At 41.9% G+C, this 143,522-nt stretch overlaps 32 non-coding genes across 32 annotated transcripts; all 32 read left to right on the top strand.

Annotated features, from left to right (window-relative positions):
* The first annotated feature begins 41,857 nt into the window (after nt 1-41,857).
* Nucleotides 41,858-41,934, top strand: LOC124517491 (small nucleolar RNA SNORD115). The gene has a single exon (XR_006963489.1). It is a non-coding gene; the product is annotated as a small nucleolar RNA SNORD115 (small nucleolar RNA).
* A 1,682-nt stretch (nt 41,935-43,616) lies between these two features.
* Nucleotides 43,617-43,697, top strand: LOC124517489 (small nucleolar RNA SNORD115). Its single transcript, XR_006963487.1, has one exon. It is a non-coding gene; the product is annotated as a small nucleolar RNA SNORD115 (small nucleolar RNA).
* Nucleotides 43,698-46,896: 3,199 nt separating this feature from the next.
* LOC124517488 (small nucleolar RNA SNORD115) lies at nt 46,897-46,977 on the top strand. The gene has a single exon (XR_006963486.1). It is a non-coding gene; the product is annotated as a small nucleolar RNA SNORD115 (small nucleolar RNA).
* A 1,868-nt stretch (nt 46,978-48,845) lies between these two features.
* On the top strand, nt 48,846-48,925 carry LOC124517490 (small nucleolar RNA SNORD115). The gene has a single exon (XR_006963488.1). It is a non-coding gene; the product is annotated as a small nucleolar RNA SNORD115 (small nucleolar RNA).
* A 1,128-nt stretch (nt 48,926-50,053) lies between these two features.
* LOC124517456 (small nucleolar RNA SNORD115) lies at nt 50,054-50,134 on the top strand. The gene has a single exon (XR_006963459.1). It is a non-coding gene; the product is annotated as a small nucleolar RNA SNORD115 (small nucleolar RNA).
* Nucleotides 50,135-51,709: 1,575 nt separating this feature from the next.
* Nucleotides 51,710-51,790, top strand: LOC124517472 (small nucleolar RNA SNORD115). The gene has a single exon (XR_006963473.1). It is a non-coding gene; the product is annotated as a small nucleolar RNA SNORD115 (small nucleolar RNA).
* A 1,708-nt stretch (nt 51,791-53,498) lies between these two features.
* On the top strand, nt 53,499-53,579 carry LOC124517473 (small nucleolar RNA SNORD115). Its single transcript, XR_006963474.1, has one exon. It is a non-coding gene; the product is annotated as a small nucleolar RNA SNORD115 (small nucleolar RNA).
* A 1,731-nt stretch (nt 53,580-55,310) lies between these two features.
* Nucleotides 55,311-55,391, top strand: LOC124517476 (small nucleolar RNA SNORD115). Its single transcript, XR_006963476.1, has one exon. It is a non-coding gene; the product is annotated as a small nucleolar RNA SNORD115 (small nucleolar RNA).
* Nucleotides 55,392-57,112: 1,721 nt separating this feature from the next.
* Nucleotides 57,113-57,193, top strand: LOC124517470 (small nucleolar RNA SNORD115). Its single transcript, XR_006963471.1, has one exon. It is a non-coding gene; the product is annotated as a small nucleolar RNA SNORD115 (small nucleolar RNA).
* A 1,731-nt stretch (nt 57,194-58,924) lies between these two features.
* On the top strand, nt 58,925-59,005 carry LOC124517484 (small nucleolar RNA SNORD115). The gene has a single exon (XR_006963483.1). It is a non-coding gene; the product is annotated as a small nucleolar RNA SNORD115 (small nucleolar RNA).
* Nucleotides 59,006-60,766: 1,761 nt separating this feature from the next.
* LOC124517466 (small nucleolar RNA SNORD115) lies at nt 60,767-60,847 on the top strand. Its single transcript, XR_006963467.1, has one exon. It is a non-coding gene; the product is annotated as a small nucleolar RNA SNORD115 (small nucleolar RNA).
* Nucleotides 60,848-62,580: 1,733 nt separating this feature from the next.
* On the top strand, nt 62,581-62,661 carry LOC124517465 (small nucleolar RNA SNORD115). Its single transcript, XR_006963466.1, has one exon. It is a non-coding gene; the product is annotated as a small nucleolar RNA SNORD115 (small nucleolar RNA).
* Nucleotides 62,662-64,387: 1,726 nt separating this feature from the next.
* LOC124517477 (small nucleolar RNA SNORD115) lies at nt 64,388-64,467 on the top strand. The gene has a single exon (XR_006963477.1). It is a non-coding gene; the product is annotated as a small nucleolar RNA SNORD115 (small nucleolar RNA).
* A 1,623-nt stretch (nt 64,468-66,090) lies between these two features.
* Nucleotides 66,091-66,171, top strand: LOC124517463 (small nucleolar RNA SNORD115). Its single transcript, XR_006963465.1, has one exon. It is a non-coding gene; the product is annotated as a small nucleolar RNA SNORD115 (small nucleolar RNA).
* A 1,698-nt stretch (nt 66,172-67,869) lies between these two features.
* On the top strand, nt 67,870-67,950 carry LOC124517468 (small nucleolar RNA SNORD115). The gene has a single exon (XR_006963469.1). It is a non-coding gene; the product is annotated as a small nucleolar RNA SNORD115 (small nucleolar RNA).
* A 1,724-nt stretch (nt 67,951-69,674) lies between these two features.
* On the top strand, nt 69,675-69,755 carry LOC124517458 (small nucleolar RNA SNORD115). The gene has a single exon (XR_006963461.1). It is a non-coding gene; the product is annotated as a small nucleolar RNA SNORD115 (small nucleolar RNA).
* Nucleotides 69,756-71,463: 1,708 nt separating this feature from the next.
* On the top strand, nt 71,464-71,544 carry LOC124517457 (small nucleolar RNA SNORD115). The gene has a single exon (XR_006963460.1). It is a non-coding gene; the product is annotated as a small nucleolar RNA SNORD115 (small nucleolar RNA).
* Nucleotides 71,545-73,276: 1,732 nt separating this feature from the next.
* On the top strand, nt 73,277-73,357 carry LOC124517471 (small nucleolar RNA SNORD115). The gene has a single exon (XR_006963472.1). It is a non-coding gene; the product is annotated as a small nucleolar RNA SNORD115 (small nucleolar RNA).
* A 1,730-nt stretch (nt 73,358-75,087) lies between these two features.
* On the top strand, nt 75,088-75,168 carry LOC124517469 (small nucleolar RNA SNORD115). Its single transcript, XR_006963470.1, has one exon. It is a non-coding gene; the product is annotated as a small nucleolar RNA SNORD115 (small nucleolar RNA).
* A 1,741-nt stretch (nt 75,169-76,909) lies between these two features.
* Nucleotides 76,910-76,990, top strand: LOC124517474 (small nucleolar RNA SNORD115). Its single transcript, XR_006963475.1, has one exon. It is a non-coding gene; the product is annotated as a small nucleolar RNA SNORD115 (small nucleolar RNA).
* Nucleotides 76,991-78,716: 1,726 nt separating this feature from the next.
* Nucleotides 78,717-78,797, top strand: LOC124517460 (small nucleolar RNA SNORD115). The gene has a single exon (XR_006963463.1). It is a non-coding gene; the product is annotated as a small nucleolar RNA SNORD115 (small nucleolar RNA).
* Nucleotides 78,798-80,559: 1,762 nt separating this feature from the next.
* Nucleotides 80,560-80,640, top strand: LOC124517459 (small nucleolar RNA SNORD115). The gene has a single exon (XR_006963462.1). It is a non-coding gene; the product is annotated as a small nucleolar RNA SNORD115 (small nucleolar RNA).
* A 1,727-nt stretch (nt 80,641-82,367) lies between these two features.
* Nucleotides 82,368-82,448, top strand: LOC124517461 (small nucleolar RNA SNORD115). The gene has a single exon (XR_006963464.1). It is a non-coding gene; the product is annotated as a small nucleolar RNA SNORD115 (small nucleolar RNA).
* A 1,696-nt stretch (nt 82,449-84,144) lies between these two features.
* Nucleotides 84,145-84,225, top strand: LOC124517482 (small nucleolar RNA SNORD115). The gene has a single exon (XR_006963481.1). It is a non-coding gene; the product is annotated as a small nucleolar RNA SNORD115 (small nucleolar RNA).
* A 1,727-nt stretch (nt 84,226-85,952) lies between these two features.
* Nucleotides 85,953-86,033, top strand: LOC124517480 (small nucleolar RNA SNORD115). Its single transcript, XR_006963479.1, has one exon. It is a non-coding gene; the product is annotated as a small nucleolar RNA SNORD115 (small nucleolar RNA).
* A 1,716-nt stretch (nt 86,034-87,749) lies between these two features.
* Nucleotides 87,750-87,830, top strand: LOC124517483 (small nucleolar RNA SNORD115). Its single transcript, XR_006963482.1, has one exon. It is a non-coding gene; the product is annotated as a small nucleolar RNA SNORD115 (small nucleolar RNA).
* A 1,742-nt stretch (nt 87,831-89,572) lies between these two features.
* Nucleotides 89,573-89,653, top strand: LOC124517467 (small nucleolar RNA SNORD115). Its single transcript, XR_006963468.1, has one exon. It is a non-coding gene; the product is annotated as a small nucleolar RNA SNORD115 (small nucleolar RNA).
* Nucleotides 89,654-91,383: 1,730 nt separating this feature from the next.
* On the top strand, nt 91,384-91,464 carry LOC124517486 (small nucleolar RNA SNORD115). Its single transcript, XR_006963485.1, has one exon. It is a non-coding gene; the product is annotated as a small nucleolar RNA SNORD115 (small nucleolar RNA).
* Nucleotides 91,465-93,103: 1,639 nt separating this feature from the next.
* Nucleotides 93,104-93,184, top strand: LOC124517479 (small nucleolar RNA SNORD115). Its single transcript, XR_006963478.1, has one exon. It is a non-coding gene; the product is annotated as a small nucleolar RNA SNORD115 (small nucleolar RNA).
* Nucleotides 93,185-94,917: 1,733 nt separating this feature from the next.
* On the top strand, nt 94,918-94,998 carry LOC124517485 (small nucleolar RNA SNORD115). Its single transcript, XR_006963484.1, has one exon. It is a non-coding gene; the product is annotated as a small nucleolar RNA SNORD115 (small nucleolar RNA).
* Nucleotides 94,999-96,846: 1,848 nt separating this feature from the next.
* On the top strand, nt 96,847-96,926 carry LOC124517481 (small nucleolar RNA SNORD115). The gene has a single exon (XR_006963480.1). It is a non-coding gene; the product is annotated as a small nucleolar RNA SNORD115 (small nucleolar RNA).
* A 14,783-nt stretch (nt 96,927-111,709) lies between these two features.
* On the top strand, nt 111,710-111,776 carry LOC124517453 (small nucleolar RNA SNORD109A). Its single transcript, XR_006963456.1, has one exon. It is a non-coding gene; the product is annotated as a small nucleolar RNA SNORD109A (small nucleolar RNA).
* The last annotated feature ends 31,746 nt before the right edge of the window (nt 111,777-143,522 follow it).

Below are 143,522 nucleotides of genomic sequence, written 5' to 3'. Positions count from 1 at the left end.
ACGTATGTATAATGTCTTTTAGTCAAGGGTAGCATTTTCATCTCACTATCAAAACCTGGTAAAATGTAAAAAACACAGAACAATGTTCATAGTCATCTCGATGATCTATTTGTCTTTGTAGATTACTGGAAAATCTCCTAACTTAAAAATTTTAAAACATAAAGAAAATTTGAAGAGGAATTTTTCCCAGTTATTTAAAAATCATTAATAAAGTGGGGGGAATTAAAATACAACTAGTGAAAAAATCACAAAATGAAATGGAAGAGAACCATTTGATGATTACCAGAGAGGAGGTGGGTGTGGGGTGGATTAAATAGGTGATGGTTATTAAGGAGTGCATTTGTTGTGATGAGCACCAGGTGTTGTATGTAAGTGTTGAGTCTTTAAATTATACACCTGAACCTAATATTATATGTTAACCAACCAGAATTTAAATAAAAACTTTAAAAATGGAAAATATAGATTATTTTATATCTGTTAAAGACAAAGGCATCTTTCCAAACAAGAATATTCCAGACCTAAATACTCTAGGGAATTTTTATAAGTATTTAAGAAAAACTATATTATGTTTTCTACTTTTTAAAAATATTTTTATTTATTTTTGAGGGGGAGAAAGAGAGAGAGAGAGCCAGCAGGGGAGGGGAAAAGCGAGAGGAAGAAACAGAATTCGAAGCAGGCTCTAGGCTTTGAACTGTCAACACAGAGCCTGAGGTGGAGCTGGAACTCATGAACTGTGAGATCATGACCTGAGCCAAAGTCTGATGCTCAACCGACTGAGCCACTCAGACTCCCCAAGAAAAACTATATTAACTATAATTTTCTCAGACTAGCTTAATTCTAGTAACCAAACCAGAAAATAACACTGTTAAAATTAAATTTATAGAATATGGCTACTATGAATACAGAAGCAAACATCTTAAATGCAATAATATTACACATTAATTAAATAAAATATTTTTAAATGCATCAGAGCCATTTTGGGTTTACTTAAGTAATGAAATATTTCCTTAATGTTAAAAAAATTATTCAAGACTTCTGGTTTCAACTCTAACATGTGAAGAGCTGTAAGCCACCATTTCTGTCCTTGCAACCAGTTAAAGGTGAACAAACTGAAAAACCAATACTTCCCTTGGATCCATCAGAGATCTGAGGCTGCAGGGAAAACCAACACCCCAAAATTTGGAGATACAGTCACCCACTGAGATATAGGTGAGATATTCTTTGTGAAAATGGAAGCCACAAATTGATAAGAAAACTTAAATGGCAATTTAGATAAGTAGGTGGACTGAGTGTGGACTAGAATTAAAAGGAAAGACTTTTGGGAATTTCCACACTTCTGGGGACTTTACCTACAAGAACCCCACAAATTTACAATGGTAAAGATTTGATAAAGACCCCTTAATGACTCTGGGATGAAGGAAGAGTAATTATTGTGACATATACCCAGAGAATTTTCCACAACAAAAGTCTAATATCCAGGAGAAAGACTTGGGAAAACTCTTATCCCAGTTGAGGGAAGGGTATTCCTCTCACTCCATCTTATTCTAGCCATCCTATCTTACCAATCAGAAAATGCATACACACACAAATACACAAGTCAACAGAGGTTAGTGCTTTGAGGAAATGGATGGGGACACTAGAGTCAGGGAAAACAGAAGACAAGAAGAAAAACAGATATGATACTGGAGAAATACTCATGAAGGCCACAACCAAAACACACAGGTGCACAAAAACAGACTTATTCAAAAAGTTTTGGATTACTAAATTCCCCCACAGTTTACCATCCCACAGTTTTCAGCATAATAACAGTGGATTACAGTTGAAAAAACTGAAAAATAACTCTCTCAGAAAAAGCAGAGGAGCCCAGAATGAAAGAGAGAGAGAGAGAAAGAACACACTAAAGGAGTTTGACATTATTGATACCTCTACCAACAGCAATCATTAAACAGAAAAACTCCTAGTCAGATTACAATAAATATCACACTAAAGGGCTATTTATCTCAATCCCTGATACCAGATACAACTCAAAAACAAGAAGCAACAACAAAAATACAACTCAGTCCATGTGATGAGGGGAGAAAACAGTCTGCAGAGACAAAGCAATTAGTGGAAACAGACTCAGGGCACATATGTTGGATTTATCAAATAGGGAACCTAAAATAACTATGATTAATATGTTAAGGGCTCTTATGGAAAAAGAAGACAAAATAGAAGAACAGATAAGTTATGTAAGCAGAGAGATGAAAACTATAAGAACCAAAAGTAAATACTTGAGATCAAAATAACTGTAATCTAGGAGTGGCTCAGTTGGTTAAGTGCCCGACTTCGGCTTAGGTCATGATCTTGCTGTTCATGAGTTCGAGTCAGCTCGGAGACTGGAGCCTGGAGTCTGCTTCTGATTCTGTGTCTCCCTCTCTCTCTGGCCCTCCCCAGCTCATGCTGTCTCTCTGTGCCTCTCAAAAATAAATAAACGAATAAAAAAATTCAAAACCACTGTAACCTAAATAAAGAATGCTTTAACAGGCCCATCACTAGACTCAACACTGTAGAAGAAAAAATCAGTGGGCTTGAATAATAATTAATAGAAATTTAACAAAATGCAATGCAAAGAGAAGAAAATAATGGAAAGCCATATCATAACATCCAAGAGCTGTTGAACAAAAGTGTAACAGACATAACTAGAATGTTAGAATGAGCTGAGAAAGTACAGAGCAGAAAGATTTTTTGAGTTAATAATGGTTAAGGGTGTTCCAAAATGAATGACCAATAGATCATTCAGACTACAGATGCCGGGAGCTCATAAAATAAAAAGAAGAGAAAAAATGAAAACAACAACAACAATAAAACCTGGGAATATAATATTCAACTGTAGGAACACAAAGTCAAAGGAAAATCATGAATAGAGCTAGGAAAAATCCACAATGCTTATCTGTACAGAGTTACTGTAAATTATAGTGGACTTCCCATCAGAAATGAAAGTAAGAAGAGAAGTGAAATGTTTGAAGTGTTGCAGGAAAAATAATCTCTCTAGAGCTCTTTATTAGCGAAATTATCTTTCAAAAGTAAAGGAGAAATAAATACTCTCAGATATGCCAAAAATGAGGGAATTCTTGCCAACAGACCTGCCCTACAAGAAATTAAATAAAAATAAGTTCTTCAGGCAAAATAAAAATTCTACAGGTTAGAAATGTGAGTCTTCATAAAGAAAAGACCATCAGAGAAGGAATAAAGGAGATAAAATGAAATTATTATTTCATCATTCTTAAATAATTAAATGTTTCCAAGGTAATAATATTAATATATTGGGTGATTATGCCATATAGATAATAAAGTAAATTACAGCAATATCATAAGAGATGAGATGGATAAGTTGAGAATCATCTGATATAAGGCACCTGCACTTCATATGAAGTGGTATGGTGTAATTTGAAAGTGAATTTGGATTAGTTGAAAATGTACATTGTGAATTCTAGGAACACCAGTGGAAAAAATCAAAAAGAAAAAAAAATAATTGATACGCTAAGAGAGAAGATAAAATATAACCTTATAAAAGGATCAACTAAAAGCAGAGAAGGCAATAGAAAAAATAAATGACTAAAAAAGTTGTAAACATAGAAAATATTAATCCAACTATAACAATAATTATTTTAGAGCAGGGTTTATTCCTGGGCTGGTTCAATATTCACAAATTGGGGCATGTGGGTGGCTCAGTCAGTTAAGTGTCTGACTTTGGCTTAAGTCATGATTCTACAGTTCATGAGTTCAAGCCCTGCTTTGGGCTCTTTGCTGTCAGTGCAAAGCCTGCTTTAGATCCTCTGTCCCCCTCTCTGATGCTCCACCACTAATGTTTTCCCTTTCCATCTCTCTCTCTCTCAAAAATAAATAAATATTTTAAAATATTCACAAATCAATCAACTTGATACACCACATTACTAAAAAAAAGATAAGAACAATGTTACTCTCAATAGATGCAGAAAAAGAATTTGAAAAAACACAGCATCCAGTTCTTGATAAAAACCCTCAACACAGTAGAGATAGATGGAACATACCTCAACATCATAAAGGCCATATACTAAAGACTCATGGCTAATATTATTTTCAATGGGGAAAGACTGAGAGCCTTTCCCCTATGATCAAGAACTAAACAGGGATGTCCACTCACATCATTACTTGTTAATATAGTACTGGAAGTCTTAATCTCAGCAATCAGACAACAAAAAGAAATAAAAGGCATCCAAATTGGCAAAGAAGAAGTCAAAGTATCACTAACTATGAATATCTTGAATTAAAAGGCAGATAGGGTGCCTAAGTGGTTCAGTTGGTTGAGCGTTTGGCTCAGGTCATGATCCCACCGTCATGGAGTTGAGCCACATGTTGAGCTCCATGTTGGGTGTGGACCCACACTACTTAAGATTCTCTCTCTTTCTCTGTCTGTGTGCCCCTTTCCCCTGCTTGCATGCTCTCTCTCTCTCAAATATATATATATATATATATATACACACACACACATATATGTATATATATGTGTGTGTATATACATATATGTATATGTATGTACATATATGTGTGTGTATATATATATATGTATATATATATAATTTAAAAATAAAGACAAAGGTTGTCAGAATGGATTAAGAAAAACAAGACTCAACTAACTGTTGCTTACAAGAAACCTATTTTTTTTTCTTTGAGATAAGGTTATTACCTTGGTTTTAGTTTATATTTGTTTTTTTGAAGATTGTTTCTTGCTTTATTTTCTTTTTTTAATATGAAATTTACTGTCAAATTGGTTTCCATACCACACCCAGTGCTCATCCCAACAGGTTTAGTTTTTATTTAAATTCCAGTTAAATAACATACACTGTAATATTAGTTTCAGTTGTACAATATAGAAATTCAATACCCATTCAACAAGAAACCTACTTTAAAATTAAAAATTTAGATAGGATGGGGCGCCTGGGTGGCACAGTCGGTTAAGCGTCCGACTTCAGCCAGGTCACGATCTCGCGGTCCGTGAGTTCGAGCCCCGCGTCGGGCTCTGGGCTGATGGCTCGGAGCCTGGAGCCTGTTTCCGATTCTGTGTCTCCCTCTCTCTCTCTGCCCCTCCCCCATTCATGCTCTGTCTCTCTCTGTCCCAAAAATAAATAAACGTTGAAAAAAAAAAAAAGTTTAAAAAAAAAATTTAGATAGGATGAATGTAAAGGGATTCAGAAAGATATACCATGATAACACTGATCAAAAGCTAACTTGAGAAACTATATTGATTTCAGACAAAGAAAACCTCAGAACAAGGAAGATGATCAGGCATGAAGGATGGCATTACATAATGATAAAAGACCAATCATTAAAGAAGACATAGCAATCATAAAAGTGTATGCCTCAAAACATCATGTCAAGATACATGAGGTAAAAATTGAAAGAACTAAAAGGAAAAGCAGGCAATTCATTATTAAATTTGGAGACTTCAACATCTGCCTGGCAATAATTGATTAAATAGGCAAAAAAAGCATTTGGGATATAGGCGATATAAATATCACTATCAATTATTTGTCAACCGACAGATTACTCCATCTATCAATGAGAATACACATTCTTCTAAAGCTCATATAAAACATTCACCAAAAAATATCATGTTATATGCAATAAAACAGACTTTAGCAAATTTAAAATATTAAAAATACAAAGTAAGTTCTTTGGCAATAATGGATTAAAATTAAAAATCAATAAAGAAATGTATAGCTGGAAAATTCCTACATATTTGAATTAAACAGTACACTTCCTATGCAACAGGTATATCAGAGGAAAAGCCATTAGAAAAAAATTTTTAAAGTATTTTGAACTAAATCCAAATGAAAATACCACTTATCATGGTTTGTAGGATGTATCTACATCAATGCATTTGGGGAAAAAATAACATTAAATTAATGCATTAGAAAAGTAGAAAAATCTAAAATCCATAATCTAATTTTCTACCTTACAAATAAGGAAATAACACTTTAAGCCTAAAACAAATAGATGAAAATAAATAATAAAAATTAAAATATAGGTCAAATTAAGAACAGGAAAACAATAGAGAAAATGAATAAAAACAAGAGCTACTTCTTTTATTTATTTATTTTTATTTATTTTCTTTTTTAAATTTACATCCTAGTTAGCATATAGTGCAACAATGATTTCAGGAGTAGATTCCTTAACGCCCCTTATCCATTTAGCCCATACCCCCTCCCACAACCCCTCCAGTAACCCTCTGTTTGTTCTCCATTTTTAAGAGAAGAGCTAGTTCTTTTAAAAGATCAATAATATTGCTAAATACCTAACCAGACTAAGCAAAGGGAGAAGAAATAAGGAGACAGAGAGAGAGACTGAGAGAGAGAGAGAGAGAGAGAGAACAAGAACACAAATAACCAGTATCAGAAATCAGAATTATCAGTTCTGATTCCATGGATATTAAAAAGATAATTACAAAATGCTAAGAAAAACCCTATGCCCCACAAATTGGAAAAATTAGATAAAATAGACCAATTTCTTGAAAGACAAAAACTACCAAAACTCACACAAGGCAAAATGCATATCTTGAATAGCCCTAAATGAATTAAAGAAATTGAATTAACACGTAATAAACTTCCAAAAGGAATGCATCAAGCCCAGATACTTTTCCTGGTGAAATTTACAAAACATTAAAAGAAGAAATAATACCAATTCTCCACCATTACTTCCAAAATATTTAAAGAGAAGGAACACTTGCTAACTCATCAAATGAAACAATTATTACCCTAATTCCATAATCAGATAAAGACGTTACAAGAAAGAAACATATAGACCAATATCTGTCATGAGTATTTATGTAACAATCACCAACAAAATATTAGCAAATCAGACCCAACAATGTATAGGGAAAAAAATTATACAACCAAGTGGAATTTCTTGCAAGTATGCAAGGCTTTTCTAACATTCAAAAGTCAATCAATGTAATCCATCACATCAAAAGTCTATCAAAGAAAAATCATATGATTATTTAAGTAGATATTGTAAAAACGTTTGATAAAATCCAACACTCATTCATAATAAAACTTTAATAAAACTAATAATACAAGAAAAATTTCTAAATTTTATAAAGGAAATCTAAACACTCTATAACTACCATGAGATCTACCAGTGAGAGACTTTATGCTAATTTCAGGGAAAAGGCAAGGATATCCTTTTGCAACACTCCTATCCCACATCATACTGGAAGTCTTATCTGGTGCAATAAGACAGGAAAAGGGGTGAAGAGACATACAGATTTAAAATGTGATAAAGAAAACTGTATTTAATGATAACATGATTGTACAGGAAATTCCAAGGAATCTGAGGGTTCCAACAGTTAACGAACACAATATAAAGAACAAATTTGTAGGATTCATACTACCTTATTTCAAGACTTTTACTATAAATCTACAATAATCAAGACAACATGGTATTGAGAAATGAATAAACACATCAATTAATAGTACAGAACAGAAACCCCAGAAATAGATCCACACAAATATAGCTAGCTGATCTTTGGCAGGAGAACAAAACTAATTCCATGAATAAAGAATAGTCTTTTAATAAATGATGCTAGAACAAGGGGATATCTATATATGAAAAGGGGACCTAGACACAGACCTTAAATGTTTCACAAAAGTTAACTCAAAATAAGCCATAGAAATAAATGTAAATCCAAAACTATAAAACCTCTAGGAAAAAAATGAGAAAAATCTATGTAAACTTGGGCTTTGTGATGAGTTTTTAGCTATGACACCAAAAGAACAAAGGATGGATAAAAAAGAAGTTGGATGTATTAAAATTAAAATCTCTGCTTTGGCAAAATACATTGTTAATGAAAGGACAGGACACAGATTTGTGACAAAATGTTTTCAAAACACATATCTGATGAAGATCTTTCATCCAAATATATAAATAACTCTTACAACTCAGCAATAAGAAAATAAACAATTTATTTTAAAATGGACAAAAGATATAAATAAACACCTCACCACAGAAATATACAGATGGGAGGTAACAATATGGAAAAGTGCTCTACATTATCTATCATTAGGGAGATGCCAATTAAACAACAACAAAAAACCACATTACACACCTGAAAAAAAAATGGCTAAAATCCACACAACTGACGGTGTAAATCATTGGTGAGGATGCAAGCAACAGAAACAATCATTCATTGGTTATGAGAATAAAAAATGGGACACCCACATTGGAAGACAGTGTGGAAGTTCTTAGAATGCCAAATGTTTGACCAAACAACCAGCCACTGTGCTCCTAGGTATTTACCCAAATGAGTTGAAAACATATTCACACAGAAACTGCCACATGCATATTTAGAAAAGCTTTATTTGTAATTGCCCAAAACTAGAAGTAACTAAGAGATACTTCATAGGTGAATGGATAAAAAAACACTGTGGAATATCAACATCTACAAAAAGACACAGATGAATCTTAAGTGCATTTTTCTAGGTAAAGAAGCCATTTGGAAAAGGATACATAGTGTGCTCTCATTTATATAACATTCCAAAAAAAGCAAAACTAAAGTTACGGTAATCATATACATGGTTGGCAGTGGGAGGTTAAAACCTGAATAGATAGGAAGCAGTGAATCTATTCTGTATGGTGTAGTGGCATATATATATGTGTGTGTGTGTGTGTGTGTGTGTGTGTATATATATATATATCCCTATGCATTTGTCAAAACCCATAGAAGTTTACAGCACTAACAGTGAACTTTAATATATGCAAATTAAAAAGTGGTTAGGGGATCCTAAGATAAATACATAATGTAAAAAAAAAAGGTAACCTACTGCATTATCAATGTATAAAACAACCTCGCTTGATGGGTTTGGAAGGAAAAGGTGCTGAGTTAAGTAACTAGGGGACTCAATGGAATCTAAGACTAAAGGCAAAGTGACTGTACATAGTACTGTGTTAAAGTTGTCTCTCACTTTACATTAACACTGTATTTGATAAAGTTGTTTCTCATGGTTGTTTAGGTTAACAACTTTGAAAGCATTGTATACACACACTGGAAGTGAACAATTAAGTAAATGGTTGGCAGATGGTGTCTTTTCTCACTGGGGTAGAAGGTTACAGATAAGCGAGGAGAGCTTAGAATAATTCATGTGATAATGGATTTGAGGTAGAAACATCAGTATAAGTCATGTTTAACTCAGAATAACTCATATTTGTGTGTGTATATGACTACCCATATAAATATTTATATATGCAGTTATTGTACATATACATATTTCCTTTCTCTGTTAGTTGAGAAAGAAATGGCAATTCAGTAATAAAAGGCACATCAAAAACACAGATCTTGGTTTCTAATACCAATCTCCCATAAAACAAACCAGGTATTCTTAAAAATAAATGGCTGATTCTACGAATGGACAAGAAATATAAAAGATGTCCTAGAACAACTTACGGTGCCAGAAAGTAAAGAAGTGCTAAACACACACACACACACACACACACACACACACACACATATCTGAGTGACACAGGAAGCAACCAAAAGGGCTTCTTATTGTCAAAGAAAGCTAGAACAATTTGAACAAAATAAATGGCATTTATTTTACTTTATTTATTATTTACTTTACCCAAAGTAAATAATAGATATTTGTGAATTGATACTAATATTAAAAATGAAGAAATACATTGGGGAGAATAGACAATTTGCTTGTGCAGAAGAATTAAAAATAATCATTGTCTTCACTCCTCAAATGTGGGCTTGCATAGTGATTTCCTTCCAAAGAATACAATATGAAAATTGCAGGTGGAAGAAAAAGTAACTTCACAGTGGAGAAACCTGACAAACACTACTTCAGCCAGGTAATAAAGACTAAAATAAATAGTGATAAATCATTTTGATAATATGTGCCCTTGACATGATATGATTGATATGATATGATATGATATGATATGATATGATATGATGAGAATGGTACTTTACCTTCATGATCTTTCTCCGCAAAACCCACACCCCCGTATTAATCATGAGACAATAATTAAACAAAGCCCATTTGAGAGACACTCTACAGAAAACTTGATCAATTCTAAGAAGTGTGAAGATCATCAAAACAAGTAAAATCTGTGGTGCCTGGCTGGCTGGTCGGTAGAGCATGTGACTCTTGATCTCCAGGTCATGAGTTCAAGCCCTGTGTTGGGCATGGAGTCTACTTGAAAAAAAATAAACAAACAAAAAAATAAAAATTAAGAAAAAAAAGGAAAGTCTGAAAAAAATGTTACAGTCAAGAGGATCCTAAGTAGACATTAAAACTAAATGTAGTGTGACACCTTGTATAGGATCTTGAAACAGCAGTAGGACATTAGGTAAAAACAATATAAATATGAATAAAATATATACTTTAGTTAATAATGTGTCAATATCGATTAGTTGTAGGACAAATATACCATACGAATATAAGATGTTAATACTAGATGAAATAAGGTATGGTATATTTTGGAACTGTTTATACTATCTTCACAACCTTCATTTATAAATCTAAAACTATTTTAAAATGAGCTTATTTTAAAAAATCATTACAAGCCATTCAATGTAATTCATCATAGAACACAAAAGAGGGAGAACATATGATCATCTCAAAAATAAAGAAAAAAATTATTTTATAAAGTACAAAAGCTATTCCTCACAAATCTCATGGGAACTAGTAATTGAACAAAATTATTTAATGAGATAAAATAATTTACAAAGGAAGTAAATTGCAAAATCATTGATAATGAAGACATTGACAGCTTTTCCTCTGAGATTGGGAATAAATTTTCTGTCACCATTTCCATTCAACACTATACTGGATGTCCTAATGTAATAAGTTATGGAAAAGGAATAAACAATGTATAAGGATTAGAAATGGAAAGGTATAAATTTCTTTATTTATAGACAATAAAATAGTGTGTGTGTATAATCTATCAATCTATCTAACATCTATCTAATATATCATCTACTAAAATAATATGAACATGAAAAATTAAATTTAGGACTTAGTTTAGCAAATTTTATTAATAAGCAAATAACTACAATGATATGCACTTCTACGTGAAATAACAACCAATTAAAAAATGAAGATTTACAAATATAACACTTTCAGAAATATCAGAAACATCAGTTGCATAGGAAAAGACCTACATATAATATTACAGAACATCTCTGAAAGAAAGTAAGTAATATCTTACAAATGAAGGGATATAACATATTTAAATTGGCAGGTTCAGTTACATATAGATATTAGTTCCCTCCCCAAATTCATTTTAACTTTAAAGATACAATGTAATACCATTCCAAATCCAAATCCAAATCCTGTTAAGTTTTTTTTGGAAATTGTCAATGTAATTTCAAGAATTATATAGAATGCAAAGATCCAAAAATCCCAAAGTCATCTTGATGAAAATAAGCAAAATTTCATGAATTAAATGATAAAATTTTAAAGGTTTTTTAAGATTATGGCAGTTAAGATTGTTTACTGACAAAAGATAGAAAACTCGTCCAGTGGGGGAAAAATACTCTATAATCAGATCAATGGATATACGATTACTTTACTTATAATAAAACGCTACTGTTGCAAGTAAAGAATGGTGTGTTCAATAGTTGGTTCTATGCACATTAGACATCAATATGAAAAAAAAAATAGTCTCATTTTCAAGCCATACAAGGGAAATACAAATGGGGAGAGTGACATAGCAGATGGGGAAGAGCATCTACAGGGGAGCTGTCTTCAGTACTTTTTCTTATCCTGGGAAAATTAAATGATATGTTTCACCCATGAAGGGAAGTTCTGGAGAAAATAGAAATATCACTTACATGATGAACACATTTGTTGAAGTTAAACCAATAAGAACAATGCTGTTTTACAAATTCTAGGCTGCAGAGGAATGTATAATAAATACTTAATCCGTGTGGAATAAAAAGCCAAAGAGCTAAGCTAAAATCTTTTTTAGCACAGGGATAAATTATCCATGGTTTACAGAGTTGAGTTGAAAACAAAAACTGCAGTAGCAACAGGTATGAAAAATGGGTAAAATGATAATTACCAAACATAAAAATTAATCTGAATTCCTTTAAATAATTACAGAGAGACATAATTACAAATATACTTACAGACTAAGAAAGAGTAGTCTCTAAGATGTTTAGGTTAATTCTTTAAGGAAACATAGGTTTTATTATGGCTAATTTTTCTCCATGAGTGAATCACATAGATGATATCCTCATGAGAAGTTAATACCTGAAGCTTTGCTTTGATTGTTGTTGAAAAATCTTATAATTCATTGATATTATTTCTATGATACATTATTGGGTTGTATCTAAATTTATATATAGATTTTTTTTCTGTTAGATTATTTTGAGTTCTCTAAGGTGCTGTGAAATTTGTGGACCATAAATGAGCAAATCACAATTGAAGGACCTTGGAAATTGCAGCCAGAAGTTTGAGATTTAGGTATTTGCTTTGCCCGTGATACATGAGATAGAATAAAATAATAAGAATGTTGATACCTGATATCTAGCTTCTTATTATCACATGAAATCATTAGGTTTACCTTAGGAGGAAAAAATATGCTGTGAGAGATGCCAGTTTTTTCTGGTCTGGCTTCCTGGAAGATACAGCAAAGAGCTAGTTAATAGTAAGATACTGTTTCTATATAAATGCTCCTGGAAGGTTTTGAGACCAAGGTACTTTATTTGCTTTGACTTGACTGTTTAGTGAAACTCTGCTCTATATTAAAAGGAATATGGCTTTTTTTTTTTACTAAGGACAACAAATACCCCTTATGTAGAAATCACAGAGTAACACTTGAACAATGCAGACATGACTTTGACTCCTGTTCCAACACTGTCCTTGTGGACAAATACAAATGGAGAAAAGAACCATTTAGCCTGCTTCCCCTGAGGCACCATTAAATACACAGTTGCCTTGCACTGAATTTCTCATATATCCTATCCACTTGGGAACAGAGATTAATGATGCCTTATCTAATAAGAGTTTTCAGGACAAAGAACTTATAGGTGTAGGACATACTATGCTGTGAATGAATGATGATGTCTTGATGTCTTGATAACTGAAAAATCATGCTCACTAGGATTACATTGGCACTCAGCAGAAATGATAATCCCAGAATGTGAAGTGGAGGAGGGGGCTCTTAGCTTTATTAGAGTAAAAATTCTAATAAAGGGATTTTTATAATAAATCCCCTGTGAGAAACTTGTTCCACCCATCTCTTCCTGTCTCCTTCCAAGTGAGAAATACTTTTATATTAACTGGATTTTGGTGCATCATTCTCATAATTTTTGGAAATTATACTTCACTTCTTTTTTATATTGTATATTCCGGTAATTTGACTGGAATGATGTACACCATTACATGAATTAGGGCTACCTTTGGTAACTGAAAAATTCTAAATTGATTTTTAAACTAGTAAAGACTTGCTTCTAAGGCATTTAGGTTTATTTTTTCAAACAACATGAATATTATTATGGTGTCCTTTTCACCCTGGGTCATGTATATGATGGGACTTTCAACAGAAGAATTTTACTTTTCATCCGAGCTTGCTTTAACTGAAAATTAAGACACTTTTATGATTCATTGGCATTTCTATGTTGCAATATTTGCTAGGGTCTGAATGCTCAAGTAGACAAATCATCCCTTTTACATTACTTCAATTTTTTATTTTTATGGATCATTTTGGGGTTATGAATATTTAAGTCTCTTGACAATTATAGCCAAAGAATTGACAGCCCTATATTTGTTTGCCCGTGGATGTAACAAACAATAAAATTAGGATATTCTTGGTATACTCTTTACTATTTAGCAATAGTGCCCAAGAAATACAGTCTTCAACTTTGACTTCTCTCCTACTCCTGTCCTCTTAAATAAAGACTACTAAAGAAGAGTACTTTCTGAAATTTTACACTAGGGATACATGAAAACTATCCAGACTAACTTTACTGAATCTTCCCAAACTCTAATCTACTTTGTCACAAGGGCTTAAGAATGCCAACACTGCTGGTGGGAATGAAAACTGGTGCAACCACTCTGGAAAACACTAGTGAGGTTCCTCAAAAAATTAAAAATAGAACTACCCTATGATCCAGCAATTGCACTACCAGGTATTTATTCAAGGATACAAAAATGCTGATTCAAAGAGGCACATGCACCCTGATGTTTATAGAAGCACTGTCAACAATAGCCAAATTATAGAAAGAACCCAAATGTCCATTGGCTGACTAATGGATAAAAAAGATATGATACATATACACAATGGAATATTACTTGGTGATCAAAAAAAATGAAATCTTGCCATTTGCAACAACGTGGATGGAACTAGAGTGTATTATGCTAAGTGAAATAAGTCAGTCAGAGAAAGAAATATCTGATTTCAGTCACATGTAGAATTTAAGAAGCAAAACAGATTAATATAGAGGAAAGGAAGCAAAAATAAGATTAAAACAGAGAGGGAGGGAAACCATAAGAGACTGTTAAATGCAGAGAAAAAAACTGAGGGATGCTGGAGCATTTTTGGGGGGGATGGGCTAAATGGGTGATGGACATTAAGGAGGGCACTTGTTGGGAAAAACACTGGGAGTTATATTTCAGTGATGAATCACTAAATAACTGACAATAAAATCAAAGCTTTCTTTCTTTCTTCAAAGAAAAAAAAAGAGTAAAGAATTTTTGGAATAAAAAAAGAATTCTGGGGTGCCTGGGTGGCTCAGTCGGTTAAGCATCCGACTTTGGCTCAGGTCATGATCTCATGGTCCGTGGGTTTGAACCCCACATCGGGCTCTATGCTGTCAGTTCAGAGCCTGGAGCCTCCTTCAGAATCTGTGTCTCCCACTCTCTTTCCCTTCCCCACTCCCTCTCTGTCCCTCAAAAAATGAATATACATTAAAAATTAAAAAAAAAAAAGAATTCCAACCCTAGTGAGAATTTTCAGGATCGAATAGGTCTATAATGGAAATACCATGACTTGGGTCAGAAGGAAACTTGACAACATAAAAAATTAGGTGACACCCAGCATAGGTGCCATTCTTAAGGGGGAATGTAGTAGTGTCTTAGGCTAAGAAAACATAGCTATGAAAGCAGATATAATTAAGAAAAAAACAAATAGTCATTGAAAATTTGGATAAGACACTGTCAGAATTAAAGCATCAAGTTTGACTGTGTTTTCCCTAGTAAACTGAAAAAAATGGAATAAAACAGTTATGCTAATAAATGGCAAAATTGGAACTGAAACTACAGTGCCATGGAAACCAACTTATTTTTCATTTTGATATACAGTATAACAGCCCTATTCTTTTGTAAATCCAGCAATTCAAATCTTTTTTAGCAGTGCTATTGCTGGGTCATAGGGTAGGTCTAAATAAAAAAAAAAAAAAAAAAAAAAAAAAAAAAAAAACAAATCTTTTTTAGAATGTATCCAAGACTGCTGAAAGAATGGAACATGTTAAGAGTCCATATGTCCTTTTCCCCAACTAAGATGAACTATCCTAAAAATTCAAGTATTTTGGAGATATCCAGAAAACTTTCCTGAAGTGCTCTGCTGTTTTCATTCTAAAGCTTTATACATTGGGATGCACACTGGATTCTACATCAATTGTTGCCTTTGGTTGACTAATTGAAAAGGCAGAATGGAGGCAAAATGGTAACCCCCACATCAGTAAACAACAAATCCTCACAAATCCAAATCTACTCTTCCTGCAACAACCCAGGCTATTTTTTGTATCTTGGAAACCCAACATGAGGGACTGATGGCAAATGTCCTTGAAATATTTCTACAGAAGGTGAACTTGGAGAAGGTAAATACTGCACTCAGAAGCTGAGTGAGTCCTCCATTGTTTTTCACACTTTTATTTAAGCATTTCCTAAATTTAAAGATAAAATCCATGTGAAAATCAGAATACACTACTGAGCCTTTCCATTTTTTTTCTATTTTCCCCACCTTTATTGAGATATAGTCAACACATAACATTGTGTAAGTTTAAGTATTGATTTGATACACTTATATGTTGCAAAATGATTACCACTTTAGCCTTAGCTAAATTATGTGACATAATTAGCCTGCATCAATTATGTGACATAATTACCATCTATCTTTTGTGGTGAGAACATTTAAGATCTATTCTCTTAGCAACTTTTAAGTATGTAATACACACAGTATGATTATCATCACTCTGCTGTGTTTTAGATCCCTAAACCTTATTTATCTTTTTTTTTCAATATATGAAATTTATTTTCAAATTGGTTTCCATACAACACCCAGTGCTCATCCCAAAAGGTGCCCTTCTCAATACCCATCACCCACCCTCCCCTCCCTCCCACCCCCCATCAACCCTCAGTTTGTTCTCAGTTTTTAAGAGTCTCTTATTGAGCCTCTCCATTTTTAAGGCACTTTTGTTTTCAGGAATTCAACAAAAGTGGAAGAAAAAGTAAATTAATGGCAAGGACAGATAGTTTCTCAGATATTGATGGCAGCAGCCCAGTTCTGAGAAAATATACAGAAATATAAGATACAAAGAAACTTAAAACTGTAGTTTTATCTTCCCACTTATAAGTATTTACAAAAAATATTATGAATAATTTACAATAATTCACAAGTCCCCTTATTTGGGGCCACCGACAAATAACAAATCACACTATAATGTAAAGCCAATTAGTCACTATTGGAAAGTCAAGAAGTTGTAAAAAGGAATGCTGAAAAAGACTGAGGAAGATGCAAGTGACACTATCTAATTAAATCATTACCATCTCCTCAACATGATCCTCCCCACCGCCAGGAAATAAGAAATACTTGGCAAATGGTGCAAACTAATGGGCAAAATGAGGGAAATGGTCAAAATGAGGGAAACTCAGAACTGGAAATGAGAGAAATTTATGTGTTTATTTTCTCCAACTTAATTTTTTCCTGTGTGTGTGTGTGTGTGTGTGTGTGTGTGTGTGTAGTGGAGTCATGAATATGCAATTTCTATTGACTTATCTTGTTTTACATAACCCAGCAAAACATCCAAGGTCTAGGTGATTTTAGACAATCATCTACATGCTCTTTCTCTTCTGAAGTTTCCATGCAAATAGGTCCTCCTCTAGAAGAATATGCCTTGTCTGCCAATGTGCTTCATAATCTGTTAATAAGGGACCTGCTGTCCAGTTCTGTAAACCACAGGCTATGATATTCTATAAAAAGGATGCAGTGTTTCTGGAGAACCTAAGACGTAAGCCATATAGTTTGGTAAATATGTGCTTTCTGAAACAAAAGGACATAGGAAAGTGGCAGTCTCACCTAATGCTGAAAAATTACACCCATATTATAGGAAATAGATCTATCTTTATGGGTTCTAAGAACAAATTATAGCAGTTTAATAAAAGGGATTGATTCCATTGTTATCAGTTACAATGAAGAAAAAACATCCCCACTTATAGAACATGTTCCTTATTTTTAGCTTAACTGTATATAACAAGTAATCAGAAAGCTATATAAACAGGGTATAATTTAAAAAGGACATGTACCTTGTATTTGTCCATATTACCTGTCAGAAAGGAAGAAAAAATTGTCAAGGAAGGTCAATTTGTTTATAGATTGTGCATGATAAAGAAGAAGTCACAACTATGGTACCCAACTTTGCCACTCTCTTACCCACTGTGGCTGAGTCAGCTAAATATTTTTTTTCTCTATTAGACGTGTTTAGTTTTGTATTTAAACATTTACCTGAGGAGTCAAGGTTCCTACTTAAGTTAACCCATGGAAGCTTTTGATTTTTATGGCAATTGATTCCTCAGGATTCAAAGATTTGCCTACCTATTCTCCTTGCATTTATAAGAAAGCTTAAAGAATTTTTCCACCTTAAGTTTCTATACTAATCCAATACCAGTCGATTTATTGTTAGCTGCTAATATCTTACATGCTAGTAAAAAGGATACTTTAGCTTTACCAAATTTCTTAGTCTCCCAGGACAAAAATCTTCTTGGATAAGTTTCAGTATTATCAAACTGAAGTCAAATATTTGAGATATGTATTATTGGCCAACAAATGGAAGAGAGTTGCATCCTGAACTCAGCCTAATATACAAATGAAAGAATGTACCACATATGCACACACAAAACAAATCTCTACCAATTTTGAGTGTTAGTTGTGGATCTTGCCTGTTAAGAAAAGGCCAAGTCTTTCCTGAGATGTTATTTGAAGTATCAAATTGTAGTCAACATAAGTTGAAGAACCCTTTCAAAGTCTTAAAATAGTTGTTGTTTCCTCAACGATACTGGTTTTTAACTTTGACAAAACCTACATTTTCTGTCATGAGATTAAGGGTGATTCTAACAGTGTGCTTATTCAAAGAATTAGTGCCTGGATATAAGCATGTTGCTTACTGTTCTGTGTTATTAGATTTTGTTTCTTTGGGAAAGCAAGGGTGTTATTAATGCATAGTAGCATCACTCTCCTGATTGAAAAAGCACAGGCTTTGACCTTGGGACACTTAACTCACTAACATATCATCATATTATTATTTTACAAGTTCTTAAGATTCATTCATCTCTCAGTGTGCTGCCTAACTATGAACAAATATTATTGTCTAATCCTAATGTTATTCTGTGCAAGTGTAACCTTTAAACCCTTCTACTATATTTCAAGGTCCTGATAACATAGGTTGAATATGACTGTCTCATAGTTATTGAGGTAGATACTGAACCCTGCTATGAGTTACCTAATATTCTTAATACCAATGCTGATTTAATATTGTTCATTGATATGTCCTGTGTTAGAGACAAACAGAGGAATATAAAAGCATCTTATGCAATAGCCAACCCTCATGAAATTTTAGAGGCTTTTGTTTTCCCAAAAACAGTCATTCAAGTGTGTAGCTGTTATACAAGTTGTTACATTAGATATCAGTCTTCTAAAACAGTTTTCCAATTTTATCGAAGTATAATTGGCATTCAGAATACCTTGTTTTATTGTGCTTTGCTTTTTTCTGCTTTGCAAATATGGCATTTAATATAAATTGAAGGTTTGTGGCAACCTTACATCAAGCAAGCCTATAAGTGCCATTTTTCAACATTAATTACTCACTTTGTGTTATTCTGTCGTATTTTGATAATTCCCTCAATGTTTCAAACTTTTTCATTATTATATTTGTTATGGTGATCTGTGATCAGGGATTGTGACTAAAAACTCAGATTATGGTAACATTTTTTAGCAATAAAGTATTTTTGGATTAAGGTGTGTATATTTTTTAGACAAAATGATATTGCACACTGAATAGATGACAGTGTGGTATAAACATATCTATATGCACTGGAAAATGAAAAACAAATATTTTACTCACTTTATTGCAATATTAGCTTTATTGCAGCATATTGGAACCAAATCCACAATATTTCTGAGGCATGCCTATACAAAAACAAACTCTCTCTCCTAAGTCCCTGGAAATTATCATTCTATTGTATACTTTTATACCCTTGACTATTTTATATGCCACATATAAGAGGAATCATGTAGAATTTGGGGGGGGGTTGTGACTGACTTATTTCACTTAGCATAATGTCTTCTTTTTTTTCCCCTCCTTAAAATTCTTTTTTTTTTTTTTTGGAATTTTTATTTAATTTATTTTTTTTTAATTTAAATCCAAGTTAACTAGCATATAGTACAAAATGATTTCAGGAGTAGATTCCTTAATGCCCCTTCTTCATTTAGCCCATCCCCCCTCCCATAACTCCTCCAGTAACTCTCTGTTCTCCAAATTTAAGAATCTTTTCTGTTTTGTCCCCCTCCCTGTTTTTATATTATTTTTGCTTCCCTTCCCTTAAGTTCATCTGTTTTTATATCTTAAAGTCCTCATAGGAGTGAAGTCTATGATATTTGTCTTTTTCTCTGACTGACTAATTTCACTTAACATAACACCCTCTAGTTTCATCCACGTAGTTGCAAATGGCAAGATTTCATTATTTTTGATTGCCGAGTAATACTCCATTGTATATATATACTACATGTTCTTAATCCATTCATCCTTTGACAGACATTTGGGCTTTTTCCATACTTTGGCTATTGTTGATAGTGTTGCTATAAACATTGGGGTGCATGTGCCCCTTCAAAACAGCATACCTGTATCTCTCGGATAAATACCTAGTAGTGCAATTGCTGGGTTGTAGGGTAGTTCTATTCTTAATTTTTTGAGGAATTTCTGTACTGTTTTCCAGAGTGGCTACACCAGTTTGCATTCCCACCAGCAGTGAAAAAGAGATCCTCTCTCTCTCTCTGCATCCTTGCCAACATCTGTTGTTGCCTGAGTTGTTAATGTTAGCCATTCTGACAGGTGTGAGGTGATGTCTCAATATGGTTTTGATTTGTATTTCCCAGATGATGAGTGATGTTGAGCATTTTTTCATGTGTCTGTTGGACACCTGGAAGTCTTCTTGGAGAAGTGTCTATTCATGTCTTTTGCCTGTTTCTTCACTGGATTATTTGTTTTTTGGGTGTTGAGTTTGATAAGTTCTTTATAGATTTTGGATACTAACCCTTTATATCTGATATGTAGTTTGCAAATATTTTCTCCCATTCTGTTGGTTGCCTTTTAGTTTTGCTGATTGTTTCCTTCGTTGTGCAGAAGCTTTCTATTTTGATGTCTCAATAGTTCATTTTTGCTTCTGTTTCCTTTGCCTCTGGAGACATGTTGAGTAAGAAGTTGCTGCGGCCAAGGTCCAAGAGGTTTCGCCTGCTTTCTCCTCGAGGATTTTGATGGCTTTCTGTCTTACATTTGGGTCTTTCATCAATTTTGAGTTTATTTTTGTGTATGATGTAAGAAAGTGGTCCAGGTTCATTTTTCTGCATGTTGCTGTCCAGTTTTCCCAACACCACTTGCTGAAGAGACTGTCTTTATTCCATTGGATATTCTTTCCTGCTGTGTCAAAGATTAGTTGGCCGTACATTTGTGGGCCCATTTCTGGGTTCTCTATTCTGTTCCATTCATCTGAGTGTCTGTTTTTGTGCCAGTACCGTACTGTCTTGCTGATTACAGCTTTGTAATATAGCTTGAAGTCCAGGATTTGATGCCCTGGTTTTCTTTTTCAAGATTGCTTTGGGTATTCGGCATCTTTTCTGGTTCCATACAAATTTTAGGATTGTTTGTTCTAGTTCTGTGAAGAATTAGCGTAATTACTTCTAGGTTTATACATTTTGTCACAAATGATAGTATTACTTTTTTAAGGTTAAATAATATTCCATTGTATGTATATTTTTCATCCTTTGATATATTGACGGATATTTGGGTTGTTTTTATGTCTTGGCTGGTGTGATTAATTCTGCAATTTAAATGGTAGCACAGAGATCTCTTTGATATTCTGATTTAAATATACACCCAGAAGTGGGTTTGCTGGATCATATGACATATATATATACATATACATATACATATATATATATGTATATGTATATGTCATATGATATATATATCATATATATATATGTACATTTGTTTTTGTTACCTATGGGATATATATATATATAGCAAATATATATATAGCAAATATATATATATATGCAAATATATATACATAGCAAATATATATATCTGTGCTTTTGTTATCTGTGCTTTTCATGTCATATCAAAAGAAAATTTCCTAACTAATCCAATGTCAAGGAGCTGCTTTTCCCTTCTGTGTTTTTCCAGAAGTTTTAAATTTTCTGTTCTTACTTTTAAGTCTTTAATATATTTAGAATTGATTATGTATATGTTGTAAGACATGGGTCCCATTTTATTCCATATCTATATCTATATCATCTATATCTATCTACTATCTATCATCTATCTATCTATCTCTATATCTATCTATCTCTATATCTGTCTAATCTATCATCAATTTATCTATCTATATGTAGAGAGGGAATAAAATTGAGAATATATATTGAGGAATCCTTGCGCTGTTATCCATAATGGCTGTAAAAATTTACACTCCAAAAAACAAGTACCAGTGTCCCCTTTTGTCCATATCCTTGCCAATATGTTTTGTAATTTGTGTTTCTGACCATAGCCATTCTAATGCATGTGAGATGATACCACAATATGGTTTTGATTTGCATTTCTCTGATTAGTGATGTTGAACATCTTTTCATGTACCTGTTACTCATTTGTAGGTTTTCTTTGGGGGAAATATATATTCTGGTTATTTCTGTCATCTATCTATCTATCTATCTATCTATCTATCAATTTATCTATCTATCATCTATCTATCTATCTATCTATCATCTATCAGGGTGCCTGGTGACTCAGTTGGTTAAGCGCCCAACTTAGCTCAGGTCATGATCTCACAGTCCGTGAGTTTGAGCATCGCATCAGGATCTGTGCTGACAGCTCTGAGCCTGGAGGCTGCTTCAGATTCTGTGTCTCCCTCTCTCCCTGCCCCTACCCTGCTCATGTTCTGTCTCTCTCTGTCTCAAAAATAAATTAAAAATTTAAAAAATTGATCATTTATCTATCATCAATCATCTGTCTATGTATTAGCTATCTATCTATCTACCTATCATCTATCTATCATCTATCCTTTATCTCTATCATCTATTTATTGATATTGAATTGAAGGAGTTTTTTATTAATAATATATTTTAGATATTATCCCCTTATCAGATATATAGCTTGCAAAGATATTTTCATTTTTAATTTATTGATTAATTCCTTTGCTCTGCAGAAGCTTTTGATTTTATGTAGTCCCAATTGTTCATTTTGGCTTTTGTTACCTGTGCTTTTCATGTCATATCAAAGAAAAAGAAAATTCCTTCCCAGTCCAATGTCGAGGAGTTTTCCCCCCTGTGGTTTTCCAGAAGTTCTACATTTTCTGGTCTTACATTTAAGTCTTTAGTGTATTTAGAATTGATTATGTGTATCTTGTAAGAAATGGGTCCCATTTATTCCTTTTTATATAGATAACTACTTTCCTCAGTATCATTTATTGAAGAGAATATATTTGCCCTATTTTGTATTCATAGTGCTCTTGTTGAAGGGCACATTAGTTGTATCTATGCATGTGGATTTATTTCTGGGCACTCTATTCTGTCCCATTGGTTTATGTGTCTGCTTTTAAGCCAATAGTTTATTGTTTTGCTTACTATAGTTTGTGATGCAGTTTGAGGTCAGGAAGTATGGTGCCTTTAGGTTTTTTTTCTTTATTTTTCCTCAAGATTTCCTCAACTTTCTGAGGAAATTTTCTGTTCTTTATGAACTTTAGAATTGTTTATGTGAAAAATGTAGTTGGAATTTTGTCATAAATTATATTCAATTTGTATATTTCCTTGGATCATCAGGAAATTTTAGCAATATTTATTCTTCTAATCCATGAACATAAAATAACATGTTCACAAAATATGTTTTCATTTAATTATGTTCTTCAATTTATTTAATCAATATTTTATATTTTTTAGTATACATAACTTTTACTCTTTTTGTTTAGGTTTATCTCTAATTATTTTATTATTTTTGGTGCTGTTGTAAAGAAGATTGTTTTCTTATTGAGAGTTCATTGTGTAGAAAAAAACTATTTTTATATGTTGATTTTGTATCCTTCAACTTTACTGAATTCTCTTATTAGTTCTAACAGTATTATGGTGGAGTCCTTAGAGACTTCTATGTATGGATCATGTCATCTGTAAACAGAGTCAATATTACTCCCTCCTTTGTAATTTGATTGTGCTTTTTCTTCTCTTGGCTAATTTCTCTGTCTAGAAATCCAGGAGTATGTTGAATAGAAGTGGAATTGTCATCTTTGTCTAGCTCCTGATGTGAGAGGAAAAGTTTCCAACTTTCCATCTTTGAGTATGATGTTAACTGTGAGTTTGTCATATCTGACCTTAATAATGTTGAGATACTTTCCTTTTAGACAGAATGCGTTGAGTGTGTTTGTTATGAAAGGGTGTTTAATACTTTCAAATGCCTTATCTGCATCTAAAATAGTCAAATATATATTTTAAAATTTTTGATTCCCTTAATATGATGTATCACATTAATTGATTTGCATAAATCAAAAAAAGTTGTCCATCCCAGAGATAAAGTCAGTTTGGTCATAGTGTATGATACATTTAATGTGATATTAAATTTGATTTACTGGTATTTTGTTGAGGATATTTGCATCTGTGTTCATCAGATATAGTATTTTTTATTTTTTTAATATCTTTGTCTGGCTTTGATATCAGGGTGATGCTGGCTTCATAAAATAAGTTCGGGAGTCTTCCCTCCTCTTAAATTGTTAGGAGAGTTTAAGAAAAATGACATTTATTCTTTTTTAAATGTTGCTACAGTGACCAATTCTGTCATTTTTCCTTGGGCTGTTCTTTCTGAGAGGGTTTCAGATTATCATTTCAATCTCCTTATTTACTATTGATCTGTACAGATTTCTATTTTTTCATGATTAATTCTTGATGGGTTGTATGTTTATAAAAATCAATCCATATTTTCTAGGTGTCTAGTTTATTTTTGTTTAAGTTTTTATAGCAGTCTCTGAATTTCTTGTATTTGGTGTCAGTTGTAATGCCTCATTTTTTAATTTATAATTTTTTTGTTTAAAAGGTTTCCCTTTTTCTTAGTCAATCTAGCTAAAGGTCTGCCAGTGTGTTTATATTCTCCAAAAACAACTCTTATTTTTAAAAATTGCTTTCTATTTTTTTTTCTAGTCTCTATTTCATGTATTTTTGGCTCTCAGCTTTATAATTACTCCCTTTAACTAACTTGAGATTAGTTTGTTCTTTTTCTCATTCTTTCTTTTTTTCTTAATGTAAGCATTTATTGCTATAAACTTCTTTCTTAGAACTGCTTTTGCTGCATCTCAAGATTTAGTATGTTGTGTTTCTATTTTCATTTGTCTTAAGGTTATATATATATGTTATATATATACACATAGGTTATATATATATATAGGTTATGTATATATAGGTTATATATATATATATATATATAGGTTATATATATACAGGACATATATATATATATATATATATATATATATATATATTTCTTTTAACTTCTTTTTTGCCCCATTGGTTGTTCAAGAATGTGTTCTAATTTCCACATATTTTGGAGTTTTCTAACAATCCTCCTATTATTGATTTCTTGTTTCATACCACTGTATTTGAAAAAGACACATGATAATCTTAGTAATCTCAAATTTGTTAAAATGTGCTTTGTGGCCTAACATATGATGAACTTTAAGATTTTCCATGTGTGCTTGAAAAGAATGTGTATTCTGAATTTGTTGGATAGAATGTCCTGTATATATTTGTTAACCCATCTGGTACTAAATCTTATGTTTTGACTGATTTTCTGTCTCGATTTTCTATCCCTTATTGAAAGCTGATTATTAAAGTTGACTACTATTATTGAATTATATATTGCACCTTTTAGTTCTATCAAAGTTTACTTTATCTAGGTGTTTTGATGTTGTACACATATATATTTATGATTATTATATCTTTTGTTGAATTGCTCCTTTTCATTGGTCCTTTTTTTTTTGAATAATCATTTTGCCTTTATTTATTTTATAAGACAAATTGCACCCAACACGTTGGCTTAACATATAATTTACCTTATTGATTAAGTGTAATGTGAGTTAGTATCTTAACAATTAAATCCATTTAGTGGTAAGTTTTTGTGGCCTCTTTGAGTTCATGGACCAGCAATTAGGAAATGCTGGTTTATCTGAACAGAAAATGGTATAACAAGAACAAATAGAAGAATAGCTAAACTTTATAAGTACAAATAATGTGTTAGGCACTATTCTAAGTCTTTGACACAAATTACGCCATGGCTTGCTGGCTTGCTTGCATTTATTTATTTATCTATTTATTTATTTATCTCTTATTACACTTTTTTTCTTGTTGTCTAAAAGTCCATCTTGTCTGATATAAATATAGCCATTCCTATTCTCTTTGGTTATCATTTCCATAAAATATCTTTTATCATTTCTTCACTTTCATCTTATGTATATTATTAAATCTAAGGTGAATCTCTTGTGGACAACATCTGTTTGGGTCTTGTTATTTTACTCATTCAGGTAGTCTATTCTTTTTTATGAGGTTTTGATTTTAATTCCATTTAGTCAACACACAAATTTATATTAGTTTCAGTTGTACAATATACTAATTCAACCCTTTCATACATCATCCTGTGCTGGTAACAAGTGTCTTCCTTAATCCCCATCACTTATTTAACCCATCCCCAAACACACCTCCCCTCTGGTAATCATCAGTCTGTTCTCTATAATTAAGAGTTGTTTTTTTTTTTTCTTAACCTGTCTTTCTCATATTTTCCCTTTGTTTTGTTTTTTAAATTCTATGTATGAGTGGGGCGCCTGGGTGGCTCAGTCGGTTAAGCGTCCGACTTCAGCCAGGTCACGATCTCGCGGTCCGGGAGTTCGAGCCCCGCATCAGGCTCTGGGCTGATGGCTCAGAGCCTGGAGCCTGTTTCCGATTCTGTGTCTCCCTCTCTCTCTGCCCCTCCCCCGTTCATGCTCTGTCTCTCTCTGTCTTAAAAATAAATAAACGTTGGAAAAAAAAATTAAAAAAAAATAAATAAATAAAAATAAATAAATAAATTCTATGTATGAGTGAAATCATATGGGACTCATATTTCTGACCAACTTATCTTTTAACATACTCTCTAGTTCCATCCATGTTATTGCAAATAGCAAGATTTCATTTTTATGACTAATATATAGATAGGTAGATAAAGATATAGATAGATATAGATATAGATATAGATATAGATGATATAGTATAGGTATATAGATATATAGATATGGATATGGATATAGATATAGATATAGATGATATAGATATAGATATATAGATATACCACATCTTCTTTATCCATTCATCAATAGATGAGCACTTGGACTATCCATATCTTAGCTATTGTAAATAATGTGGCTATAAACAGAAGTGTGCATGTATCCCTTTGAATTAGCCTTTTTGTGTTCTTTGTGAAAATATACAGTAGTGCAATTCCTGGACCAGAAGGAATTTTATTTTTAACTTTTTGAGGAGCTTCCATATTGTTTTCTGCAGTGGATGCACCTGTTTGCATTCCTATCAACAGTACGAGTGTTTCTTTTTCTCCAAATCCTTGCCAACACCTGTGGCAAGGTGGTATTGGCAAGGTGATTATCGTGGTATTGTGGTATTGATTTTAGCCATTCTGACTGGTGTGTGATATCTCATTGTAGTTGTGATTTGCATTTCCCTAATGATAAGTGGTCATTAGCATATCTTCATGTGTCAGTTGACCATCTTTATGTCTTTTTTGGAGAAATGTATTTTCATATCGTCTTCCCATTTTTAATTGGATTATTTGGTTTTTAGGTATTGAGTTTAATAAGGTCTTTATATATTTTATAAAGTAACCATTTATTAGATATATCATTTGATGGACCATTTGATAGACCTTCTCTCGGTCCATCGGTTCCCTCTTAGTTTTGTTGATATTTCCTTCATTGTGCAGAAGCTTTTTGTTTTGATGTGGTCCCAATAATTTATTTTTGCTTTTGTTTCCCTTACTTCAGGAGGCATATTTAGAAAGAACTTGATATGGCTTCTGTCAAAGAGGTTACCGCCCGTGTTATCTTCTAGGACATTTATGGTTTCACATTTAGGTCTTTAATCCATTTTGAATTTATTTTATGTGTATGGTGTAAGAAAGTGGTCCAGATTCATTCTTCTGCATGCCACTGTCCAGTTTTCCCAACATTATTGGTTGAAGAAACTGTTATTTTATCCATTGGATATTCTTTCCTGCATTGTCAAAGATTAATGAACCATATATTGTGGGTTTGTTTCTGGATTTTCTATTCTGTTCTATTGATCTATGTGTCTATTTTTGTGGTACTATCATACTGTTTTGACCACAGTAGCTTTACAATATAATGTGAAATCTGGAATTGTGATGTCTCCAGTTTTGATTTTCTTTTTCAAAATTGCTTTGGTTATTTGGGATCCTTTGTAGTTCCATACCAATTTTACTATTCTTTGTTCTAGTTCTGTGAAAAATGTTCCTGGTATTTTGATAAGAATTGCATTAAATGTGTAAATTGCTTTGGGTAAATATAGACATTTTAACAATATTTGTTAATCCAATTAATGATCATGGAAGGTTTCTCCATTTCTTTGTGTCATCCTCAATTTCTTTAATCTGTGTTTTATAGTTTTCAGAATTATGGATCTTTTATCTCTTTGGTAAGGTTTATTCCTAGGTATCTTATGATTTCTGATGCAATTGTAAATGGGATTGATTCCTTGATTTCCCTTTATGTTGCCCCATCATTGGTATATAGAAATACAACATATTTCTGTACACTGATTTTTTATCCTGCAACTTTACTGAATTTGGTATCTATATGATATGGTCAATTAATCTTTGACAAAGCGGGAAATAATATCCAATAAATATACTGTCTTTTCAACAAGTTGTGTTGGGAAAAGTGGGTAGAAGCATGCAAAAGAATGAATCTGGACCATTTTCTTACACCATACACAAAAACAAATAAAAATGGATTAAAGAACTAAATGTGATACAGGAAACCATTAAAATCCTAGAGAAGAACACAGGCAATAATCTCTTCGACAGAGGACATAGTAACTTCTTTCTAGATATGTCTCCTAAGGCAAGGAACACAAAAGCAAAAAAAAACAAACAAACAAACAAACAAAGCAAAACAAAAAAAAAAACCACAACTATTGGGACTACATCAGAATAAAATTCTTCTGCACAGCAAAGGAAACAATCAACAGAACTAATAGAGAACCTTCCAAAGGGGATATTTGCAAATATTTGCAAATGACATATCCTATAAAGGGTTAGTATCCAAATCTATAAAGAACTTATAAAATTCAACATCCAAAAAACAAACAATCCAGTTTAAAAATGGGCAAAAGACATGAACAGATATTTTTCCAAACATACAGATGGTCAACAGACACATGAAAAGATGCTTATGATCACTCACTATCAGGAAAATACAAATTGCAGCCATAAGGAGGTATCACTTAACACTAGTTAGAATGGCTAAAATTAACAACATAAGAAACAACAAGTGTTGATGAGGATGTAGAGAAAGGGGAATTCCCTTACACTGTTGTTGGGAATGTAAAATGGTGCAGCCAATGTGGAAAGCAGTATGGAGGTTCCTCAAGAAGTTAAAAATAGAACTACCCTATTATCCATCAATTGCAGTATTAGGCACTGACCCAAAGAATACAAAAATACTAATTCAAAGAATACATGTACCTTGATGCATCATTATCTACAATCACAGCATTATCTACAATCTACAATCACCAAATTATGGAAATAGCCCAAACGTCCATTGACTGATGAATTAATAAAGAAGATAAAGAAGTGGTATTATATATATATACTATACAATACTACATATACTATGTATATATATATATATATATACTATATATATATACATATACTATATTATATACATATACTACACTACATATACTATATATATACATGATGTGTACCATATATATATATATATATAGTGTGTGTGTGTGTGTGTGTGTGTATGTATAAACTCCCTTTTCTTGTTTGCTTTCTTTCTTAAATTCCAAGCTAAAGTGTATTATACTAAGTGAAATAAATCAGTCAGACAATGACAAATACCATATGATTTCACTCATATGTGGAATTTAAGATACAAAACAAATGATGATAAAGGATCATAGGGGCGCCTGGGTGGCGCAGTCGGTTAAGCGTCCGACTTCAGCCAGGTCACGATCTCGCGCTCCGTGAGTTCGAGCCCCGCGTCAGGCTCCGGGCTGATGGCTCGGAGCCTGGAGCCTGTTTCCGATTCTGTGTCTCCCTCTCCCTCTGCCCCTCCCCCGTTCATGCTCTGTCTCTTTCTGTCCCAAAAATGAATAAACGTTGAAAAAAAATTTTTTTTTAAAAATAAATAAAGGATCATAAATGAAAAAAAGAGAGGAAAACCAAGAAACAGCTGGTTATCAGTCTGCTCAATTTTTCTATTTCTTCCTTTTTCAGTTTTGGTAGTGTACATGTTTCTAGGTACTTATGCATTTCTTCCAAGTTGTTCTTCCAAGTTATTGTTTTTCAAAATATTCTCTTATAATTGTTTGTATTTATGTGCTGTTGGTTATTTCTACTCTAATATTTATGAATTTAGTTATTTGGGTTTTTTTCTTTTTTCTTTTTGATAAGTCTGCCTAGGAGTTTATCAATGTTAGAAATTTTTTCAAAGAACCACATCCTGGTTCCCTTGATTTATTCTATCTTTTTTTGTTTGTTTGTTTGTTTCTATATCATTTACTTCTCCTCTAATCTTTATTATTTCCTATATTCTTCTGGCTTTGGGCCTTGTTTATTGTTCTTTTTCTAGTCCTTTAGGTGAAAGATTAGGTTATTTGAGATTTTTCTCGCTTCTGGAAGTAGACCTGTATTGCTATAAACTTCTCTCTTGGAACTGCTTTTGTGCCTCCCAGAGGTTTTGGACCATTGTGTTTCCACTTTAATTTGTTTCCATGTACTTTTTAAAAATTGTTTTAATTTTTACTATTTAGTTTTGATAGAGAGATAGAGCGAAAAGTAGGGGAGGGTTAGAGAGAGAAGGAAACACAGAATCCGAAGCAGGCTCCAGGCTCTGAGCTGTCCACACAGAGTCTGATGCAGGGCCCAAACTCACGAATCGTGATATCATGACCTGAGCTGAAGTTGGACGCTTAAGCAACTGAGCCACCCTGGCATGCCTGCTTTCATGCACTTTTTAGTTTCTTTTTTTATTTCCTGGTTAAAAACCATTAATTATTTAGTAGCATGTCACTTAACCTCCATGTATTTGTGGTCCTTCAAGATTTTTTCTTCATATCATTATAGTCAGAAAAGATGCATGGTTTGACTCTGATTGTCTCGAGATTTTGAGGCTGGTATTGTTGGCTAATATGTGATCTATTCTTTAGAATTTTGCATGTGCAATTGAAAAGATCTATTCTGCTGTTTTAGGATGAAATGTTCTGAATATATCTGTTAAATCTATCTCTTCCAGTGTGCCACTCAAAGTTGTTTCCTTATTTATTTTCTGTTTAGATGATCTACCCATTGATATAAGTGGGGATTTAAAGTCCCCAACTATTATTGTATTGTTAGCAATTAGTTCCTTCATGTTTGTTATTAACTGCTTTATATATTTGGGTGTTCTAGGTTGGGTATATAAATATTTACAATTATTATATCTTCTTGTTGGATTGTCTTCTTTGTTATTATTTAATGTCCTTCTTTGTCTCCTATTATATAAAAGTTTTAAAGTTTATTTTGTCTAAAATAAGTACTGCTACTCTAGCTTTCTTTCGACAAATATTTGCATGATAGATGTTTCTCCATTCCCTCACTTTCAATTTTCAGGTGTCTTTGGGTCTCAAATGAGTCTCTTGTAGGCAACTTATAGATGGGTGTTTTTTAAATCTATTCTGTCATTCTATGTTTCTTTTTTAAGTTTATTTTGAGAGAGAGAGCAGGGGAGGAACAGAGAGAAATAGAAGGGAGAAAATCCAAAGCAGGCTCTGCACTGTCAGCCCAAAGCCCAATGCAGGGCTTGAAATCACAAACCATGAGATCATGACCTGAGCTAACACCAAGAGTAAGACACTTACCTGACTGAGCCACCCAGGTGCCACAGTCACCCTATGTCTTTTGATTGGAGCATTTAGCCTACTTACATTCAAACTAATTATTGATATATATTTATTGCCATTTTATTATTTGTTTCATGATTGTTTCTGAAGATTTTCTCTTATATCCTTTATTGTTTTCTGTCGTTCATGTTTTCCTGATTTTCTTTAATGATATATTTTGATTTTTTCTCTTTACTCTTTGCATGTTTATAAGTGGTTTTAATATATGGTTACCATTAGGTTTGTATATAATGTGCATGTAGAAGTCTATATTAAGTTGATTGTCATTTAAGTTTGAACTCATTCTTTTCACCTCTACTCTCCACATTTTAGGTATATGTTATTATATTTTATATCTTTTTTTTAGTTCCTTAACCTATTTTTAACAGAAATATTCATTTTCACTGGTTTTGTTTCCTACCTTCACACTGTCACTTTTGTTCTCTCCTTTCCATTCCAAGAGTCACCTTTAGTATTTCTTGCAGGCTGGTTTAGTGCTCACAAACTACTTTAGCTTTTGTTTAAGAAACTCTTTATCTCTCCTTCTATTCTGAATGACAGCGTTGCTGGATAATATATTCCTGGATGCAGCTTTTTCCCATTTAAATACATCATGTTAATCCCTTCTTGCTTGAAAATTTTCTGATGAAAATATCCTGCTAGTCTTATAAGTTTCCCCTTGTAAGTTAATGACATATTTAATCTTGTTGCTTTTGAGGTTTTTTGTTTATCACTATATTTTGCGAGTTTAATTACAATATGTCTTGGTGTGGGTCTGCTTTGGTTGATTTTGATGGAAGTTCTCTGTATCTCCTGGATCTGGATATCTGTTTCCTTCACTATATTCAAAAAGTTTTCTGCTATTAGTTCTTCAAATAAATTTTCTGCTCCTTTTTCTCTCTATTCTTCTTCTGGAACTCATACAATACAAATGTTATTACATTTGATGGAGTCACTGAGTTCCCTGAATCTATTCTCATTTTGTGCAACTATTTTTTTTCTCTCTTTTGTTCAGCTTGGTTACTTTCCATTACTTTCTTATCCTCTGCTTCTTCCATATTGCTATCCATTTCATCAAGTGTGTTTCTCATTTTATTTACTTAACCTTTTATCTCTGCTATGTTATTCCTTATCTGTGTTAGGGTCATCACTGATGCATTCTACTCCTTCCTCAAGTCCAGTGAGTATCTTTGTTATCATTACTTTAAATTGTCTATCAGGAATGTTACTTATATCTGTTTTACCCAGATCTCTGGCTGTGGCCTTGTTCTGTTCTTTCATTTGTAAAACATTTTTCTATCTCCTCATTTTGTCTTCCTCTCTGTGTTTGTTTCTGTGTGTTAAGAAAGTCAGCTATGTCTTTTGCTTTTGAAAATAGTGACTTTATGAAGAAGAGGTCTTGGGGTGCCATGCACTACAATGTCTCCTCCTCACCACATGTTGGAACTTCAGGAGGTTACCTACGTGTGTTGCTTACATCCTGCTGTTGTGTCTGGGTCGCTTTTACTTTCAGTGAGTGTAGTCATCTGCACTTCCTCTCCTCCTATTTTAAGCTGTGATTTCTCTCTGTGGTGTTAGTAGGACCCAATCAGGCCAGGTCTGAGGGGGTGTGCCCACTGGGGAACTTGGGGGTGACTTGGTGGTATTAGCAAAATTTGTTGTTGTTGTGGGCCACTAACCCTATGCCAGATCCCTAGAATTGCTTTGGGAGCTCCACGGCTTCCAGGGTTCAAGCTGGGCATGAAGCAATGGCTGGTCTCAGTGAGGTGGCCAGGTGCCACATGCAGTGGCAGCTGTGCAGCTGGTGGCTGGGCACAACACACGACGGCTGCTGGGGCCCATGTCTCGGTGCAGCCTGGTGTATGTGTGTAGCAAGTGTGGCAGCTGTGTGGCTGAACAGAGTGCATACATGGCTTTTACAAACATTTTCACAGCAAGAACAGCTGGCTTGGAGTGGCCTTGTCCTCAGGAGAACTCAGGGAAATGGTGCACTGCCACTGAATCAGGCAGCAAATGTCTGTGTATCCCTGCCTCTGGCAGGTGGCTCTGTGTTTATGTTGCGGGAAAGGGAGGAAAATGGCATCCGCCAACTCCCTTGTTTTCATAAAAGTTCTTCAACATGCTCCAAAATCTGTATGAGTAGATCTGTCTTCTGTTTTTCCTCAGCATTGTGCAAATTGCCATTTTTTGGTTGCCTCTCCATGCAGGCTGCTGTCTCATTAAAGGCAGTGACCCAGCTATAACTCACCCTCCCTGTCCACCCAGTGCTGAGTCAGCAAACTTTTAAAGCTCTAGGCTCCAAGTATCACTGGTTTTATGAACTCATGGAATTTATAAAACGCTCTGGTTTTTAAAGCAAAGCATTATGAGAATTTGTCTTCCCTGTGTGAACTGCCTGGTGCAAAGGCCCATTTCTCTTCCCCCTCAACATGCACAGCTCCCTCTTTCCTGTGGTCAGCCTCCTTCTACCTTTCTGATCTTCCTAAATTTTAAGCTTCAGCTTCCTGTCTATATTTAGTTGTGAAGTTTGTTCTTCCAGCCCTCAGATTGCTCTCTGGTTTGTTGACTTGGATGTGGATGATATCTAGTTGAAAATGTGGGATGTGATGGGCTCAGGGACCTCCTATTCTGACATCTTCCCAGGAGTTTTTCACTCTATGTCTTTTAACTCATTAGTTTAATTAATTCACATTGAAGGTAATTATTGACAGGTAAGCAATTAATATTGCCATTTTGTTAATTATTCTGTTTTATTTGTAGTTCTTTTGTTCTTGCTACCTTTCTTTGTGGTTTCATGATTTTTTGTCGATATATGGTTTATTTACTCTTCAGTTTTTGTATATTTACCATAAGCTTTCTTTGTGGTCACCATGGGATTCACATTAAACTACTATAATGGTCTGATTTAATCTGATAACAACCTCAATTGTACACTAAATATCTGCACTTTTATTACTAGGGTTAAAGTAATATATGTGCCATTGTACAGTATTATAATATTCTATTTGTCTATATACTTACCTTCACTAGTGAGACTTGTATTTTCATATGCTTTTTTGTTTCTGTTGAGTGTTCAGTTTTTAACTTGAAGATTAAGTTGAATCCACCACTTGAAGTGGTGACAAATTCCCTCATTGTTTTGTTTAATTGGGAAAGTATCTCTTCTTTATTAAAAACAATGTTTTATAGGAGATACAGGTTACCAGTTAGGAAGTAAATAAGCCATGGGAATAAAATTAGAGCAAGAGGAATATAGTCCATTAAATTATAATACTGTTGTATGAAGACAAATTGTAGCTACACTTATGGTAAGAATGGCATAATATATAGAGATGTGGTAGCATTCTGTTGTATACCTGAAACTAACTGTGTGCCAACTATACCCAAATGAAAAAGGGAAAAAAAGTTTATTCTTTTTAAATAAATCTTGCAAATGATACATGTTAAAATGTAAACAAATTTAAAATATAAAAATTTAAAATTTTTTTCCAGGATTAATATTCTTGGTTAGCAATTTTTTTCTTTTAGTCTTTTAAATACACCATCCCTTTATCTCCTGGCATGCCTGGTTTCTACTGAGAAACTACTTATAGTCTTATGGGAGTTCCCTTGTATATGCTAGGTTGCTTACATATTGCTGCTTTTGAAACTCTGTCTTTGAACTTGACAATTTAATTATGATGTGTTCTAGTATATGCTTATTTGGGCAAATCTGTTTGGTGACTTTTGGGCTTCATTAATTTCTTTTTTAATGTTTATTTATTTTTGAGAGGAGGGGAGACAGAGAGAGGGAGACACAGAATCCAAAGCAGCCTCCAGGCTCCAAGTTGTTAGCACAGATTTTGATATGGGGCTCAAACTCACGAATGGTGAGATCATGACCTGAGTTAAAGTCAGACACTTACCTGACCGAGCCACACAGGCACCCCCATTAATTTCATTTCCCTTCCCAAATTTGGGAATTTTCAGCCAATGTTTCTTTAAATAGAATTTCTGCCCCTTTTTGTCTCTCTTCTTCTGGGACTCCCATAATGTAAATATTATGTTACTTCATAGAATTCCATACTTCTGTAGGCTTTATTTACCCACTTTAATTCTTTTATATTTTTGTCCCTCTGACTGGGTAATCTCAAGTGACTAGTCTTCAAGTTCATTAATTCTTTCTTCTGTTAGATTGAATATGCTGTTGAAGTTGTCTATTAAAAATTTTTACTGTGTTATTGTATTATTTATTTCTAAGATTTCTGTTTGATTTTTTATGGTTTCAATTTTTTTGGTTAAATTTTTTTGGTTCATGTATCATTCTCCTGATTTCATTCAGCTGCCTATGTATGTTCTTTTCTAGTTCCCTGAGCTTCTTTTAGACAAGTTTTTTGTGTTCTTTATCAAGCTGTTTGTAGATTTGTTTATTTAAAAATGGTTATTGTAGCTTTATTGGTTTCCCTTGATAGTGTTATATTTCCCTAGTCTCCTCTAGTCCTTGTATCCTTGTATTGGTATCTGCACACTTGAGAAAGTAGTCACATCTTATAGTATTTACAGCTTGGCTTAAGAATGAAAAGTCCTTTACCAATAAGTCCAGCCTAAGATTCTGGGTAGACCAGCTCTTAGCATACATGGACCAGCAGGGAAAGCTACCAGTGCTGTTAGTTTCAGTGGGAACATTAGCTGTGCCCTGAAATTGCAGGTGCCCTTGGATGGACTTTGTCTTCAGGTAGGGACATTGAATGGACTGTTCATTAAGATGGTGATCTGGCTGAACTTCTTCATTAGTTGGGTCCCCTCGATGGGCTCTGCAATTTGACAGGACTACTGGTTGGGCTCTAAGTTTCACTGGGGTTTCCTGCATAGGCATTACTGCTGGTTGGGCTGCTAGCTTACCTCTCCAGGTAAGCAGAGAATTTGGTTGGGCTCTATAGCTGGGATGCAGGTTGGACTCCCTGGTTGGGTAGGGCTGGTTGGAGGCATTCCTTGTTGTAGCAATGTTACTGGCAAGATATCCGATTTTCCAAACTGCTAGTGGGAGCACAGGCCTTCTGCTAAGATTTGCATCACTCATGAACCCATTTCACTGTGGACCCATGTCCCTTTTCCCTGTTTCTAACAGTCCCCATGTGGTCTGCCAATTCTAATTCCTCCTGTTCCATGTAAGACAAGAGAGAAGTGGGCATCTCAGTATCCCAAAACACTGGAGAAGTTGGATGTATTCTCCACTTTCCCCCAGTGGAGAAATCATGGGCCAAGGAGATAGTTCCTGAGGAAGATCTGGTACTGTGCCAGCGTGGGGGAAGGTGACAAGAATAAAATGAAACCTTTACTCTGACCCTTTTTAATTTTTTTAATCAATTTTTGTACTCCCCAAGTCTGCTAAAACATTACCTGTGAGGCCTGTGATTCTCAGAAAGGCATTTTTGTTTGTATATTTGCTAAATTGATTTTCCTGTGAGGGAATTAGGGCCAGAGACCTCCTTTTCTGTCATCTTGCTGATGTCACTCCACATTAGCCTTAAGTCTTAAATATGTATACTGATAACAAATTTGTGTTTGTGATTGGTTATGCAACCATCCGACTTTGAAAGAATAGAGGCTTTTGAACACTGATAACAACTAAAATATGACATGCTGATTAACAAGAATCATGGAAATTTCTCTAAAAGATTTATATTATTTATTATAAAATTATACTGGAAGACAAGATAAAATATTTTTTAAAAGGGAATTTTTAGACCAAGCTGTGAAAAGAGTTACTAAGTTTTGGACTGATAAAGTGAAATGTCCATTACTCATATCCAGGAACTTCTAACCATGACTTTAGAAATATTTACCTCTTTAAGAATTAGAAAATTAGATATCAAGAGGAGCTAAGAAGAATACCATTGGAAAATGTGAATTATATCATAGGACTTTTCTTTTACCTCAATCATATATGTGGGTGGCTTTTTCAAACAAGCAGCAAACTCATTCATACAGAAGGAATATGGGGAAAATTTGGGAATTGTGTAACATTTGTATAGGATTAAATAATTTAGGAAATTACACAAATATGTGCTGTTTGTCAGGAAAAAAATCTTTATAAGAAACATATAAGTCTAAGGTCAATGTTACCTGAGATATGATGGCAATTGGACTTTATTTAGATTCAAACTTTAGAAGGTTTTACATATTTTTAGTAAAGTTGTATATGATGTCTATATGACCACACATATGTCTGTAAGCTAAAGCTGATGCTTACATTGTGAACAGTGCTTGACTGAATTGTACCATCTCAACTTTTGGAATTCCTAAACATGTATAATTCAATAAAAGAAGTCATTTTGTATCTGTGGTAATTCACAAGCTCTGTAATATCTTATAAGGACTCAAAATTTGGTAACTGTTAGTCGTGTGTAATCTGATAGGCAAGTGGAATGAATAAACCATTCCATAAGAAAGTATTTGACTAAATTAAATCCAGCTGCTGACTCACAGTGACCCAAATTCCACTGATTTTATTAAAAATAATATTAACTCTCTGTTGTAAGTATGTACTTCTTTCTTTGAATTTGGAAAACTTATAAATTTAGGGTTTAAGCCTAACCCTTTATCTGGTACAATGAAAAAATAGTCATAATCAGATATAATAAAGAGTTTGTGGGTTTCCCTGGGCTAATTATGCCATTATGTGACCAGGTGCTGAAAAATATCCCCCCTGAGGAAGTGTATTATCATTATGGAACAGGAGGCTTGGTCTGCATTAAAGTGTAACAATGACAGACTGGTGATCATCACACTAGACAGAATCCTACCAGGTGATGTTGATAACGTACTACCATCAAGGTAAAGAAGAACCCAAGTGAATGCATGCTTCACATATGAGACCAACACCTACGATTGAGCAAGTTTTAATTATTAAGGATAATTAAGACATTTTAAGGATAAATTATTTAGATAGTTACTTATAATAACATGAAAGCTGAAGAGAAATCTCAGCTTTCTTAAATCAAGAACTTTAAGAATAAATTCTTTAGTTACTTACAATAACATGAAAGCTGAAGAGAAATATTTAATAGACAGGATAGATAAGTTGCTTTGTTAATGTCTTCGTATATTATCTTGACCATTATAATTTTGATATTTATTCTAGTTAATATTACTTGTGCATGAAACTTAGAGTATTCACCTTTTAGTTTTGAAATTGTGTCACTTAACTTCAAGGAATTTTAAATTAATTATCAGTTGTCTCGAATATGGGTTGAGCACTTCAAGAATCCTCTATTTTTGTCATAGTACATCAGATCCACGAATTTTATCATTTAAATTTAGAATAAACAGAAAATTTAAAGTGTCATAAAGTGATCAATATTACCAAAAAAAGCAATCTTAAAAAATAATCTTCAATGTTATTGAATATACTGATGGGAAAGAATTTACATAATCAAGTTTAATACAATTATATTCAAACTGACAATTCCTGAGCAATGACACAAAATCCAACTTCTTTCTGTCTTATATAGCCATAGGGGGCCCATTTAACCATACTGAAATAGATGTGCAAATGAGGAAGAAACATTCCTACCCAAATATTACGAGTTAGTTACTTTGGAAGTCCCCAAATATATCATTACATAAAAATGAACCTACAGCGTTTAGGACTTAGCAATCCCCAGTTTCCATACTTTAGATTTATATGATTATTAAATTATGGGGCACCTGGGTGGTTCAGTTGGTTGAGCATTGGCTCAGGTTATGATCTCAGTTTGTGAGTTCCAGCCCTGTGTCAGGCTCTGTGCTGACAGCTCAGACCTGGAGCCTGTTTCAGATTCTGTGTCTCCCTCTCTCTCTGCTCCTTCCCCACTCGTGATCTCTCTCTCTCTCTCTCTCTCTCAAATAAATAAACATTAAAAAATTTATATGATTATTAAATGAATACCTTCAAATATTACTAGTGAAAATGTGGATTAATTCAATTCTATTTCTATGCCTTAGGTTTTACCATTATAAAAAGTTCTTATGTGAAGATTAAAATGGTGCCATTATGAAACTAAAAGAGATTTATTAAATACTATATTTATAAGTAAATATAAAATTGACCAAATTGCAAACCTTATTTGTATAAAAATGATGAAATGCTGAAGAACATATTTAGTGCTTTGGGACAATTGCAGAAACATGTAATTAAGATGCATACAAGATGAAATAAAAACCTAATGCAGGATACAGCAATAGAGAAAATGGAGAATGGAGTTGGGAAAGAATTTGGAACTGGCCATCCAGAAATGAAATCCTGCTTCAAAAAAATAGCTAAGGAATTTTCATAAGCCTTCACTTGTATAACTGAACAACTAGTTATTCAATAACTGCAGTATATACTTAATAGTACTGAACTACAAGATTTTACCTACTTAGGAAAACCAGATGTTTGGCATGATACTACCTCTGGATTGATAGTGTTTTAAAAAGAGTAATCATATTATAGAAAAAGGTGAAATTTGGCGACTAAAGATTGAAACTCCTGAAAACCAAACTAATAAAATTAATTTTACAAAGAAACATAAATTTCTTCTATATGTATGTGAATCTGATATGCTAGATGGGTGCCTAAACTTCAAATGAAGCAATGAAACATTGAAATCAACTTATTTGGCTGAAACAGTCTACGTGCTTATAACTGGGTAATGATTTATTTAAATTACCAATAATTCCAGAGATGCCTTGGTGGCTGAGTCTGTTAAGCTTCCGACTTCAGCTCAGGTCATGATCTCCCAGTCCGTGTATTCAAGCCTCACATCAGGCTCTGTGCTGACAGCTCAGAGCCTGCAGCCTACTTCAGATTGTGTGTCTCCCTCTCTTTCTGTCCCTCCCCAACTCATATTCTGTCTGTCTCTCTCTCTCTAAAAAATAAACATCAAAAAACTAAATATATAAATATATATTTATATAAATATTATATAAATATATATTTATATAAATATTATATAAATATATAAATATAATTCCTAATAGTTTCACACATTTGGGTTCCATGCTTGGCTTTTTTGGTGTCTTATAGCAAGACATACTTCTAAGAGTTAGATCTTTGTATTATAAGAGGTGAATGGCATACTTTGGTGACAGATTAATTCCACATAAGTCACTGGACTAGTAAAGATTCATCCTCAAGCAGGGTTTATTCATTAGTCAATCTGGATATTGGGGTGTTCTTATTGAATTACTGGTCTACTTAATGTGATCCTATGACAAAGTTTTTACTTATTACCTGAATTTGATGTGATTAATAGTGAAGAAAATTTTGACTCATTGGTATCCAGATCTATATTTGATACTTATCTGGGTGTCTATGTGACTAAAGCAATATATTTTTAAGCTTAAATGATATTCTAATAGTGGCATGCTGTTTTAAAGTCACTGACGAACTTTTAATAAAGGATCCTGTCAACAATGATAACGATGTGAAATTAAGTAATTTTCTATTTGTATTAAACCTAAAATTGATTCTACTAATGAGAAACATAGATGAATTTCAGCTCTTAAATATTATGTTAATGTCATATTTTCAGTATAGTAAGTTGTATGCTATGAATTATGGAAACTTCTTGGAAATGAGTACTATTCCCAGTGACCTAATACTTTTTTGTAAATACTGTTTCATGTGGCTTCAAGTGTGTCATTTTAGAAGAGTTCACGTGCAATGGACCATGCCAAATGATATTGTTATAACATCCTTTGAATTTATATATGTATATATATTAAATTACATATATATGTATATATATGTAATGATAAGTGGAATGCTGTGTTTTTCTGACACTATCTGAGTGGCTTTCCAAAAAAACCTGTATTGTGTAATTCATGTGTAAGGTGATCAGTAGTCTACAACCTCTGTAATAGGTCATTATTTTGAGTACTGACCAAATTGTATCATTAAGGAAAAGCTTTCAAGAACCATACTCCAAGAGAGACTTAGGTTTATGTGTTGATACCTGTCCTGTTCCTGTATACCTAAAATCATCATTGCAGAGAAAGAGCACAGTTTGGCCTTAAACTCGGGGGAATTAATATAAGTCAGGTGCCTAGCACTGAATATATCAAAACTCCTGTCTGAATCAGTACCACAATTGTCTGGTAAACATTTTCAGGTATGAGTGTATGTATGCATTTGGAATGTCATAGCTAGGGTCAAAAGTGAGAACTTATTGTCTTCAAGAGTGATGATGACTGAAAGTCATAATCAAGAGGATTATGATAAGGACAAACTCATCATAGGTGAAGGTGAAATTCTGGGATAGGATTGTTGGAACATGTTGGAACTCATTACTTTTCTCTAGGCATTTTATTTGGGGCTTGAGACAAGGAATTCTTGAAAGAAACTCATGTTACCCAATCCTGTCTATGCGCTCAAAAGTGAAAAATAAATGTTCCTTCTATAAACTTTGTTTCAGGGATTTATAATTCTTAAGAGCTGGGAACATTCAAGATTCAGTCCTTCCCTGTTTTTTTCTTAATGTGTCTTTGAGTAAGACATCTTACCAAGGGTTGAAACACTGCATTGATAGTATATTTCTGGTTTTCTTTGGTCACAGATACATGTCAAAAAGCAATTGACTGGAGAAGATGCTCTTCTAGGGCATACAAGTTTACACATTAGGTAACTTGGATAGAGATATGGATTTTTTCTGAATAAGTGACTGATAAATGCAATGTGATTTTATTACAAAATCTTTTGTTTGAACTTGAAATTTATATTGAAATTGAGAAAAAAATAGATCCACTGGTTCTCAGTACAATGTTTAATATTCTCATTCTACATACAAGATAAAATCAATCTCTGTAATTTTATGGGATTTTAACTGCTTTGGGTTACTTTGGAGTCATTGAAAATTTTTCTATATCTAAACTACTATTAAGTAGTTCTACTGGTTATAGGACTAAAATATGAAACTTAAAATTGTGTGTATTCATGAAGAAACACATATAAGAATTCCAGATCCTGATATGATTCCATTATTACATACAATAAGGATATGCAACAAATGATGCTCAAAGTTCTAATTTACACTCTGAATTGGCTAGTGTCACCAAACCAGCATTATGAATTATTATTCTCAATTTAGTGACTATATTACTTGAAGCACTCTCAGGAAGAAAACTACTTTTTTACTGAAAATTTATTGAAAGGATATAAGACTTTTTTGTGCTCTGGTTCTCACTCCATTTTGCAATTTTCTTTGGCCTAAATATACAAGTAAACATATGTACACTAATTATTGTATTTTCCTTGTTCTGCTTTTGTCAAAATTGTGACATTTAAGAGAACTAACAACATAATACAATGGCTTATTGGTCATGATCTGAAAACTCACTTATATAGTTCCAAAGAATTCATAAAATGGTCACAATTTCAATCATCCTGACCTTTTATTAGGTTTTCATGTGGCTAAAAGAGTATGATTTTATGTGAATTTATATGCAATGAATCATGGCAAATACTCTGACATGAACTCTTGACTAGATAGAATATTATTGGCCAATGGATATCTCCCATGTTCACAACCACCATATGAAAGTTTATCCCAAATTAAGAAACCTGTATATGTTGTCTTTTTTATGCTTGGTAAATGAAAGATGCATGAAATCTGTAAGAGGTCATTTTTGCAGATATGGTCATAAGACTTCCTTAACATAGAGCATGGATAAATCACAAGCCCGGGACAGATGTAACAATATGTTTTGCAATCTATCTTACAACTAACTACACAGATAATGACTTTGAAAAAGAGCACTGTTTGCTGCCACAGAATGAAGCTATGTGAGTCAGGTGTCCATGATGGTATATGACAAAAGTCATATCTATTTTGGCATCACAAATTACAAAATCTATATCTGATAAACATATACAGGTCAAAGCATATACATGGGTAGGTAATGCCATAGCTAGATCAAAGTTGAGAATTCATATTGTCTTGAAGAGAAATTATGACCTAAAAATCATGCTCAATAAAATTACAATGAAGCCCAATGTAGTCAATAATGCCAAAGCAAAACATTGAAGTTCCATATTTCCCTTGTAGAGTAATGCGATTTGGTTCTTCAGGCAACCAGTCCCTTCAGGGAATCTCTTATATAGGTTTCATGTCAACAACACATCCTCAAGTTTAAGCTATATTTGGTGAACTATATTTCATCACAAAAAACTGTTCTTCAGAGCATCCCTTAGTTATATTTTTATCGTTGTGTTATTCAGTTAGAAATTTTGGAAAGAATTGTGCTGTTTCATTAAAATCTGAAGTGATTGAATATGTTTGGTCATAGATATAGGTGACACAGAAAATTGGATGATACAAAAAGCCTGACTTAAGGAGATAAATAAGTGACTCTTTTCAAAAATGTAAATACTGTAGAGGGTTGATTTATGCCTGGAAATCAGCCCATTGGAATAGTACCCCTGCAAACCTTTTAGTTATACCTAAAATGGATAAGATTCCAAATGGATGAAATATTTCCTCCACTACCCCTCCACCACAGAAACATTACCATCTGTCTGTGCACAGATTGAAAACTAACCGTAATACATTGATACACTGAAGAGATAATAACTTTTGGGATCTTCACTGCATACTCAAAAGAAAGTCCTAAAAGGAAGGATCATGGCCATGACATCCAAAGAGTGAAATGCAAGAATTAATCTGCCAATTGGTATTGGCTAAAAAAAAAACAGTTAAGTATTCAGATAACTACATCGTGACCCCTGAGTATTATTAGGGCTTTAAAATTTCAATTTAAGGAATTGTGGGTTATTGGTGATGACAGTTTTTCCTAATTGGCCCTTTAATCCGTTTGATTTTGCCAAATGAAACACAAGCTTCACATTTGATATTCTTCTCAAGACACAAATCCTTTAGAAGCTGGCACCATAAAGGAAAAAGATTAAAAAAAATTAGGAAGAAAAATGTATCATATATATATATGATATTGAGATCTTTGAAGTTTTGTTCAAAGAAGAGAAATAAAGATATATATTACAAAGAAAAGCTTTTGCATTACTGATTGGAAGATCTTGATAAAAACATGAAAGAGGAGTCTGAACAAAAAGAATATGTTATTCAGATCATGGCCTAAAAAGCCTTATGCAAGGGTTTGTCTCAGTGATGGGTATTGAGGACATTTTCAAGCCACTGGCTGTCTCAATAAAACTAATTCTACATGATTTTACAGGGTCATTTTATGGGTGTTCATGGCCAATAGTCACGCCCAATTATCCACATACGAGTACTGCTGTCTAGACAAAAAAAGAGCCACAAACTTGATTTTATCAGACATGTCCTGAACTCTTTTCCAATCTAGAAACTTATTTACAAGGACTTCTCTTCGATGTTGAATCAATGGTGCTTAGCATTTCCATAAGCTAAATTTAAATGTATTTCTTAGAAATTAATTAATTAATTAATTAACAACTTTATTTTGTATTGATTCATTCATTATTTTATCCATTAATACTAGGTGAATCATGGAATTTCAGACTTAAGATAACAATCCCCTCAAGGCAATCCCTTGTGGTGTACAATGTCTATAAGATTCCATGTACCTCACACTTGCTCATATTTTAGGCTTTGTTTCATGATCCATGATCCATGATACAAAGGAGCCTTTATTTGGAATAATTCTATAGCTTTTTCCCTCCTTGTGTCTTCAGGTGAACGTTTTGTCAATGGTTAACTTAATTATATGAGGTGAGATGATGCCTTTGATGATAGATACAGGCCACAAAGAATATGGACAAAAGGAGAGGCTCACCTAAAGGCAATAAATGTTTGACTCATTTTGGAAAACTAAATAGTAGAGAGTTGATTTTCTTCCTGAGTGAAACCCTACAGGATAGAATCTCTAGAAAGCATAACTTTGTCATTTTCAAAGAAATAGGTAACGTGGCAGTGGAGGATATCATTCTTTCATGGCCACTGGGAAACATGGCACAAGTAAGTAGGTGTTCAGGTTGAAGAAAATATCTCAAATACACTTCAAAGATGATAACAGTTGGAGTATGCATTTGAATCTCAGAACACTTCCCCTAGAAAAGGTTCCAACCATGGTGTTCAGAGGGTAAGATGCAAAACTTTACCACACCCATGGATCTTAGTTGCAGGATACTGAAGAGGATTCAGATAGCTAACTTGTGACTCCATAGATTGATAAAACTTCCAATGACAATTTAACAAATTTGGGTTATTGTTATTGCTAGCTGTTCATGATGAGAACTCTGACCAGCTAAGTTTCACCCAAGAGGGCACTAGTTTTCATACCATTTGAAGAATTTATTTGGGGAAAAGTTATGTCTTAAAGAATGGACAATCAAGAATACAAAAACTCTGTCAAAAATACTTTCATAGATATAAATTAGAAAAATTCTTCAGAATCATTAAATCAACTCCTTCATGAGATCATGTTTCTTTTATAAAATAACTGGAACCGTACACCTGGATTATGAAGTGTAAGCATCACACTTTAAACAGTGTTAGCAGGGTATGGAAGACAATATAAACAAAACATACATGGCTTTTGAAACATGAACTGGAAGTTCTAGTGCAGGGATCTCCCTAGATGATAGGGAGCAAGTATCTTTTAAAGACTTCAGATGTAGGTTTTCCAGAAAACCAATTCCATATCAATTAATATCATCATTTCAAGAGTGTTCCTGAACAATATTAAATTACTGCTCCAAGAAAATCAAATATAAGCAAGAAAAATTAATGAGCCATAAAAGTAAAATTATGAAAAACAGAGAGAGTTTACAAATAAAGAATTCAAAGTCTGGGCCTTTGAATGAGTGTAAATCTATATATATAAATGAAGACTATTTTCATATTTAACATTTATTTATGAATGAAGATACATATGGATTTGCTAAAGCATTATAATTATACATGAATTTATTGATTTAGTCTAAATACATTCATTTATTATGTAATTAATGAAAGTGTAAGAAATATAAAACAAAAATGGCACATATGGGAAGGTGGCTTTGACAACTGTTCTACTTCTTTCTACACAGAACACATCCTCAGATGAAGATTCCCCGCCCCCACATGCACATATGTCAGCTTGGCTCCAGGAATAGGCACAAACTCATGTGGCACCCGGGTTTCCTGCTTTCCAGAAACCATATCTGGTAAGCATGTTCAGGTGGGAGCACATGGACATGTGGGGAGTGCCTTGGTCAGGTCGATGATAAGAACTTATATTGTCTTTAAGACAGATGATGACCTAAAAATCATATGCAATAAAATCACACTGAGGCTCAGTAGAGAGCACAATCATGGGTAAGAATCCCAGGATGCCATGTAGCACTCAGAGAGTGATAGAATTTGAGGCTTGAGATTACCAATGCCCAGAGGTATCCCCCTGTGTCAATCCACTGTCAGTGGGATTCCACATTCCCAAGATATGCTCATGCTGTAGGCTTTGTATGCAAACACATAGTTCCTCCCAAGACACCTCATTTGGAGCTATTCCTTAGCACCATTGGTCTTCTTGTGTCTTTCAGCGGGATTTCATGACCAGGATCTCATCGTTGACTCCACCATGTGAGGTGAGTGAATGCATCTGACCAGAGACAGAGGCTGCAGAGGATATAGGGTGCATGGGGAGGCTCTCTTCAAGGCAGTGCTTGACTTTTAGTCAGGATGGAGACATTCATAGCCATCACATTCTTTGTGACCATCAGCCCTACACAGTAGGAGGTCAAGAAAGTGAAACATTATCATTGCACCTGAAAGGGATCTTAATGTCCAGGGAGGACAATTCTCCTCCATTGGAACACAGGCCACATTAATTTGTATCAGTTTGTACTCAGCGTGAGGCCAATATTGCTAATGCACTTCAGGGACACTAAGTACTAGGTGGGCATTGAAGCCTCATGAAGCATCCAGCAGGGCAAGGGACCAGCCCAGGGCATCCAGAGACAGTGGTGCAGGAATATAACTGGGGGGGGTCTCCTTAACTGGACATTAGATAGAATTCTAATAGCAGAAAGATGGCACCTGAGAAGTGCTTAATTCTTCCCCAGGTCTAGAGACATAGCTGTATAGACTAGGTCCTGTGTGGTGTTCCCCATCTGCTCACTGGTGGTGGCTTCTGGGCATAATGGGTCCACTGGTCTCTTACCAATTAATGTGGAGCAGTTCCTGCAGATGCCATCTATGTGGGTAGCCAGGACCCTGGGAAGATCAAAACCACTCTAGCATGTATGTTACTACAAGTGAGGTTGAGAATTTTGAATAGGATGGTCATGACTCCCCCATGAGATCCCTTTCTATATGCACCCTTCCACCAAAGAGGAAGGGTGTGATTACAAACCATACCAGCATCTCTCCCTGAATCACATTCACCACCAAATCATGAAGAGAGAAGTTGGACTCAGCAGGGACATATAGACATTGCTCTTTGAAGATGTGGATTGTGATAGGATGCACAGCAGGGCACTCTATACCTCAGAAAGACATCTGTCAGGCAGGGTCTAGGGCAACACTTTGCCTGAATGGAGGACAGTGGGCAGCTTTTCAGAACTCCATGTACATGAATTCCTAAGAAAGCATTTCATGGTGCTTTATATCCTGGCTCCCTGTGTCCCCAGAAGCCCTGTGCCCAGGTCAGGCTTCAACATAGAGCTCATTCTTAGCAATAATTAATGCTGTGCTCTACATACCATGGCCCTCAAATTTGCATGCCACATTCAGGAAAGCAGTGTGCTGGGACTGCTCCTCAGTTGTACATAAATGATGTTCACCCCCCTGTGTGAAAACTCAGAATTTCATTTCTGTGGGTTCAGCTATATGGGTAGATATCCTTCTGCACTGTGCTGGATACTTCCTGTCTTCAATCATTGCATAATGGATTCATGTGTTGAGACATAGCATTCTGCAACTGGAACTAGCAGATGTGGACCAGAAGGGCAGAAGGAATGCATAAGGTGTTTTAAAAGCTGAAGTGTCTTTTGAACACAAACCACATACCTATATGAAGATGTCACAGCAAAATATATATGAGTTTGTCCCAGCTTCAAGAATAATCCCAAACTCAAGACATGCCACACATCCCACCCTCCCGAAACTATCTCTTGTAAGCATGTTCAGAATGGGGGACCCAGACAAGTGGTGACTGCCTCAGTTGTGTCAATTATGAGAACTCATAATGCCTAGAATAGACATTATAACATAAAAGTCATCCTAAATAAGATTATGCTGAGGCCAAATGGAATGGAAAATCCTGTGGCAGGATCCAGGGGATTCATGTGGCCAATGGAGAGTGATGGATTTATGACTTGAGGTGACTGATCATTTGACTCCTGGGTTTGGCTCTTCAATGTCCTTAGGCAACCAAATGTCCAGACATGCTCATGATGTGGGGCTTTGTATGCTGAACCATAACTCCTTGGCCTTTTCATGCAATAGACAATTTAGATGGTGCCTTGCCCAAAGAAGATCAGAACTCCTCTTCCATACACACTCTTGCCAATAAAGTTCACATCTTTGGAAACCAGGAAGCATCTATCCATAAGGCCCCACTGGACTGATGGTCAGGAAGAAATGAGTGGACACTGCAGAGGACATCTATATATCCTTGCTAGGAGATGGTGATGTTGATGCAATGCACACCAGGCCATTGAACATGCCAGGTATTTTCTGTGGGTCTCCATATGGAAGCATCTGGGGAGGAGTTTTGCCTGCCAGGTAACTGTTGGTCAGCTCCCCAGAGGTCCACTAAAATTCTTGCTGAGGAGGAATTATATTCCATGGTTCAATGGGCTTTGATTACCATGTCTTATACAGACCTGGCCAATCCCAGGATGCCAAGCCCACCCGTTCCTCAAAAGCCAAAGGCCAAGCCTACCAGCCATTGCTTATGATGCTGTATGCAACATGATCGAAAAAAACTGACCCATTCATTTGGAGAGAATGTGTAGCAAGAATGCTGCCTCGTGGTGCATGTGCAATGCTCAGACACATGTTGGGGCCTGTTTTCCCAAGATAACATATACACATACAGGCTGAGGGCTTTGGGTGCCAGGCTGCAGCACTCCCACCACCCCTCAATCCTTGCTGGAATCATGAGTCAGGCCCCATGAATTCGAGTATCATGCACATGGCCCACCAGGTCAGGGCCAAAGGGGAAGGGTATTGTCATAGCTTCCCTACCTTTCTTGATACAGACCCCATGCCCAAAGATTCCACCTGGCATATGGTGGGAAATTGGCCCAATATGAGAATAGGCCCTGAGCCAGGTGCCCAAATGGCCAACGTGTGCTTCATAAACGATCTCTTGTAAGCAAGTTGAGCTGGCGGAAAGAAGACAGAGGCTCGTGGGGACTGCCTTGGTTGGGTCAATGATGAGAACTCATATGGTCTTGAACAGAGATGATGACATAAAAATCATGCTCAATAAGATTACACTGAGGCCCAATCGAAGAGACAATCATGGGGTGGGATCCAGGAGACCATGGGGCACTTGGAAATTGCAGGCAAATTGGGCTTGAGGTGACCAATCCCTCGAGGCTCCCAGTGTGGCTCTCCCCAGGCTTGGGGGCTTGAATGTGACCAAATTGGGCTCGTGCAATGGTGATTTGTGTGCTCGTAACTAGTTACTCTGGATACACCTCATTTGCAGCCTTGGATTAGCTCCCTTGATGTCCGTGTGTCTTTCAGTGGAACATCATCGTGACATGGTCTCGAGGCAGCACCAATAAGAAGAGGTGAGTGCATCCCTGTGCTCATACACTGAGGCAAGGGATTGCGTGGTCCTCCAAGGGATCCTCTTTCCTGCCAGCCTGTAAGCTGTGTTCTCCACTGTAGGAAGGCTGTCAGGTTGATGTCAGAATCACTGAGGCCCTTGGAGGAATGCGAGGTGCGGCAGTGGGCATTGGAGCCCCCCACCCATGACCTCCTACAGGGAAAAGTTCCCACCAAAATTTCACGCAATGGGCGATGGAGGAAGATGCTGGGACTGGGGCTACCTGGCTGGACACTAGATAGCTTTGGCATAGTGCGTAGATGGTGTCCAAAAATTGCTGGAAACATGGACTGGACCTCGGGTGGCATTCGGGCTCCTGACTCCTAGATCTTCACCATTGGCCATGACTTATGGATTCATGTCCTTATGGGGCCTGTGGGAATTCCCCAAATTGGATGGCGCTTGGCCTGATGATAGCCTTTTGGTTGGTGCCATGAGCCAGGGCATGCTGGGGTTCTTGACTTGTGGCCCAATTCCCAATGAGGTTGAAGTCGCTGGGGAACCATGGTAGCCCCTCTCCTAGCAATAACCTTAAGTGCAAAGACAGGAAGGGATGAGGTGTCCAAATGGGAGACATGGAGGAGCGCTGGTTGGGGATGGTGATGGACACTGGCGGGATGCATGCCATGCCCCAGGACACCCAACTAATTTTTGTGTTGGGTCCCCCGGGCAGCATCTGTGACCTGTTCCAGGACACCATGCCTGCCCATCCGTGGCAAAGCCCGAGGCTGGCCCTGCCAGTGATGTCCCAGGATTCTGCATGCCCCAGGCCCACAAAGGGGTGTCCCAATTGCACTGTGAGGGGTCATGTGTGGCTGCCCATGTGCCTGATGCTGCAGCCTCCATGATCAGTTTCCTGTGGGGCTCTGATTTCCCTGGTGTCCAGTGGAGCCACTGGACTGAAGCTGAGGGACTTGGCGCCACGCTGGAGCCTTCCTTCCTGCCATCCCAGGATTTTTGCTGGTGTCATGAATGCAGTCCACCACCACCCATTCTGAGCTCTCTCCCAATGGTAAAAGGTGAAGTACGATGGGGAAGTGCATTCTCATGGCTGAATTGCATCTTTCTGCACAGAGCCCATGACAGGACATAGAACCCACCTGGTTCAGGGAGGGTAGATTGGCCCAGCTTCAGGAATAGGTCGCAAGCCAGAAGAAAAATTGCCAACCTGCGCTTCACAAACAATCTGTGTTAACCATGTTGAGCCGGAGGGCTGAAGACAGAGGCATGTAGGACTGCCTTAGTTGGGTCAATAATGAGAATTCATATGGTCATGAACAGAGATGATGACTTAAAAATTATGCTCAATAGGATTCTGCAGAAGCCCAATGGAGGCCATTGCACTGAGGTACGATCCTGGAGAATCCTGTGGCCCTGGATTACCACTGGACCCAGGGGCTCGAGGTGACAAATCCCTCCAGGTTACCGAGGGGGCTCTCCTTGGCCTATGGACCTCCACATGCCTAAGACCTGTTCTGGCCCTGGGGTGTTGTGTGTCCATCACTAGTGCTTCTCGACTCATCCCTGGGAACCCAACTAAGCTCCCTCAGCGTCCTTGTGTCTTTCAGTGGGACATCGCTTTGTGACCACTTTCTCGCCATTGATCCCACCATGGGAGGAGAGTGGATGCCTGTGTGAGTACCCGGAGACCCAGTGCACATGGGCATTTGGTGAAGCTGACCTCAGGGCAAGGCGAGCCATCTTGTGGGACTGGGGCTCAAACATTGCCCCAGAGAGGTGGCGTGTCCTTGAAACTCTACCCTGGACAGTAGGCTGTCTGGAAAAAACTGGTCACCTGCAACACCTGAAAGGGATGCCACAGTCCCCCGTGGGATCCTCTTAACTGACAGACCATAGGCTATGTTTTCCAGTGTGGGATGGCTCTCAGGTTAATGTCAGAATCACTGTCTCCCTGGGAGGCACCAGAGTTGCTGTGGTGGGCATTGCAGACAGCCAAGGCAACCGACTGTGGGGATTCCGCCGATTTTCCTCACAATGGGCATTGGAGGAAGGGGCCGGGCCCAGGGCTTCATGGCTGGACACTAGAACTTTTGGAATAAGGGGTAGAATGTATCTGGAAAATGCTGACAGCTTGCCCGGACCCAGAGTGTCACATAGGCTTCTGGCTCCAGGTTCTTCACCATTGGCCCTGTCCAATGGTCGTGTGTCCTTAAGGGGCCCATGGGTCATCTCGCAGCTGGATTGGGCTTTGCCTGACAATGGCCCTTGGGTCGGTACCATGAGTCAGGGCAGGCTGAATATCTGGACTGGTGCCCCCGAGTCCCAGTGAGGTTGAAGTCGCTGGGGAAACGTGCTGGCCCCTCACCCTTCCCTCACTGTAATCTCAAAGACAGGAAGGGATGGGGTTTCCACATAGAAGTCATGGAGCAGCGCTGATGGAGACAGTGTTGGACGCTAGTGGGATGCCCATCAGGCCCTGATGCCCCAAGGGATGTTGGCACTGTGTTTGCGTGGTAGCGTTGGTGGGCCCTTCTGGGGCCCCATGCCTGCCCATTCCTGGCAAAACTCAGGGCCACTCCATGAAAGGAAGGCCCAGGTTTCTGCCTGCCACCTACTCGCCAAGGTCTGTCCCAACCACGTTGCAGGAGGACCTGTGCCTGCTGTAGCAGCCTCCATGCTCAGATCCCTGTGGGGTTCTGAATTACCTTTTTTCCAGTGGAGCCACAGAGTCTGAGGGCCTTGTGGACACGCTGCAGCCTTCTTTCCTGCCAGGCCAGGATTGCAGAATTGTGTCATGAATGCAATTCCAGCCCCGCACATTCTGAGATCCCTCCCATTGCCACAGGTGAGGTCTGAGGGGGAAGGCGTTTGTCATTGCTGACCTGCCTCTCTCTGCACAGATCCCACACCCCAACCGAGATCCCACCTGGCGCATGGAGGGGAATTTCGCCAATCATCTGGAACAGACCCCGAGCCAGGGGCTCTCATGGCCACCAAGGACATCACAATCCATTTCTGGTAAGCATGTTGAGCTGGTGGGTAGAAAGCAGAGGCGGGTGGGGACTGCCTTGGTTGGGTCAATGATGAGAACTCATAAGGTCTCGAAGACAGATGATGACCTACAAATTATGCTCAATAGGATTAAGCTGAGGCCCAATGGAGGGCACTGCACTGAGGCGGGATCCTGGGGAACCCTGTGGCCCTGGCATAGCACTGGCACCTGGGGCTCGAGGCAACTGATCCCTCAAGGTTCCTCAGTGCTGCACACCCAGGACTCTGAAACTCAGCACACCTAAGACGTGCTCCCGCCCTGGGGCATTGTGTGCCCATTACTAGTGCTTCCCAGGACTCATCCCTGGGAACCCAACTAAGCTCCCTCGGTGTCCTGGTGTCTTTCAGTGGGACGTCGTCTTGGCGACCAGGGTCTCACCATTGAGCCCACCATGGGAGGAAAGTGGATGCCTGTGTGAGTACCCGGAGACCCAGTGTCCTTTGGCAGATTGGCGAGGCTGCCCTCAGGGCAACTCCAGCCATCTTGTGGGACTGGGGCTTTGTCCTCGCCCCAGAGGGCTGGTGTGTCCCTGAAAGTCTGCCCTGTGCTGTGGGCTGTCTGGAAAACACAGGTCACCAGCGACACCTGCAAGGGATGCCATGGTCCCCCATGGGATACTCTTACTTGACAGCCCATGGGCCACATTTCCCAGTGTGGGTGGTGCTCCAGTTGATGTCAGAATCACTAATGCCTTAGTAGGCATGCAAGGTGATGTGGTGGGCAATGCATACCGCCAATGTGACAACCTGCGGGTAAGTGATGCACCCAAATTTCACATTATGGGCTTTGGAGGAAGGGGCTGGGTCTGGGGCTACCTGGCTGGACACTAGACAGCTTTGGCATAAAGGTTAGACGGTATATGAAAAATGTTGGCAGCATGGCCCAGACACCAAGTAGCATGCGGGCTTCTGCCTCTGGATTGTTCAACATTGGCACCGTCTGGTGGTTGCGTGTCCTTATGGGGCCCATGAATCATCCCACAGCTGGATGGGGTTTTGCCTGACAATGGCCCTTTGGTTGGTGCCACAAGCCAAGGCACGCTGGGGTTCTTGACTTGTGACCCTGTGTGCCAATGACTTTGTAGTCGCTGGGGAACCGTGCTTGTCGATCACCCTTACCTCACCATAATCTCAAAGACGGGAAGGGATGAGGTGTCCCCACAGGACCATGGAGCAGCACTGATGGAGACAGTCTTGGATGCTAGTGGGATGCTGGACAAGGCCCTGATCCCCCAAGGGATCTTGTCATTGCATTTGCGTGGTAGCGTTCGTGGGACATTCCGGCACCTCATGCCCACCCATTCCTGGCAAAACGCAGGGCCGGTCCCTGCCACCCAAGACCCAGGATTCTGCCTACCAAAGAACCACCAAGGTCTATCCCAATCACACTATGGGAGGACCTGTGTGTGTGGCCTGGTGCCTGCTGTGGAGGCCTCCATGCTCAGATTCCTGTTGGGCCCTGAATTCCCTTGTTTCCAGTGGAGCCACAGAGGCTGAAAGCTTTGTGGACACACTGCAGCCTTCCTTCACGACAGACCAGGATTTTTCTGGCATCATGAATGCAGACCCAGTGCCGCCCATTCTGATATCCCTCCCATTGCCACAAGGTGAGGTCTGATGGGGAAGGTCGTTGTCATTGCTGACTTGCCTCTCTCTGCGCAGATCCCGCAGCCCAACCAAGAACCCACATGGCGCATGGAGGGGATTTTGGCCCACCTTTGGGAACAGGCCCCGAGCCAGGGGTCCTCATGGCCACCCTGCTCATCACAGACCCTCTCTAGTAAGTATGTTGAGCTGCAGTTAGAAGGCAGAGGCAGGAGGGGACTACCTTGGTTGGGTCAATGATGAGAACTCATATGGTCCCAAAGAAAAATGATGACCTAAAAATTATGCTCAATAGGATTATGCTAAGGCCCAGTGGAGGGCACTGCACTGAGGCGGGATCCTGGGACCCTGTGGCCCTGGCATAGCGATGGCACCTGGGGCTTGAGGCCACCGATATCTCGAGGCTCCCCGTGGGGCTCTCCTGGGTCACTGGGCCTCCACACTCCTAAGACGTGCTCCCGCCCTGGGGCGTTGTATGCCCATTACTAGTGCTTCCCGGGACTCATCTCTGGGAACCCAACTAAGCTCCCTCCCTTTTTCAGGTGACTTTCAGTGGGACATTGTCTTGGTGATCATGGACTCGCCATTGAGCCCACCATGGGAGGAGAGTGGATGCCTGTGTGAGTACCTGGAGACCCAGTGACCTTGGGCCGATTGGCAAGGATGCCCTCTGGGCAACACCACCCATGTTGTGGGACCTGGGCTACGTCACTACAGCAGAAGGCTGACATGTCCCTGAAAGTCTGCCTTGTGCAGTAGGCTGCCTAGAAAAAACTAGTCACCCAGACACCTAAAAGGGATGCCATGTTCCCCAGCGGGATCCTCTTCTTGAGGGACCATGGACCACATTTCCCAGTGTGGGAGGGTGCTCTGGTTGATGTCAGAATCACTAATGCATTAGTAGGCACGCGAGGTGTTGTGATGGGCATTGCAGATGGCCAATGTGACCTCCTTCATGGAAGCGGTACACCCAAATTTCATGCAATGGGCTTTGGAGGAAGGGGATGGGTCTGGGGCTACCTGTCTGGACACTAAACAGCATTGGCATAACAGGTAGATTGTATCTGAAAAATGCTGGCTAAGGGTCCCAGACCCCGGGTGGCATGCAGGCTCCTGCCTCCGGGATCTTCAACATTGGCACCGTCTGGTGGTTGCGTGTCCTTATGGGGTCTGTGGGTCGTTCCACAGCTGAATGGGGCTTTGCCTGATAATGGCCCTTTGGTTCGTGCTACTAGCCAGGGCATGTTTTGTTATTTGATTTGTGACCCCGACTCCCAGTGACTTTGAAGTCGATGGGGAACCAGGCTGGCCCCTCACCCTTCCCTCACCATAATCTCAAAGACAGGAAGGGTTGAGGTGTCCCCCCGAGAGCCATGGAGCAGCGCTGATGGAGACAGCTTTGGATGCTGGTGGGATACCAATCAGGGTCCTGATCCCCCAAGGGATTCTTTCTGCGTGGTAGCATCCTTGGGCCCTTCTGGCACCCCATGCCCGCCCATTCCTGGCAAAATGCAGGACCGGTCCCTGCCAGCCAAGGCCCAGGATTCTGCCTGCAACCAACCAGCCAAGGTCTGTCCCAATCCCACTGTGGGAGGACCTGTGTGTGTGGCCTGATGCCTGCTGTAGCAGCCTCCATGCTCAGATTCCTGTGGGGCCCGAATTCCCTTGTTTCCAGTTGAGTCACAGAGGCTGAGGGACTTGTGGACACGCTGCAGCCTTCCTTCCTGCTAGGCCAGGATTTTTGCTGGCATCATGAATGCAGTCCCAGTTCCACACATTCTGAGATCCCACCTAATGCCACAAGGTAAGGTCGGATGGGGAAGAGGTTTGTCATTGCTGAGCTACCTCTTTCTGTGCAGATCAGCACCCCGACCGAGATTGCACCTGGTGCACCAAGGGGAGTTTGGCTCAGCATCAGGAACAGGCCCCGAGCCAGGGACCATCATGGCCACCCTGCACATCACAAACCCTCTCTGATAAGAATGTTGAGCTTGTGAATAGAAGGCAGAGACGGGTGGAGACTGCCTTGGTTGGGTCAATGATGAGAACTTATATGGTCTCGAAGACAGATGATGACTTAAAAATTATGCTCAACAGGATTACCCTGAGTCCCAGTGGAGGGCACAGCACTGAGGCGGCATCCTGGGGACCCTTGTGGCCCTGGCATAGCGCTGGCACCTGGGGCACATAGCAACCCACCCCTCGAGGCTCCCCAGTGGGGCTCTCCCGTGTCTCTGGGCCTCCGTGCACCTAACACATGCTCCCGCCCTGGGGCGTTGTGTGCCCATTACTAGTGCTTCCTGGGACTCATCCCTGGGAACCCAACTAAGCTCCCTCGGTGTCCTGGTGTCTTTCAGTGGGACGTCGTCTTGGTGACCAGGGTCTCCCCATTGAGCCCGCCATGGGAGGAGAGTGGATGCTTATGTGAGAACCCAGAGACCCAGTGCCCTTGGGCCGGTTGGCGAGGCTGCACTTAGGTCAATGCCAGCCATCTTGTGGTACTGGGGCTTCGTCCTCAACCCAGAGGGCTGGTGTATCCCTGAACGTGTGCACTGTACACTAAGCTGTCTGGAAAAAAAAGGTCAACCACGATTACCTGCAAGAGATGCCACGGTCTTCTGCATGATCCTCTTACTTGACGGTACATGGGCCACGTTTCCCAGTGTGGGAGGGCACTCTGGGTGATGTCAGAATCACTGATGCCTTAGTAGGCACGCAATGTGCTGTGGTGGGCATTGCAGACAGCCAATGTGACCGCCTTCATGGAAGCAGTGTGTCCAAATTTCATGCAATGGGCTTTGGAGGCAAGGGCTGGACCCAGGGTTACCTGGAAGGGCACTAGACAGCTTTGGCATAACGGGTAGATGGTATCTGAAAAATGCTGGCAGTGTGGCCCAGACCTGAGTGCCATCCAGTCTCCTGCCCCTGGGTTCTTCACCATTGGCACGGTCTGGTGGTCTCGTGTCCTTATGGGCCTCAGGGGTCGTCCCGCAGCTGGATGGGGCTTTGCCTGACAATGGCCCTTTGGTCGGTGCCACCAGTCAGAGCACGCTGTGGTTCTTGATTTTGACCCCGAGTCCCAGTGAGTTTGAAGGCACTGAAGAACTATGTTGGCCCCTCACCCTTCCCTCACCGTAATCTCAATGACAGGAAAGGATGAGGTGTCCCCATGGGAGCCATGGAGCAGCGTTGATGGAGACAGAGTTGGATACTGATGGGATGTCCATCAGGGTCTGATCCCCAAAGAGATCTTGGCATTCCGTCTGCGTGGTAGAGTTCGTGTGACCTTCCAGCGCCCCATGCCCACCCATTCCTGGCAAAACACAGGGCCATTCCCTGCCAGTCAATGACTGGGATGCTGTCTGCCATCGACCCACCAAGGTCTGTCCCAATCACACTGTGGGAGGACCTGTGCATGTGGCCTGGTGCCTGCTGTGGAGGCCTCCATGCTTATATTCCTGTTGGGCCCGAATTCCCTTGTTTCCAATGGATCCACAGAGGCTAAGGGCCTTGTGGACATGCTGCTGCCTTCCTTCCTGCCAGGCCAGGATTGCAGGATTATGTCATGAATGCAGTCTCAGCCCCACCCATTCTGAGATCCTTCCCATTGCCACAGGTGAGGTCTGATGGGGAAGGCATGTGTCATTGCTGAACTGCCTGTTTCTGTGCAGATCCCCCGCCCCAACCAAGATCCCACCTGGCACCAGGAGGGGAGTTTGGCCCATCTTCTGGAACAGACCCTGAGCCAGGAGCCCTCAGACCACACTGTGAATCACAAACCCTCCCTGGTAAGCATGTTGAGCTGATGGGTAGAAGGCAGAGGCGGTAGGGGACTGCCTTGGTTGAGTAAATGATGAGAACTCATATGGTCTCGAAGACAGATGATGACCTAAAAATTATGTTCAATAGGATTATGCTGTGGCCCAATGGAGGCCACCTCACTGAGGTGGGATCCTGGGGGCCCCTGTGGCCCTGGCATACTGCTGGCACATGGGGCTCAACTCGACCAATCCCTCAAGTCTCCCCAGTGGCACTCTCCCCAGTCTCTGACCCTCCGTGCACTGAAGACATGCTCCTGCCCTGGGACATTGTGTGTCCATTACTAGTGCTTCCCAGAATTCATCCCTGGGAACCCAACTAAGATCCCTAGGTTTTGGGTGTCGTTCAGTGGGACGTCGTCTTGGTGACCAGGGACTTGCCACTGTGCCCACCATGGGAGGAGAGTGAATGCCTGTGTGAGTACCTGGAGACCCAGTGCCCTTGGGCCTATTGGTGAGGATGCCCTCAGGGCAACTCCAGCCATCTTGTGGGACTGGGGATTCATCATTGCCCCAGAGGGCTGACGTCTCCCTGAACATCTGCCTTTTCCAGTAGACTGTCTGGAAAATACAGGTCACCCATGACACCAGCAAGGGAAGCCATGGTCCCCCACAGGATCCTCTTGATTGATGGCCCATGGGCCTGTTTTCCCAGTGTGGGAGGGCAGACTGGTTGATGTCAGAATCACTGATGCCTTAGTAGGCATGCGAGGTGCTGAGCTGGGCATTGCAGACGGCCACTGTGACTTCCTATGTGGAAGCGGTGCGACCAAATTTCACTCAATTGGCTATGGAGGAAGCGGCCAGGCCCGGAGCTCCCTGGCTGGACACAAGACAGCTTTGGTATAATGGGGAGACAGTGTCTGAAAAATTCTGGCAGTGTGGCCCAGACCTCAAGTGGCATGTGGGCTCCTGCCTCTGGATTGTTCACCACTGGCATCGTCTGGTGGTCATGAGTCATTATGGGGCCCGCAGGTCGTCCCGCAGCTGGATGGGGCTTTTCCTGACAATAGCCCTTTGGTCAGTGCCACGAACCAGGCAACCTGGTGTTCTTCACTTGTGATCCCGAGTCCCAGTGACTTAGAAGGGGCTGGGGAACCGTGCTGGACCCTCACCCTTCCCTCACCATAATTTCAAAGATGGGAAGTGATGAGGGGTCCCCATAGGAGCCATGGAGCAGTGCTGATGGAGACAGTGTTGGGTGCTGGAGGGATGCCCATCAGCGCCCTGATGCCCCAAGGGGTCTTGGTGTTGCATGTGCATGGTAGCATTCGTGGGCCCTTCCTGGACCCCATGCCCACCCATTCATGGCAAAACGCAGGGCCAGTCCCTGCCAGCCAAGGCCTGGGATGGTGCCTGCCACCGACCAGTTAAGGTATGTCCCAATCATACTGCAAGAGGACCTGTGCATGTCCTGGTGCCTGTGTAGGCCTGGTGTGTAGGCCTGGTGCCTGCTGGGGGAGCCTCCATGCTCAGAATCATTTGGGGCTGAAATTCCCTTGTTTCCAGTGGAGCCACAGAGGGTGAGGGCCTAGTGGACACACTGCAGCCTTCCTTCCTGCCAGGCCAGCATTGCAGGATTCCAACATGAATGCAGTCCCAGCCCCCCACATTCTGAGATCCCTCCCATTGCCACAAGGTGAGGTCTGATGGGGAGGGTTTGTGTCAATCCTGAGCTGCCTCTCTCTGCGCAGATCCTGCGCCCCAACCGAGATCCCACCTGGCACCTGGAGGGGAGTTTGGCCCATCTGCGGGAACAAGCCCTGAGCCAGGGGCCTCCATGGCCACCCTGTGCATCACAAACCCTCTCTGTTAAGCAGATTGACCTGGCAGGTAGAAGGCAGAGGCAGGTGGGGACTGCCTTGCTTGGGTCAATGATGAGAACTCATATGGTCTCGAAGACAGATGATGACCTAAAAATTATGCTCAACATGATTATGCTGAGGCCCACTGGAGGGCACCGAACTGAGGCGGGATCCTGGGGACCCCTGTGGCCATGGCGTAGTGCTGGCACCTGGGCTAGAGGCGACTGATCCCTCGAGGCTCCCCAGTGGGGTTCTCCCTGGTCTCTGGGCCTCCACACGCCTAAGACATGTTACTGCCCTGGGGAGTTGTGTGCCCATTACTAGGGCTTCCCGGGACTCATTCCTGGGAACCCAACTAAGATCCCTCAGTGTCCTGGTGTCTTTCAGTGGGACGTTGTCTTTGTGACCAGGGTCTCACCATTGAGCCCACCATGGGAGGAGAGTGGATGCTTGTGTGAGCACCCGGAGATCCAGTGACCTTGGGCCAATTGGCGAGGGAGCCCTCAGGGCAACGCCAGCCATCTTCTGGGACTGGGGCTTCGTCCTCACCCGGAGTGCTGGAATGTCTCTGAACGTCTCCCCTGTGCACTAGGGTGTCTGGAAAAAAACAGATCACCCGCAACACCTGCAAGGGATGCCACGATCCCCCCCAAGATCCTATTACTTGATGGCCCATGGGCCACTTTTCCCAGTGTGGGAGGGTGCTCTGGTTGATATCAGAATCACTGATACCTAAGTAAGCACATGACGTGCTGCAGTGGGCATTGCAGACGGTCAATGTGACCTCCTGCCTGGGTGCAGTGTGCCCAAATTTCACACAATGAGCTTTGGAAGCAAGGGCCGGGCTCAGGGTTGCATGGATGGACAATAGACAGCTTTGACATAACGGGTAGACGATATTTGAAAAATGCTGGCAGCGTGGCCCAGACCCAAGTGGCATACGGGCTCCTGCCCCTGGGTTCTTCATGATTGGCACCCTCAGGTGTTCGCCTGTCCTTATGGAGCCTGTGGGTGGTCCCGCAGCTCGATGGTGTTTTGTCTGACTATGGCCCTTTGATCGGTGCAACGAGCCAAGGCACGCTGTGGTTCTTGACTTGTGACCCCGAATCCTACTGAGTTTGGAGGCACTGGGGAACCGTGTTGAGCCATCACCCTTCCCTCACCGTAATCTCAAAGATGGGAAGGGATGAGGTGTCCCCACAGGAGCCATGGAACAGTGCTGATGGAGAAAGTGTTGGATGCTGATGGGATGCCCGTCAGGGCCCTGTTCCTCCAAGGGATCTTGGCATTGCATCTGCATGGTAAGGTTCATGTGACATTCCAGGGCCCCATGCCCACCCATTCCTGGCAAAATTCAGGGCCGGTCCCTGCCAGCCAAGGCCCAGGATTCTGCCTGCCACCGACCTGCCAAGGTCTGTCCCAATCACGCTGCGGGAAGACCTGTGCATGTGGCCTGGTGCCTAATGTGGCAGTCTCCATGCTCAGACTCTTGTGGGGCTTGAATTCCTTTGTTTCCAGTGGTGCCACAGAGCCTGAGAGCCTTGTGGACATGCTTCAGCCTTCCTTCCTGCCAAGCCAGGATTGCAGGATTTCGTCATGAATGCACTCCCAGCCCCGCAGATTCTGAGATCCCTCCCATTGCCACAAGGTGAGGTCTGATGGGAAAGGTGTTTGTCATTGCTGAGCTGCCTCTCTCTGCGCAGATCCCACACCCCGACCAAGATCCCACCTGTCGCATGGAGGAGAGTTTGGCCCATCTTCAGGAACACACCCTGAGCCAGGGGCCATCATGGACACCCTGTGCATCACAAACCCTCTCTGGTAAGCATGTTGAGTTGGCAGGTAGAAGGCATAGGAGGGAGGGGACTGCCTTGTTTGGGTCAATGATGAGAACTCATATGGTCTCGAAGACAGATAATGACCTAAAAATTATGCTCAATAGGATTACACTGAGGCCCAGTGGAGGGCACCAAACTGAGGTGGGATCCTGGGAACTCCTGTGGTCCTGGCGAAGCTCTGGCAACTCGGGCTCGAGGCCACCGATCCCTCAAGGCTCCCCAGTGGGGCTCTCCCATGTCTCTGGGCCTCCGTGCGCCTAACACATGCTCCCGCCCTGGGGCGTTGTGTGCCCATTACTAGGGCTTCCTGGGACTCATCCCTGGAACCCAACTAAGCTCCCTCGGTGTCCTGGTGTCTTTCAGTGGGACGTCGTCTTGGTGACCAGGGTCTCGCCATTGAGACCACCATGGGAGGAGAGTGGATGCCTGTGTGGGTACCTGGAGATCCAGTGCCCTTGAGCCGATTGACGAGGGAGCCCTCAGTGCAATGCCAGCCATCTTCTGGGACTGGGGCTTCATCCTTGCCCCAGAGGGCTGGCATGTCCCTGAATGTCTGACCTGTGAACTTGGCTGTCTGGAAAAAACAGGTCACCCACAACACATGTAAGGGATGCCACAGTCCTCCGCAGGATCCCTTACTTGACGGCCCATGGGACAATTTTCCCAGTGTGGGAGAGCGCTCCAGTTGATGTCAGAATCACTGATGCCTTAGTAGACACTCGACCTGCTAGAGTGGGCATTGCAGATGGCCAATGTGACCTCCTGCATGGAAGTGGTGTGCCCAAATTTCACACAATGGGCTTTGAGGCAGGGGCCGGACTCGGGGGTACCTGGATGGACACTAGAGCTTTGGCATAACTGGTAGACAGTATCTGAAAAATGCTGGCAGCGTGGCCCAGACCCAAGTGGCATGCAGCCTCCTGCACCCAGGTTCTTCACCATTGCCACCCTCTGGTGGTGGCATGTCCATATGGGGCCCGTGGGTGGTCCCGTAGCTAGATGGGGTTTTGTCTGACAATGGCCCTTTGGGTGATGCCACAATCAAAGGCACGCTGTGGTTCTTGACTTCTGACCCTGAGTCCTACTGAGTTTGAAGGCGCTGGGGAACCGTGCAGGCCCCTCACCCTACCCACACCATGCTCTCAAAGATGGGAAGGGATGAGGTGTCCCCACAGGAGCCATGGAGCAGTGGTGATGGAGACAGTGTTGGATGCTGGTGGGCTGCCCATCAGGGCCCTGTTCCCCAAAGGGATCTTGGTATTGCGTCTGTGTGGTAGCATTCATGGGCCCTTCTGGGGCCCCATGCCCACACATTCATGGGGAACACATGGCCGGGCCCTGCCAGCCAAGGCCTGGGTTTCTGCCTGCAACCGACCCACCAAGGGTCTGTCCCAATCACGCTGTGGGAAGACCTGTGCGTGTAGCCTGGTGCCTGCTGTGGCAGCCTCGATTTCAGATGCCTGTGGGGCTTGAATTCCCTTGTTTCCAGTGGAGCCACAGATATTGAAGGCCTTGTGGACACGCTGCAGCCTTCCTTCTCGCCAGACCAGGATTGCAGGTTTGAGTCATGAATGCAGTCACAGCCCCGCCCATTCTGAGATCTCTCCCATTGCCACAGGGAGGTCTGATGGGGAAGGCGTTTGTCATTGCTGAGCTGCCTCTCTCTGTGCACATCCCAGGCCCCAACTGAGATCCCACCTGGCACACTGAGAGGAGTTTGGCCTATCTTCAGGAACAGGCCCCGAGCCAGGGGCCCTAATGGCCACCCAGAGCATCACAAACACTCTCTGGTAAGCATGTTGAGCTCACGGGTAGAAGACAGCGGCGGGAGGGGACTGCTTCTGTTGGGTCAATGATGAGAACTCATATGGTCTGGAAGACAGATGATGACCTAAAGATTATGCTCAATAGGATTACCTGAGGCCCATTGGAGGGCACCTCACTGAGGCAGAATCCTGTGGACCCCTGTGGCTCTCGTGTAGTGTTGGTACCTGGGGCTCGAGGCGACCGATCACTCGAGGCTCCCCAGTGGGGTCTCCCCAGTCTCTGAGTCTCTGCACACGTAGGATGTGCTCCCACCCGGGAGTGTTGTGTGCCCATTACTAGTCCTTCCCGGGATTCATCCCTGGGAACCCAACTAAGCTCCCTCGGTGTCCTGATGTCTTTCAGTGGAATGTCATCTTGGTGACCAGGGTCACCATCTTGTGGGACTGGGGCTTCGTCCTCTCCCCAGAGGGTTGGCATGTCCCTGAACATCTCCCCTCTGCACTAGGCTGTCTGGAAAACACAGGACACCCTCGAAACCTGCAAGGGATGCCACGAACCCTGGGAGATCCTATTACTTGAAGGACCATGGGCCACGTTTCCCATCAACTCTGGTTGATGTCACAATCGCTGATGCCTTAGCAGGCACGTGACGTGCTGCAGTGGGCATTGCTGATGGCCAATGTGACCTCCTGCCTGGAAGCGGTGCACCTAAATTTCACGCAATGGGCTTTGGAGGCAGGAACCAGACCTGGGATTACCAAAATGGACACTAGACAGCTTTGGTATAATGGGTAGATGGTATCTGAAAAAACCTGGCAGCATGGCCCGGACCCCAAGTGGCATGCCGGCTCCTGCCCCCGGTTTCTTTACAATTGACACCGTCTGGTGGTCACGTGTCTTTGTGGGGCCCATGGGTCATTCCGCAGCTCGATGGGGTTTTGTCTGGCATTGGCCCTTTGGTTGGTGCCACATGCCAGGACACGCTGTGCTTCTTGACTTGTGACCCCGAGTCCCAGTGAGTGTGAAGGCACTAGGGAACTGTGCTGGCTCCTCACCCTTCCCTCACCATAATCTCAAAGACGAGTAGGGATGAGGTGCCCCCACAGGAGACATGGAGCAGTGGTGATGGAGACAGTGTTAGATGCTGGTGGGATGCCCATCAGGGCCCTGTTCCCCCAAGGGATCTTGGCATTGCGTCTGTGTGGTAGCGTTTGTGGGCCCTTCTGGGGCCTATGACTGCCTATTCCTGGCAAAACACAGGGCAGGTCCCTGCCAGCAAAATCCCGGGATTGTGCCTGCCACAGACCCGCCAAGGTCTGTCCCAATCACACTGCAGGAAGACCTGTGCATATGTCCTGGTGCCTGCTGTGGCAGCCTCCATGCTCAGACTTCTGTGGATCTTGAATTCCCTTGTTTTCTGTGGAGCCACAGAGGCTGAGAACCTTGTGGACACACTGCAGCCTTCCTTCCTGCCAGGCCAGGATTGCAGGATTGTGTCATGAATGCACTCCCAGCCCCACGGATTCTGAGATCCCTCCCATTGCCACAAAGTGAGGTCTGATGGGGAAGGTGTTGGTCACTGCTGAGCTGCCTCTCTCTGCACAGATCCCAAGCCCCGACCAAGATCCCACCTGGTGCATGGAGGGGAGTTTGGCCCATACTCAGGAAGTTGCCCCGAACCAAGGGGCACCCCCATGGCCACCCTACACATCACAAATGCTCTCTGGTAAGCATGTTGACCTGGCGGGTAGAAGGCACAGGTGGGTGGGGACTGCCTTGATTGGGTCAATGATGAGAACTCATATGGTCTCGAAGACAGATGATGATCTAAAAATTATGCTCAATAGGATTACACTGAGGCCCAGTGGAGGGCACCACACTGAGGCGGGATGTTGGGGACTGCTGTGGCCCTGGCAAAGCGCTGGCTCCTGGGGCTCAAGGCCACCGATCCCTCGAGGCTCTCCAGGGGGGCTCTCCCTGGTCTCTGGGGCTCTACGCACCTAAGACGTGCTCCTGCCCTAGGGCGTTGTGTGCTCATTACTAGTGCTTCCTGGGACTTATTTCTGGGAACCCAACTAAGATGCCATGGTGTCCTGGTGTCGTTCAGTGGGACATTGCATTAGTGACCAGTATCTCACCATTGAGCCCACCATGGGAGGAGAATGGATGCCTGTGATACCCGAGACCAAATGCCCTTGGGCAATTGGCGAGGCATGTTCTAGGACTGGGACTTCAACCTCGTCCCGGAGAGCTGGCGTGTCCCTGAACGTCTGACCTGTGCACTAGGCTGTCTGGAAAAACAGGACACCTGTGACACCTGCAAGGAATGACACAGTCCCCCAAGGGATCTTACTTGACAGCCCATGGGCCACATTTCCCAGTGTGGGAGGGCACTCCGGTTGATGTCAGAATCACTGATGCCTTAGTAGGCAAGCAACATGCTGCGGTGGGCATTGCAGATGGCCAATGTGACCACCTGCATGGAAGCAGTGAGCGCAAATTTCATGCAATGTGCTTCGGAGGCAGGGGCTGTGCCCGGGGTTACCTGGATGGACATTTGACAGCTTTGGCATAACGGGTAGACGGTACATGAAAAATGCTGGTAGCATGGCCCAGACCCAAGTGGCATGCAGGCTCCTGCCTCTGGGTTCTTCACCGTTAGCCCCATCTGGTGGTCACATGTCCTATAGGCCCCAGGGGTCGTCCCGCAACTGTATGGGGCTTTGTCTGACAATGGCCCTTTGGTCGGTGCCATGAGGCTGGACACACTGGGGTTCTTGACTTGTGACCCCGAGTCCCAGTGAGTTTGAAGGCACTAGGGAACCGTGCTTGCCCCTCACCCTTCCCTCACCATAACGTCAAAGACAGGAAGGGATGAGGTGTCCCCATGGGAGCCATGGAGCAGCGCTGATGGAGACACTGCTGGATGCTGGTGGGATGCCCATCAGGGCCCTGTTCCCCTAAGGGATCTGGGCCTTGCATCTGCATGGTAGCGTTCATGGGCCCTTACGTGGCCCCAACCTGCCCATTCCTGGAAAAACACAGTACCGGTCCCTGCTAGCCAAGGCCTGGGATTTTGTCTGCCAATGACCCGCCAAGGTCTGTCATATCACGCTGCAGGAAGACCTGTGCATGTGGTCTGGTGCCTGCTGTGGCAGCCTCCATGCTCAGAGACCTGCGGGGCTTGAATTCCCTTGTTTCCAGCAGAGCCACAGAGGCTGAGGGCCTTGTGGAAGCAGTGCAGACTTCCTTCCCGCCAGGCCAGGATTTTTCTGGCATCATGAATGCAGTCCCAGCCTCGTGCATTCTGAGATCCCTTCCATTGCCACAAGGTGAGGTCTGATGGGGAAGGCGTTTTGTCATTCCTCAGCTGCCTCTCTCTGCAAAGACCCCGCGCCCCCACTGAGATCCCACCTGGCACACGGAGGGAAGTTTGGCCCATCTTTGGGATCAACCCCAAGCCAGGGGCCCTCATGGCCATGCCACACATCACAACACCTCTCTGGTAAGGATGTTGAGCTAGAGGGTAGAAGGCAGAGGCGGGTGGGGACTGCCTTGGTTGGGTCAACGATGAGAACTCATATGATCCCGAAGACAGATGAAGACCTAAAAATTATGCTCAATAGGATTACACTGAGGCCCAGTGAAGGGCACTGCACTGAGGCGGGATCCTGGTGACCCCTGTGACCTGGCATAACGCTGGCACCTGGGGATCAAGGCCACCGATCCCTCGAGATTCCCTAGTGAAATTCTCCCTGGCCTCTGTGCCTCTGTGTGCCTAAGATGTGCTCCCGCCCTAGGGCGTTGTGCGCCTATTACTAGGGCTTCCCAGGACTCATTCCTGGGAACCCAACTAAGCTCCCTTGGTGTCCTGGTGTCTTTCAGTGGGACATCGTCTTGGTGACCAGGGTCTCGCCATTGAGCCCACCATGGGAGGAGAATGGATGCCTGTGAGTACCCGAAGATTAGGGCCCTTGGGCCTATTGGTGAGGGAGCCCTCAGGGCAACACCAGCCATCTTTTGGACTTAGGCTTCGTCTTCGCCCCAGAGGGCTGCTGTATCCCTGAAGGTCTCTCCTGTGCACTAGGCTGTCTGAAAAACACAGGTCACCTGCAACACCTGCAAGGGATGCCACAATCCCCTGCGAGATCCTCTTCCTTGTCAGCCCATGGGCCACGTTTCCCAGTTTGGGAGGGCACTCCGGTTGATGTCACAATCACTGATGCCTTAGTAGGCACGCGACATGCTGCAGTGGGCATTGCAGACGGCCAAGGTGACCACCTGTGTGGAAGCGGTGTGCCCAAATTTCACGCAATGGCCTTTGGAGACAGTGGCCTGGCCTGGGTTACCTGGCTGGACACTAGACAGCTTTGGCATGGCAGGTAGATGGGACCTGAAAAATGTTGGCAGGGTGGCCCAGACTCTGAAGGCATGCGGGCTCCTGTCCCCAGGTTCTTCACAATTGGCACCGTCTGGTGGTCACGTGTCCTTATGGGACCCTTGGGTCGTCCCACAGCTTGATGGGGTTTTGTCTGACAAAGGCCCTTTGGCGGGTACACAAGCCAGGGCACAATGTGGTTCTTGACTTGTGACCCCAAGTCCCAGTGAGTTTGAAGGTGCTGGGAACCATGCTAGACCCTCACCCTTCTCTCACCATACTCTCAAAGACGGGAAGGGATGAGGTGTCCCCACAGGAGCCATGGAGCAGTGCTATGGACACAGTGTTGGATCCTGGTGGGATGCATGTCAGGGCCCTGATCCCACAAGGGATCTTGGTGTTATGTCTGTGTGGTAGCACTCGTGGGCCCTTCCGGGGCCCCATGCCCACCTATTCCTGGCAAAATTCAGGGCCGGTCCCTGCCAGCCAAGGCCGGGATTCTGCCTGCCACTGACCCACCAAGATCTGTCCCAATCATGCTGCGGGAGGACCTGTGCATGTGGCCTGGTGCCTGCTGTGGCAGCCTCCATGCCAAGACGCCTGTGGGGCTTGAATTTCCTTGTTTCCTGTGGAGCCACAGAGGCTAAGGGCCTTGTGGACACACTGCAGCCTTCCTTCCCGCCAGGCCAGGATTGCAGGATTGCATCATGAATGCAGTTCCAGCCCTGCGCATTCTGAGATCCCTCCCATTGCCACAAGGTGACGTCTGATGGGAAAGGTGTTTGTCATTGCTGAGCTGCCTCTCTCTGTGCAGATCCTGCGCCCCATTCGATATCCCACCTGGCGCACGGAGGGGAGTTTGGTCTATCTTCAGGAATTGGCCCCAAGCCAGGGGCCCTAATGGCCACCCTGCACATCACAATCCCTCTCTGGTAAGCTTGTTGAGTGGGCAGGTAGAACACAGAGGCGTGTGGGGACTGCCTTGGTTGGGTCAATGATGAGAACTCATATGGTCTCGAAGACAGATGATGACCTAAAAATTATGCTCAATAGGATTACACTGAGGCCCAGTGGAGGGCACCACACTGAGCCGGGATCCTGGTGACCCCTGTGGCCTTGGCATAGCGCTGGCATCTGGGGCTCAATGCGACCAATCCCTTGAGTGTCCCCAGTGGGTCTCTCCCCGGTCTCTAGGTCTCCATGCACCTAAGACGTGCTCCCGCCCTGGGGCATTTGTGCCCATTAGTAGTGCTTCCCGGGACTCATCCCTGGGAACCCAACTCAGCTCCCTTGGTGTCCTGGTGTCTTTCAGTGGGATGTCGTCTTGGTGACCAGGGTCATGCCATTGAGCCCACCATGGGAGGAGAGTAGATGTCTATGAGTACCCAAAGATCCAGTACCCTTGAGCCAATTGGTGAGGAAGCCCACAGGGAAATGCCAGCCATCTTGTGGGACTGGGGCTTCATCCTCACCCCAGAGGGCTGGAGTATCCCTGAACATCTCCATTGTGCACTGGGGTGTCTGCAAAAAAACAGGTCACCCACAACACCTGCAAGGGTGCCACGGTCACCCGCAGTATCCTCTTACTTGTCGGCCCATGGGCCATGTTTCCCAGTGTAGGAGGGCATTCCAGTTGATGTAAGAATGACTGATGCCTTAGTAGGCAAGCGACGTGCTGCCGTGGGCATTGCAGACAGCCAATGTGACCTCCTGCTTGGAAGTGGTGCGTCCAAATTTCATGCAATGGGCTTTGGAGGCAGGGGCTGGGCCCGGAGTTACCTGGATGGACACTAGACAGATGCCCAAAAAATTCAGGTAGTGTGGCCCAGACCCTGAGTGGCATGCGGGCTCCTGCCTCCGTGTTCTTCACCGTTGGCACCTTCTGGTGGTTGCATGTCCTTATGGGCCCGAGTCATCCCGCAGCTGTATGGGGCTTTGTCTGACAATGGCCCTTTAGTCGGTGCCATGAGGCTGGGCATGCTGGGGTTCTTGACTTGTGACCCTGAGTCTCAGTGTGTTTGAGGGCGCTGGGGAACCGTGCTGGCCTCTCACCCTTCCCTCACCGTAATCTCAAACACGGGAAGGGATGAGGTATCCCCACAGGAGCCATGGAGCAGCAGTGATGGAGACAGTGTTGGATGATGGTTGGGTGCCCGTCAGGGCCATGTTCCCCCAAGGGATCTTGGCGTTGTGTCTGCATGGTAGCATTCGTGGGCCCTTCTGGGGCCCCATGCCCGCCCATTCCTGGCAAAATGCAGGGCCGCCTCCCTGCCAGCCAAGGCCCGGGATTCTGCCTGCCACCGACCTGCCAAGGTCTGTCCCAATCATGCTGTGGGAAGACCTGTGTATGTGGCCTGGTGCATGATGTGGCAGCCTCCATGCTCAGACGCAAGTGGGTCTTGAATTTCCTTGTTTCCAGTGGAGCCACAGAGGCAGAGAGTCTTGTGGACATGCTGCAGCCTTCCTTCCCACCAGGCCAGGATTGCAGGATTGTGTCATGAATGCAGTCCCAGCCCCACGCATTCTGAGATCCCTCCCACTGCCACAGGTGAGGTCTGATGGGGAAGGTGTTTGTCATTGCTTACCTGCCTCACTCTGTGCAGATCACGCACCCTGACTGAGATCCCACCTGGCACATGGAGGGCAGTTTGACCCATCTTCGGGAACAGGCCCCAAGCCACGGGCCCTCAAGGCCACCCTGCGCATCACAACCCCTCTCTGGTAAGCATGTTGAGCGGGCAGGTAGAACACAGAGGCGTGTGGGGACTGCCTTGGTTGGGTCAATGATGAGAACTCATATGGTCTCGAAGACAGATGATGACCTAAAAATTATGCTCAATAGGATTACACTGAGGCCCAGTGGGGGGCGCCAAACAGAGGCGGTATCTTATGGACCCCTGTGGCCCTGGCGTAACACTGACACCTGGGGCTCGAGACCACTGATCCCTCGAGGCTCCCCATTGGGACTCTTCCCAGTCTCTGGGCCTCCTTGTGTCTAAGACGTGCTCCCGCCCTGGGGCATTGTGTGCCCATTACTAGTGCTTCCCGGGACTCATCCCTGGGAACCCAACTAAGCTCCCTTGGTGTCCCGGTGTCTTTCAGTGGGACGTCGTCTTGGTGACCAGGGTCTCGCCATTGGGTCCTCCATGGTAGGAGAGTGGATGCCTGTGTGAGTACCCAGAGATATAGTGTCCTTGGGCAGATTGTCGAAGTAGCCCTCAGGACAACGCCAGCCATCTTGTGGGACTGGGGCTTCCTCCTCACCCCAGAGGGCAGGCGTGTCCTTGAACATCTCCCCTGTGCACTAGGGTATCTGGAAAAAAAGGTCACCCGCGACACCTGCAAGAGATGCCGTGAACCCCCGCGAGATCCTCATACTTGACTGCCCATGGGCCCCTTTCCGAGTGTGGGTGGGAACTCCGGTTGATGTCAGAATCACTGATGCCTTAGTAGGCATGCGACGTGCTGCGGTGGGCATTGCAGATGGCCAATGTGATCTCCTGCCTGAAAGCGATGCGCCCAACTCTCACACAATGGCCTTTGGAGACAGGAACTGGACCCGGGGTTACCTGGATGGACACTAGACAGCTTTGGCATAACGGGTAGACGGTATCTGAAAAATGCTGGCAGGGTAGTCCCGACTCCGAGTGGCATGTGGGCTCCTGCGTCCAGGTTCTTCACCATTGTCACTGCCTGGTAGTCACGTGTCCTTATGGGCCCCAGGGGTTGTCCTGCAGCTGTATGGGGCTTTGTCTGACAATGGCCCTTTGAACGGTGCCACAAGCCAGGGCACGTGGGGTTCTTGACTTGTGACACCAGGACCCAGTGAGTTTGAAGGCCCTGGGGAACTGTGCTTGCCCCTCACCATTCCCTCACCATAATCTCAAAGACGGGAAGGGATGAGGTGTCCCCACCGGAACCATGGTGCAGTGGTGATGGAGACAGTGTTCGATGCTGGTGGGATACCCGTCAGGGCCTTGTTCCCCCAAGGGATCTTGCTATTGCGTCTGCGTGGTAGCGTTTGTGGGCCCTTCTGGGGCCCCATGCACGCCCATTCCTGGCAAAACTCAGGGCTGGTCCCTGCCACCCAAGGCCTGGAGTCTGCCTGCCACCAACCTGCCAAGGTCTGTCCCAATCACGCTGCAGGAAGACATGTGCTTGTGGCCTGGTGCCTGCTGTGGCAGCTTCCATGCTCAGATGCCTATGGTGCTTGAATTCCCTTGTTTCCAGTGGAGCCTCAGAGGCTAAGGGCCTTGTGGATACGCTGCTGCCTTCCTTCCCACCATGCCAGGAATGCAGGATTGTGTCATGAATGCACTCCCAGCCCCAGGGATTCTGAGATCCCTCCCATTGCCACAAGGTGAGGTCAGAAGGGGAAGGAGTTTTGTCATTGCTGAGCTGCCTCTCTCCACGCAGATACCGCGCCCCCACCAAGATCCCACCTGGTGCATGGAGGGACATTTGGCCCACCGTCGGGAACAAGCCTCAAGCCAGGGGCCCCCATGGCCATGCCACACATCAAAAAACTTCTCTGGTAAGCATGTTTAGCTGGCATGTAGAAGGCAGAGGTGGGTGGGGACTGCCTTGGTTGGGTCAATGATGAGAACTCATATGGTCTCGAAGACAGATGATGACCTAAAAATTATGCTCAATAGGATTATGCTGAGGACCAGTGGAAGGCATGGCACTGAGGCGGGATCCTGGGGACCCCTTCGGGCCTTGAGGAGCACTGGCACCTGGGGCTTGAGGCGACAGATCCCTCAAGCCTCCCCAGTGGGGCTCTCCCCGGTTTCTGGGCCTCTGCACGCATAAGACATGCTCCCACCCTGGGGAGCTGCGTGCCCATTACTAGTACTTCCCAGGACTCATCCCTGGGAACCTAAACTCCCTTGGTGTCCTGGTGTCTTTCAGTGGGATGTCATCTTGGTAACCACGGTCTTGCTATTGAGCTGACCAAGGGAGGAGAGTGGATGCCTGTGTCAGACCCCAGAGACCCACTGACCTTTGGCCTACAGGTGAGGCAGCCTTCAGGGAAACTCCAGCCATCTTGTGGGACTGGGGCTTCGTCCTCGCCCCAGAGGGCAGGTGTGTCCCTGAAAATCTGACCTGTACACTTGGTTGTCTGGAAAAAACAGGTCACCCGCGACACTTGTAAGGGATGCCATGGTCCCCCACGGGATCCTCTTACTTGACGGACCATGGGACACGTTTCCCAGTGTGGGAGGGCACTCCAGTTGATGTCAGAATCACTGATGCCTTAGTAGGCACACAACATGCTGCAGTGGGCATTGCAGACGAACAGTGTGACCACCTGCATGGAAGCGGTGCTCCCAAATTTCACAAATGGAATTTGGAGGCAGGAGCCTGGCGGCGGTTACCTGGATGGAGACTAGACAGCTTTGGCACAACGGGTAGACGGTATCCGAAAAATGCTGGCAACATGGCCCAGACCCCGAGTTGTATACAGGCTCCTGCCGCCAGGTTCTTCACCATTGGCACCGTCTGGTTCTCGTGTGTCCTTATGGGCCCCCGGGGTCGTCCCACAGCTGTATGGGGTTTTGTCTGACAATGGCCCTTTGGTTGGTGCCACGAGCCAGGGCAGGCCTGGGTTCTTGACTTGTAACCCTGAGACCTAGTGAGTTTGAAAGCACTGGGGAACCGTGCTGGCCCCTCACCATTCCCTCACCGTAATCTCAAAGATGGTAAGGGATTAGGTGTCCCCACCAGAACCATGGTGCTGTGCTGATGGAGACAGTGTTGGATACTGGTGGGATGCCCATCAGGGCCCTGTTCCCCCAAGGAATCTTGGCATTGCGTCTGTGTGGTAGCATTCATGGGCCCTTCCAAGGCCCTATGCCTGCCCATTCCTGCCAAAACACAGGGCCGGTCCCTGCCAGCCAAGGCCCAGGATTCTGCCTGCCACCGACCCGCAAATGTCTGTCCCAATAACACTGCAGGAAGACCTGTGCATGTGGCCTGGTCCTGCTGTGGCAGCCTCCATGCCTGAGCATTCCTGGGGGGCTTGAGTTCCCTTGTTTCCAGTGGAGACACAGAGGCTGAGGGCCTTGTGGACCAGCTACAGTCTTCCTTCCAACCAGGCCAGGATTGCAGGATTGTGTCATGAATTCAGTCCCAGCCCTGGGAATTCTGAGATCCCTCCCATTGCCACAAGGTGACGTCTGATGGGAAGGCGTTTTGTCACTGCTGAGCTGCCTCTCTCTGTGCAAATCCCATGCAGCGACCGAGATCCCACCTGGAGCACGGATGGGAATTTGGCCCATCTTTGGGAGAAGGCCCTGAGCCAGGGGCCCCCATGGCCACCCTGTGCATAACAAACCCTCACTGGTAAGCATGTTGAGCTGGAGGGTAGAAGGCAGAGGCGGGTGGGGACTGCCTTGGTTGGGTCAATGCTGAGAACTCATATGGTCTCAAAGACAGATGATGACCTAAAAATTATGCTCAATAAGATTACACTGAGGCCCAGTGGAGGGCACCGCACAGAGGTGGGATCCTGAGGACCTCTGTGGCCCTAGCATAGAGCTGGATCCTGGTGTTCGAGGCAACTGATCCCTCGAGGCTCCCTATTGGGGCTTTCCCTGGTCTGGGCCTCTGAGCGCCTAAGGTGTGCTCCCACCCTGGGCCATTGTGTGCCCATTACTAGTGCTTCCCGGGATTCATCCCTGGGAAAACAACTAAGCTCCTTCAGTGTCCTGGTGTCTTTCAGTGAGATGTCGTCTTGATGACCAGGGTCTCACCATTGAGCCCACCATGGGAGGATAATGGATGCCTGTGTGAGTATCCAAAGATCCAGTGCCCTTGGGCCGATTGGCGAGAGTGCCCTCAGGGCAACGCCAGCCATCTTGTGGGACTGGGGCTTCTCCTCACACCAGAGGGCTGGTGTGTCCCTGAACGTCTCCCCTGTGCACTAGGCTGTCTGCAAAAATAGATCACCCGTGACACCTGTAAGGGATGCCATGGTCCCCCATGGGATCCTCTTGATGGATCATGGGCCACATTTCCATTATGGGAGGGCGCTCCGGTTGATGTCAGAATCACTGATGCCTTATTAGGCACGCAACATGCTGCGGTGGGCATTACAGATGGCCAATGTGACCTCCTGCGTGGAAGCGGTGTGCCGAAATTTCACACAATGGGCTTTAGAGGCAGGGGCCGGTCCCGGGGTAACCTGAGTGGACACTAGACAGCTTTGGCATAACGGGTAGATGGTATCTGAAAGATGCTCGCAGCGTGGTCCAGACCCCGAGTGGCATCTGGGCTCCTGCCTCGGGTTCTTCACCATTGGCACTGTCTGGTGGTCATGTGTCCTTATGGGGCCGGTGTGTCATCCACAGATCGATGGGGTTTTGTCTGACTATGGTCATTTGGTCAGTGCCACGAGCCAGGGCATGCTTTGGTTCTTCACTTGTGACCCCGCATCCGAGTGAGTTTGAAGGCACTGGGGAAGCATCCTGGCCCCTCACCCTTCCCTCATGGAAATCTCATAGACGGGAAAGGATGAGGTGTCCTCACGGGAGCCATGGAGCAGTGCTGATGGAGACAGTGTTGGATGCTGGTGGGATGCCATCAGGGCCCTCATCCCCCAAGGGATCTTGGCATTGCATCTGTGTGGTAGCGTTCGTGGGAACTTCCAGGGCCCAATGTCTGCCCATTGCAGATCTGTTCCTGCCAACCTGGCAAAACGCAGGACCTGTCCCTGCCAACCAATGCCTGGGATTCTGCCTGCCACCAACCCCCCAAGGTCTGTCCCAGTCATGCTGCAGGAAGACCTGTGCTTGTGTCCTGGTGCCTGCTGTGGCAGCCTCCATGCTCAGAGACCTGTTGGGCTTGAATTCCCTTGTTTCCAGTGGATCCACAGAGGCTGAGGGCCATGTGGACACGCTGCAGCCTCCCTTCCCACAGGCCAGGATTGCGGGATTACGTCATGATGCAGTCCCAGCCCCACTCATTCTGAGATCCCTCCCATTGTCACAAGGTGAAGTCTGATGGGGAAGGTGTTTTGTCATTGCTGAGCTGCCTCTGTCTGTGCAGATCCTGTGCTCTGACCAAGAACCCACCTGGGTCACAGAGGGGAGTTTGGCCCATCTTCAGGAACAAGCCTCATGCCAGTGGCCCCCATGGCCATGCCGCATATCACAAAACCTCTCTGGTAAGCATGTTGAGCTAGAGGGTAGAAGGCAGAGGCGGGAGGGGACTGCCTTGGATGGATCAATGATGAGACCTCATATGGTCTCGAAGACAGATGATGACCTAAAAATTATGCTCAATAGGTTTATGCTGAGGCCCAGTGGAGGGCACAGCACTAAGGCGGGATCCTGGGGACTCCTGTGGCCCTGGCATAGCGCTGGCACCTGGGCTCGAGGTGACTGATCCCTGTAGTTTCCCCAGTGGGGCTTTCCCTGGTCTGGGCCCCCACACGCCAAAGACATGCTCCCGCCCTTGGGCATTGTGTGCCCATTACTAATGCTTCCCGGGACTCATCCCTGGGGACCCAGCTAAGCTCCCTCGGTGTCCTGGTGTCTTTCAGGGGGATTTCGCCATGGTGACCAGGATCCCACTTGAGCCCACCATTGGACGATAGTGGACACCTGTGTGAGTACCAGGAGATCCAGTGCCCTTGGGTCGATTGGCGAGGGAGCCCTCAGAGCAATGCCAGCCATCTTGTGGGACAGGGGCTTCGTCCTCACCCCAGAGGGCTGGCATGTCCCTGAACAACTCCCGTGTGCACTAGGCTGTCTGGAAAAAACAGGTCACCCGTGACACCTGCAAGGGATGGAATGATCCCACGTGAGACCCTCTTATTTGATGGCCATGGGCCATGTTTCCCAGTGTGGGAGGGTGCTCCAGTTGATGTCAGAATCACTGATGCATTAGTAAGCAAGTGACGTGTTGTGGTGGGCATTGTAGTTGGCCAATGTGACTTCCTGCATGGAAGCAGTGTACACAGATTTCATGCAATGGGCTTTGGAGGTAGGGCCCAGACCAGGAATTACCTGGATGGACACTAGACAGCTTTGGCTTAATGGGTAGAAGGTATCTGAAAGATGCTGGTAGTGTGACCCTGACACAGAGTGGCATGCAGGCTCCTGCCCCCAGGTTCTTCACCATTGGCACCGTCTGGTGGTTGCATGTCCTTATGGGGCCCGTGGGTCATCCCGCAACTGGATAGGGTTTTGTCTGACAATGGCCCTTGGTCGGTGCCATGAGCCAGGGCATGCTTGGGTTCTTGACTTGTGACCCCGAGTCCCAGTGAGTTTGAAGGCACTGGGGAACCATTCAGGTTCCTCACCCTTTCCTCACCGTAATCTCAAATACAGGAAGGGATGAGGTGTCCCCATGGGAGCCATGGAGCAGCACTGGTGGAGACAGTATTGGATGCTGGTGGGATGACTTTCAGGGCCCTGTTCCCCCAAGGGATCTTGTGTTGCGTCTGCATGGTAGCATTCGTGGGCTCATCCGGGGCCCCTGCCCGCCCATTCCTGACAAAACACAGGGCTAGTCCCTGCCAGCCGATGCCCGGGATTCTGCCTGCTACTGCCCTGCCAGCGTCTGTCACAATAAGGATTTGGGAGGACCTGTGCTTGTGGCCTGGTGCCTGCTGTGACAGCCTCCATGCTCAGATTCCTGTGGGGCTTGAATTCCCTTGTTTCCACTGGAGCCACAGAAGCTGAGGGTCTTGTGGAAACGCTGCAGCCTTCCTTCCAACCAGGCCAGGATTGCAGGATTGCATCGTGAATGCACTCCCAGCACCATGCATTCTGAGATCTATCCCATTGCCACAAGGTGAGGTCTGATGGGAAGGTGTTTTGTCATTGCTGACTTGCCTCTCTCTCTGCAGATCCCACGCCATGACTGAGATCCTACCTGGAGCACGGTGGGGAGTTTGGCCCATCTTTGGGAACAGGCCACGACCCAGGGACCCCCATGGCCACTCTGCCCATAACAAAACTTCTCTGGTAAGCATGTTGAACTGGCGCGTAGAAGGCAGAGGCGGGTGGGGACTGCCTTGGTTGGGTCAATGATGAGAACTCATATGGTCTCGAAGACAGCTGATGACCTAAAAATTATGCTCAATAGGATTACACTGAGGCCCAGTGGAGGGCACCGCACAGAGGCGGGATCCTGGGGACCCCTGTGGCCCTGGCATAACGCTGGATCCTGGGGCTCGAGGTGACTGATCCCTTGAGGCTCCCCAGTGGGGCTCTCCCCAGTCTGGGCCTGTAAGCGCCTAAGACGTGCTCCCATCCTGGGGCGTTGTGTGCCCATTACTAGTGCTTCCCAGGATTCATCCCTGGGAAAACAACTAAGCTCCTTCAGTGTCCTGGTGTCTTTCAGTGGGACATCGTCTTGGTGATCAGGGTCTCGCCATTGAGCCCACCATGGGAGGAGAATGGATGCCTGTGTGAGTACCCGAATATCCAGAGCCATTGGGCCGATTGGTGAGAGTGCCCTCAGGGCAACGCCAGCCATCTTGTGGGACTGGGGCTTCGTCCTCACACCAGAGGGCTGTTGTGTCCCTGAACGTCTCCTCTGTACACTAGGCTGTCTGGAAAAAATAGGTCATCTGCGACACCAGTAAGGGATGCCACGGTCCCCCATGGGATACTCTTACTTGACTGACCATGGGCCACGTTTCCCAGTGTGAGAGGGCGCTCTGGTAGATGTCAGAATCACTGATGCCTTACTAGCCATGCGACGTGCTGCCCACACTGATGCCTTACTAGGCACGCGACGTGCTGCCGTGGGCATTGCAGACAGCCAATGTGACCTCCTGCATGTAAGCGGTGAAATTTCATGCAATGGGCTTTAGAGGCAGGTACCAGATCCTGGGTTACCTGAGTGGACAATAGACAGCTGTGGCATAAGGGGTAGACGGTATCTGAAAGATGCTTGCAGCGTGGTCCAGACCCGGAGTGGCATGCGGGCTCCTGCCCCCGGGTTCTTCACCGTTGGCTCCATCTGGTGGTCGTGTGTTCTTATGGAGCCCGTGGGTCGTCCCGCAGATCAATGGGGTTTTGTCTGACTATGGCCCTTTGGTCAGTGCCAAGAGCCAGGGCACACTGCGGTTCTTCACTTGTGACCCCACATCTGAGTGAGTTTGAAGGCACTGGGGAACCGTGCTGGCCCCTCACCCTTCCCTCATCATATTCTCAAAGATGGGAAGGGATGGTGTCCCCACTGGAGCCATGGAGCAGCACTGGTGGAGACAGTGTTGGATGCTGGTGGGATGCCTGTCAGGACCCTGTTCCCCCAAGGGAATTTGGCATTACATCTGCATGGTAGCATTCATGGGTCCATCCGAGGACCCTGCCCACGCTTTCCTGGCAAAACACAGGGCCAGTCCCTGCCAGTCAATGTCCAGGATTCTGCCTGCTACTGCCCCGCCAACATCTGTCACAATAAGGATGTGGGAGGACCTGTGCATATGGCCTGGTGCCTGCTGTGGCAGCCTCCATGCTCAGATTCCTGTGAGGCTTGAATTCCCTTGTTTCCAGTGGAACCACAGAGGCTGAGGGCCTTGTGGACACGCTGCAGCCTTCCTTCCTGTCAGGCCAGGATTGCAGGATTGCCTCATGAATGCACTCCCAGCGCTGTGCATTCTGAGATCCTTGCCACTGCCACAAGGCAAGGTCTGATGGGGAAGGCATTTGTCATTGCTGAGCTGCCTGTCTCCTCACAGATCCCGTGCATCCACCGAGATCCCACCTGGCGCACGGAGGGGAGTTTGGCCCATCTTCAGGAACATGCCTCAAAGCTAGGGGCCCCCATGGCCATGCAGCATATCATAAAACATCCTTGGTAAGCATGTTGAGCTAGAGGGTAGAAGGCAGAGGCGGGTGGGGACTGCCTTGGTTGGGTCAATGATGAGAACTCATATGGTCTCGAAGACAGATGATGACCTAAAAATTATGCTCAATAGGATTATGCTGAGGCCCAGTGGAGGTCACTGCACTGAGGCGGGATCCTGAGAACTCCTGTGGCCCCGGAATAGCGCTGGCATCTGGAGCTCGAGTCGCTGATCCCTTGAGGCTCCCCAGTGGGGTTCTCTCCGGTCTGGGCCTCCACATTACTTAGATGTGCTCCCGCCCTGAGGCGTTGTGTGCCTATTATTAGTGCTTCCCAGGACTCATCCCTGGGAACCCAACTAAGCTCCCTCGGTGTCCTGGTGTCTTTCAGTGGGAAGTCGTCTTAGTGACCAGGGTCTCGCCATTGAGGCCACCATGGGAGGAAAGTGGATGCCTGTGTGAGTACCCAGAGACCCAGTGTCCTTGGTCCAATTGGTGAGGCAGCACTCAGGGCAACGCCAAAAATCTTGCGGGACTGGGGCTTCGTCCTCACCCCAGAAGGCTGATGTGTCACTGATCGTCTTCCCTGTGCCTTAGGTTGTCTGGAAACAACATGTCACCCGCGACACCTGCAAGGGATGCCACCGTCCCCCACAGGATCCTCTACTTGACGGCCCATGGCCTCATTTCCCAGTCTGGAGGGCACTCCAGTTTTTGTCAGAATCACTGTTGCCTTACTAGGCACACGAGATGCTGTGGTGGGAATTGCACACCCTCAATGTGACCTCTTGCGTGGAAGCAGTGCAACCAAATTTCACAAAATGGGTTTTGGAGGCAGAGGCCAGGTATGGTGATAAACCTGAATGGACAATACACAACTTTGGAATAACGGGTAGATGCTATCTGAAAAATGCTGGCAGCATGGCCCAACCCCGAGTGGCATGCGGGTTCCTGCCTCTTGGTTCTTCACCATTGGCACCGTCTGGTGGTCGTGTGTCCTTATGGGCCCCAGGGGTCATCCCGCAGCTGTATGGGGCCTTCTCTGACAATGGTCCTTTGGTCGGTGCCTCAGGCCAGGGCACGCTGGGGTTCTCTACCTGTGACCCTGAGTCCCAGTGAGTTTGAAGATGCCTGAAAACCATGCTGGCCCCTCACCATTCCCTCACCATAAACTCAAAGATGGGAAGGGATGAGGTGTCCCCATGGGAGCCATGGAACAGCGTTGATGGAGACAGTGTTGGATGCAGGTGGGATGCCCATCAGGGCTCTGATCCCCCAAGGGATGTTGGCATTGCCTCTGCGTGGTAGCATTCGTGGGCCCTTCTGTGGACCCATGACAACCCATTCCTGGCAAAACGCAAGGCTGGTTCCTGCCAGCCCAGTCCGGGGATTCTGCCTGCCACCAACCCGCCAAGGTCTGTCCCAATCACGCTGTTGGAGGACCTGTGCGTGTGGCCTAGTGCCTGCTGTGGCAGCCTCCATGCTCAGACTCCTGTGGGGCTTGAATTCCCTTGTTTCCAGTGGAGCCACAGAGGCTGAGGGCCTTGTGGATATGCTGCAGCCTACCTTCTCGCCAGGCCAGGATTACAGGATTATGTCATGAATGCAGTCCCAGACCCATGCATTCTGAGGTCCCTTCCATGGCAAAAGGTGAGGTCTGATGGGGAAGGCGTTTGTCATTGCTTACCTGCCTCACTCTGAGCAGATCACGCACCCCGACGGAGATCCCACCTGGCACACGGAGGGGAATTTGGCCCATCTTTGGAACAGGCCCAGAGCCAGGGCCCCCATGGCCTCCCTGCACATCACAAACCTTCTCTGATAAGCATGTTGAGCTGGCAGGTAGAAGGCAGAGGTGGGTGGGGACAGCCTTGGTTGGGTCAATGATGAGAACTCATATGGTCTCAAAGACAGATGATGACCTAAAAATTATGCTCAATAGGATTACACTGAGGCCCAGTGGAAGGATTACACTGAGGCAGGATCTTGGGGACCCCTGTGGCACTTGCGGAGAATGGCACCTGGGGCCCTTGAGGCTCCCTTGTGGGTTCTCCCCAGTATCTAGGCCTCCACGCACGAAAGTCGTGCTCCCACACTGGGGTGCTGTGTGCCCATTACTAGTACTTCCTGGGACTCATCCCTGAGAACTCAACTAAGCTCCCTTGGTGTCCTAGTGTCTTTTAGTGGACGTTGTCTGGGTGACCGTGGTCTTTCTATTGAGCCCACCATGGGACCTGAGCGAATGCCTGTGTGAGAACCCGGACACCCAGTGACCTTTGGCCAATAGGTGAGGCAGCCTTCAGGGCAACACCAGCTATCTTGTGGGACTGGGGCTTCGTCCTCACCCCAGAGGGCTGGTGTGTCCCTGAAAGTCTGACCTGTGTACTTGTCTATGTGAAAAAACAGGTCACCCACAACACTAGTGAGGGAGGCCATGGTCCCCCATGGGATCCTCTTACTTGACGGACCATGGGACACATTTCCCAGTGTGGGAGGGCACTCCAGTTGATGTCAGAATCACTGATGCATTAGTAGGCACACAACGTGCTGCGGTGGGCATTGCAGGTGACCAATGTGACCACCTGCTTGAAAGCAGTGCACCCAAATTTCACGAAATGGGCTTTGGAGGCAAGGGCTGGGCCCGGGATTACCTGGAAGGACAGAAGACAGCTTTGGCATAATGGGTAGACGGTATCTGAAAGATGCTCTTAGCATGGTCAAGACCCCGAGTGGCATGCGGGCTCCTGCCCCCGGGTTCTTCACCATTGACACCATCTGGTGGTCGTGTGTCCTTATGGGCCCTAGGGGCCGCCCCACCGCTGAATGGGGTTTTGTCTGACAATGGCCCTTTGGTCAGTGCCACAAGGCAGGGCATGGTGGGGTTCTTGATGTGACCCGGAGACCCAGTGATTTTGAAGGTGCTGGGGAACCATGCTGGTGCCTCACCCTTCCCTCAATGTAATTTCAAAGATGGGAAAGGATGAGGTGTCCCCACAGGAGCCATGGAGCAGCGCTGATGGAGACAATGTTGGATGCTGGTGGGATGCCCGTCAGGGATCTTGGTGTTGCGTCTGTGTGGTAGGGTTCATGGTTCCTTCCTTGTCTCCATGCTTGCCCATCCTGACAAAACGCAGGGCCGGTCCATGCCAGCCAAAATCCGGGATTCTGCCTGCCACCGACCCACCAAGGTCTGTCCCAATCACGCTGCAGGAGGACATATGAGTGTGGCCTGGTGACTGCTGTTGCAGCTTCCATGCTCAGACTCCTCTGGGGCCCTGAAATCCCTTGTTTCTAGTTGAGCCACAGAGGCTGAGGGCCTTGTGGACACACTGCAGCCTTCCTTTCCTCCAGGCCAGGATTGCAGGATTGTGTCATGAATGCAGTCCCAGCCCCACGCATTCTGAGATCCCTCCCATTGCCACAAGGTGAGGTCTCACGGGGAAGGTGTTTGTCATTGCTGAGCTGCCTCTCTCCTCGCAGATCCTGTGCCCCGACTGAGATCCCACCTGGCGCACAGAGGGGAGTTTGGCCCATCATTGGGAACAAACCTCAAGCCAGGGGCCCCCATGTCCACCCTGCACATCACAAAACCTCTCTGGTAAGCATGTTGAGCTAGAGGGTAGAAGGCAGAGGTGGGAGGGGATTACCTTGGTTGAGTCAATGATGAGAACTCACATGGTCTCGAAGACAGATGATGACCTAAAAATTATGCTCATTAGGATTATGCTGAGTCCCAGTGGAGGGCACCGCACTGAGGCAGGATCCTGGGGACCCCTGTGACCCTGGCATAGCGCTGGATCCTGGGGCCCATGGCGACTGATCCCTCGGGGTTCCCCAGTGGTGCTCTCCCTGGTCTGGGCCTCCGAGCGCCTAAGATGTGCTCCCACCCTGGGGCATTGTGTGCCCATTACTAGTGCTTCCCGAGACTCATCCCTGGGAAAACAAGTAAGCTCCTTCGGTGTCCTGGTTTCTTTCAGTGGGATGTCGTCTTGGTGACCAGGGTCTCGCCATGGAACCCACTGTGGGAGGAGAATGGGTGCCTGTGTGAGTACCCAGGATCCAGTGCCCTTGGGCCGATTGGTGAGGGAACACTCAGGGAAAAGCCAGCCATCTTGTGGGACTGGGGCTTCCTCCTGGCACCAGAGGGCTGGCGTGTCCCTGAACATCTCCACTGTGCACTAGGCTGTCTGGAAAAATATATCACCCGTGACACCTGTAAGGGATGTCATGGTTCCCTGCGGGATCCTCTTACTTGACGGACCACGGGCCATGTTTCCCAGTGTGGGAGGGTGCTCCGGTTGATGTCAGAATCACTGATGCCTTAGTAGGCATGCGACGTGCTGCGGTGGGCATTGCAGACAGCCACTGTGACCTCCTGCATGGAAGCGGTGTGCCGAAATTTCATGCAATGGGCTTTAGAGGCAGGAGCCGAACCCGGGGTTACTTGAGTGGCACTAGACAGCTTTGGCATAACGGGTAGATGGAATCTGAAAGATGCTCTCAGCATGGTCAAGACCCTGAGTGGCATGCGGGCTCCTGCCCCCGGGTTCTTTACCATTGGCACCGTCTGTTGGTTGTGTGTCCTTATGGGTTCTGTGGGTCGTCCCACAGATCGATGGTGTTTTGTCTGACTATGGCCCTTTGGTTGGTGCTACAAGCCAGGGTACGCTGCAGTTTTTCACTTGTGACCCCATGTCCAAGTGAGTTTGAAGACGCTGGGGAACCGTGCTGGCCCCTCACCTTTCCCTCACCATAATCTCAAAGACGTGAAGGGATGAGGTGCCCCCATGGGAGCCATGCAGCAGCACTGATGTAGACAGTGTTGGATGCTGGTGGGATGCCTGTCAGGGCCCTGTTCCCCCAAGGGGTCTTGGTGTTGCGTCTGTGTGATAGCGTTTTTGGGATCTTCCGGGGCCCCATGTCTGCCCATTCCTGGAAAAATGCAGGGCCGGTCCCTGCCAGCAAAGGCCCGGGATTCTGCCTGCTACTGACCCACAAATATCTGTCCCAATCATGCTGCGGGAAGACCTGTGATTGTGTCCTGGTGCCTGCTGTGGCAGCCTCCATGCTCAGATTCCTGTGGGGCTTGAATTCCCTTATTTCCAGTGGAGCCACAGAGGCCTAAGGCCTTGTGGATATGCTGCAGCCTTCTTTCCTGCCAGGCCAGGATTGCACGATTGCATCATGAATGCAGTCCCAGCCCTGTGCATTCTGAGATCCCTCCCATTGCCTCAAGGTGAGGTCTGATGGGGAAGGCATTTGTCATTGCTGAGCTGCTTCTCTACGCAGATCCTGCACCCTGACTGAGATCCCACCTGGTGCACAGAGGGAAGTTTAACCTGTCTTTTGGAAATGGCCCCGAGCCATGGGCCCTCATGGCCACCCTGCCCATCACAAACCCTCTCTAGTAAGCATGATGAGCTGTGGTTAGAAGGCAGAGGCATTTGGGGACTGCCTTGGTTGGGTCAATGATGAGAACTCATATGGCCTCGAAGACAGATAATAACCTAAAAATTATGCTCAATAGGATTACACTAAGGCCCACTGGAGGGCACCCCACTTAGGCGGGATCCTGGGGACCCCTGTGGCCATGACATAGCACTGGCAATTGGGGCTTGAGGCTACCGATCCCTCGAGGCTCCCCAGTGGGGCTTTCCCTGGTCTCTGGGCTTCCATACGCTGAAGACGTGCTACCGTCCTGGGGCATTGTGTGCCAATTACCAGTGCTTCCCGGGACTCATCCCTGGGAACCCAACTAAGCTCCCTCAGTGTCCTGGTGTCTTTCAGTGGAACGCCATCTTGGTGAGCAGGGTCTCGCCATTAAGGCCACCATGGGATTAGAGTGGATGCCTGTGTGAGCACCTGGAGACCCAGTGCCCTTGGGCCGATTGGCGAGGCCACCCTGAGGGCTATACCAGCCAACTTGTGGGACTGGGGCTTTGTCCTTGCCCCAGAGGGTTGGCGTGTCCCTGAATTTCTGCCCTGTACACTAAGCTGTCTGGAGAAAACAGGTCACCCGCGATACCTGCAAAGGATGCCACGGTCCCTGTGGGATCCTCTTACTTGAAGGCCCATGGGTCTCATTTCCCAGGGTGCTCCGGTTGATGTCAGAATCACTGATATCTTAGTAGGCACGTGTGGTTCTGCCGTGGGCATTGCAGTCTGCCAAAGCAACCTCCTGCATGGAAGTGGTGCACCCAAATTTCACACAATGGGGTTTGGAGGAAGGGGCCAGGCCAGGGCTATCAGGCTGGACACTAGACTGCTTTGGCATAACGGGTAGATGGTATCTGAAAAATGTGTGCATCGTGGCCTGGAACCTGAGTGGCATGTGCGCTCCTGGCACCGGGTTCTTCACCATTGACCCCCCCGGTGGTCACGTGTCCATACGGGGCTCGTCAGTTGTCCTGTAGCTGGATGGGAATTGCCTGACAGTGGTCCTTTGGTTGGTGCCATGAGCAAGGGCACGCTGGGGTTCTTAACGTGTGACCCCAAGTATCAGTGAGTTTGAAGTCACTGGGGAAGCGTGCTGGCCCCTCACCTTTCCCTCACTGTAATCTCAAAGGTGGGAAGGGATGAGGTGTCCCCACGGGAGCCTTGGAGCAGCAATGGTTGGTGACGTTGTTTGATGCTGGTGGGAAGCCCTTCAGGGCCCTGATCCCCCAAGGGATCTTGGCGTTGCATCTGCATGGTAGCATTCGTGGGCCCTTCTGGGCCCCATGCCTGCCCATTGCTGGCAAAATGCAGGGCCAATCCCTGCCAGCCAAGTCCCGGGATTGTTCCTGATACCCACCAAGCTGTTTCCCAATCACTTTGTGGGAGGACCTGTGCATGGGGCCTGTTGCCTGGTGTTGCAATCTCCATGCTCAGACTCCTGTGAGGCCCTGAATTCCCGGTGTCCCGTGGAACCACAGAGGCTGACAGCCTTGGGGACATGCTACAACCTTCCTTCCCGCCAGGCCAGGATTTTTGCTGGCATCATGAATGCCGTCCCAATCCTGGGCATTCTAGGATCCCTCTCATTGCCACAAAAGAGGTCTGATAGGAAGGCACTTGTCATTGCTGAGCTGCCTTTCTCTGTGCAGATCCCACCCCACGACCGAGATCTCACCTGGTGCATGGAGGGGAGTGTGGCCAATCTTCGGAAACAGGCCCCAAGCCAAGGGCCCCTATGTCCACCCTGCATATCACAAACCCTCTCTGGTAAGCATGTTGAGCTGGCGGGTAGAAGGCAGAGGCTGGTAGGGACTGCCTTGGTTGGGGCAATGATGAGGACTCATATGGTCTCGAAGATAGTTGATGACCTAATACTTATGCTCAATAGGATTATGCTGAGGCCCAGTGGAGGGCACCGCACTGAGGCGGGATCCTGTTGACCCCTGAGGCCCTGGTGTAGCACTGGCCCCTGGGGCTCGAGGGGACAGATCCCTTGAGGCTCCCAGTGGGGCTTTCCCCTGTCTCTGGGCCTCCACATGCCTAAAATGTGCTCCTGCCCTGGGGCGTTTTGCCCATCACTACTACTTCCCAGGACGCATCTGTGGAAAGCAAACTAAGCTCCCTTGGTGTCCTGGTGTCTTTCAGTGGGACGTCACCTTGGTGACCAGGGTCTCGCCATTGAGCTCACAATGGGAGGAGAGTGGATGTCTGTGTGAGTACCCGGAGACCCAGTGCCCTTTGGACAATTTGCGAGGGAGCCTCAGGGCAACGCCAACCATCTTGTGGGACCAGGACTTCATCCTCGCCCCAGAGGGCTGGCGTGTCCCTGAATGTCTGACCTGTGCATTAGGCTGTCTGCAAAAAACAGGTCACCCACAACACCTGCAAGGGAGGCCACAGTTCCTTGCGGGATCCTCTTACTTGACGGCCCCTGGGCCACGTTTCCCAGTGTGGGAGGGCGCTCCAATTGATGTCAGAATCACTGATGCCTTAGTACGCACGCGACGTGCTGTGGTGGGCATTGCAGATGGCCAATGTGACCTCCTGTGTAGATGCAGTGAGCCCAGATTTCTGAGACCTCCAAAGCAATAGTCTTTGGAGGAAGGGGCCTGGCCCGGGGCTACCTTGCTGGACACTAGACAGCTTTGACATAATGGGTAGACGGTATCTGAAAAATGTTGGCAGCATGGTCCAGACCCCGAGTGGCATGCAGGCTCCTGCCTCCGGGTTCTTCATCATTGGCACTGTCTGGTGGTCGCATGTTCTTATGGGGCTCATGGGTCATCCTGTAACTGGATGGGGCTTTGCCTGACAATGGGCCCTTTATGTCGGTGCTATGAGCCAGGTCACGCTGGGGTTCTTGACTTGTGCCCCAAGTCCCAGGGAGTTTGATGTCGCTGGGGAACTGTCCTGGCCCCTCACCCTTCCCTCATCGTAATCTCAAAGATTGTAAGGTATGAGGTGCCCCCAAGGGATCCATGGAGCAGCGCTGCTTAGAAATGGTGGTGGATGCTAGTGGGATGCCTGTCAGGGCCTTGATCTTCCAAGGGATCTTGGCATTGCATCCACGTGGTAGTGTTCGTGGGCCCTTCCATGACCCCATGCCCACCCCTTCCTGTCAAAATACAGAGCCAGTCCCTTTGGGCCAAGGCCCGGGATTCTGCCTGTCACCGGCCCACCAAGGTGTGTCCCATTCACATTGCAGGAGGACCTGTGCATGGGGCCTGGTGCCTGCTTTTGCAGCCTCCATGCTCAGTCCACTGTGGGGCCCTGAATTCCCATGTGTCCAGCGGAGCCACAGAGGCTGAGGACCTTGGGACACGCTGCTGCCTTCCTTCCCACCAGGCCAGGATTTTTCCTGGTGTGATGAATGCAGTCCCAGCCCTGCGCGTTCAGAGATCCCTCCCTCTGCCACAAGGTGAGGTCTGATGGGGAAGGCGTTTGTCATTGCTGAGCTGCCTCTCTCTGCACAGATCCTGCACCCTGACTGAGCTCTCACCTGGCACACGAGGGGAGTTTGGCCCATCTTTGGGAACAGGCCTCAAGCCAGGGGCCCTCATGTCCACCCAGTGCATCACAAACCCTCTCTGGTAAGCATGTTGAGCTGGCGGGTAAAGGTCAGAGGCAGGTGGGGACTGCTTTGGTTGGGTCAATGATGAGAACTCATATGGTCTCAAAGACAGATGATGACCTAACAATTATGCTCAATAGGATTATGCTGAGGCCCACTGGAGGACACCCCACTTAGGCAGGATCCTGGGGACCCCTGTGGCCCTGGCGTAGCGCTGGAACCTGGGGCTCGAGGTGACTGATTCCTCGAGGCTCCCCAGTGGGGCTCTCCCCAGTCTGGGCCTCCGTATTACTAAGACGTGCTCCCACCCTGGGGCGTTGTGTGCTCATTATTAGTGCTTCCCGGGACTCATCCCTGGGAACCCAACCAAGCCCCTTCGGTGTCCTGGTGTCTTTCAGTGGGAAGTCATCTTGGTGATTAGGGTCTCGCCATTGAACCCACCATGGGAGGAGAGTGGATGCCTGTGTGAGTACCCAGAGACCCAGTGCCCTTCTGCCAATTCACGAGGCTGCCCTCAGGGCAATGCCAGCCATCTTGTGGGACTGGGGCTCTGTCATCATCCCAGAGAGTGTGTCCCTGAATGTCTGCCCTGTGCAGTAGGCTGTCTGGAAAAAACAGGTCACCCGTGACACCTGCAAGGGATGCCACAGTCCCCTGCAGGATCCTCTTACTTGACGGCCTATGGACCACGTTTTCCAGTGTGGGATGGCACTCTGGTGGATGGCAGAATCACTGAGGCGTTAGAAGGCACTGCGAGGTGCTATGGTGTTCATTGCTGATGGCCAGTGTGATCTCCTGCATTGAAGCAGTCCGCCCAAATATCATGCAGTGGGAGTTGGAAGAAGGGGCCCTGGCTGGGGCTACTTGGCTGGACACTAGACAGCTTTGGCATAACGGGTGGATGGTATTAGAAAAATGCCTGCAGCTTGGTCCGGACCCCGAGTGGCATGGGGCTCTTGGCCCCAGGGTCTTCACCTTGGCCCCATCTTCTGAATTTCTATCCTTGTGAGGCCCTTAGGACTTCCCCCACTCTGTTGGGGCTTTGCATGACAGCCGCACTTCAATGGGTGCCTTGAGACATGTCAATGTCAGGTTGTTGTCTTGTGCATTTAATTCCCAATTATGTTGACATTGCTTGGGAACCGTGGTAGCCCCTTTCCCTGCACTAACCCTAAGCTCAAATACTGGAAGAGATTAGGTGTCCCAATGGGATACATGGAGCAGCGCTGTTTGGGGAAGGTGGTGGAGGGTTGTGGAATGCACGCCAGGCCCCTGAGCACCCAAGGAATCTATTTCTTGGGTCCCTGGGGTAGTGGCCATGGCCCTTTCCAGGACACTATGCTTGCCCATTCCTGGCAAAGCCCATGGCCAGTCTCTGCAATCCAATGCCTGGTATTAATGCCTGCCAACAGCCCACCAAGTGGTGTCCCAATCATGCTTAGGAGTAGACCTGTGTGGCTGGCCTTGTGCCTGATGTTGCAGACTCTATGCTCAGACTCCTGTGTGGCCCTGATTTCCCTGGTGTCCAGTGGAACCACAGAGGCTGAGGGCCTTGGCCCCACTCTGCACCTTTCCCTACTGCCATTCCACGGTTTTGTCTGGCGTCATGGATGCAGTCCCAGCCCCACGGATTCTGAGCTTGTCTGATTGCCACAAGGTGAGGTCTGATGGGGAAGGGGGTTGTCATTCTTGAGCTGCCACTCTCTGCACAGATCCTGTGCCCGGACTGAAATCCCACCTGGCACATGGAGGGAAGTTTTTCCAGCATCTGGAATAGGCCTGTGAACTAGGGGTCCAAATGACCAATCCATACTTCACAAACCCTCTCTGGTAAGCATGTGGATTTGAAGGAGTGAAGACAGAGTCATGTGGGAACTGCCTTGGTTGGGCCAATGATTAGAACTCATATGGTCTCAAAGAGAGATGATGATCTAAGAATTACACTCAGTAGGATTATGCTGAGGTCCAATGTAGTGCACCGACCTCAGGCAGTATTCTGGCAACCCTGTGGCCCTGTCAAAGCCCTGGAACTTGGGGCTGGAGGCAACAGATCCCTCGAGGCTCCCCAGGGCAGCTCTCCCTGATCTATGGGCCTCTACTTGCCCAGACAGCCTCCCACCATGGTGCCGCATCCTGGGACACCTCCCTGGAAGCCCAACTAAGTTCCGTCAGTGTCCTAGGGTCTTTCAGTGGGACGTTGTCATGTGGCCAGGGTCTCACCATTGCCCCAACCATGGGAGGAGAGTGGATGCCTGTGTGAGTAGCGAGAGGGCAAGTGCACTTGGGCCAATTGGGGAGCCTGGCCACAGGGCAATGCCAGCCATCTGTGGACTGGGGCTCCATCATCGCCCCAAAAGGCTGGCGTGTCCCTGATCATCTGCCCTATGCAGTGGGCTGTCAGGAAAGGATAGGTCACCTGTGCTCTACAAGTGATTCCATGGTGCCCAGTGGGATCCTCTTTCTTGCTGGCTCATGGGCTGAATTCTCCAGTGTGGGAGGGCACTCAGGGCATTTTCAGAAACACTGAGGCCCTTGGAGGAGGCGTGGTGCTGCATTCAGCATTGGAACCCCCCTCAACCTCCCTCAGGTTAGAGTTTCCATTCAAATTTCCCACAATGGGCATTGGAGGAAGAGGGCAGACCCGGGACTACTTAGTTGGATACTAGACAGCTTTGTAATAGCAGATAGATAGTCCCTGAGGCATGCCCGCAGCTTGGCTGTGACCCCTAGTGTCCTGCTTGGCTGCTGACTCACAAGTCCTCTTGATGGGCCCACTCTTAGTGGACACGTGGCCTCATGGGGCCATGTAGTGTTCCCCAGACTGATTGGGGATTTGCCTGCCAATGGCCTTTTGGCCGGTGTCCCAGGACAGGACAGGGTTCTTGTCTTGTGCACCCTCCTGTGCTAAACCTAAGCACAAAGACAGAAAGGGACGCGTTGTCCCCATGGGAGACATGGGACAGCGCTGTTTGGGGATGGATGTGGATGCTGGTGGGATGCATGCCTAGCCCCTGAGCACCCCAGGAATCTTTGCAGAGGTCCACCAGTGCAGCATCCATGTCCTGTTCCAGGCCACCATGCCTGCCCATTCCTGGCAAAGCCCAAGGCCATGCCTTGCCAGCCATGGCTGGGATTCTGCATGCCACCAGATCAACAAGTGGTGTGCCAATCACACGGTGGGGGGACCTGTACGGCTGGCCTGTTGCCTGCTGTTGCAGCCTCTATGCTCAGCTCCTTATAGGGGCCCTGCTTTCCCTGGTGTACACTGTACCTGGCACCGGGCTGGACACATCCTTCCAGCCATCCCTGGATTTTTGCTGGCATCCTGAATGCGGAAATGGCCCCACACATTCAGGGCTCAGTCCCATGGCCACAAGGTGAGGTCCGATGAGGAAGAGTGTTGTCATGCCTGAGCTGCCTCTCTCTGCACAGAGGCCATGCCCAGACTGAGATCCCACCTGTTGCATAGTGTACAGTTTGGCCCCACTTCAGAAATAGGCCCCAAGCCAGGAGTCTAAATGGCCATCCTGCGCTTCACCCAACATCTCTGGTAAGCATGTTGAGCCTGTGGGGCGAAGGCACAGGTGTGTGGGGACTGCTTGGGTTGGGTCAATGATGAGAACTCACATGGACTCAAAGAGAGATGATGACCTAAAAATTATGCTAAATAGGATTACACTGAGGCCAAATGGAGAGCAACGTCCTGAGGTGGGACCTGTGGACCCTTGTGGCCCTGGCATAGTGCTGGCACCTGGGGCTCGAGGCTTCTGATCCCTTGTGGCTTCCCAGTGTGGCTTTCACTGGTCTATCAGCCTCCATGTGCCTAAAACTGCTCCCACTCTTGCACTTTGTGTGGCCATCCTTAGTGCATCCCAGGAGCCCACACTCAGAGGCCTGGCTAAGCTCCCTCAGTGTCCTTGTGTATTTCAGTGGGACATCATCTTTGTTATCAAGGTTTCCCCATTGACCCCACCATGTGAGGTAAGTGGATGCCTATGCAAGCAGACAGGGGCCCCAGGGCACATGGGCCCTATGGGGAGGCTGGCCTCAGGGCAATGCAAGCCAGCCTGTGGGACTGGGGCCCCATCACCCCTCAGAGGGCTGGCATGCCCTGAAAGTCTGCCCTGTGCAGTGGGCTGTTGGGAAATAATAGGTCTCCTGTGACTCCTGCAAGTGTTTCCACGGCCCCAGAGGGATCCTCTTTCTTGTCTGGCCATGGTCCACTTTCTGCAGTGTGGGAGGGATCTCAGGTTGATATCAGAATCGCCGAGGCCCTTGGAGGCACGCAAGGTGCTGTAGTGGGCATTGGGGCCCCCCGTGACCTCCCACGGGAAAGAGTTCCCACCCATATTTCCCAAAATGGGCATTGGAGGAAGAAGCCGGGCCAGGGGCTAGATGGCTGGATCCTGGACAGCTTTGGCATAGCGGGTAGTGACAGTCCCTGAGGACTGCTGGGAGCTTGGCTGGGACCCCAGTTGGCAACGTGGGACTCCTGGCTCCCAGATCTTCATTATGGGCCCATTCCTGGTGGACACATGTCCTTATGGGGCTCCTGGGTCTTCCTCAACTGGATGGAGCTTTGCCTGACAATTGCCATTCGGTGGTGCCCTGAGGCAGGGCACGCCGACATTCTTGTCTTGTGCATGCTCTTCCCAATGAGGTTTAAGTCACTTGGGAATCATACTAACCCCTCTCCCTGCACTAATCCTAAGTGCATAGATCGGAAGGAACGAGTTGTCCCATGGAAGACATGAAGCAGTGATGTTTTGGGATGGAGGTGGACACTGGTGGGAGGTATGCCAGGGCCCTGATAAACCCAGGAATCTTTGTGTGCATCCTCTGGGTGCAGCATCCATGGCCCGTTCTAGGCCACCATGCCTGCCCATTTCAGGCAAAGCCCAGGGCCAGGCCCTGTCAGACATGGCCCGGGAATCTGCATGCCACTGGCTCACCGAGGGGTGTCCCAATCACACGGTGGGTGGACCCGTGTGGCTGGCCTGCTGACTTCCAGTGCAGCCTCCATGCTCAGCTCCCTGTGGGGGCCCTGCCTTCCCTGGTGTCCAGTGGAACCACACAGGCTGAGGGCCTTAGTGCCACACTGGAGCCTTCCTTCCTGCCATCGCTGGATTTTTGCTGGTGTCAATTATGGTGTCATGTCCTCATGCATTCGGGGCTTGTGCCCATGTCCACAAGGTGAAGTCCATTGGGAAAGTCATTCTCATGGTTGAGCTGCCTCTCTCTGCACAGAGCCTTTGCCCAGACCAAGATCCTGCTGGGCACATGGAGGGCTAATTTGACCCAGCTTGGGGAATAGGCCCTAAGCCATATGCCCAAATAGTCACCCTGCTCTTTGAAACCATCTCTGGTATGCATGTTGAGCTGGCAGGAGAAGGATGCAGGTGGGAGGGCACTGCTTGGTTTTGTCAATGATGAGAACTCATATGGTCTCGAAGAGAGATGATGACCTAAATATCATGCACAATGGGATTATGCTGAGGCTCACTGGAGGCCACCATCCTGAGGATTCTGCCTCAGGATCCCACCCCTGTAGCCCTGGAAAAGTGCTGTCACATGAGGCTCCAGACGACTGATCCCTTGAGGCTCCCCAGTGTGGCTCTCCCTGGTCTATGGGCCTTCATGTGACTAAGACGGGCTCCCACTCTGGGGCTTTGTGTGCCCATCCATATTGTGTCCCGGAATGCCTCACTTGGATCCTTGGATAAGCTCCCTAGGTGTCCTTGTGTCTTTCAGTGGGATGATTTCTTTGTGGCCAGGGTCTTGCCATTGCCCCCATCATGTGAAGTGTGTGGATTACAGTATGAGTACATGGAATTCCCAAGGGATGTGGCAATTCCCTGATGGGGAGGCTTGCCTCAGGGCAACACCAGCCAGTGTGTGGTACCTGGGCCCCATCATTGACACAGAGGCCTGGCACGTCCCTGAATATCACACCTGTGCCATGTGCTTTCCTGACACCATATGTAATCTGTGTCTCCTGCAATGATTCCAAGTTCCCTGGAAAGCTCCTCTTTCTCAGGGGCCTATGGTCTCCCTTCACTGGTTTAGCATGTTTTTCATCTTGATGTCAGAATTGCTAAGGTTTTGGGAGGGATGCAAGGTCCTGCCATGGGCTTTGGAGCCTATGGCAAACTCCTGAAGGAAAGGGCTCCCGCCCACATTTTCTAGAATGGGCACAGGGGGAGGGTGGCAGGAACAGGACTTTCAGCTGGATGACTTTAGAACACTCTGGGATAGTGGGGAGACCTTCCCTGAAGAGTGCTTGCTGCTCTCAGGGACCCCGAATGTAGGTATTCCCTCTTGGCTCCCAGGTCTTCCCAATCAGCCCTCTTATGTTGGATGCATTGCTTTATGGGTCCAGGCATCTTCCCATACCTGGAATGGGCTTGCCTGCCATCGCCCCTTGGGATGGTGCTTCAACCCAGGGCATGCTTGTTTTTCTGTTACCAATGATGTTGACATGGTTTTATAACTATGCTGGACTCTCCCTTTTCTAGCCCAATGTGCAAAAATAGGAAAGGACGAGGTGTTCCTACAGAGGACTCATAGCAGCACTCTTTGGGAATGGATGTGGATGCTGGTGGGATGCACACCAGTCCCATGAGCACCCCAGGAATCTTTCCATAGGTCTCTGAGCAGCTGCATTCAGAGCAGGGATTTACCTGCCAGGTGGCCGTTGTGTAGCTCCTCAGGTCTCCATATACACTTTCTGCCAAGGAGGTATTCGTTTCCAGTGATCAATGAGCTTGGACACCCATGTCTTCAACAGCCCTGGGCCCATCCCTGGCTTCCATCTCTGCCCACTCTTCCTGAAGCCAAGGGCAGGGCCCTACCAGCGATGGTCCATGATTCTGCCTGCCACATTTTCTCCAAGTGTTGTCTCACTCACTTGGTGACCTGTGTTGCAGGCCTGCCTCTTGGTGGCTCTTTTCCCATTCTCATCTCCCTGTGGGGGCCTAGGTTTCCTTTGTGTCAGGTGGACACATATGCACTGAGGACCTTGCATGCTGCTCTGTAGCCTTCCTGCCATCCCTCAAGTCTTGCTTATGTCATAGGTGGAGTCATGGTGCTACAACTTCAGGGCTCATGCCCATTGCCCAGAAGGTCAGGAGCAATGGGGAAGGCCATTGTCAAATCTGTGTTACACTCTGTCCACAGATCCCCTGCCCAAATGAAGATCCCACCTGGCCCACATAATCAATTGGCCCAGCTTCTGGAATATGCCCACACTAAGGTGCCACCCCAGCCATCTCACATTCAAGACACCCTCTTTGGTAAGCATGTTGTGCATGGGGTTGGGAAGCACAGGTGCGTGGGGACTGCCTTGGTTAGGTCAATGATGAGAACTCATATGGTCTCAAAGAGAGATGATGACATAAAAATCTTGCTCAATAGGATTATGCTGAGGACCAATGGAGGGGACCATTGTGGGGTGGAGTCTTGGGGACCTATTTAGCCATCTGGTTTCGGCCCTTGGGCTTGAATTTAATAAAACCTCAATGGTTCCACCTGTGTCTCTCCTCTCTTTGTGGGTCTCCACGTGCCCTGGAAGGCTCTTGTCCTTGGGCTTTTTGTTTCCTTCCCAAATTCCCCTCCTGACGCCTCATGTGAATCTGTTGTTTAGCTCCTTGGTGTCCTTGTGTCTTTCAGTGGGATGTCATCTTGGCCAGGGTTTCACCATTTCCCCCACCATGCCAGGTGAAAGATGCCACTGCTTGTAGTGGAGGCCCTAGAGGACATGGTGTGGATTTTGAGGCCTGTCTCATGGCAATGCTGGCCTGTGTATTGAACTGGGGCCTGTTATGGCCACAGAGGTCCGTCCTTTCTGTGAACATCAGCCCTGTGCAATTGGCTGTCAGTAAAGCAACAGATCATCTTGGCATCTGGAAAGTATGTAAATGACAATGGATGGCCCTCTTCCTCTCTGGTCCATGGAACAGTTTTACTGGTGTGAGAGAATGCCCAACTGGAGGCTCAAACCACTGCAGTATTTGGAGGTATGCTAGGTGCTTGGGTCTTCAATTTGGCTTATTTTTGTGGTTTTTACTTGGATATCTCTAAACTGGGGTGGATGAGGAAGCTAGCTTTATGGCAGCACATATCTTTAATGACATTGTTTAAAGGAGAATGTGGAAGCATGGTTCGAGTGTGGGACTTCTTACCTGGATGATTTTAGACAACATTGTGAAAACATAAGTGTAGTTCTTTAGGAGTGCTTATCGTTTCCTCTGGAACACAGATGCTGTGTTTTGGAAGCACACAATGTTTTTCTTCATTTGAAACACTTTTAGATATATCAAATAATTCTATTTAACCAAAAAAATCTTTCAGAGTAAAACTTTCGGAGTAAATCTTTCAGATTTATCTCCACACTAGAGGTTGTGAAGAAGCCAGTTTGAGAAAGGTAGAATATATGGAGTCATCATTGATGGAAAAACATTGACAATTGCTGTCAAGGGGAAGGAGCCCTGGTTATGGAGAAATTCAAGAGAGAATGGTGCACATATGGGAACACATATACAAACACATCACTGAAGCCATTGGTTGAGAAAACAAGAGCAGCTGATTTTGTGCAGTTTTGTAACAAGTGGGGCTTGAAGACTGGAGTTATAACCTTTGCAAGCTTGCGTTGTGACTCTGCCCTATTTCTAGACAGAAGGCTTTCAAATAATCCCAGGGTATTCATCAGGATCTCAGGATCTCCTGGGACACACAATAAGATTATTTGCTTTCTTGGAGCATGCCATGAGAGGCAAGGTTTATAGAGAGGGCTCTCCAGGGACAAAGGATCCAGGGGACACATTTTTGTTTCCCACCCTTAGGCGTAAGTGCAGAGCTACCTGCCAAGGGCAGCTTGGCTCCAACATTGGCTGCCTAGTGTGCTTACTCCAAGTCCTATGCCCCTGTGCCCTTATGAGACTATACTTCTTGGTAATATTTCCTGTTTCAGTGCAGTGATTCCCTCCCCCAGAAGACCATCACAGGTCCCTGCCCACACCTTGTGTCTAAATCCTGGAGTTTTAAAAGTCAGCAGGCATGGCTGGGATTGAATATGGAGAGCACTGTGCTGCTTCTGGAGAGAAGGCAGACAAACAACCCACAGTCAGATAACATGAAAACAGTGACTGAAAAAATACCTGATACACACAGGTTGGAGATTATTTACTTTTCTTAGAATTCCTCCCTGAGAACTGCAAGAATGGAGACCCTTTTCCAGGTACATGGGAGCTGGCTGGTGCCATTTCCCTTCCCTGCCCCTTAGCATAAACATAGTACCACCTTCTGTAAATAACACGGCACCAACACTAACTGCCTAACCTGCTTACACCAGGTCACCCACCCATGTGGTATTCCAGTACTGCACTTATAGGTAAAATTTGCCTCAGTCCCAGCATGGTGGGTCTCTTATTCAGAAGACCAGCATAAACCTCTGTCCACATTACGTTTACTGACTACAGAGTTCTGTGTGTTCTGTTCTAGTGGAGATAGCATCAGGTCTTATTTAACATGCAAAACAGAGCACACCTAGGGAAAACTCACCACATTCTGTTCATGGTCCAAACACTGCCCACTCCAGCCAAGGAGAGCCTCTGCAGCTGACTGGTCTGAAGGATAGAGAAGTCAAATGACAGCAGCAGAGTGCATACAGCATACATCAGAGACTCTCCTTGAAGTGCCAGGCCCTGGACAGTATGTGACCTCTTATTCATAAAGCCATTACATTAATGAGCAGGACTTAATAGGATTTCCTAACACAGAGAAGAAGACAGAGACTTAGGCAAAATGCCAAGACAGAGGAATTCATCCCATAAGATAAAACAAGAGAAGGTGACAGCCAGAGATGTAATCAAAACAGATATAAGAAATATGTCTGATGGTGAATTTAAAGCAACAACCATGGGGATACTCACTGGTCTTGAGAAAAGCATATGAGACATCAGGGAGACCCTTACTACAGATATAAAGAATTAAAAACCAAAAATGAAAAATGTGATAACTGACATTCAAAACTGACTAAATATAATGACCACAAGGATGGAAGAAGCAGAGGAATGGATAAGTGATAAAGAAGACAATATAATGAAAAATAATAAAGCTGAAAAAAAAAGAGAGAGAAAGAATGATTATGGAACACAAGAGTAGACTTAGTCAACTCAGTGACTCCATCAAACACAATAACATTTGTGTTATAGGAGTCTCAGAAGAAAAAGAAAGATAAAGAGGGCATAAAATTTATTTGAGAAAATAATAGCTGGAAACATTCCTAATCTGAGGAACAAAAGAAAATCCAAATCCACGAGGCTCAGAGAACTCTTATTAAAATCAACAAAAGCAGGCCAACCTTAAGAAATATTATAATTTGGGGCACCTGGGTGGCGCAGTCGGTTAAGCGTCTGACTTCAGCCAGGTCACGATCTCGCGGTCCGTGAGTTCGAGCCCCTCGTCAGGCTCTGGGCTGATGGCTCGGAGCCTGGAGCCTGTTTCCGATTCTGTGTCTCCCTCTCTCTCTGCCCCTCCCCCGTTCATGCTCTGTCTCTCTCTGTCCCCCAAAAAATAAATAAACGTTGAAAAAAAATTTTTTTAAAGAAATATTATAATTAAATTTGCAAATTATAGTGATAAAGAAAAGTCTTAAAAGTGGCAAAACTTAAGAAGTTCCTGGATGAGGAGTTAAGATGGTGGAATAGTAAGGAAACCCTGGGATTTTCTCATCTGTTGAACAAAACTAGATCAACATCAAACCATTTTGAATACCTTGGGAATTCATCTGAAGATTAACAGAGCAATATGCAAAATTTGTGGGAGGGAACACAGCAGGTATATGGTGCAGAGAGGTGAATTGGAGGAGAGAAGAGCTGTGGTGGCACAGAGGGAAAAGAGTCATTTTCGTGGAGAGAAGAAAGACAGAGGGGGAGGGAGAACAGCACATCATATTTGTGCATGAATGCATTCCCCCTGAAAGCAGTTAGAGAGAAAACACACACAGGGGACTGCACAAGAAAAATGTTCCCCCAAAAAATTGAAGGGGGAAAAAGGAAAAGGTTTCAATACCACCAGGTCTTTATAAATAGCAAAGCAGATACTGAAGTTTCAGAGGTCAGCTCCTGGTAGTGCTCTGGTGAGGAATCAGGGAGGACCCCTGAAGCAGACAGCATGGTCTGAATAACCCCTGGTCACATGGGGAGAAGTGGTTCCCCTGATTGGAGTGAATCTGGTAGAGGTGATATGACCTCTCTGAAATAAAAAGACCCAAATATCCTCATCAAGCACGACCTTCACATTTATAGGAACAAAGATGCCAGCTGAAGTCATCAAACCCTGGTGGTGGTTGTGTGTTGCAATTTACCATAAACTCTGAGCCACTGCCACTACACAGTTGTGTGACTTTCTTAGGACAAGCCATCCCTGGCCACAGCATGGTGAGACCCTTCCCCAGAAGATCACTGCTGGTCCGAACCATGGTGGGAGGGGGGGAGTAGTATGAAGCATGGAGCTTTGAAACACAGCTGCACCTAAGATAAAACTCTGGATAGAGGCACCACCTTGTAGGCAGACAGCTCAGGCACAGACAGGAGGTAGGTGGGGAGCTGATGGAAGTGAGAGACCCAGGAGGGGTGACTGTCAACGTGCAAACTTTCCACTCTGGAGACTAGAGTCCATTTTCACCAGTAGTCCACCAACGCTGATTGACCTTAGGGAGCTAACCAGCTCCACCAAGTGGAGAATGAGTCATTACACTAAACCCTGCCTGCCTTTGCCCTCCAGGCACATCTCCACTAGAATCAGAGCAGCAGACCCCTCACCCAAAAGACCAGCACAAATCCCTTCCATGAACTTCTACTAAACATAGACTGCTGCAAAGTTTCAGCTCTAGGGGAAACTGGATCTAGCTTCATTTCAGTTTTTTTGTTGTTCATGTGTTCATTTTATTGTTGCTTCTATTTCAATTTTTTCTTGTTGTTTATTTTTCTTTTGTTTCTTGGATACAGAAAAGAGCAAATTTTACTTTATTTATTTATTATTTTATTTTTTAATTTTTTTAATTTTTAATTTTTCTCTCTTCCTCTTTCCTCTTTTTTTCTATTAAGTGTCTCTTAACAAGAAGACCAAAACACACCTAAGATCTATCTTACTTTATTTGATTTAAACATTTTTTATTTCATTCTATTATTATTATTTATTTTCTTCCTCCAAATTGACAAGATGGAAGGTTCACCTCCAAAGAAAGAACAGGAAGATATGATGGCCAGGGATTTATTCAATGCAGATATAACATGTCTGAACTAGAATTTAAAATAATAATTATATTGGGGCACCACGGTGGCTCAGCCAGTTGAGTGTCTGACTTGGGCTCAGGTCATGAACTTGCTGATCATGGGTTCAAACCCCATATTGGGCTCTGTGATAACAGCTCAGAGCCTGTAGCCTGCTCCATATCCTGTGTTTCTTTCTCTCTCTTTTGCTCCCCACTTGCACTCTCTCTCTCTCATAAAAATAAATAAGGATTAAAATAATAATAATAAAATGAAATAAAATAATGATTATAAGGATATTAGCTGGCTGAAAAAAGCTAGAAGACACCAGAGAATCCCTTTCTGCAGAGATAAAAGAAATAAAATCTAGTCAGGCCAAAATTAAAAATGTTATAGCCGAGATGAAAACCTAAATGAAGGCTGTAAAAAATGAGACTGGGTAAGGGAGAGGAGCAAATTAGTGGTACAGAAGATAAAATTATGGAAAATAATGAAGCTGAAAACAAGAAGGAAACAAACATCATAGATCATGAGGGCATACTTAGGGAACTCAATGATCTATTACAAAGTAATAACATTCATATTATAGGGATCCCAGAAGTTGAAGACAGAAAAAAAAGGGCAGAAGGTTTACATGAGCAAATTGTAGCTGAAAACTTCCTTAATCTGTGGGAAGGACACAACATCAAATCCAAGAAACAGAGAACCCACATTAAATTCAACAAAAGATGGCCATTGCCAACATATATCATAGTCAAATTCACAAAATACACGAATAAGGAAAGGATCTTGAAAGCAGCAAGGGAAAAGAGTCCTTAACCTACAAGGGAAGATACATCAAATTCATAGCAGATCAGTCCACAGAAACTTAGAAGACCATGAGTCAGGATATAATAAATGTGCTGAATGGGAAAGTTACACAAGCAAGAATACTCTATCTAGAAAGGCTGTCATTCAAAATAGGAGATATAGTTTCCCATACAAACAAAACTTAAAGTGGTTTGTGACCACTACACCATCTGTAACAAGAAATTTTAAGAAGAACTCTTTGAGTGGAAGAAAAAAAGTCTAAAATCAACAAAGACTAGAAAGGAACAGAGATATCACCAGAAATGCCAACTGTACATGTAACACAATGGCACTAAATTCGTATCTTTCAATAATCAGTCTGAAAGTAACAGGACTGAAGAAGATTATATATATATATATATATATATACATATATATAATATATATTATATAAATATATATGAAATATATATAAATATATAATATAAATATATATAAACATATATTATATAAATATATATATATATATATATATATATACACTTATATGAAAAGACGGCAGTCCAAAACCTTTGGGATGAATCAAAGGCATTCCTAAGAGGGAAGTATATTGCAATTCAGGCCTACCTCAAGAGGAAAGAAAGGTCCCAAACACACAACCTAACCTTACATCTACAGTATCTAGGAAAGGAAGAGCAAATAAAGCCTAAAGCCAGCAGAAGAAGCGAAATAATAAATATTCAAGTAGAAATAACTGATATAGAAGCAGAAAAACCAGTAGAAAAGATTAACAAAACTAAGAACTGGTTCTTTGAAAGAATTAACAAAACTGATAACCCCCTAGCCAGACTTATCAAAAATAAAAGAGAAAGGACCCAAAAATCATGAATGAAAGAGGACAGATCACAAACAACACCACAGAAATACAATTATAAGAAAATATGATGAAAAATTATATGCCAACAAACTGAGAAATCTGGAGGAAATGGAGAAGTTACTAGAAACTCACAAACTACATAAACACCACACATTTCCAAAACTCAAACAGGAAGAAATAGAAAGCTTGAACAGACCCATAACCAGCAAAGAAATTGAATCAGTTATCAAAAATCTCCCAACAAATAAGAGTTCAGGACCAGATAGCTTCCCTGGGGAATTCTACCAGAAATTTAAAGCAGAGATAATACCTATCCTTCTCAAGCTGTTCCAATAAATAGAAAAGGAAGGAAAACGTCCTGACTCATTCTATGAAGCCAGCATTACTTTGATTCCTACACCAGACAGAGACTCAGTAAAAAAAGAGAACTACAGGCCAATATCCCTGATGAATATGGATGCAAAAATTCTCAATACGATACTAGCAAATCGAATTCAACAGCATATAAAAGAATTATTCACCATGATCAAGTAGGATTCATTCCTGGGCTGCAGGCCTGGTTCAACATTCGCAAATCAATGTGATACATCACATTAATACAAGAAAAGAAAAGAACCATATAATCCTGTCAATCGATGCAGAAAAAAGCATTTGACAAAATTCAGCATACTTTCTTGATAAAAACCCTCGAGAAAGTCAGGAATAGAAGGAACATACTTAAACATCATAAAAGCCATTTTTGAAACGCCCACAGCTAATATCATCCTCAATGGGGAAAAACTGAGAGCTTTCTCTCTGAGATCAGGAACATGACAGGTGTGTCCACTCTCACCGCTGTTGTTTAACACAGGGTTGGAAATTCTAGCATCAGCAATCAGACAACAAAAGGAAATCAAAGGCATCAAAATTGGCAAAGATGAAGTCAAGCTTTCGCTTTTTGCAGATGACATGATATTATACATGGAAAATCCGATAGACTCCAACAAAAGTCTGCTAGAACTGATACATGAATTCAGCAAAGTCGCAGGATACAAAATCAATGTACAGAAATCAGTTGCATTCTTATACACTAATAACGAAGCAACGGAAAGACAAATAAAGAAACTGATCCCATTCACAATTGCACCAAGAAGCATAAAATACCTAGCAATAAACGTAACCAAACATGTACAAGATCTGTATGCTGAAAACTATAGAAAGCTTATGAAGGAAATTGAAGAAGATACAAAGAAATGGAAAAACATTCCATGCTCATGGATTGGAAGAATAAATATTGTTAAAATGTCAATACTACCCAAAGCTATCTACACATTCAATGCAATCCCAATCAAAATTGCACCAGTATTCTTCTTGAAGCTAGAACAAGCAATCCTAAAATTTGTATGGAACCACAAAAGGCCCTGAATAGCCAAAGTAATTTTGAAAAAGAAGACCAAAGCAGGAGGCATCACAATCCCAGACTTTAGCCTCTACTACAACGCTGTAATCATCAAGACAGCATGGTATTGACACAAAAACAGACACATAGACCAATGGAATAGAATAGAAACCCCAGGACTAGACCCACAAAAGTATGGCAAACTCATCTTTGACAAAGCAGGAAAGAACATCCAGTGGAAAAAAGACAGTCTCTTTAACAAATGGTGCTGGGAGAACTGGACAGCAACATGCAGAAGGATGAAACTAGACCACTTTCTTACACCATTCACAAAAACAAACTCAAAATCAATGAAGGACCTGAATGTGAGACAGGAAACCATCAAAACCCTAGAGGAGAAAGCAGGGAAAAATCTCTCGGACCTCAGCCACGGCAATTTCTTACTTGAAACATCCTAAAGGCAAGGTAATTAAAAGCAAAAATGAACTATTGGGACTTTATGAAGATAAAAAGCTTCTGCACTGCAAAGGAAACAATCAACAAAACTAAAAGGCAACCAACGGAATGGGAAAAGATATTTGCAAATCTGACAAAGGGCTAGTATCCAAAATCTATAAAGAGCTCACCAAACTCCACACCCAGAAAACAAAGAATCCAGTGAAGAAATGGGCAGAAAACATGAATAGACACTTCTCTAAAGAAGACATCCAGATGGCCAACAGGCACATGCAAAGATGCTCAATGTCGTTCCTCATCAGGGAAATACAAATCAAAACCACACTCAGATATCATCGCCTCACGCCAGTCAGAGTAGCTAAAATGAACAAAACAGGAGACTATAGATGCTGGAGAGGATGTGGAGAAATGGGAACCCTCTTGCACTGTTGGTGGGAATGCAACTGGTGCAGCCGCTCTGGAAAACAGTGTGGAGGTTCCTCAAAAAATTAAAAAGAGACCTACCCTATGACCCAGTAGTAGCACTGCTAGGAATTTACCCAAGGGATAAAGGAGTACTGGTGCATAGGGGCACTTGAACCCCAATGTTTATAGCAAAACTCTCAACAATAGCCAAATTATGGAAAGCACCTAAATGTCCATCAACTGACAAATGGATAAAGAAATTGTGGTTTATATACACAATGGAATGCTACGTGGCAATGAGAAAGAATGAACTATGGCCTTTTGTAGCAACGTGGATGGAACTGGAGAGTGTTATGCTAAGTGAAATAAGTCATACAGAGAATTACAGACTCCATATGTTTTCAGTCCTGTGTAGATCCTGAGAAACTTAACAGAAGACCATGGGGGAGGAGAAGGAAAAAAAATGGTTAGAGATGGAGGGAGCCAAAACATGAGACTCCTAAAAACTGAGAACGAACTGAGGGATGATGGGGGGTGGGAGGGGAGGGTGGGTAATGGGTACTGAGGAGGGCACTTGTTCGGAGGAGCACTGGGTGTTGTATGGAAATCAATTTCACAATAAATTTCATATTAAAAAAAAGAAACTCACAAACTACAAAAACTGAAACAGGAAGAAATAGAAAATTTGAACAGACTCATAACCTGCAAAGAAATTGAATCAATAATAAAAAATTTCCCAACAACCAAGCATCCTGGGGCAGATGGATTCTCAAGGGAATTATACTAGACATTTAAAAAAGAGTTAATACCTATTCTTCTCAAACCGTTCCAAAAAATGGAAATAGAAAGAAAACCTCCAAACTCATTCTATGAAGCCATATTACCTTGATTCCAAAACCAAAGACCCCACTAAATATGAGACTTACAGGCCAATATCCCTGATGACCCCTGGATGCAAAAATTCTCAAGAAGATACTAGCAAATGTAATTCAACAGTACATTAAAAATATTATTCACCATTATCAAGTGGGATTTATTCCTGGGCTGCATGACAGGTTCAATATTCACAAATCTGTCAATGTGATACATCACATTAATAAAAGAAGAGATAACAAGTATTTGATCCTGTCAATAAATGAAGAAAAAGCATTTGACAAAATACAGCATCCATTCTTGATAAAAACCCTCAAATAAGGATAGATGTAACATATCTCAACATCATAAAAGCCATCTATGAAAGACCCATAGCTAATATGATCCTCAATGGGGAAAAAAAGAGTCTTTCTCCTATGGTCAGAAACAAGACGAGGATGCCCACTCTTACTGTCACAGATCAGGAATCCTAAGTTCTTTCTTATCTGACAAGAGAGAAAATGCAGAAATAAAAATGAGAGAGTCTAATGTCTGGGAGGAGACAAGAGCCCCAGACAGGGATTTCGTCCCCATATTTACCGAGCTTTCAAGATCCTACATACATGGTGAATGTGCAGAAGAAAACAATCAGGTAGTAGTCATTAACTCGTGTGTATAAGAAGCAAAGGGTCTGGGGGGCAAGTGGCCTTTGAAGTTGTGATCAAAACATAATACTACACTGGTTCCAGATGGAAAGTAGTTTCCTGTAGGTGATACAACTAATTAGCTGTTTTCTTTAAATTTTAAAATTGATGGAGCATGCAGCTTTAAGTATAGCAAGTTACTCATTTTGCTATCTAACCTTGGGTGCTTTCACCCTGCCGCACTTTCTGCTCTATGCCTTGCTCTATTTAATGACAAAACTTGGGCGCTTTTGCCCTGTGGCAGCTTTTCACCCTAAGCCTTTTTAACCCATTTATGTAAGTGTAAGGAATTCTTGAACCTATTTCCCACGTCTTACCATTAGTATTTAACATAGTCCTGGAAGTCTTAGCCTCAGCAATCAGACAAGAAGAAATAAAAATCATCCAAATCAGCAAGAAAAAGTCAAACTTTCACTATTTGCAGGCGATATGATAAACTATGTAGAAAACCTGAAAGATCCCACTAAAAAATGGGTAGAAATAATACATGAATTCAGCAAAGTCACAGGGTATAAAATCAATGTACAGGGGCGCCTGGGTGGCTCAGTCAGTTGAGCATCTGACTTCTGCTCAGGTCATGACCTCACAGCTTGTGAGTTCGAGCCCTGCATCAGGCTCTGTGCTGACAGCTCAGAACCTGGAGCCTGCTTCAGAATTCTGTGTCTCCTTCTCTCTCTCTCTCTGCCCCTCCTCCACTCACTCTCTCTCTCTCAAAAAAAATAAACATTAAAAAAATTAAAATCAATGTACAGAAATCTGTTGAATTTCTATACACCAATAATGAAGCAGCAGAAAAAGAAAACAAGGAATCGATCCCATTTACAATCACACCAAGAACACTAAGATACCTAGGAATAAACTTAACTAAAGAGGTAAAAGACCTGTACTCTGAAAACAAAAGAACACTTATGAAAGAAATTGAAGATGACACAAAGAAATGGAAAAGCATTCCATGCTTATGGATTAGACAAACAAACATTTTTAAAATGTCTATACTGCTCAAAGCACGGTATACATTTAATTCAATTCCAATAAAAACACCACTGGTATTTTTTGCAGAGATAGAAAAAAACAGTCCTAAAGTTTGTATGGAACCACAAAAGACCCTCAATAGCAAAAGCAATCCTGAAAAATAAAAATGAAACTGGAGGCATCACGATTCCAGTTTTCAATATGTACTACAAAGCTGTAGTCATATAGACAGTATATTACTGGCACAAAAATAGACACATAGTTCAATGCAACAGAATAAAAAACTGATAAATGGACCCACAAGTATATGATCAACTAATATTATCACAGGAAAGAATATCATATGGAAAGAATAGTCTCTTCAACAAATGGTGCTGGGAAAACTGGATGGCGACATGCAGAAGAATGAAACTGGACCACTTTCTTTCACCATACAAAAAATAAATTCCAAATGGATGAGAGGCCTAAATGTGAGACAGAAAACCATAAAAATCCCAGAAGAGAACATAGGCAGAAACCTTTTGACCTTGGCTGCAGCAACCTCTTACTAGACATGTCGTCGCCATGGGAAAGGGAAACAAAGGCAATCATGAAATATCATCAAGATAAAAAGCCTCTGCACAGTGAAAGAAACAATCAACAAATTAAAAGGCAGTCTACCCAATGAGAGAAAATATTTACAAATGACAAAACTGATTAAGGGTTAGTATCAAAAATCTATATCAAATTCAACAACCAAAAAACAAGTAACCCAGTTAAGAATTGAGTAGAAGACATGAATAGATACTTTTCCAAAGAAGACATCCAGATGGCCAACAGACACATGAAAAGATGCTCAACATCACTTGTCATCAGGGAAATACAAATCAAAACCACAATGAGATAGCACCTTACACGTAAGAATGGCTAAAATTAACAACACAAGAAACAACAGGTGTTGGTGAAGATATGGAGAAAGCACAACCTTCTTGCACTGTGGTGGGAATGCAAACTGGTGTAGCTATTCTAGAGAACAGTATGGAGGTTCCTCAAAAAACTAAAAATAGAACTGTACAATCCAGCAATTGCGCTATTAGATATTCATTGAAAGGATACAAATTATAGATTCAAAGGGGTACATGCAGCCCAATATTAATAACAGTGGAATTGATAATTTCGCATACAGTGGAATATTACTAAGCCATCAAAAAGAACGTAATCTTGCCTTTTGCAGTGATGTGGATTGAGCTAAAATGTATTTGCTGAGCATAAGTCAGTGGAACATAAATACCGTATGATTTCACTCATATGTGGAAGTTAAGAAATGAAATATATGAATCCATGAGAAATATGGGAAGGGCAGAGAAGGAAACAAACCACAGAAGACTAATGATAGAGAACAAACTGAGGGTTGATGGAAGGAGGTGGGTGGGTGATGGGCTAGATGGGTAGTGGATACTGAGGAAGGCACGTGTTGTGATGAGCACTGGGTGTTGAATGTAAGTTATGAATCATTGAATTCTACTCCTGAAACCACTATTGTGCTGTATGTTAAACAACTAAAAATTTAAAAATATATATCGTACATGTGTTAATCAGATATATTTATTATATCTATTTCTTATTTTCAGTTATTTGCTATTAATATTTGATGCTCTTGCAAATAATAGTGCATTAAACCTAATTCAGATGTTGGAAAATCAGCAATATCAGGAAAATTACAAAAATATCCTTCTTGTAGGATGTTTTCTGTGACTTCTGAAAGGAAATGTGTATTGTACATTAGTAAGGAGAACTGGATTTTGTGTTTAAAAATCCATATGTTTGGAAGCACTTCCAGATTAATGAGGGCAAGTCATGGAATACATTTGGCTTGTGTGTGTTGTGTACTGAAATAAAGTTGCTCCTAGTGAAATAAAACAGAATGGTGTGGGGACAATGATACTATGCTTTCAATATGAACATGTATCTTCTCTGGCCAGGGACTATAGACCTATCAAATGAAAGTAGTATCACATTGTATACTGTTTTCAGGTCTTAACATAACTTAATAATATTTTAAGTGATATAATCCAACTTCACAGATAACTTTTGATTCTGGTTCTATCTTATTGAATAAATATATCAGAATTGAAAACTCATCCACTGCAATATCACTTTATGTATCACTCTAAACAGAAGGATTCTGGGAAGCTTCTGGAATTGCCATTAAAACCAGATATACTAAAGTCAAGTTAAATGTCTACCTGTGCTGTTTTTCACTGTAAGGCAAATGCAAGTGTTAACTTGTTAAAAACATTAATGTGGTGTGAGGAAATTTTATTGGTTGGTACTTGTCCTGTCTGGATCATTAATAAGCATAAGTACTTGGGGTTGCTGAGGTCCAGCTGAGTGGTCTTCTAATAAGACAAGTAACAATTTTAGTATTGTTCGATTGATGAGGTCATCAATAATCTTCAGAATACCCCTTATAATACCCTCTCATAATACTCCTAAATAATCTCATAATACTCCTACTATGTGCTTTTAGTTTTTCACATCACAGGGCATTTTTAACATCACAATGTATTTTTAGTCTATATTGGGTGGAATACAGCTTTAGAATTTCCCATTTTAGAGAAACTGCTGTGTACATATTTGAATAGCTCATTGAAGAAAATTATTGGCCATTTGGAAAGTAAATAACTCTGGAAGGAAATAAGTGAATAAATGATATGACGAAGTAACAAAGGACCAAGCAACTCTGATGTTTGTGGCAAGGGGTGTCTGTATGATTAAAACAGAACAAATGTTATGTCTTATTTTTAATTAATTTAATGCATTGTCTCATCTTTTCTTTTTTGGTAATGTTTTTCAGGTCAAAAGCTAGAACAGGTTACTATTTTTTTTTCAAGTGAACAAGTTACTTTCAAGAAAGAAAGGTTAGTTGCTATCCTGGTACTTTTGAAATTCTTATGTGTTTTTGACCAGTGATATCAGTATTTCAAAATCTGTGAGTTAGTTCTTTCAAAAGTTCAAGGAAAAATATTTTAATGATAGATATTTTTCCCAGTGAATATACCTATGTGGATCAAGGAATCCTCATTATTGTTTCTTCACTTTTTAATATATCTTTTCAAAATAACTTGAATAACTTTGGGGAATCGTTTCCATATTTCTTTTTTTCACAATTTTGTATTGAATAAAAATAATCTTGTAGTGAAATTCAACTGTGATAAATACTGATTTTTTATATTTATCTGAAATATTCATAATATAGATGCTTCTACTTATATTTATACTATAATCATATTATTTTTGGTACCTCATTTGCTCCTTAAAATTTTAGCTGATTAAAGGGTTTTATATATCCCCAATATATCTTATCTAATTTATTAGAACAAAGGTAGCATTTTAATGGTATATATATGAATCATATTATTAAGATACTAAATAAAATGTCTACTACATGTTTACTGTTCTTTAATCAAACCTACACAAAATCAGCCTGGTTATGGAAATGATTATTTGTTGGGAGGGTGCCTGCCTAGATCAATGATGAGCACAATTGTCTGGGGATCCTGAGGGATTGATTCCAGATGTCAATCTGAGGTCCAGATGAATTGCCCTTTACTAGAACAAAAAAGACTTTCAAGGCCTGGCTCTCTTTGGTGACCTCTCAGTGCCAACACAATACCACTGTTAGCATGATTTATATTTTTCTAAGAAAAGAGCATTTGTGTCCTATTTTATAAGGCACTATGCACATTTAGATATGATCAGTAATCCAAGACTTGCTCCATTTTCTCACTTTGAACACACAGTTGTAGAGAGATACTTGTATATAGAAAATATGTTCTTAAGTAACAAATAAGAGAATAAAAATGAATTAATTAATAAGGAGAGAAGCAATTGTAGTGGGTACTGAAATTCCCATTTGGACTAAAAGAAGAAAAAATGTATGCCTATATTAAATAATGACAATGGAACCAATTTTAGTTTTTTGTTAATTTTGCTGTTGAATATTTTTTGATACCTTGTTTTTGCTTTTCTTTCTGTCAAGTTTTGCTGAGATAGGATTGGAATCAGGTTTTCCACTTCAAGGAATAGAGGTGAGTAACAACAAAGATCTTTTGAAGTTCATATGTCATATTCTGTGTGCCAGGTCCTGAGGTCTCTGTGTTCATCTTTTAAGAAGCTTATTTATGAATATTTTTATAATGTGTCATTTTCCTCATTGAGACTCTTATCAGGGTTATCTACATTATTGTATCATTATAATTTGTTTTTTCATTGTAATTATTTTCTGCTTTGATGGAAACATGTAGAATTTAAGAGAATTTTTTTGGCAGTTTCAGATCAGATAAAAAATTGTTATAGTGAAATCCAAATATTATCAGATTTTCTGTATTTGTTTAATTATTGAAATTTCAGAAGAGAGACTCCATGATTCACAAAGCTTTTGTGGTCACACTGCATTACATTTCTGCTTCTACCTTAATTTTTGAGGATTGGCTTGAATTGTTTCTCAGTTTTACAACATGAGAAGCCGTATGTGAAATTTTGTTAGATCTCTTTAAGACCATAAAATTTTTATATGATTAAATTCTCAATAATTATTTTGAAACACAAAATGGTTCAATTTGCAATACTATTCTGTACTTAAAAAGATATGATGTTAAAAGCATCAAATGGAGAGATATGGAAATATCATATCATTATGATTTCTTACTAAAACTTGAAATATGCATCCTTAAGAAAAATGGTTTCTATATTTCCTGGCATGCCTTGTTGAGGATTTTGTGTTACTTGGGACCTAGCGGTTAATGCTTTATGAATAGGCAATTTTTGGGGGGTGGGAGGGAGGGGTGGGTGCGTGATGGGTATTGAGGAGGGCACCTTTTGGGATGAGCACTGGGTGTTGTATGGAAACCAATTTGACAATAAATTTCATATATTGAAAAAAAATAGGCAATTTTTTCTTAACAAAGTTCTGTCACAACTCCTATCAAGTACTACTTATTTTTGTATTAATTTATTATGGATTTTTTATTTATATTTATTCTCTAGAACAATAGGAGGTAATTCTAAAGGACTCAGTCATAGATCAAAGAGGGAATTATTTCTGCCAGGTATTGAAATGACTCTAGAACCTCAATCATAAACCTTTGAACAGGCATACAGATATCAGGACCAATAGGACATTTTTTTTGTTTTTTTTTAATTTTTTTTAACGTTTATTTATTTTTTGAGACAGAGAGAGACAAAGCATGAACGGGGGAGGGTCAGAGAGAGGGAGACACAGAATCTGAAACAGGCTCCAGGCTCTGAGCTGTCAGCACAGAGCCCGACGGGGGCCTGAACCCACGGACCGCGAGATCATGACCTGAGCCGAAGTCGGCCGCTTAACCGACTGAGCCACCCAGGCACCCCAGGACATGTTTTTATTTAAAAAGCGTATTCTCGCAAGCCCCTACTTGTCTATTTGTTACCATTAGTAGATTCACAGGTTCATGGAATTGGTGCTACTATCTCAATCCAAACAGTATAATAGCATATTGATGCATAATATCTATGCAGTAAATTGTCCATATTAGTATGCTATAATAGTACAGAACTCAGACATACAAGAAAAGTATAACGCAATAGAATCTTCCCTATGACCAGATCCAGCCTCATAGCCCCAAATGCAATTCTTCTAAAAATGTATTTCACTTTTTTAATTTTTTTGTTTATAAAAATGTGATTATATAATTTTGCTCTCTTTGTGACTGCATCATTTGCTCAAGATTCTTACTAGTTAGATGAACATTTTATTTGAAACATCAAATTCATTACTGTAAATTTTTTAGTAATATCTTCTTATTTTGTATTTCTTACAGACATTCATATCTGTTATCTATCATTCTTGATTAATCTTGCTAGGAGGATTTCAATCATATTAATTATTTCAAATTATTATTTTTTGCTATTTTTTCCTTTTATAAGCATGCTTTTTATTTTGCTTATTTCTGCTCTCAACCTCTTTAAGTTTTCCTTATACTCTTCTGGATTATTATTTATCTTTATCTAGATTCTTATAAAATAGAATTGATTGATTTTTTAGCCTTCCCTGATTCTAATATATTTTTTTCACTCTAAATTTCCCTGTAAGCACTTTCTAGTTTCATGAGCACAAGTTTAGCATTTACATCCTCACTATTACTCATATAAATATATTTTCTAGTTTCTATGTTGATTTATTTTTGAATTATGGATTATTTATAAAGGCATTGGTTAATTTCCAAGAAGTTAGGCTTTTTCTTTTGACTTTTATTACTCATTCCTAACCTAATTTCATATGATAAAAAACATACTTTGATGTTATTACTTTAGAATAATTTTTTATCTCTGTCATGGCCCCGGGTATGGCACAATTTAATAAATATTACAGTTATAATTACACTAGCATGTAATTATATCATTGTGGATGCAGTGTTCTCTACATGCCAGGTAGTTCTATTTTGAAATTATCTTATCTATATCTCTTGAATATTTACTAATCTATGATCTGAAAATGAGTTACTCATGGAAAGTCATATGGGAGATAGTCATGGAAATAAGATAACTGGGTGGTTTCTGCAATGTTTGGAATATTTGTGATTTTTCTGTCTTGATTAATTGCTTTGGATGGTGCAAATTTTTATCTGTACAATTTTCATATATGCACTTTTCTACACATATATTATATTTTAATAGAAAGTTTAAAATATCTCAGGGGTACCTGGGTGGCTCAGTAGGTTAAGCGTCCAACTCTTGATTTTTGGCTCAGAGCATTATCTCACGGTTTATGGGATCAAGTCTTGCATCAGGCTCTGTGCTAACAGTGCAGAAAATACTTGGTATTCTCTTCCTCTCTCTCTCTGTCTCCCTGCCCCTTCCCTGCTCTCTCTCTCTCTCTCAAAATGAATAAACATTTAAAAATGACATTTTTAAATTTTTTAAACTTCATTTAAAAATGAAAATAAAATGAAACAAAATAAAATGAAATATCTCATCAAACTAACCCAAATATTAGCTAACACATTTCTTAGGAATATCGTCTAATATTTGTAAATGTGTTACTTGGTACCTAAAGATTGATGTTTTCAGGATAGGTTGAGTGTTCTCTTTTAAACACATATATTTTCATCTATTTTTCCCCTTCGCTTCCCCCATGGTCTTCTAAACAGAGAGGGTGGGAGGCAAACCACAAGAGACTATTAAATACAAAAAACAAACTAAAGGTGGATGGAGGGGTGGGGGAGAGGGAAATTGAGTGATGGGCATTGAGGAGGACACTTGTTGGGATGAGCACTGGGTGTTGTATGTAAGCCAATTTGACAATAAATTATATTTATAAAAAGCCACATACATTTTCAGTAAATTGTAACATTACACTGACAGTCATACCAAGATAGACTTTCATTACTAATCACTTAAATATTATTATTAATTGCAAAGCAAAATTAGTATTCTAAGATTTAGATGTTCTGAAAAAGCCATTGAATAAATTACAGCTTTAATAAAATATTTATTTATAATAAGCTACATTCTGATAATATATGCAAGAATGACAATGGAGGACAAAATTTATTACACTGATAAAAAAGTGTTCCCATAAAAAATAATCAGGGTAGCTTCCTGATTATAGTAGGAATTTTTAAGATTCTGGCATTCTATTTGTTTCTTTCCAGATAAATTTGAGCAGATTTATGTTTGTTGTATGGATTTTTCTTTTCATGTGTTTGTCTTTAGTGCTGGCAATTCATAATTGAGAGTGAAAGAATAAGAAAATAAATATAAAGGTATAGTTATGGTACCTGAGTTAGGTGGTAAATTAATCACACAGGATATAGAGAATTTTAATCTAGCATGATGTTTACTTAGCTTTATAGAAGTCTGTAATATGCAAAATGGACTAATGTCATATCATTGAGAGATCTAATAGTTACTCATGCACAGTTGTATTTTGCACTAACCACCCTATAAATATTTTATGACTTAATTCATATAGAAGCCTAGGTGTGTGTGTGTGTGTGTGTGTGTGTGCGCCTGATACGGAGAAACAAAAATATCTAGTTGTCAGTGCACTTTGTATATATACAGATAGAGTAATGTTGAGTAAGATTTACATATCAAACATGCCTTATTCAACTCGAGTGAGGCTACAGGTCATGCATTCCAAGTAGGGTTAGCAGGTTAAAGTCTCTTTGCACATAACATTTCACAATTATTTTCTGTCAGTATTTTCTAAATAGACTGTGTGAAAATAAATCCAAGGTCTTTTCTCCAGGCCAGCCTAAGTATGTGGTGAACTCATTACTTACTGTCTTATTTATAAAAAATTGTAATCATATTGAGAGATTATAACAAAGTTGGCATTATGGAATAGATACTGAAGTGTTAGTAATCATGCTGTTGGTTTGGCTTAAGATGACTTAAGAGAAAATTGGAAAAACACATAGAGAAAGTGTTGATATGACTCCTTTATCTAGAGAATTTAGCTATGTGTGTGTGTGTGTGTGTGTGTGTGTGTAATAGAAATAATGTCGCTAAATAGAAAAAAATTTAGTTTTTAGTATTAACGGAGACAAAAAATTAAAGAAGGAACTGTAAGTGCAGATCAGGTAAAAATATGAAGTTATATCTAGGGATTAAATCAGTAGATGAGAACTTAGTAGTAATATTATTGTTCTAATGTGGGAAAATGTTGCTTAGGATAGAGAAGGGAGACAAAGTTTCTGAAATCAAGTTTATATAAAGTGTTGTTTTGCTGTGGATTAATTCTTGCTTGAATAACCTAAGTGGTAAATTTTGAAAATCAATTTTTGCAACATTATTTACTCTGTTACAATGTGTGTGTGTGTGTGTGTGTGTGTGTCAACATTGCCATATCCCTAGCTAAACCATCACCATACAGAAGTGGATATGAAGAAGCTTGTGAAATTACCATACTGTCAGCTTCAATAAACTAAAGCTGAAATGTTCACTGTCTTAATATAGTATAAATAACAACCCTGTAAGAAAGTAACTCAGTTATGAAGGAAGCATGGGAAGATGGCAAAGTAGGAAGACCTTAAACTCACGTCATTCCATGATTACAACTAGATATCACTCACATCTGAGTAAATAAACTAGAGAGTTATCCAAAGACTAGCAGAACAAACTCCACAACTAAAGGTGTGGAAAAAGGCACATCAGAGAAGTTAGAAAAGGTAGAAGTTAGAAGGGTAGAAAGGGCAGAAAAGAGTTGCTCACAGAAAGGAGGGAGCCACAATAGCAGACAGGGAAAAGCACCAGGGATCCCACATGGGGAAAACAAATCCCCATAATGTCTGGATTTGAAAACCAGAGGGGCTGAATTCCATGAGTTTGTATAGCCAATAGGACTTTGAGCCTGTAACTTTAAAAGTCAGCCAACTCAGCACTGGGTAAACTGGTAAGGCCATTGATAGCTTGGTCTCTATCTATCTCTATTAAAAAGACAATAACTCAAAGGGAGACAACATAGAAGTGACAACTTGCATAAAGTGAGGGAGGTCTGTTTATATTGATTTCAGAATGTGCTGGGGGACTGCTCTAGAAACAAAGGAGCTGGTGGATGCCTTTTCCTCCCCCACCCCCCAACATAAATGTAGAGACACCTGCAGGATATAGCACTGCACAGACAATTGTTACATAATCTGCTAGCAGTGCACCCCACCCACAAGTTCTCCCAAGAACTCATCCACTCCAAGCCTATTTGCCTCAGCCTTTAGCTCAGCATGCATTTTATTAAGGCCACACACACCCTGCCTAGTCACTGACTCTCTGTGCCATGGCCAAGCAGCCAATATGCTTCTGGGGATCTGTTCAAGGACTATAGACTCAGTGCAAAATTTTCTAACACTAACACCACACCCCTGAGCCCTTCTGGTGTGACACCACCTCAGCTGGCCTCCCTGGTTCTCACTAATGTTAAAGACAGTAAGAAAAACCCACAACAAGCAAGAAGTCAGTATAGATGTCTGAAATGAAAGGAAAAGTGACTCAGACACGATATCAGGATGCAAGCAACATACATGGGTGCCAGGTTCTAGTGAATGGAAGACACTGCACTGCAGAGCACTACATGACCTTTTCTTCACAAAGTCACTACTTTCAAGAGTAGAAGATATAACAGACTTTCCTGACACAGAAAAACAAACACAGAGAGGTAGACAAAATGAGGAGAGAGAGGAATATGTGCCAAATGGAAGAACACGAGAAAAATCACAGCAAGAGATCTAAGTGAAGGAGAAATAAGTAATATGTCTGATACATAATTTAAAGTAACAATCATAAAGATACCCACTGGATTTCAGAAAAGGATGGAGGATATCAGTGAGAATTTGACAAACAGATAAAAATAACATCAGAGATAAAGAACTCAATAAATGAAATAAAAAAATACAACAGATGAATAAAGAATAGGCTACAGGAAGCAGAGGACAGTATCAGTGACCTGGAAGAGAGAATAGTAGAAAGCAATCAAGATGAATAGGTGAGAGACAAATAAATACTGCACAATGAGAATAGACCTAAAGAACTCATTGACCTCATCACGTGTAATAAAATTCACATTATAGGGACTCCAGGAGAAGAGAGAGAAAGGAGGGCACAAAATATATTTGAAGAAATAATGGCTGAAAATTTCCTGAATCGAGGGAGAGGAACAGATCCAGATTCAACACACATAAAGTTCCCCAACAAATTCAACCCTAAGAGGTCCACACCAAGACACATAGTAATTAAAATGGTAAAATATAATGATTCTGAAAGAATATTAAAAGTTGTAAGAAAAAAGAAGACAATTACATACAAAGGAAACCCCATAAGTATATCAGATGATTTTTCAACAAAAACTTTGCAGGCCCAAAGGAAATAGCATTATGCATTCAAAGTGTTGAAAGGGAAAAATCTATAGCCAAGAATACTTTTCCAGCAGGGCTATCATTCAGAATATAAAGAAAGCTGAATAGTTTCTTAGAAAACAAACGTTAAAAGAATTCATGACCACTAAACCAGCCCAACAAAAAAGATTAAAAACCTCTCAGTGGGAAACAAAAATCATAAGTAAGAGTAAGAAAAATAGAAAGTACAAAAGCAAAAAAAATATTAAGTATACTTATAAAAATCACTCAATACAAGCACAAAATAAAAGGATATAAAATATGATGCCAAATATCTGAAATGTGGATGGAGAGGAATAAATTAGTACAAAATTAAGCAGACATGAGTTTAACATAGGCTGCTATATGCAGAAAATGTTAGCTATAAACAGACGATAACTGCAAATCAAAAAACAATAATAGGAAAAAGAATAAATAGTTGGAAATCCAAGTATAATGCTAAAGACACACAGCAAACCATAAAAGAGCAAATGAAGAAAGGATAAGAGAAAAACTACAAAACAACCACAAAATAAGTAATAACATGGCAATAAGTGCATATTTATCAATAATTACTTTCAATGTAAATGAACCAAATACTAAAATCAAAAGACATAGGATAATAGAGTGAACATGAAAACAAGACCCATCTATATTCTGCCTACAAAAGATTCATTTTAGGCCTAAAAACACCCACAGATAGAAAGCTGGAAATGGAGAAACATTGATCATGCAAATGGATGTCAAAGGAAAGCCAAAGTAGCAAACATATGTCACACAAAATAGGCTTTAAAACAAAGTCTGTAACAAGAAACTAAGAAGGGCACTATGTAATATTAAAGGAGACGATCCAACCAGAAGATGTAACAATTGTAAATATCTATGCACCCAAAATAGGAGCAGTTAATACATAAACAATTAATAATAAACTAAAGGAAATAATATATAATAATAGTAGGGGAAATTAACATGCACATTTACATCAATGGACAGATAACCTGAACAGAAAATAAGGAGCAATATCTTTGAATTACAAACTGGACCAGATGGATTTAACAGATATATTCAGAACATTTCATTCTAAAACAGAAAAATACACATTCTTTTCAAGTTCACATGGAACATTCTCTAGAATAGATCACACAGTAGCCCACAAAACTAGCCTCAACAAATGCAAGTTCAAAGTCATACCATGTGTCTTTTCTGATCACAACACTATGAAACTAGAAACCAACTACAGGAAAAAATCTGGAGAGACTACAAACACATTTAGGTTAAATAACATACTAATAAATGATGAATGGGTAAACAAAGAAATCAAGAAATAAATTAAAAATGCATGGAAAACAAGTGGTCCAGGTTCATTCTTCTGCATGTCGCTGTCCAGTTTTCCCAGCACCACTTGCTGAAGAGACTGTCTTTATTCCATTGGATATTCTTTCCTGCTTTGTCAAAGATTCGTTGGCCATACGTTTGTAGGTCCATTTCTGGCTTCTCTATTCTGTTCCATTGATCTGAGTGTCTGTTCTTGTGCCAGTACCATACTGTCTTGATGATTACAGCTTTGTAGTATAGCTTAAAGTTTCGGATTGTGATGCCTCCTGCTTTGGTTTTCTTTTTCACTCATATGAGGACTTTAAGAGACAAAACAGATGAACATAAGGGAAGGGAAACAAAAATAATATAAAAACAGGGAGGGGGACAAAACAGAAGAGACTCATAAATATGGAAAACAAACTGAGGGTTACTGGAGGGGTTGTGGGAGGGGGAAGGGGCTAAATGGGTAAGGGGCACTAAGCAATCTACTCCTGAAATCATTGTTGCACTATATGCTAACAAATTTAGATATAAATTTTTAAAAACATTTAAAAAATACATGGAAACAAATGAAAATTAAAACAAAACAGTCCATAACTTTTGGAATGTAGCAAAAGCAGTTCTAAGAGGGAAGTTTGTAACCACATTGGCCTAACTCAAGAAGCAAAAAGAAGTTCAGAAAATAACCTAAACTTACACCTAAGGAAGGTAGGAAAAGAAAAACAACACCCAAAGCCAGCAGAAGGAAAGAAATAATATTAGGGTAGAAATAAATTGTATAGAAACTAAAAACACAATACAGCAGATCAAGGAAACTAAGAACTAGTTCTTTGAAAAGATAAAAAACATGATAAATTCATCAAGGAGAAAGAGAAAGAGAATTAAAATAAACAATATCAAGAATAAAAGAGGAAAAAATAAAAACCACCACAACAAAAATGCAAACCATGGTAAGACAATATTATGAAAAACTATGCCAACAAATTTGACAACTGGGAAGAAATTAATAAATTCCTAGAAACACATAACCTACCAAAACTGAAGCAGAAAGGAATAGAAATTTGAACAGGCTGGTTACCATCAAGGAGATTGAATCGGTAATTTAAAAAAATCTCAACAAACAAAAGCCCAGGACCAGATGGCTTCACAGGGAAATTCCACAAAACATTTAAAGAAGAGCTAATACCTATTATTCTCAAACTCCCAAAAAATAGAAGGAGGAGGAAAACTTCCAAATTCATTCTCTAAGGTGAGTATCACTCTATACCAAAGTCAGATAGACATCATTAAAAAAAAGGTAACAGCAGACCAATAACTGATGAACTTTGATGCAAAACCAGCAAACAAAATCCAATACATTTAAAAAAAACATTCATCATGATCAAGTGGGGTTTATCCCTGGGCTGCAAGGGTGGTTCAAAATTCTCAAATCAATCAATGTGATACATCACATCAATAAGAGAAAGTATAAAAACATGATTATCTTAATATATTCAGGAAAAGCATTTGAAAAAATACAACCCTCAACAAAGTAAGTTTAGAGGGAACATACCTCAACATAATAAAGGCCACATACAAAAAAAAACCCACAGCAAATATTACCCTCAATGGGGAAAAACTGAGAGTGTTCCCTGTAAGGTCAGGGACAAGACACGCATGTTCACTCTCATCACCTTAATTCAACATAGTACTTGAATTCCTATTCACAGAAACTAGACAACAAAAGGAAATAAAGCACATTCAAAGTGGTAAGGAAAAAGTAAAAAATTTACTATTTGCAGATAACATAATACTCTATACAGAAAATGCTAAAGATTCCACCAAAAATATTAGAACTACTAAATGAATTCAATAAAGTCACAGGATAAAAAAATCAATGTGCATAAATTTGTTGCATTCCTATACACCAATAATGAAGCAGCATAAAGGGAAAACAAGGAATCAACCCCATTCACAATTGCACTAAAAACCATAAGATACCTAGGAGTAAACATAGCCCAAGAGATAAAAGATCTGTACTCTGAAAATGATACAACACTAATGAAAGAAGCTGATGAGGATACAAAAAAATGGAAAAACGTTCCATGGTCATGGATTGGAAGAACAAACGTTGTTAAAATGTCTATAATACAAAAGCAATCTACACCTTTGGTGTAATACCTATCAAACAAACATCAGCAGTTTTCACAGAGCTAGAACAAACAATCCTAAAATTTGCATAGAACCACAAAAGACCCAGAATAGCCAAAGAAACCTTGAAAAAGAAAAGCAAAGCTGAAGACATCACAATTCCAGCCTTCATGTTATATTACGAAGCTGTAGTAATCAAGACAGTATGGTACTGATACAAAAACAGATACATAGATCAATTGAACAGAACACCCAGAAATGGGCCCACAAGTATATGGTCAAATAATCTTTTGAAAAGCAGGAACGAATATCTAACGGAAAAAAGACAGTGTCTTCAATGAATGGTGCTGGGAAGACTGGACAGCAACATTAAGAAGAATGAAATTGGACCACTTTCGTACACCATACACAAAAATAAAGTCAAAATAGACAAAAGACCTAAATGTGATACAGGGAACCATCACAATCCTAGAAGATAAAACAGCAACCTCTTTGATTCAGGCTGCAGCAACTTATTACTTGATGTGTCTCTGGAGGCAAGAGAAATAAAATCAAAAATGAACTATTGTGACCTCATCAAGATAAAATGCTTCTGGGGGCACCTGGGTGGCTCAGTCAGTTGAATGTCTGACTTCAGCTTAGGTCATGATCTCACAGTTCGTGGGTTCAGGCCCCACATCAGGGTCTGTGCTGACAGCTTGGAGCCTAGAGCCTGCTTCAGATTCTGTCTCCCTCTCTCTCTCTGCCCCTCCCCCACTAGTGCTCTCTCTCTCTCTCTCTCTCTCTCTCAAATAAATGTTAAAAATATTTTTAAAAGAAGATAAAATGATCCTGCACAGCATGGGAAACAATCAACAAAACTATAAGGCAACTGACAGGATGGGAGAAGGTATTTGCAAATTACATATCTATAAAGGGTTAGTATCCAAAATCTATAAAGAACTTACCAAAGTCAACAAGCCCCGTCAAAAACAAAACAAAACAAATAATCCAGTGAAGAAATAGGCAAAAGACATGAATAGACATTTTTCCAAAGAAGACTTATGAAAAGATGAAAAGACAGACACATGAAAAGATGCTAAACGTCACTCATCATCAGGGAAATACAAATCAAAACCGCAATGAGATACCACCTCACACCTGTCAGAATGGCTAAAATTATCAACTTAGGAAACGAGATGTTGGCAAAGATGTGGAGAAAGGAGCACCCTCTTACACTGTAGGTGTGAATACAAACTGGTGCAGCCACTCTGAAAAACAGCATGGATGTTTAAAAAGTTAAAAATAGAACTACCTTAGGATCCAGTAATTGCACTACTAAGTACTTAACCAAACAATATAAATATACTGATTTGAAGGGGCACATGCTCCCTGATGTTTATAGCATCATTGTTATAGCATCCATAATTTGAATACACACACACACACACACACACACACACACAATGGAATATATAAAAAAAGAAAAATGAAATATTGCCATTTGCAGTGATGTGGATGGATCTAAAAAGTATAATGTTAAGCAAAATAAACCAGAGAAAGACAAATACAGTATGATTTGACTCATATGTGGAAGTTAAGAAACAAAACAAAGAAAAGGAAAAGGTGAGAGAGAGAGAGAGAGAGAGAGAGAGAGAGACAAGAAACAGTCCCTCAATTATAAGTAAAAATCTGATGTTTACCAGTGGGGATGATTATAAATGGGGGGATGGTTAAATAGGTGATAAAGGTTAAGGGGTTCACTTGCAATGAGCACAGGGTGATGTATGGAAGTGCTGAATCACTATATTGTATACCTGAAACCAACATAACAGTGTATGTTAACTAATTGGAACTAAAATGAAAACTTTAAAAATTATAAGGAAAAAATACATTTACAGTACTATACTGTAAAAAAAAAGTCCATGTATAAGTGGACCTGCACAGTTACAACCCATGTTGTTCAAATGCCAACTGTACTATATAAATTTACTTATATATTAAATCTTAAAAAGTCAAATTCATAAAATCAGAGACTGGAATGGTAGTTTTCAGGGGCTAAGGGGTGAGGAAAGTGAGCAGATTTTGGTCACAGGGTAATAACTTCAGTTTTAAGATTAATAGTTTCTGAGAATCTAGGGGCGCCTGGGTGGCTCAGTCGGTTAAGCATCCGACTTCAGCTCAGGTCACGATCTCGCGGTCTGTGAGTTCCAGCCCCGCGTCGGGCTCTGGGCTGATGGCTCAGAGCCTGGAGCCTGCTTCCGATTCTGTGTCTCCCTCTCTCTCTCTGCCCCTCCCCCGTTCATGCTCTGTCTCTATCTCAAAAATAAATAAACGTTAAAAAAAATTAAAAAAAATAGTTTCTGAGAATCTAATGTAAAGCATAATGACTGTAGTTAATACTGTATTGTATACTCAAAATTTGCAAACAGATGTCTTAAATATTCTCACCATAGTAAAAAAAAAAGGTAACTATATGAGGTGAGGGATGTATTAATTAACTTGATTGTGGTAATCATTTCACAGTGCATACTTCTATGAAATCATTGTGTTTTAAACCTTAAATATGTAAAATTTTTATTTGTCAATTTTACCTCCATAAACTCTTAAAAAATAGATCAATTAGGCAAGATTAATTAAGAAATAAAAAACTTAACACCTAACAGCCATCTGTAGAAATACAGATACAACAATAATAGAATATACATATTGCCCAAATGCCATGGAGCATTCTCCAGAAAGATTATTTGTTAAGCCATAAAATCCACATCACTATATTTAAAAGAATTGAAATCATTCAATTCATAATCTGTGACCACTAAGATATTGTATCATAAATGGATACAGAAAGAAATTTGGGGAATTCATAATGAGGTGGAAATTAAACAATACACTCCCAAAAACCTTACAAGTCAAAAATGAACTACTGGGACTTCATCAAAATAAAAAGCTTCTGCACAGTGAAGGAAACAATAAGCAAAACTAAAAGGCAAATGACAGAATGGGAGAAGATATTTGCAAATGATGTATCAGATAAAGGGTTAGTATCCAAAATCTATAAAGAACTTACCAAACTCAACACTCAAAAAAACAAATAATCCAGTGAAGAAATGGGCAAAAGACATGAATAGACACTTCTCCAAAGAAGACATCCAGATGGCCAACTGACACATGAAAAAATGCTCAACATCACTCATCATTGGGTGGGAATGCAAGCTGGTGAAGCCACTCTGGAAAACAGTATGCAGGTTCCTCAAAAAACTAAAAATAGAACTACCCTACGACCCAGCAATTGCACTACTAGGTATTTATCCATGGGATACAAGTGTGCAGTTTCGAAGGGACACATGCACCCCCATGTTTATAGCAGCACTATCAACAATAGCCAAAGTATGGAAAGAGCCAAAATGTCCATTAATGGATGAATGAATAAAGAAGATGTGATATATATATATATATATATATATACACACACACATATATATATACACACATATATACACAATGGAGTATTACTTGGCAATCAAAAAGAATGAAATCTTGCCATTTGCAACTACATGGATGGAACTGGAGGGTATTATGCTAAGTGAAATTAGTCAGAGAAAGACAAAAATCCTATGACTTCACTCATATGAGGACTTTAAGAGACAAAACAGATGAACATAAGGGAAGGGAAACAAAAATAATATAAAAACAGGGATGGGAACAAAACAGAAGAGACTCACAAATATGGAGAACAAACTGAGGGTTATTGGAGGGGTTGTGGGAGGGGGGATGGGCTAAATGGGTAAGAGGCACTAAGGAACCTACTCCTGAAATCATTGTTGCCCTATATGCTAACTAATTTGGATTTAAATTAAAAACAAAAAACAAAAAACAAAAACAAAACCTATCTATATATACTGCCTGCAAGGGACTCATTTTAGACCTAAAGACACCTGTGTATTGAGAGTGAGGGGATGCAGAAACTTTGCTCATGCATGCAAATGGATGTTAAAAGAAAGCCAGAGTAGCAATAGTTATATTGGAAAAATAGACTTCAAAACAAAGATTGTAACAAGGAACAAAGAAGGACACTGTATATAAAAAAGGAGATAATACATCAAGAAAATACAACAATTGCAAATATTTATGCACCCAACGTGAGAGTACCCAAATACATATAACAGTTAATATCAAACATAAAGTAACTAATTGATAGTAATACAATAATAGTAGGGGACTTTAATGCTACACTTACATCAGTGAACAGAACATCCAAATAGAAAATCAACAAGGGTGAGTCTGGGTGGCTCAGTCAGCTAAGCTTCCCACTCTTGGTTTCAGCTCAAGTCATTATCTCATGGTTCATTAGTTCGACCCCACTGGGGCATGACAGGGCAGAGCATGCTTGGGATTCTCTCTCTCTCCATCTCTCTGTATGGTCCTCCCCCACTTGTGCTCTTTCTCTCTCTCTCAAAATAAATAAATAAACTAAAAAAAAAAGAAAGTCAACAAGAAAACTACTTTGAATGACACATTGTACCAGGTGAATTTAACAGATTTGTTCAGAATATTCCATCCAAAAAACCCAGCAGAATACATATTCTTTTCTTTTTTTTTTTTACGTTTATTTATTTTTTTTTATTTTTTTTTATATATGAAATTTATTGACAAATTGGTTTCCATACAACACCCAGTGCTCATCCCAAAAGGTGCCCTCCTCAATACCCATCACCCACCCTCCCCTCCCTCCCACCCCCCATCAACCCTCAGTTTGTTCTCAGTTTTTAACAGTCTCTTATGCTTTGGCTCTCTCCCACTCTAACGTCCTTTTTTTTTTTTTTTTTTTTCCTTCCCCTCCCCCATGGGTTCCTGTTAAGTTTCTCAGGATCCACATAAGAGTGAAACCATATGGTATCTGTCTTTCTCTGTATGGCTTATTTCACTTAGCATCACACTCTCCAGTTCCATCCACATTGCTACAAAAGGCCATATTTCATTTTTTCTCATTGCCACGTAGTATTCCATTGTGTATATAAACCACAATTTCCTTATCCATTCATCAACTGATGAATGGATAAAGAAATTGTGGTTCTTTTCAAGTGTACATGGAACATTCTACAGAATAGATAACATGTTAGCCTACAAAAAAAGCCTCAATAGACCTGAAACCATAAAAATTCTAGCATATTCTACAGGCATAACAACTTATGATATAAGCCATAACAACTTTTTTTTCTAGATAAGTCTCCTGAGGCAAGGAAACAAAATCAAAAATAAACTATTGGGACCTCATCAAGATTAAAAGCTCTGCACAGCAAAATAAAAAACTACAAGGCACCTACATAATGGGAGATGATATTTGTAAATAACATATCTGATAAAGGTTTCATCTCCACAATATATAAAAAACTTATAAAACTCAACACCCAAAAAACAAATAATTCAGTTTAAAAATAGGCAGAATGCATGAATAGACATTTTTCCAAAGAATACACCCAGATGACTAACAGATACATGAAAAGATGTTTAACAACACTCATCATCAGGGAAATGCAAATCAAAACTACACCTCACACCTGTCAGAATGGCTACAATTAATAACACAAGAAACAACAGGTGTTGGTGAGGATGTGGAGAAAAAGGAATACTCCTGCACTGTTGGTAGAATGCAAACTGGTGCAGCCTCTAGAAAAAAGTATAGATTTTCCCCAAAAAACTTAAAAATATAACTACCTGATTACCCATCTATCACACTCCTGGGTATTTACCTGAAGAATACAAAAACACTAATTCAAAGTGATACATGCACCCCTACATTTATTGGAGGATTATTTGCAATAGCCAAGATGTGGAAGGAGCCCAAGTGTCCATTATTTGATGAATGTATAAAGAGGATGTGGTATATATATAAAGTGGAATATATAAAAAATAAGAATGAAATCTTGCCATTTGTGATGACATTGATGGACCTAGAGATCATTATGCTAAGTGAAATAAGTCACTCAGAGAAGGACAAATAGCATATGGTTTCACTCATATGTGGAATTAAGAAACAAAACAAACAGAGAGAAACAAAGCAAACAAGCAAAGAGAAAAATAAGAGAGTTAATCAAGAAGTAGACTCTTAATCATAGAGAACAAACCAAACAAAACAAATTGATGGTTTTCAGAGGGGAGGTGAGTGGACAGATGGGTGAAATAGGTGATGGGGATTAAGGAGTGCACTTGTGATGAGCACGTGATGTATAGAAATGTTCAATCACTACAAGTGTACACCTGAAACTAATATAATACCCTTTGTTAACTAAATGGAATTAAAATAAAAATTTAAAAGACAGTAATCTTCTTTGGCTAAATTCTCTGTCTTCCAACTCATCATGGTGATTGCTCTGAGCTCCAAGTGTCAGCCTTGTTGATCATTCAGTCATTTGGGAGGTCATTCTCTTTTCTTGAAGAAAACTTCATATTCACAACTGGATAGTTCTATTGACCCATCCTGTCAAATCCCAGAAATCTAACAGCTTTCCTTGATTTTGCCCCATCCCTATTCCCTTTAATTCAACCTGGCAGTTTTTCTTCTGATATAATTCCATCTCTATTCTTGGCTTCTGCTAAGATGGCTGGTTAAGTCAATGAGTTATACCTGTAATCTCTTTATGCAGCTGTTTTCGAGCCACACTTTGGTATTCTTTCCAGAGCAAGCTTTCTTGTATTTCACAATATGGATAAGTTAAGAATTTTCCAAATATTCAAGTTATGGTTCTTTTTCCCTTAACAATTTCTTCAACTTATTATTCTGCTCTCACATTTTACTATAAGCAACAAAGATAAACCAGGATGTGCTTTCAATACTTTGCTTAGAAATCTCCTTAAATATCCATGACCATCACTACAATTTCAACTTTCCACAAGACACTACAACGCAATTTGGCCAAATTATTTCCCATAACAGAGAACACCTTGGAGTGCCTGGGTAGCTCAGTCAGTTGAGTTTCCAACTTCAGCTCAGGTCATGATATCCTGGTTTGTGGGTTTGAGCCCTGCGTCAGGCTCTGTGCTGACAGCTCAGAGCTTGGAGCCTGCTTCCGATTCTGTGTCTTCCTCTCTCTCTGCCCCTAACCCACTCGCATTCTGTCTCTGTCTCTCTCAAAAATAAATAAACATTAAAAAAAAATAACAGAGAACACCTTTCTTCCTATTTTGAAATGTTATTGAATAATATATTCTTCATTTTTATTTGAGATCTCAGTATAATCACCTTTAGTGTCCATATTCCTACCAAGTCTTTTCAAGACAATCTAGGTTTTTTTTTTCTATCATGCACCTCAAAGCTCTTCCAGCTTCTATGCACAATCCAGTTCCAAAGTAACTTCTACATTTTTAAGTACTTGTTATAATAGCACCTCATTTAATTGCACCAAAATTTGTATTATTTTGATAGAGCTGCCATAACAAAATACCAGAAACTGAATAGCTTAACACAAATTTATTTTCTTACATTATGTAGGCTAGAAGTCCATGAACAAGGTATTGGAAGGTTTAGTTCCTCCCATTATTATTATTACTAGTTTTTATTCAAATTCCTGTTAGTGAACATACAGTGTTATATTAGTTTCAGGTGTACAATTTAGTGATTCAGCAATTCCATACAACACCTGGTGTTCATCACAATAAGTGCCCTCCTTAATACCCATCACCTGTTTAACCCATCCCCCCCCACACATGCCTCTCCTCTAATAACCATCAGTTTGTTCTCTATAGTTAAAATTCTCTTGCTTTGCCTCTATTTCCCTATGCTCATTTGTTTGGTTTCTTAAATTCCACATATGATTCAAATCATATGATATTTGTCTTTCTCTGACTGACTTATTTCACTTAGCATAATACTGTCTATCTCCATCCACGTCATTGCAAGTGGCAAGATTTATGGCTGAGTAATATTCCATTGTACATATATACCACCTCTTCTTTGTTCATTCAATAGTCCGTGGACACTTGGGCTCTTTCCATAGTTTGGCTATTGTAGATAATGCTGCTATAAATATCACGGTGCATGTATCCCTTTGAATTACTTCTCATATTCTTTAGGTAAATACCTAGCAGTGCAATTACTGAATCATAGGGTAGTTCTATTTTTAACTTGTTGAGGAACCTCCATACTGCTTCCAGAATGGATGTGCCAGTTTGCATTCCCACCAACAGTATAAGGGAGTACCCCTTTCTCCACATCCTTGTCAACACCTTTTGTTTCCTGAGTTGTTAATTTTAGCTTTTCTGACTGCTGTGAAGTGATATTTCATTATAGTTTTGATTTGCATTTCCCTGATGAGCGATGTTGAGCATCTTTTCATGTATCTGTTAGCCATTTGTATATTTTCTTTGGAAAATGTCTATTCATGTCGTCTGCACATTTTTAAATTTGATTATTTGGTTTTTTGAGTGTTAAGTTCTTTATATATTTTGAGAACTAGTTCTTTACCAGAAATTTCACCTGAAATATCTTCTCCCATTCCACAGGTTGTCTTTTAGTTTTGTTGAGTATTTCCTTCACTGTGCAGAAGATTTTTATTTTGAGGAAGTCCCAATAGTTTATTTTTGTTTTAGTTTCCCTTACCTCAGGAGATATATCTTGTAAAAGTTGCTACGGCTGATGTCAAAGAGGTTACTGCCTGTCTTCTCCACTAGGATATTTATAGTTTCAGGTCTCACATTTAGGTCTTTCATCCACTTTGAGTTAATTTTTGGGTAAGGTAAAAGAAAGTGGTTCAGTTTCATTCTTTTGCACGTTGCTGTCCAGTTTTCCCAACAGCATTTGCTGAAAAGACTGTCTTATTTTCCACTGGATACTCTTTCCTGCTTCATCAAAGATTAATTGACCATAAAGTTGTGCGTTTATTTCTGGCTTTTCTATTCTGATCCATTGACCTATGTGTCTGTTTTCGTGCCAGTCCCATACTGTCTTTATCACTGCAGCTGTGTAATATGACTTGAAGTTCAGAATTGTGATGCCTCCAGCTTTGCTTTTCTTTTTTAAGATTGCTGTGGTTATTTGGAGTCTTTTGTGGTCTCATACAATTTTAGGATTGTTTGTTCCACTTCTTGAAAACCACTGTTGGCATTTTGATAGGGATTGCATTAAATGTGTTGGTTGCTTTGGATAGTATAGACACTTTAACAATATTTGTTCTTCCAATCCATAAGCACAGAAAGTCTTTCCGTTTCTTTGTATCATCTCAATTTCTTTCATCACTGTTTTATAGTTTTCAGGGTACAGGTCTTTCACCACTTCGGTTAGGTTTATTCCCAAGTATCTTACATTTTTTTTGCCATTGTATATGAGGTTGATTCCTTAGTTTCTCTTTCAGCTGTTTTATTATAGGTGTATAGAAATGCAACAGATCTCTGTACGTTTATTTTGTATACTGTGACTTTCCTGAATTCATGTATCAGTTCTAGCAATATAATACTATGTCATCTGCAAATAGTGAAATCCACAGTTAATGCCATCCTCAATGGGGAAAAACTGAGTGCTTTTCTTCTATGGTCAGGAACAAGACAGCGATGTCCACTCTTATCACTGTTATTTAACATAATATTGGAAGTTCTAGCCACAGCAGACAACAAAAAGTAATAAAAGGCATTCAGGTCAGCAAGGAAGTGGCTTGGTTTCTTTTGAGAAATCTCCCCTTGGCTTGCAGATGGTCACCTTCTTACCGTGGTCTCACATGGCTATTTCTCTGCGTGTGCACATCCCTGGTGTTTTTTATATGTCCAAATTTCCTCTTCTTACATGGATACAAGTCATATTGGATCAGGGGCCATCCATATTACTTCATTTAACTCTAATTGCATATTTGAAAGCTATATGCAAATAAAGTCACATTCTGAGGAACTGGGGCTTAAAGCTTCAACATATTTTGGGAAAATTCAGTCCATAACAGCACTAAAAGTCTGGCATAATGTTATAATGATATATAGGCAAATGAAATTTCATGACACTCTTTCTCCCCAAAGCAGTTATTTCATCTTCAACAAGACTTCTCCTGAGTGTTCTGTTTTTTACTGAAATCCAGATTTCCACTCAAGTTGATTATGACCATTTTTAATTTAAAAACTTTATTTTTAAATCATAAAGACTAAATGGAGGGGCGTCTGGGTCAGTCAGTTGAGTTTCCAACTTCGGCTCAGGTCATGATCTCCTGGTTTGTGGGTTTGAGCCCTGCGTCAGGCTCTGTGCTGACAGCTCAGAGCCTGGAGCCTGTTTTGGATTCTGTGTCTCTTTCTCTCTTTGCCCCTCCCCTGTTCGTGCTTTCATTCGTGCTTTGTCTCTGTGTCTCTCAAAAATAAATAAATATTTAAAAAAATAAAAAAAAAAACTAAATGGAAAGTAGAGGAGTTTCCCATAAATCCCCTGTTTCCATACATGCACAACCTTCCCTACTATCAACATCCTTTACCAGAGTAGTACATTTCTTAAAATGAACCTACATTGACATCATTACCACTCAAAGTCCATAGTTTATATTCACCCTTGGTTTGTATATCTTATTGGTTTTGACAAATGTACAATGACAAATATGTCCCATTGTATATTACACAAAACTTTCACTTCCCTAAAAATTCTCCATACCCTGCCTGTTCATTCCTATGTCCCCACCTAACCCCTGACAACTACCAATCTTTTTACTAACTCCATAGTTTTGCTTTTTCCAAAATATCATATGGTTTGAATCGATAATCCTCTGACCATGCATTTAACTTTCTCACATTTGTTTCTTTCACTTAGTGATATGTATTTAATTTTCCTACAGGTCTACTCACGGTTTTATGATTCCTTTTGTTAGTCATAAATAATATTGCATTTTCTAGAGGCACCACTGCTTATTAATTCACCTACTAAAGGACATATTAATTGCTTCAAAATGTGCAATTATGAATAAGCTTCTATAAAAGCATTCATGTGGACATAAATTTTCAAATCATCTGATTAAATATCAAGAAGTACAATACCTGAATTGTATGGTAGGAGCATGTTTAGTATTATAAGAACCTGCCAAACTGTCTCCCAAGGTGGCTGTTCATTTTTCATTCCCACTAGCAATGAATGAGAGTCCTATTGTTCCACATTCTCACCAATATCAATAGCTAATTTGATATTGCCAGTGAACTAGATTTTGGCTGCTCAAATAGGTGTGTAGTGGTAATTCACTTATGGTTTAATTTGCAATTCCCTGATAACATATGATCTTTTCATATGCTTATTTTTCATTTGTATATATGTTTTGTGAGATGTCTGTTAAGGTCTTTGACCCATTTTTTTAAATTGGGTTGTTCATTTTCTTTTCTTGATTTTTAAGTGTTTGTATGTTTTGGATAACAGTCCTTTACTAGAGATGGTTTTTGAAATGCTGTTTCCCAGCCTGTGGATTGTGTCCTCCCTCTCTTGACATTGTCCTTTTTAAAGGAGAAGTTTTTAATTTTAATGAAGCACATCAATGGTCTCTTTCATCAGTTGTACACTTGGTGTTGTTTCAAAAGTTTTTGCCATATTTTCTCCTATATTATCCGGAAGGAATTTTACAGCTTTGAATTTCACACTTAGATCTTTAACTCGAGGATTAATTTTTATGAAAGGTGTAAGGTCTGTGTATAGATTCATTTTTTTGCATATGGATGTCCATGTCCAGTTGTTCCAGAATTATTTGTTACAGATACTATCTTTGCTGTATTATATTGCTTTTTCTCTTTTATCAAATATCAGTTGTCTGTATTTATTTGGGTTTATCTCTGGGCTCCCTATTCTGTCCCATGGCTCTATTCCTTTATTGTTTCACTGATACCTTGATTATTGTAGCTTTGTAGTCTTTTTTTAAAGTTTATTTATTCATTTTGAGGGAAGGAGGGGAACCAGAGAGAGACAGGGAGAGACAATCCCCAGCAGGCTCCATGTTGCCAGCACAAAGCCTGATATGGGGTTTGATCTCACAAACCATGAGATCATGACCTGAGTTGAAATCAAGAGTTGGATGCTTAACCTACTGAGCCACCCAGGCACCCTGTAGTAAGTCTTGATACAGTTAATATGAAACCTTCTATGGTATTCTTCTCCTTCAATATTGACTTTGCTATTCTGGGTCTTTTGCCTCTATGTAAAAACTGTATGTAGTTATATCCACAAAATAACTGGCTGGTATTTGGGCCGGATTACATTGAATCTATAGATCAAGTTGGGAAGAACTGACATCTTGACAATGTTGAATCTTCCTATCAATGAACATAAAATATCTCTCCATTTATTTAATTCCTTTTTCAATATTTTAGAATTTCACAGTTTTCTTCATACAGAACTTTTACATATTTTATTAGAATTATATTGGGGCGCCTGGGTGGCTCAGTCGGTTGAGCGGCCGACTTCGGCTCAGGTCATGATCTCACGGTCCGTGAGTTCAAGCCCCGCGTTGGGCTCTGTGCTGACAACTCGGAGCCTGGAGCCTGTTTCGGATTCTGTCTCCCTCTCTCTGACCCTCGCCCGTTCATGCTCTGTCTCTCTCTGTCTCAAAAATAAATAAACGTTAAAAAAATTAAAAAAAAAAGAATTATATCTAGATATTTAATTTTAGGAGGATACTCTTGTAAATGCTGATGTGTTTTTAATTAAATATTCCACATGTTCATTGCTGGTATGCTGGGAAGTAATTGACTTTGTATATTAATTTTGTATCCTTCAATTGTCCTGTAATTTAGTAATCTTTTATCAATTCTTTCATATTATTTACATAGAAAATCATGTTACCTATGAACAAAGACAGTTTCGTTTCTTCCTTAAAAATATGTATACCTTTTATTTACTTTTCTGGTTTTGTTGCATTACATAGTACATCTTGTATAAATCCTTTCCTTGTACCCAGTCTTACTGGGAAACCAGGTTTCTCACCATTAAGTATGATGCTTGCTGTAGATTTTTTGTATTCTTTATCAAGTTGAGAAAGTTCTCCACTAGCCATAGTTTGTTGAGTTTTTAGCATGAATAAATATTGGATTTTGTCATATGTTTTTTTCTTCTGCATCTATTGATATGATCATGAATTTTTTCTTTTTTGTTGACTTGATGAATTACATTTGCTAATTTTTAAATATTGAACTAGCCTTGCATATGTGTAATAAATTCCTCTAGGCTGTAATATGCAATTACTTTTAAACATTTTTAATTCAATTTGCTAGTATGTTGTTGAGGATTTTTTTCATTTATGTTTATGAGAGATTTGGGGTTTTAGTTTTATTCTCTTTGTAATAACTTTGTCTGGTGTTAGTGTTAGGATGAGCCTAGCCTTTTTGAATGAATTAGGAAGTATTAAGTATTTTCTCTATTTCTATCTTCTTAAGATGATAGAGAACTGATATAATTTCTTTCTTAAATGTCTGGTAGAATTCACCAGTAAACCCATCTGGTTCTGGTGCTTTCTTTTTTGGAAAGTTATTATCTATTGATTCAATTTCTTTAATAAATAGATCTATATCTATTAATTATTAAAGATTAATTTAAAGACAGGCATATTCTGTCTTTCATAGAATTAGTTAATTATATCTAAGTTTTCATATGTGTAGATATAGAGATGTTCATATCTTTTTTATCCTTTGAATGCCCATGGGATCTGTGGTGATGCCCTCCCTTTCATTTCTGATGTTAGTAAATTGTGTCCTCTCTTTTGTTAGTTTGCCTGAAGATTTTCAAGTTTATTGATATTTTTAATGAAAGAGCACTTTATTCCAGTTTTATTGGAAAACAATTGATATTTGTCACTGCGTAAGTTTAAGGTGCACAGCATATGGTTTAGTTTACATATGTTTTGAAATAAGTATTGCAGTAGTCAAACAACCGGTTTTTTATTTTGTTGATTTTTTAATTGATTTTCTTTTTCCAATTTTATTGATTTCTGCTTTAGTTATTACTACTTTATTTCTGCTGACTTTGTACTTAATTTGGTCTTCTTTTTCTATTTTTCTTTTTTTAATGTTTATTTATTTTTGAGAGACAGCCGGGGAGAGGCAGAGAGAGGGAGAGAGACACAGAACCTGAAACAGGCTCCAGGCTCTGAGCTGTCAGCACAGAGCCTGACATGGGGCTCGAACTCAGGAGCCGTGAGATCATGACAAGCTGAAATCTAACACTCAACCAACTGGGCCACTCAAGTGCTCTCATCTTTTCCTACTTTTCTGAAGTGGAATCTTTGATACTGATTTTAGATCTTTCTTCTTATGTGATATATGCATTCAAGACTCTAAACTTTCCTCTAAGCAAATCTTTCACTGTGTTTCACAAGTTTTGATATGTTGTATTTTATTTTCATTTAGTTTAAAATATTTTGAAATATTTAAAAAATTTCTTCTTTGAGCTATGTGTTGCTTGTATGTTGTTAAATCCATGTATTTTTTCAGCTATCTTTCTGTAATTGATTTCAAGTTAAATCCATTGTAATTTCACAGCAGATGCTGTATTATTTCTACTTATAAAAAATTATTAAGTTGGGACTCTTGGGTGGATCAGTCAGTTAAGCCTCAGACTCTGGTTCAGTTCATGATCCCACAGTTTGTGAGTCTGAGCCCCACATTGGGCTGTCTGCTGTCAATGCAGAGCTTGCTTCAGATCCTCTGCCCCCCCTACCCCTCCCCTGATCTCTCTCTCTCTCTCTCTCTCTCTCTCAAAAATAAAAAATAAAAGCTTTTCAAATAAAAATAATAAAATTTTATTAAGTTGTGTTTTATGGCCCAGAATATGGTCTATCTTGATGAGTGTTTTATGTGACTTGAGAAGACTCTGTCATTTTCTGTTGTTGGATGAAGCAGTCTATGTCAAAAATACCCAGTTAGTTGATAGTTCTGTTGAGGTCCATTAGATGCTTTCTGACTTTCTGCTTACTGGATCTGTCCTTTTCCATTACATGAATGTAAAATCTACTATGATAGTAGATTCATGTATTTTTAATTGCAATTCTGATCATTTTTGCCTAACATATTAGTGTCCTCTAACTTTAGGTACATGCACATTAAGACTTGTTATGTCTTTAGGATGCCTGGATGACTCAGTCAGTTAAGGTCTGAGTTTGGCTCAGGTCATGATCTTGCAGTTCATGAGTTCAAGCCCCACATCAGGCTCTGTGCTGACAGCTCAGAGCCTGGAGCCTGCTTCGGATTCTGTGTCTCCCTCTCTCTCTCTCTCTCTGCCCCTCCCCTGCTCACATTTTGTCTCTCTCTCTCTCTCTTTCTCTCTCTCTCTTAAAAATAAATAAACATGAAAAAAATAGTTATGTCTTCTAGCAATATTGGTATATTTATCATTCTGTAATGCCATTCTTTATCTCTGATCATTTTTCTTGATCTAAAATCTGATTTTGATGAAATTAACATAAGTTAATGATTAGTTTTGTTTTGATTAGTGTTGGTTTGGTACACCCTTCTCTATTTTGTTTGCTTGTTTGTTTATAAGTAGGCTTCATGCACATCATGGAGCCAAATGCAAGGCTTGAGCTCACAACCCCAAGATCAAGACATGAGCTAAGATCAAGAGTCAGATGCTTAAGTAACTGAGCCACCCAGGCACTCCTGTTTCTTTACTTTTAATCTATATGTATATTTAGAGTTGCATGGGTTTCTATAAAGAACACATTATTGGTCATTTTTTCTTTTTTATGTACTCTGAAAATAGCTGTCTTTTTAATTTAAATTTTAGTTAACATAACATACAGTGTAATATGGGTTTCAGGACTAGAATTCAGTGAGTCATCACTTACATACAGCACCCAGTGCTCATCTCAACAAGTGGCCTTTTTAATACTCATCACCCATCTAGCTCATCTCCCACCCACCTCTCTCCACCAACCCTGAGTTTGTTCTTTGTGTTAAGAGTCTCCTGTGGTTTGTTTTCCTCTTTTCTCTTTCCCCCATTCCCATATATTTATCTGTCTTGTTTCTTAATTTCCACATATGTGTGACATCATATGGTATTTGTCTTTCTTTGGTTGACTTATTTCACTTGGCTCCCACCATAGTTTGACTATTGTTGATAATAGCCATAACTACTATAAACATTAGGGTGCATGGACACCTTCAAATCTGTATTTGTGTATCCTTTGGGTAAATATCTAATAGTGCAATTGCTGGATTGTAAGGTAGTTATATTTTTAAGTTTTTTAAGGAAATTCCATACTGTTGTCCAGAGTGGCTGCACCAGTTTGCATTTCCATCAGCAGTGCAAAAAACTTCTCCTTTCTCTGCATCCTTGCCAACACCTGTTGTTGCTTGTGTTGTTAATTTTATCCATTCTAAAAGGTATTAGGGGATATTTCATCGTGGTTTTTATTTGCATTTCCCTGATAATGAGTGTTGAGCACTTTTCATGTGTCTATTAGTCATCTGGATGTCTTCTTTGGAAAAGTGTTTATTCATGTCTTCTGCCCGTTTCCTAACTAGGCTATTTGTTTTTTGGGTGTTGAGTTTGGTAAGTTAATTATAGATTTTGGATACTAATTCTTTATCAGATATGTCATTTATGAATATCTTCTCTCATTCCATAGGCTATCTGCTAGTTTTGTTGTTTCCTTTGCTGTGCAGCTTTTTACCTTGATGAATTCCCAGTAGTTCATGTTTGCCTTTGTTTTCCTTTTCTGTGGTGACATGTCAAGAAAGAAGTTGCTGTAGCCAAGGTCAAAGAGGTTTCTGCCTGTGTTCTCCTCTAGAACTTTGATGGATTTCTGTCTGACATTTAGGTTTTTCATACATTTTGAATTTATTTTTATGTATGAAGACAGTGGTCCAGTTTCATTGTTCCACATGTTGCAGTCCAGTTTTCTCAACACCATTTGTTGAAGAGGCTGTCTTTTTTCCATTGGATATTCTTTTCGGCTTTGTCAAAGATGAGTTGACCATATACTTGTGGGTCCATTTCTGGGTTTTCTATTCTGTTCCATTGATTTATGTGTTTGTTTTCATGCCAGTACCATACTGTCTTGATTACTACAGCTTTATAATACAGTTTAAAATCAGGAATTGTGATGCCTCCAGTTTTGTTTTTCTTTTTCCAGATTCCTTTAGCTTTTCTGGGTCTTTTGTGATCCCAGACAAATATTAGGATTGTTTGTTCTAGCTCATAAAGAATGCTGGCGGTATTTTAAAAGGGACTGCATTAACTGCGTAGATTGCAGTATAGGCATTTTAACAATATTCTTCCAATCCATGAATATGGAATGCTTTTCCATTTCTTTGTGTCATCTTCAATATTTTTAATAAATCGTCTGTAGTTTACAGATCTTTTACCTCTTTAGTTAGGTTTATTCCTAAGCACCTTATTGTTTTTGGTACAATTGTAAATGGGATTCATTTCTTGATTTCCTTTTCTACTGCTTCCTTATTGGTGTATAAAAATGCAACAGATTTCTACACATTAATTATATATCCTGAGAATTTGATGAATTCATGTATTATTTCTAACAACTTTTTGGTGGAGTCTTTTGGTTTTCTACATAGGGTATCAAGTCATCTGCAAATAGTGAAAGTTTGACTTTTCCTTGCCAAGTTGGATGCCCTTTATTTCCTTTTGTTGTCTGATTGCTGAGGTTAAGACTTTCAGTACTATATTAAATAGTAATGGTGACAGTGGACATCCTTGTCTTGTTCCTGACTATAAAGGAAAGGCTCTCAGTTTTTCCCCATTGAGGATGATATTAGCTGTGTGTATATAACCATCCCTAATTTGTGGAGGATTTTACTCAAGAATGGATGCTGTATTTTGTAAAATGCTTTTTCTGCATCTATTGACAGGATCGTATGTTTCTTATACTTTATTTTATTAATGTGGCATATCATGTTGATTTTCTTTAAAATTTTTTTTTTCAACGTTTATTTATTTTTGGGACAGAGAGAGACAGAGCATGAACGGGGGAGGGGCAGAGAGAGAGGGAGACACAGAATCGGAAACAGGCTCCAGGCTCTGAGCCATCAGCCCAGAGCCCGACGCGGGGCTCGAACTCACGGACCGTGAGATCGTGACCTGGCTGAAGTCGGACGCTTAACCGACTGCGCCACCCAGGCGCCCCTCATGTTGATTTTCAAATATTGAACCTGCCCTTCATCCCAGGAATAAATCCCACTTGATAATGGTGAGTAATTATTTTAATGTACTGTTGATTTCAATTTGCTATTATCTTGTTGAGAATTTTTGCATCCCAGCTCATCAGGTATATTGGCCTGTAATTCTCCTCTTTAGTAGGGTCTTTGTCTGGTTTTGGAATCAAGGTAATGCTGGTTCTTAGAATGAGTTTTGAAGTTTTCTTTCCATTTCTATTTTTGGAAAAAGTTTGAGAAGATTAGGTGTTAACTTTCTTTAAATCACTGGTAGAATTCCCCTGGGAAGCCATCTGGCCCAAGGCTCTTTTTGCTGGGAGATTTGTAATTACTGAGTCAATTTCTTTATTGCTTATTGGTCTGTTCAAATTTTCTATTTCTTCCTGTTTTAGTTTTGGTAGTTTGTGAGTTTCTAGAAATTTGTCCATTTATTCCAGATTGCCCAATTTGTTGGCATATAATTATGCCTGTGGTGTTGGCTGTAATCTCTCCTCTTTCATTTGTGATTTTATATATTTGGGTCCTTTCTATTTTCTTTTTGATAGGTCTGGCTAAGGGTTTATCAATTTTGTTTATTCTTTCAAAGAACCAGCTCTTAGTTTCAATGATATGTTTTACTGTGTTTTTTTTGCTTCTATATCATTTATTTATGCTCTAGTAGTTATTATTTCCCTTCTTCTGCCTATATGTTGTAGACTCTGGGTCTGGAGTTCTCTCTTGTCCAGTAAGAGAGCAGATGCAGAATTAAAAGCGAGAGAGACTAATGTCCAGGAGGAGACAAGAGCCCCGAGTGGATCTTGCTCCATTTTTATTAGGACCAGAAGGCTTACAAGCATGATGGATGTGCAGAAAGAGACAATGGAACCATGAACATTAACTCATGTATGTGAGAGAAAGGGGGTTTTGAAGATATGTGGTGTTAGGGGGTTGGGTCAATACAAAACAAAATCCTGGCACCAGGCAGATGATGTGGCAAGCAGGAGGCACCACGTCTGTTTATCTCAGCTTGCCTAGGGGATAAGACAGATAGAGCATGATACCTCAGGGTCAACAAGACACCTTTATTTTGCTAATTAGCTCCACTCTGGGCAACTTCACCCTGCTGTGGTGTATAGCCCTGTTTACCAGTTGACCTATTCTGGTCCTCCCCTCCTGTGAAAGCAGCTTTCTGCTATTGTACTATGTTGGGGCACTCCCACCCTGAATATCTAATCTTGGATGTTTTCATCCTGTGGCTTCCTATTCCTCTATGCCTTTGTTCTATACTAGCGGACGTTTTCACCTTGTGTACCTAATCCCGGATGCTTTCATCTTAAACCTTGTTAACTCATCGGTGCAAGCTCAGGGAATTCCTAAGCTTATTCCCCACACCTATAGATTTTATTTGTTGTTCCTTTTCTAGCTCCTCTAGGTATAAGGTTAGGTTGTGTATTTGGGACCTTTCTTGCCTCTTGAGATTGGCCTGAATTGCAATATACTTTCATCTTAGGACTGCCTTTCTTGCATCCCAAAGGTTTTGGACTGTTGTGTTTTCATTTTCATTGCCTTCCATGTATTTTTGAATTTCTTCTTTAATTTCCTGGTTAACCCATTCATTCTTTAGTAGGATATTCTTTAACCCCCTGTATTTGAGGGCTTTCCAATTTTTTTTGTGGTTGACTTCCAGTTTCATAGCATTGTGATCTGAAAATATGCATGGTATGTTCTCGATCTTTTTGTACCTGCTGAGACATGATTTGTGACCTAATATGTGATCTATTCTGGAGAATATTCCATATGAACTTGAGAATAATGTGTATTCTCCTGATTTAGGATGAAATGTTCTGAATATATCTGTTAAGTCCATCTGTGTATTCAAAGACGTTGTTTCCTTGTTGATTTTCTGCTTTATATGATTTGTCTCTTGCTGTAAGTGGGGTGTTAAAGTCACCTACTATTATTGTATCACTATCGTGAGTTTCTTTCTGTTGGTTATTAATTGATTTATATATTTAGGGACCCCCAAGTTGGCAGAATAAGTATTTACAGTTGTTAGATCTTCTTGATGGATAGACCCCTTAATTATAATGTCATGTCCTTCTTCATCCCTTGTTACAGTCTTTATTTTAAAGTCTAGATTGTCTGATATAAGTATGGCTACTCCAGTTTTCTTTTGTTGACCTCATAGACCATGATAGATGGTTCTCCATAACTTCACTTTTAATCTTCAGATGTCTTTAAGTCTAAAATGAGTCTCTCATAGGCAGAATGTAGATGGAGCTTTTTTTTTAACCATTCTGTTATGTTATGTCTTTTGACTGGAACATTTAATCTATTTACATTCAGAGTGATTATCAGCATATATGAATTTAGTGCCATCATGTTGCCTGTAGAGTTGGTGTTTCTGGTAATGTTTACTTGCCCTTTCTAGTCTTTGTTGCCTTTGGTCCTGTCTTGTTTTTTTTTTCCCTCCACTCAGAAAGTCCCCTTTAAAATTTCTTTTTTTTTTTTTAGTGTTTATTTCTTTTTGAGAGACAGAGAGAGTGCAAGCAGGGGAGTGACAGAGAAAGAGGGAGACAAAGGATCTTAAGTGGGCTCTGCACTGACAGCAGACAGCCTGATGTGGGGCTCAAACTCACAAACTGTGAGATCATGACCTGAGCCGAAGTCAGATGCTTAACTGACTGAGCCACCTAGACACACGTCCCCTTAAAAATTCTTGTAGGGCTGGTTTAGTGGTCATGAACTCCTTTAGTTTTTGTTTGTTTTGGAATCTATTTATCTCTCCTATTCTGAATGACAGCCTTTTTGGATAAAGAATTATTGCCTGCATATTTTCCCCATTCAGTACATTGAAAATATCTTGCAACTCCTTTCTGGACTGCCAAGTTTCTGTGGACAGATCCGCTGAAACCTGGTATGTT

The sequence above is a fragment of the Lynx rufus genome, unplaced genomic scaffold (assembly GCF_022079265.1).
Source record: "Lynx rufus isolate CCGP_SWC_20201006 ecotype Redwood Valley unplaced genomic scaffold, mLynRuf1.p SCAF_21, whole genome shotgun sequence".
Classification (NCBI taxonomy): domain Eukaryota; kingdom Metazoa; phylum Chordata; class Mammalia; order Carnivora; family Felidae; genus Lynx; species Lynx rufus.
This window is presented reverse-complemented; position numbering and strand designations above follow the sequence as displayed.